This window comes from Coffea arabica, chromosome 8e (genome assembly GCF_036785885.1).
Source record: "Coffea arabica cultivar ET-39 chromosome 8e, Coffea Arabica ET-39 HiFi, whole genome shotgun sequence".
Taxonomy (NCBI): domain Eukaryota; kingdom Viridiplantae; phylum Streptophyta; class Magnoliopsida; order Gentianales; family Rubiaceae; genus Coffea; species Coffea arabica.
The window spans coordinates 45,069,848-45,192,689 of NC_092324.1; the positions used below are offsets into that span (position 1 = coordinate 45,069,848).

At 35.7% G+C, this 122,842-nt stretch overlaps 10 protein-coding genes and 1 long non-coding RNA gene across 28 annotated transcripts; 5 read left to right on the forward strand and 6 right to left on the reverse strand.

The window, feature by feature from the left end:
- Nucleotides 1-12,442: 12,442 nt before the first annotated feature.
- On the forward strand, nucleotides 12,443-16,053 carry LOC113704180 (uncharacterized). 3 transcript variants are annotated; one of them, XM_027225903.2, is made up of 3 exons: nucleotides 12,443-12,727; nucleotides 13,448-13,502; nucleotides 13,994-16,053. In XM_027225903.2, the coding sequence occupies exons 1-3, from the start codon at nucleotides 12,700-12,702 to the stop codon at nucleotides 15,126-15,128; spliced, it is 1,218 nt and encodes a 405-aa protein (XP_027081704.1). In that variant the 5' UTR covers nucleotides 12,443-12,699; the 3' UTR covers nucleotides 15,129-16,053. The 3 variants fall into 3 exon arrangements, with proteins under 3 accessions (XP_027081704.1, XP_027081703.1, XP_027081702.1); XM_027225902.2 differs by lacking the exon at nucleotides 13,448-13,502; XM_027225901.2 differs by lacking the exon at nucleotides 12,443-12,727 and having other exon boundaries at nucleotides 12,734-13,502.
- A 1,752-nt stretch (nucleotides 16,054-17,805) lies between these two features.
- On the forward strand, nucleotides 17,806-21,115 carry LOC113702656 (uncharacterized). Its single transcript, XM_027223765.2, has 6 exons — nucleotides 17,806-18,176; nucleotides 19,264-19,391; nucleotides 19,623-19,726; nucleotides 19,856-19,943; nucleotides 20,059-20,120; nucleotides 20,660-21,115. Exons 1-6 carry the CDS (start codon nucleotides 18,064-18,066, stop codon nucleotides 20,810-20,812), a joined length of 648 nt encoding a protein of 215 aa, XP_027079566.1. The 5' UTR covers nucleotides 17,806-18,063; the 3' UTR covers nucleotides 20,813-21,115.
- Nucleotides 21,116-22,950: 1,835 nt separating this feature from the next.
- On the forward strand, nucleotides 22,951-29,051 carry LOC113703188 (la protein 1). Its single transcript, XM_027224475.2, has 10 exons — nucleotides 22,951-23,139; nucleotides 23,245-23,323; nucleotides 23,785-23,934; nucleotides 24,042-24,184; nucleotides 25,150-25,298; nucleotides 26,483-26,581; nucleotides 26,660-27,053; nucleotides 27,961-28,108; nucleotides 28,525-28,606; nucleotides 28,723-29,051. The coding sequence occupies exons 1-10, from the start codon at nucleotides 23,086-23,088 to the stop codon at nucleotides 28,817-28,819; spliced, it is 1,395 nt and encodes a 464-aa protein (XP_027080276.1). The 5' UTR covers nucleotides 22,951-23,085; the 3' UTR covers nucleotides 28,820-29,051.
- A 1,151-nt stretch (nucleotides 29,052-30,202) lies between these two features.
- LOC113703187 (transcription factor MYB3R-1) lies at nucleotides 30,203-38,570 on the forward strand. 3 transcript variants are annotated; one of them, XM_027224473.2, is made up of 13 exons: nucleotides 30,203-30,479; nucleotides 31,144-31,340; nucleotides 31,824-31,878; nucleotides 32,918-32,975; nucleotides 33,343-33,437; nucleotides 33,567-33,670; nucleotides 34,403-34,531; nucleotides 34,742-35,589; nucleotides 35,665-36,374; nucleotides 36,848-37,185; nucleotides 37,301-37,415; nucleotides 37,524-37,757; nucleotides 38,083-38,570. In XM_027224473.2, exons 2-13 carry the CDS (start codon nucleotides 31,264-31,266, stop codon nucleotides 38,206-38,208), a joined length of 2,889 nt encoding a protein of 962 aa, XP_027080274.1. In that variant the 5' UTR covers nucleotides 30,203-30,479; nucleotides 31,144-31,263; the 3' UTR covers nucleotides 38,209-38,570. The 3 variants fall into 3 exon arrangements, with proteins under 3 accessions (XP_027080274.1, XP_027080273.1, XP_071918020.1); XM_027224472.2 differs by having other exon boundaries at nucleotides 34,742-36,374; XM_072061919.1 differs by having other exon boundaries at nucleotides 30,203-30,455; nucleotides 34,742-36,374.
- Nucleotides 38,571-40,669: 2,099 nt separating this feature from the next.
- On the reverse strand, nucleotides 40,670-46,738 carry LOC113704105 (aspartate aminotransferase, cytoplasmic). The gene is made up of 12 exons (XM_027225771.2): nucleotides 46,409-46,738; nucleotides 45,490-45,561; nucleotides 45,080-45,141; nucleotides 44,919-45,002; nucleotides 44,074-44,173; nucleotides 43,858-43,978; nucleotides 42,757-42,920; nucleotides 42,488-42,625; nucleotides 42,194-42,315; nucleotides 41,778-41,872; nucleotides 41,377-41,497; nucleotides 40,670-40,973 (listed from the first exon to the last, which is right to left on the reverse strand). Exons 1-12 carry the CDS (start codon nucleotides 46,607-46,609, stop codon nucleotides 40,889-40,891), a joined length of 1,365 nt encoding a protein of 454 aa, XP_027081572.1. The 5' UTR covers nucleotides 46,610-46,738; the 3' UTR covers nucleotides 40,670-40,888.
- Nucleotides 46,739-49,783: 3,045 nt separating this feature from the next.
- Nucleotides 49,784-52,573, reverse strand: LOC140012941 (uncharacterized). Of its 14 annotated transcripts, none has more exons than XM_072061595.1 (5): nucleotides 51,888-52,509; nucleotides 51,336-51,629; nucleotides 51,137-51,235; nucleotides 50,947-51,006; nucleotides 49,784-50,843 (listed from the first exon to the last, which is right to left on the reverse strand). In XM_072061595.1, the coding sequence occupies exons 1-5, from the start codon at nucleotides 52,003-52,005 to the stop codon at nucleotides 50,791-50,793; spliced, it is 624 nt and encodes a 207-aa protein (XP_071917696.1). In that variant the 5' UTR covers nucleotides 52,006-52,509; the 3' UTR covers nucleotides 49,784-50,790. The 14 variants fall into 14 exon arrangements, 3 of the variants coding, with proteins under 3 accessions (XP_071917696.1, XP_071917697.1, XP_071917695.1); XM_072061596.1 differs by having other exon boundaries at nucleotides 49,784-50,869; XR_011819917.1 differs by lacking the exons at nucleotides 51,137-51,235; nucleotides 51,336-51,629 and having other exon boundaries at nucleotides 51,888-51,924; nucleotides 52,199-52,508.
- A 2,102-nt stretch (nucleotides 52,574-54,675) lies between these two features.
- Nucleotides 54,676-55,316, reverse strand: LOC140004488 (B3 domain-containing protein Os01g0234100-like). The gene is made up of 2 exons (XM_072061125.1): nucleotides 55,298-55,316; nucleotides 54,676-55,205 (listed from the first exon to the last, which is right to left on the reverse strand). The coding sequence occupies exons 1-2, from the start codon at nucleotides 55,314-55,316 to the stop codon at nucleotides 54,676-54,678; spliced, it is 549 nt and encodes a 182-aa protein (XP_071917226.1).
- A 9-nt stretch (nucleotides 55,317-55,325) lies between these two features.
- LOC113704881 (uncharacterized) lies at nucleotides 55,326-55,891 on the reverse strand. The gene is made up of 3 exons (XR_011819779.1): nucleotides 55,816-55,891; nucleotides 55,510-55,722; nucleotides 55,326-55,417 (listed from the first exon to the last, which is right to left on the reverse strand). It is a non-coding gene; the product is annotated as an uncharacterized lncRNA (long non-coding RNA).
- A 3,435-nt stretch (nucleotides 55,892-59,326) lies between these two features.
- On the reverse strand, nucleotides 59,327-62,020 carry LOC113704291 (8-hydroxygeraniol oxidoreductase). The gene is made up of 7 exons (XM_027226097.2): nucleotides 61,889-62,020; nucleotides 61,562-61,704; nucleotides 61,422-61,459; nucleotides 60,799-61,201; nucleotides 60,341-60,577; nucleotides 60,088-60,246; nucleotides 59,327-59,632 (listed from the first exon to the last, which is right to left on the reverse strand). Exons 1-7 carry the CDS (start codon nucleotides 61,923-61,925, stop codon nucleotides 59,522-59,524), a joined length of 1,128 nt encoding a protein of 375 aa, XP_027081898.1. The 5' UTR covers nucleotides 61,926-62,020; the 3' UTR covers nucleotides 59,327-59,521.
- Nucleotides 62,021-91,676: 29,656 nt separating this feature from the next.
- On the forward strand, nucleotides 91,677-95,424 carry LOC140012810 (uncharacterized). Its single transcript, XM_072061126.1, has 2 exons — nucleotides 91,677-93,156; nucleotides 95,348-95,424. Exons 1-2 carry the CDS (start codon nucleotides 91,677-91,679, stop codon nucleotides 95,422-95,424), a joined length of 1,557 nt encoding a protein of 518 aa, XP_071917227.1.
- Nucleotides 95,425-96,204: 780 nt separating this feature from the next.
- On the reverse strand, nucleotides 96,205-98,813 carry LOC140012811 (uncharacterized). The gene is made up of 2 exons (XM_072061127.1): nucleotides 97,732-98,813; nucleotides 96,205-96,415 (listed from the first exon to the last, which is right to left on the reverse strand). The coding sequence occupies exons 1-2, from the start codon at nucleotides 98,811-98,813 to the stop codon at nucleotides 96,205-96,207; spliced, it is 1,293 nt and encodes a 430-aa protein (XP_071917228.1).
- Nucleotides 98,814-122,842: the final 24,029 nt, after the last annotated feature.

The window sequence follows — 122,842 nt, forward strand, 5'->3', positions numbered from 1 at the left end:
AATTTAGTACAATTTTTGTCTTAGACTGTAATGAAAGCGTCATCTCATTTCTGATAACCATATGAGAAAGCTTATCAATGACTTGTACGGCATAACAGTGTGAAAATTGTAAAATAGGTTGAAAGCCAAGCCAGGAACTTGGGAGTGTTTGGATACCAAAATTATTCCAAATAATATTTCGCTTGCATCACAAACATATTTCCCAACCTACCTTTTTATATTCCCAACTACTTTTTATCTCATATACATCACATCACAAAAAGTGCTACAGTAATTATTCCAAATAATATTTCAAATAATACACTATCCAAACAAACCATCTAGCCGGGGTTTTGAGGATAATTGAGACAGAGACAAAAAAGGGTCAGATGCAGCTTTCTTGTAGAATGGTACAATGGTGGGATGGATTCCACGTCAGGACTGACCTATTGTATTCTTTGAAGTTTGAACAGCACATGTGCCTGATGATATAAATGTTTGGTGGGGTAGTGGTTTAATTGAAAAGTAGCACAAGTTATCAAATATATGCCACACAATTGTTCATCTCCATCTTGCTCAAGTGAGTGGTGATGGTCACTACATTAATTACATTAATTGTGGGGTAGGAGGTAAGATTTGACCTCCCATCAATATGTCTCTATACGAGATTTATTCTAAATTCATACGGATATATGGTATACTCGTTTGATCTAATGGTGATTCAGTTTCCATCAGGTTCTCCGATTCGGTTGAGCTACTCCCTAAAATAAGCTTTCCCCAGTAGGAGTAAGAGTAGGTTAGATTGGATTAGATGTGTCGTTACGAAAAAAAAAAAAAAAGAAGTGAATAGTGACGAGTAATTTGGTGATCTATGCCTTCTTCTTCTTCTTCTTTTTTTTTGGGGATAGATAGGAGAATTTCATGCAATAAATCTACACTAACAGTAAAAAATACATCAAATTAAATACGAGACAGATATATAAATATATATATATAAATTTGAAAATCAATAGATTCAAGAAATCTAAAAAATCAATACAAGTGATAATATTGATGTTTGAACTTATCTTCTATCTAGATGATGCGTCATTGTAGCCAAGAGATCTGTGCGAAGAGATACTTTCTAACCATCAATTAAATTTGATTAAAAACTAGAGTTGAAAGTTCTAAGAGAAATTTAGACCGGATTGGATTGACAATAATAAATGTCCGAAGTATGCGAAGTACGTGTGTGTTACGGGTACCTCAAGTCTGCTCAGGAGTCTCTTCCTCCTTTGACAATTACCCTTTGCCATGTGGCGGGTAATTTCCTCATTTGTCTTCTTCAAAGAGTCTATTGATGGCTGGAACATAAAATTGTTTACCCTACGACTCTTGGATTCCTTGAATTATTTGCATTTTAACTCGAATTCGAAATTCTTTCCTGGACATCCTTCGGCATCATGTCCATAATTTTCCATCAGATCACTACTGTTTCCAAGCTTCTGAAATGTCATATTCCAGTCCAGTCTGGCTTGAAAATCCCATTTAACTAAATCAGCTACTATTCTTTTCTGACCTTATTAATTACTCTTGGGTTAAAAACAAAAAAAACTCCCTGTGTTATATTTAATATATAAAAAAGCCTTATGTAATTTTAAAATATATAAAACGACACCTCATATTTTAAACTAAATTGTAAACTAACAGAATTCGTTAAAGTTAAAGAAAATGACGGTCTCGGCTATTTAACTTACTAGATTCCGTTAAATTTACCGGATTCCGTTAAATTTATAAAATTCCGTTAATTTTAACGAATACTATTAGTTTACAATTTAATTCAAAACATGAGGTGTCGTTTTGTATGTTTTGAAACTACGGGAGACTTTTCTGTGTATTAGATATACTACAGAGAGCTTTTTTGTTTTTAACCCATTACTCTTTGAGGATGATGAATTTGAGCCAACTTATCATTCGTTAATATTCAATAGGCTAGAATTTAGAGCAATCTGTTGAAGACATCTCAATCAGCCTTCTCAATTTACGTTACAACATCATGAGGCTTCCTATGAAGAGGTAGAACTAATATAAATTTAAAATCGAAATATTTGTGAACTTGAAAGCAGCTGTAGGTTAAAAAAAAATCAATTTATGATTAAAAATTTTCAATTTATGACTTTGTAAGGTATTCAACTAGATCAAATTTGGCGTCTCTTTAAAAGTTCTAGTAAAATCTACCATAAGAAATGTTGAGATTCTGTAGAAATTTTGAGATATAGAACTTAAAATATCGTTACTATTTTTCAGTAGATTTTATGATACTTGACAATTGCTTTTCATGTACTGCTAGATCAGTAAGACTAAAATTAGTAGCAAAAATCAGTTAGTAGGACTAAATGCGTTTAGAGATTGAAACATTTGAAACTACATTAATTACTTTTTTCAAAAAAAAAAAAAAAAACTTTAAGAACTACAAGTGCGGGCGCCCCAAATAGTTAGGATCAAAACTGTAATTTTCTATAAAATCAATGAACTTAGCTTATTGGCATGAGTGACTTAAAAAGAGAAATTGATGAAAATATTGGAAATACACGTTCACCTTTAAGGGATTAAGATTAAAACCTATCAAAATATAGAGACTGTTAATCAACTAATGTACAGAAAAACAAGGGTTACTCCTATAGCACAACAGAGTCAGCTTATAATCTTGCCCAAAACTATAATTAATTAAAAGGTCACAAGTGTTTGGAAGAAATGTAACCGATCAAAATCGACATTTAATAGACGTCATTAATTTTGTTTTGGGATTAGACAAACAATAAATTTGTTCAATGCGCTCTTGCATGTAACTCTATATATGTTGGTAACATTTTTCAACTAGAAACGCTAGAATTTAATTTCAACAAACAAAGATGAGCTGTGCTGCAAAGAAAAACCTCATGATATCCTTATCCTTGCTGTTGCTACCATTTTACTTTGTTCCAACAGAAAATGGATATGTTTTTCCATTATCTCGATTTAAAGTTGTTATCCGCAGTGGCTTTGATCCAAAGGGACCAAGCTCTCTCAGCTTAAAATGTTATTCTGAGGCAGATGGTCTTGAATTTCGAGTTCTTAAATCCGGAGAAGAGTTTTCATGGAAGTTTAGGATGGATTTCTTCTTTGGTACCATATTTCGTTGTAACTTTGGCTATAATAATCATTGGCAAAAAGGATTTGTAGTTTTTGACAGCAATATAGCTGAGTACCCTTGGACAGAAATTAAGGGCACTTATGTTTGCTTTTGGTACGTGAAAGAGGGTGGATTCTACATGGGCTATGAGTATCCGAGCGTTGCGCCACAAACCCTAAATTGGAAGGGCTCTGCAAGTTGGACACCTAATGAAACCAAAGTAGCAGCAGAAGAAAGGTTCACTATTGCTGGTGCTTCTCAGTTATCCCTGGCCTCCACACCCCCATGATCAATTTGCCTGAAGAACAAATTAAGCAAAGAGAAAGGGGTATCAATAAAGAAAATGCTACATATGGATATGGGATAGGCATATATTAGTGCAAAGATTAACGTTAGATTGCGTTTGCATTGAAGGATTTGGCAAGAATTTGCTTCTAGGTTGTATGGATTACTTGACAGGTACTTGGATTTGTAATTTACCAATTATTTTAGTATTTATATGTATTTAAAATATTGGTGGATTACAAGCTCGAATATATTTTCAAAAGTAATTTAAACAACTTAGGGAAATTCGAGAGGATTTCAGATCATTTCGTCAAATCCGTCAATCAAAATACAGTCTTAAAGAATTGATATTTAGAAGAAGGAACATGAAATATATTGTTCCATTAGATTTTTGGTTACCTTAGTTGTTAAACAAGTAAAATATTCCATTGCAATTGTCAAGAATCTTCATGCATGCTCTTTTTGTTTTTTAGATTTTAGTTGGGCCTCTTAAATGAAGAGTGATGAAATTTTTATTGTCCATAAAGCTAATATGGTGCTAAAGTATTTCTTTTTGGCCAATTTACAATGGTAGTTGCGCTAAATATGTAGCTAATGAACATATTTTTCAATTACATTTTTACAAATATGTAGAAATATGGATTGTGATTTTACGCAGAAAAATTTTTACGTTTTCCGTAAACATATTTTCCAATCATTTTTTTACCTCACGTACATTAAATTGCTACAGTATATTTTTCTATAAAAAATTCTAAAAATAGCAATCCAAACGGACCGAAATTCTTTACGCGACAACAGCAATTCTAGTACAGCTTTTTTCCTAAAGGAAATTCACCTATTACATGTTGGTATTGGAAAAGGGCAGTTAATTAATTCATCAACCTGAAGTTCTATACTATCTCAAAACGCTTTAAATTGAAGAGTTATTTAATTAAAAAAAAATGAAGAAGTAATATATTACTTCAATGCAGGTAAACGTGCCAGAAGTTCTTATATAAACCTATCATTAATAGTCGAAAGAACCATAAATACAACTACCGCCAAAAATATGACAGAATCTGTCAAAGCGCACACAAAAATCTAAGCTGAATTGGTAACTCAATAGAGAAATGGGAGCAAGGTAAATACAGGAGAAGAAAAGTACGAACAAAAAAAAGGTCCATATTTGCCAGGCACATTGGTCCATAAAGCATTTATACCTGGAGGATAAGAACAATCAATGAGAAGATGGTGCCACTGGGAAATTCTTAGTTAAGGAAGAAGATGTTTTCGTTTAGACAGGAATGAATTGGACATTTGACCACAATGGAACAATTACTAACCATTAGCTTAGTCCAGAACAGACAGAATTACGAGGAAAAGTCCTTATACGGAGTCAAGTTCTTTAAATAAGTCTGAATTATATTGAGCTATAAATGAACAAATTAACAGTGACCAGTTTGCGATTTGTCACACTTCCCAGGATTCTGGTGATGGCTCTTTCAGCTGCCTTGCTCAAGAATTACAAACTCTTTAACTCCACTGCAGCTGTTTCAAAATAATTTTACCTTGAATTTCCCTGTAATAAATTCAAGACTTACGTTTTAATTTCAATTCTTTCCTGAACACTTTGGGAACATCATGCCCAAATTTTTCATCAGACCAGTGTTTCCAAGCTTCTTAAATACAAGAATGGTCTCATCCAATCTATTTGACAACTTTGCCCGAAAAGTTCCTTCCATTTTTTTTTCTTTGACTTGATAACTACACAGAGATGATGAATTAACTCCAATTGACGTTTGATGTAATTAATACTATGATGTGTTAATCGTCCCTGGTCTAGAGTTTGGAGCAATTCAATTTGTTGAAGAAATCTCGACGAGCATTCTCATTTTCGTGGAAAGGGAAAAAAACTTACATTATAATTGACATGTTTGTGAACTTGAAAGAAAATGCAGGCAAAAAATCACTTTATCATCTAAAATGTTTTTAATGTTGTAATGTGATCTAACCCTGTAATCGTCCCCTAAATTGATTTAAAATGTGCTCGTTTAGATCAAATTTGCCAGTTCGGTCCAAATTCTGTTAAAAACTGTGGAATATTGATGAATAACTAACTTCTTTTATGTGCACAAGTTGATTATCCCTAACTTTAGAGTCTGTTGTCGAAACTTTGAGATATAGAATAAACAAACAATAAATATGGCATGTTGCTAGTTTTGAGCGAATCACTTGGTGTTTAAAAATTCTTTGATATCCATTTACTTGTATAACTTGCTTGAACCATAGAGTTTAAGACACGCTCAGTGTCATGAACCACTTTTTTTCCCCTCAATTGTCAGATTTAGATTTCGAATTCTAAATCTAATAGCGAACAATACTTTAAGAGTGCTCTTCTAGTCTCAGTGATTGTCATGAGCGATATAAAAAGAGCTATAGATGAAAATAATGAAAAATACTTGTGCAATCTTAGAGATTAAGATTGAAATCTAGATACATAGTATTTTTGTCAACTATAGGATAAAAGGGCAATTGTTTCTCAAAAGAATCAGCTTAAAATTGAGATAATTTCAGAAACCTCCCTTGAGGTTTTCCCTAATCACACCTACTACCCCTCAATTTTTTGAAATTACACATAGCACCCTTAGAATAATAGCCTTTGTAACATGTCAATCCTTTTATGTAAAAATAGTATTAAAAATGTATTTAGGAGAGGGACTATAATATTCTTTCAATTTTGTCCTTTTGCAAGTTGATTTTCAAATTTTAGAAGATGAAGATAAAAACAAATAGGACTATAGTATTTACTTAGAAATTGAGGACGTATAACTGTGATAACTGCTACATTGTATAATGTGAGACAAAAAGGAAATAAGATTTTTATTTGAGTACTATTTTTAACCATTTTTTCAAAAAATTTTGTTTTGATAATTGAATACCATTGTAGGCACATTTAATATGCATTTTTTTTTCACAATTTCAGGTACATTCCAGCTTTTTCCTTCACTAAATGAATGATTTTGGCCTATTTTTCCCTCATCTCTTCCCAATTAAACCAGATAACAAGAAAAATTGGAGTTAAAAAAAAGATATATTTTCTAAATTTAGATTGTCTGAGTACCTCAAAACCCATCTTTGGTTGTTTATGCACAAAAATGTGTGCGATTTTATGGAATTCATGTTATTTTCTTTTTACATAATCTAACTTGTTTTTTTTTTCCTTTTGATTGCCTTTTCTTGCATAAAAGATATGAAAAGGGTGGAAAAAGAATCGACTTGTTTTTATTTTCATATTCTAAATTTAAAAAATCAACTTGCAAAAGGGAAAAATTGAAAGAATATTATAGTCTCTCTCCTAAATACATATTTTAATACTATTTTTACATAATGGAGCTGACATATTACAAAGGTTGTCATTCTAAGGGTGCTAAGTGTGATTTCAGAAACTTGGGAGGCCGTTACGTGTGATTACGGGAAAACCTCAAGGGTGGTTTGTGATATTATCCCCTTTAAATTAACTCTGGTTCAAAATTAGAGATAAAATGTTGTAGGTCTTTGAAAGAACTATATATAACCGACGAAAGATGACATTTAATACACCAAGAATTAATTAATTTCTACAGAAAGGCTCTTGTACATAGCTCTCTATATATATTGAGATCAACTTGAAACGCTAGAGCAGTTTTCATGAAAAAGCAAGATGAGTTATGCTTCAAAGAACAACCTCATCATCTCCTTGCTTATTCTGGCATTTTACATTGTTCAAACACAACATGCAAATGCTTTATTTGAGAAATATAAAGTTGTTATCCGCAGTGGCTTCAATCCAGAAGGGCCTGGTGATTTAACCATTAATTGTTTCTCCGGAGATGATTTTTTCGGAGATCACATTCTCAAAAGTGGACAAGAGTTTTACTGGAATTTCAGGATGTATTTTCTTGATCTTACTGAGTATCGTTGTGACTTTACATATAATCATCATCTGGTAAGGAAATTTAAAGTTTTCGACAGTGGTATAGCCCAGCTTCTCGATTGGCCAAAAATTCAGGGCAGGTATGTAGTATTTTGGTACGTGAAAGAGGATGGGTTTTACCACGGGGATGACTATCCCAGTCTTGCACGAGAACATTTACTCTTTAGTACCCCCGAAAGATGGACGACTAACACTAACACCACGGGATAGAGAGAGAGAGAGGAAAAATAAAAGATGAAGAGCTTCTCTTTCGTGATAGCTGTTTAGGATACTGTCTGTCGGCACAACCTAATGAAATACAAGGAAATAACATATTTATTGGCTCTGTTTGGATTGTAAATTATTTGAGATATTTTTACTGTAGCACTTTTTGTGATGTGATGTATGTGAGATAAAAAGGTAATTGGGAAGATAAAAATGTGTGTTGGAAATTGTAATGATGATGTAAGCAAATAAATTTTGGTAAATAATTTACAATCCAAAATTTTCTTGTTCTTTGTGATTTTTGAATTGAATTTCTGTAATTTTCTTTTGCTTCTTTACGTTGATAACTAGTTAATTATATAAAGTGTATACACGGTTAGTGTATATAAGAATAAGATTAACGTACACATACTCTCTCTCTCTCTCTCTCTCTCTTTGTGTACATAGGGGTGTCAACGAGTCGGATTTGGATACGGGTTTGGGTTGAAAAATAATTCCGATACCCAGATTCAGATCTAAATTCTGAATTCGCACATGTTTACTCTAACAAAAAAAAGGAATATAAAATTCTAATTCGGACCTGAACAATATATTAATAATTATAAAATATAAATATTTCTAAATACATTCTTTTACCAAATTAACAATTTAGTAATGACTTTGTAGATTGATTTATGGTTAGTTTTGGATTGACTATTGCGAGTTATTTTTAATTTAAATTTGTAATTTGATTTGTTTAAGTTTGGATATTGGATTTAATTTTGGAATATTAAAATTTGGACCTTTTTTCCGGGTAGACCCGGATCCGACCCATATAATGCGCAATGAAATTGTTCTACCGGACTTATTTTTTTTACCAACTAAAATGAAAGTCATTGCGAGAATCTTCGTACTTTTTTGTTTTTTTGCCTATAGCTTTTACTTGAGCCCCTAATTTTTTTTTTCTTTTGTCCAATTTCTTCTTTTCATCAGCATTCACTCCACTGGGAAACTTATGAATTTAAGTTTTAGAATTTTGCACTGCGAGCCATCTATCAATGTGGAGTTTTACCCTATTGACAGAATAAAGATGTGATTAGATTTCAAATTGCTAGGTAATTAAATTACAAATATTTCAGAAAGGGAAGCAGGTGCTACAAGAAGAACAGGATGATATATAATAACCGAAAACATCAATCAAATTGTTAAAAAAAAAAAGGAAAACTTTCTCTCTTTTTTACATGCTTAGTCCTTATAGTTTCATATATTTATATCTCAATCATCATTTCTTACAAGAAATGCATCCATTTGATCCTTATACATCCATCCCCTTTTTTTTTTTTATAGCCTATAGTACACTAGAAAAGAAAAGAATAGAAATATTCCTTCTAGATATGTATACACAAAAGATTGTGGTGACTTTTGCAGTAAATGCTCAATCGTGGGCAGTGTCTTGACTTGATCGTGGTACTACTATCTGACACGATTTACATTTATGAGTTCTCATTCTCTGATTTGTCATAAGGAAAGTTAATTATCAATTTTCAATGAAGGAATATACTCTGCATTGCATGGGGACAAAGCAGGTTGAATGAGTGTGAGATTCAAGATACAAGGAATTGCAACAACTAATGTAGCAAAAAGCCAGAAAAGGTATAAGATCTTAAGCTTCTGAAATTTACAGTGCAGTTAACCTTTTACAAGATGGAAATGTAATCTGGGAATTTAAGACATACTCAAATTGAAATGTGAAAGGGCCATGGCTATATATATATATATATATAAAAGGGAATCCGCAATCACTACTTCTTGAGAGTATGTAGTAGTCAAATTGGTGTATTACCCAACCATGCCCCTATTGCCATAGCCGTAGATATAGAAATTTTGAGAATATGCTTTAATGGCTAATGGTTAACGATGGCTCTTATATATGGGTATGGGCAGATGGCTACATTTATTTCTGTACATAAAGATGTATAACATTTTTTACAAGGTTAGTTAGGTTCATACTAATCTCAATAAATCTGTAGATTTAGGTAACTAGATATACAACGTCCAAAACCCCAAATAATTACTGCAATCCATTAACTATTATAAATGGAAGTTAATTATCAATTCTGAAGCCAACAATTCCCCCAAGCAAAATGAGCTACACCATGACAAAAACAAGCCTTCTCCCCATGCTGCTCATTCTCTCATTTTACTTTCTTCAAGGACATGGTTTGCTTGACAGATACACTGTCAAGGTATTCAGCGGCCTTCCCCCAGACAAATCCCCCGTTTTCGTCCATTGCCAATCCAGCGATGATGATCTTGGATTTCGCGAACTGGGACCTCAAGGAGAGTTCTCCTGGTCCTTCAAGCAGAATTTCTTCGAGACCACCCTGTACGATTGCCGCTTCCAATTTGGTAGCGACATCCTTGAATTTGATGTCTTTAACAAGCATCTGGCCAAGCAGATATGTGGAAGGGATAACATATGTTTTTGGTATGTAAAGGTGGATGGTATCTACTGGGCTAAAGACTCTAATTTGAATGATATTTACTTGTACAAAAGCTGGCAATGATTGTCAACTTCTTCTGCACCTTTTTTAGTAGTGCAATAAAAAAAAAAAATTAAACATTGATCTATCCTAGATTTAGTCGGAATTTGACTTGTGGTATTTTATTTTCCAGTACTCTTTTTTTTTTTGTCGGACACGATAGACCTACACTACTCTATATTAGGGGGAGAGGAACTTGAAGAGATCCAAGGACAACCCATAGGGGACTAAACCATCACCGCCCCAACAGCTGATGACATTCCAGGAAAGTCTGGATTCTTGGAATATAGGCAAAGGAATTTGATCTCTTGACTTATACCAAGTAGAACTTTAAAATTCTCTTGGTGGCTAACTACTCTTAGAGTCGTTGGTTTGTAGTACCACTACTCTGGGAGCTTTGTTTTCCGGTACTTACTTTGCCAAATTTGTAGCATTTGAAAAGAAAATAATCTGTATACTTATGGGTGTAAATCCTCTAGGATTCGATTTTTTTTAAGCAATTTTCCAAGCATTTTGTAAATAGTGGGACTATCAAATTCATGCAAATAATAGCTGTGATAATTAAGATTTCTCAACGTTACTACCTATCAGTGAGCATTTTTAATGAGGAGATTTATATTTAAAGAGAGAAATAAGGGAAAACTATCGAAATGGTCCCTCGCATTTGTCAATTTTCCTGTCTTAATGCCTTATATAAAAGATTATGCAATTTAGTATTTTAAGTATTCAGAATGTTGCAGCTGGGCAAAGTGTCCCATTTCAAATCCTCATTGGCTTGCACTCATGTGGTAGCAATGATACAAAATTTCTTTTAGATTGACTACAAGTATTATATCGAGGACCTTAAACTTTTTAAAAACTTCTTTTAGTCATTATAAAATTTCAAAATTGTTGTAAAAAAGTCCTTGATATAATATAGTATAATGCCCCATTTCCATAATTTTTGCCTTGCAGAGTTTTAATTACCGCATTTGTTAAGACTTGCAGAGTATTAGTTTTTAATGATTACAATTGCCCCCAACTCTCATAACTTCTTGACTCCACCAAGGCCATTATTGTAAAAGATTTTCAATATTAGCGAGTCTAAATTCATGTTACATAAATAAAAAGAGGGTTTCAAATTAAAGAAATTCTAATTGTCATGCATTCAAATTTGTTAATCTAACAATAATTGTCTCCAAGACCCCCCGTTTAATTAAACATTAACCCAGTAACCATGATGTTTCTCGTTTAACTCCCAAATCTTCCCCTTTTTTCATTTTCCGTATAAGATATGGAGTTTCTCTTTAGAGAAAAAAGAAATATCAATATTTTTATGTTAACCGCATTGGAAGTATTATTCCAAATGAAAGGATGTGCACTTTACATACTTGGATATTTTATTTATTAACAATAGCATATCGCTTAAATATGGGGAGAATAAGAGAAATGCTGTGAGAGAGAGAGAGAGAGAGAGCGAGAGAGAGAGAGAGAAGAAATAGAGGGAAAAGTGAAAAATGATTTTAAATAAATTATCGAGGATAATTTTATTTTTTAACATGAATTCAGAGGTAAATTAGGTATAAAATTCTTGAAGGGGACAAAGTACAACTAGAATTATAGTTCATGGGGTTCAATTGCAATTGGCAACTTCTAAGTAATTATGTAATTCCCCAAACTCTTGCCTTTGACCTTGATCAAATATCAAGGGGACAAAAATTCTTAAGAAACAACATTAAGAGACAAAGCACAAATCACCCCAATGTTAAAGGGCTTTATTGCAAATTTGCCATTAATCCAATTTTACAATTAGTATTCACCAAGAATTCATATGTAATACTAGGGCTGTCAACGGGCCGGAATTCATTATTCCGGACCCGGATCCGATCCGTTTACCCGACTGGTCTTTTATTCTATGTTCCGGATCCGGATTCGGCGGGTCCCGAATCCGGGTCGGGTCTACCCGAACAAATTTAGCAAAATTTATAATTTCTAATAAAAATGAGAAAAAAATATATTTGTAAACTAATTTCTAACTAATGCAAAGAAAAAACCAAATAAGAAAAGAAATCAAATTGACTTTATTCAAATACATTACCCTAATCAAATTATATTGATAAATATATATTTTTTAAATTATTAATTCATTTATATCCGGATTCGGGTCTAATACGGGTCGGAATACTATATTCCGTATCTGACCTGTTTTTTTATTTAACAAAACGGATCCGGAATTAAATCCCTACCCATACCCGTAATAATTTCACGGATCCGGTCCGGATCCGGGTCTAGACCCGACCCGTTGACAGGCCTATGTAATGCAATTAGTGGTCGACCCCTTCCTTTTTCTTATTTTTTGTTTTTCCCATTTCAACAGTGAAAATTCTCAACTCTGTCCTTCCAATTATTTTTCATCATTTGGTATTCTGAGAAGGGCCCACTTGCTTGAAATACTCTCTTCTTCACTGGTATTCGCTCGTCCTTGATCCTTCTTCGCTTTGGGTTTAGGGTTTATGTTTAATTCATGGCGACGTCGTTGAAGACCATCTCCGCCGGTCTCAGAGCCTCCGGCCGCCGGGCACCTTGTTGGGCTCCTCCTGCTTTATCTCTTACACCCGCCGCAGCAAATGAAAGAGCAATTGCCATTCCTCAAGGGTATTATTACTCTAACCTTCGTTCTACTTTCTTTGCATCTGTAAAGGCTAGCTACTTAGGCCATCCCTAATTTCCTTTTCTTATTTTTTTCCTTAATTTATGGTCTTAATTTGGAACTGATTGTTGAAATGGTTTTGATTGTTTCTCGGTGCAAGGGAAATTTAATGAGCAAGAGTTTGACTTTATCGTTTTTTTTAAACCTTTTTTTGTTAATATTTATATGCAGGGATGATATGATACACAGGAAATGAGTCGTATAAATTCTTTGAGGCCTTGACTAACCAAATTTATGTTTCTTGACTTCACTGGACATGTTTGTTTTGGTCCAGAGACCTTCATTTGATTGATTTTCAGTGGATATTTTGTTCCATATGGTTGTGACAGGTTTTTGATCATCAAAAGTTACTGATATACTATATTTTTAATAGCGTGTGCACCTTAAATTTTCGGCTACTTGAAGTCCAAGTGCTTCCCATTATTTAACATGTTGAGGTTTAGGTGTTGTTCTCTTGATAGGATGTGTAAATGATGCTATAAACATTTTAATTGAATTAATTTATGGCCAACCTTTTTCTGTTTGTGGTTCTGTGTAAGTTTTCTGTAAGCATACTTGTATGCTAGCTTTCTGAGTCAAAATGTGTGTCTTCTGTCTTTGGCACGAGGACTTTTATGTATTAGGTCATATCCAGCTAACTGTGGATGTATTTTTCCGAGTTCTAGATGAGCAGCCAATTTTGCATCATTGGAATCATGTATCTGTTGAGGCATTATTCTGGTATGTTTCTTTTCAGAACATGATGCACTGATTACATTACTCTAATCCTAAACCTGTTTTAAGGATCAGACCAGAAAGAAGTTCCTGTTTAGATATGGGGAGCTGCCCTCTAAGTAGATAACATTGTGCAGAGCGATAAGATAATTATGAGTACATGGAAAGGAAGTACAATGTCAGAATTTCTCTGAGTTATGTTTCTCTTGCTGTTGATGTGCATGTAAACATAATGCCAAACCACTGGAATTTGGAATTGAAACAAGCTTTTGAATTTGGTTGCAGCCTCTGCAGAGCATGATTTGAATTTAATTTGTTATTTCTCAGTATGTTAGCACACTTAGCTGCTAAGATATTGTAATAATGTTGTATCTTTTTAGCATTAGTAGTTATGCTAATTCAGTTTTGAGCTTCATGACTTGGTTATTCTCCTTAGACCACATCATTGAATTGAAAAATTAAGTGTTTTTAAAGAGACGTGCTTTATGTTTTGGCAGGTTAGCTCGGAAAGTAGTTGAAGGTGATGTAGCTTACATTACCAAAATGGATCCTGAAGTGTTGAAAAGAACTGATAGCATTTGTTCTTTAGAAAGTTCTAAAGCTATAGGATCCAACCTTAATGAATTGCGTTCAAACTCTGCTCCAGTTCTTTTATCCATGAAATTTCTGCGTTCATTCAGCACTGCTCGTGATGATGATAGTCGTCGGCCTCAACATTCGAATGCTTCAAATGCCTCTACTTCTCAACCCAACAACAACTACAATCATATTCCAGAACCCATACCAAACAGACCTTTAAGAGGAGAGAGGAGACCCACTTACCCGTCTGCTCGACAACAAAATGAACAGCACAGTCCATTTAGATTTAGTAATAATGAAAATCTACAGAGGGAGAAGCGTAGCCTTGAAGATTCTGATTTCCTTGAAAAGTTCAGGCTTGGCTTTGATCGGAAGAAAGGGGAGAATCCCAATCCTAAGCAATCCCCCGATTACAATGAGAGAGGAGGAGACAAGTCTGAGCAAGCTGCTGCTGAGTCACCTCCTCAGTCTCAGCCACCTGAAGACGCAGATGAGATATTCAGGAAGATGAAGGAGACTGGGCTGATTCCCAATGCTGTGGCGATGCTTGATGGGCTTTGCAAAGATGGCCTTGTTCAAGAGGCAATGAAACTTTTTGGACTAATGCGCGAGAAAGGTACAATCCCAGAAGTGGTTATTTACACTGCTGTGGTCGAGGGCTTTTGCAAGGCCCAGAAACTTGATGATGCTGTGAGGATTTTCAGAAAAATGCAGAACAATGGGATCACACCAAATGCTTTCAGTTATGGTGTCTTGATTCAGGGCCTGTACAGGGGAAAGAGATTGGACGATGCCAGGGACTTCTGCCTTGAGATGTTGGAAAATGGGCATTCCCCAAACCTTGCGACTTTTGCTGGTTTGGTGGATGGATTTTGTAGGGAAAAGGGTTTGGAAGAGGCGCAGACCATGATAAGTACTTTGAGGCAGAAGGGCTTCTTCCTTGATGAAAAAGCTACTAGGGAATATTTGGAAAAGAAAGGTCCATTCTTGCCTTTGGTATGGGAGGCCATCTTGGGCAGGAAACCTCCCCAGAGGTCATCATTTTTTAGTTAGGTTCCATTTTCTTGTGGACATCTGCTTTCAGAAGAATAATCCTTCCTTTTAGTTCCGTCCTTGGCAGCTCATATATTCTCTTTTTGGCATCTCGACTACATTAGGCCTTAATTTTCATTTTCTGGCAGCCAAAATTTGTTCTGTTTCCTTTTATCTGGGAATCTTTGGCAAGTGATATCAACATCGAAATAGTTGGCTTTCCAATATGTGATTCATGCCAAGAATGTTGTTGAATATAGGGCAGTGGTGGCTCATTATCCATTGCGAAGCTTGAATTCAGATTTTACTGTTGTTTGATAAGGTAACTTTTAGATCGCATAGGAGGAGGTTTAGCCTGCAGAAGTTTCGGTGAGGCATTCAGCAGGGCAGTAATCTCTCCCCATATGAGCTGTGTCCAAATTGATGTAATGGAGGAAGGGCTAGTTGATTAAGCAGGTATACTCACATGGTTAGTGATTGGGTTTATAAGGGAGGAATGCAGATTTTAACTCATCTATTAGATATGCTAGTCCCGTGGACGACTTCTTAACGTGGGAGTCGGCAGTACTGTATATAAGAGTTGATTCTTCCTGGGACGAACGACTGCATGAGCTTCGCAGCACTTTCCTTGGAAGCATGGGAATGAAAGTTTTGCGATAGGCCAGTTTGTGTCTACTCTCTCTGTCTTGGCAGATAGGATTGTTCACCTTTGAAATGAATAACAATAACCCCTTTTTCCTCTCCTTTAGTTTTGGAGATCAGTGGGTAACTTTCCCAAGGAATATTGCCAACCCAATTATGAGGCTATTAGAAACAAAGCTAGGAACATCAAAGTGCAATTGGTCCGCCAATCCCTGGTTTTCAACATTAATGCTCAAGGAAAAGCCTTGGCTTTGTGCCTGGCGGAATGTTACCCATCAATCAAATTCATTTGATTTTGTTACAATCTAGTGTTCGAGTTACTCTTCTTAGTCATTAAAATCATAATATTTTTCTCAATGTATATATTAGCGTGTCTAGATCATGGTTGCTAGGATCGTGATTCAGATCATACGATTCGACAATTGATATCATGACCAATGATCCAGATAGTAAGTAGATAGTAAGTAGGATCAAAATTTGACATTATTTAGTAAGATCGATAGAATAGTGATTCAGAATGTAAGATTTTACGATCCTATGATTTTATTGTTCTCAAAAAATTATGTAAGAATTTTAGTATTTTGATCATATTTTTGTGTAGAAAACTTGAAATTGAGGGTCATTTGTTGTGTTGAAAACTGAATTCAGAGGGTTTTAAAATCCATGTAAATACCTCACCCTAATTCCTTACCTACAGACATTGGAGAATCTTCAAATTTGACCATATGTTTCACTACAGTGAAGAGATAGATCTTTGCTATAGGTTATCTCTTAGGCCTAGTGTTTGGTATGTGATAAATTGGCGTGGTTTAGAGTCATTAAAAATGAATTTACTACTTTTGCTATGTCTAGGCGGATAAGTGGGTAGGCTAAAAATTTGAACCCAAATGTTTTTTGGCATGAAATTCTATTCTGAAATTTTTTTTGATTATTTGTTTATTGTATACCAATTTTTCAATCAATAAAATTACATTTGAAACATTTCATTATATATATATAATATTTAATTATCCTCTTATATAAAAAAAAATGATGTAATAATCAATTAACAAATCATAATTAACTAAATGTATGGTGTTTAATTATTTTATTAATAAATATTTAGATGATTTATACACGTATAAAGTCAACTTTCTTAAGTATCTTATCCACTAATTGTACTTGGATTTAAAACAGGAAATAATAAGATTTTACTTTGATAAAATACATTTTGAATATATTACATATAGTCCCAAATACTTTATATCGCACAATTTCAACCTTAATTAACAATATCATCATTATATTGACTACACATGAATTACACTATCTGTTACTATATATGAATTGCAAGGTTAAAAATTATCAATATGACTATTGTTTACATATTTTAGTGTGATCTACCAACGGATCTTACAACAAAAAATGATCCTGATCTCGAAAACCTTAGTCTAGATACGTAATACTTAATTAAAATTAGGGTTAATTCCACTTTGTCCCCCCAAACTTTGGACGATTACCTACTTAAGTCCCTAAACTTTAAAATGGGACACTTAAGTCCCTAAATTTATAAATACCTCCCACTTAAGGAAAATTGTTAACAAATCATGAATGCCGTTGGTGGTCGAAGTGACCCATTTTATGAGGGTTTAGAGATTAAAGTGTCCCTATTTATAAGTTCAGGGACTTAAGTGGGAGGTATTTATAAGTTTAGGGACTTAAGTGTCCCATTTTGAAGTTTAGGGACTTAAGTGGATAATCGTCCAAAGTTTGGGGGGACAAAGTGGAATTAACCCTTAAAATTAACTTGAATTTGATTTCTAAATTTTGTACATGTATTGTGTATCAAAAATCCATTTTATTAGCGTACACACTACCAAGAAAGATTAATCATTTTCTTTAACTCATTACTACAAACCTAAATTGATGATAAAGTTGGAATTTATGGGAGATTTTCCACTTTTGAGTAAACAAAATTGTAGTATCTAATTTTTTCCAAACGGAGGCTTTCTTCTCTCTCCTTTTTTTCCCCGGTGAAAATGCTCAAAAACTTGTGTGTTGTACCACATGCAAATATCGTTGTACGGCAGAATGGGGTTCATGAATCCACACATATCTGACGTGTCAGAGAGTCAGCAAAAACCGAAAGCCAATTTCTCCGTATAAAAACTCAACCTATACAGTGCCAATTTATACTCTCAACTCCTCAATTCTCAGCTAACCACAAAAAACCGGTAGGAAAGAAAAGGGGGAATAAATATTCGAAACCTTTCCTGAAAGGAGGAAGCAAATTTCGAAACTCTAGCCTTCTCTCTCTAGTTGCAGAAGAAGAAAAATGGTGTTCTACTTCAAAGCGAGACCTGAGGCTGGAGATTACACCATCTTCATGGGCCTCGATAAGTACGAGAACGAGGAGCTCATCAAATACGGCTTTCCTGAAGACGTTTGGTAATTCTCAAACCCTAGCTTTTTTCTAATTTAGGTAGGGTATATATTGCGTGAAATTTTAGATTTTTTTGTTTGTGTTTTTTGTTTGGATTTTGGAGTGTAAAATGGTGTTCTTGCTGATTTACGTGTTGTTTATTAGCATTTAATTCTGTTTTTTGAGATTGTATTGAGGTGAGAATTTTACTGCTCCGTTGAGTTTTTGGTTATTCGTGGAAAAGTACGCCTACTGGAAAATGTTGATTTAGATTAGTGGCTATTTAACTTTGTTCTGGAATTCTCGGACCTAAATTTAAAAGGATATTTTTACTAAATTGATGATTGGTTATATTTATGGGGTATTGCGCCTGTGCTTGTTAGTATTTGAAGAAGGATATGTAAATGCACAAGGAGTTCGTCTAGACTGTAAAAAGGCCACCTTGATACATGAGACTCTTGTCAGCCTAGTGGTTTGAGAAAGTATTGGTGTATAGTGAAAGAAGGCAGTTCGATTTAATGGCTGAGAGGCAAACCTGAAGGAAAAGATTCTTGTTACATTCAGTTTGAGAAATTATGGCTTACAAAGAAAGAATCTTTACTGGGGATGTTCTGATAAAGAAAGAGTCTTTGGTGATTTTCTTTGAGATTGGAGCATCTTCTGGTAGAAGAAGTTGAATTTAGCTGCAAGAGGTGGATATGTGGACATACATGAGTGATAGAAATGAGTAGTAGTACTTGTGAAGAAGGAAACCATTGTATTGGTTCTTTATTTAACCACTTTAATGCTTTAAGCTGTTTGTTTCTCAACAATGTTACATTCAGGACAGTGTCTACTAGCAACTATTCTGTTACAATTTTAGAATGACATAGCCATGTGTTTTAGGAAATCATGAAATTGTAGGTAAATTGATATGTTCTTAGGGTGGTAGGTGTAACTAGTAAGTGCAAGAACTTCCTTTCCTTTCATAATTTTATTAGACCTGTGAATCATGGTGTCATGCTATAGATTTCCCGAGGTATATATGTGCAAGGAGGTTATGTGCCGTTTGTTTCAGTGCATTGTTTTTCATACCTGTTTGCAACTAATTGAAAACTTGAAGTTGCCTTGCAGGTTCCATGTGGATAAAATGTCATCCGCCCATGTCTATCTGAGATTGCATAAGGGCCAAACATTTGATGATATACCAGAAGGCGTACTGGAAGATTGTGCACAATTAGTCAAAGCAAATTCCATCCAAGGTAAATTCTTATTTTCCTGTTCTGTACTGTTTCGAAGAGAAACTCTTTTTGTTTAATGGAATTAGTCTTCAGCTTCGAAAGCTGGTGAAATATATTTTGCCCTGGTTCTTGAGGAATAAATGAGAAAGTGTAATGTATAAAAATTTAATCGAATGGGTAGAAAATATGGAGACATCTCCATTTTTTGATCTCTTATTCAATCATAATTAGCCTGACATTGTCTTGTGGCAGGAAATAAGGTGAACAATATTGATGTTGTTTATACTCCATGGCATAATCTTAAAAAAACTGCCTCCATGGACGTTGGCCAAGTTGGTTTTCACAACTCAAAAATGGTGAGTATATTATTTTTAAATAGCTGGAGTATGATTCTCATTGTGCCTTGTGCTTCAGGATATGAAGTTCCATTCTCCGTTGATGGTGGACAAAAAATTTACCTATATCTGATCTTGGTTCTCCTTTAGGTTCGTACCGTCAAGGTGGAGAAACGAATAAATGAGATAGTTAATAGATTAAACCGGACAAAGGTGGAAAGGAAACCTGATTTGAAAGGTATGACTAGCAATTCTCCTTTAAGATATGTTCTGCTACACCAAACTGTTGTTCTTGTCTATATGCCTTTCTCATTTGGTTCTTTGCATCATGCTTTTGTTTTGTCTTTCTTCAGCTGAGCGAGAAGCAGTTAATGCAGTAGAAAGAGCTGAAAGGAAAAATCAGCTGAGGGAAAAAGTAAGTTGTATAGCTTTTTTCTTTTTTTTTTGGGGGCGGGAACAAAATATTGTGATTCACGTCATACATTACTAGGGTGATGCAGCATAAATTATAAAGGAGATATGGACATTTTGCATCTAGTGCGAGGATAAAAGATGACAGTAATTGCATTTTCAAGAGAAAGTTTATGTTCTGTTCATTTTTCTTGCTTGCTTGCTCTACTATCTTCTGCTCTTTATCTTTATGATTGGCTGCTATGTAGATTTGTGGTTCTTTTGTTGCATCATCTCAGTATCATGCGGGCTTAGATGTTGTTGGTCTGAAGTGGTTTTGGTGTACTTTTGAAATATTAGGCTTCAAATATTACTCGGTACTCCAATTAGGAGAAGCAAGACTACATTGATCATGTGTATTATTTAGTAGACATTATGTGTGTGGCACATCTTCGATTTTTATGTACGAGTCTCAGTTCTACCTGATAGTTCCTCATATGCAGTTAAGCATTGTGCATCTTTTGCAATACTATGTTCCATGCTCTAAGCAACATGATTTTGCAGAAACGACGTGAGGAAATGGAGAGGCTTGAAAAGGACAGACAGGCAGATTTAAGGAGCTATAAGAATTTGATGGTAGCGGATAAGATGACATCTAATAAAGATATCGCATCAGGCCACAAGACCCTTCAGGAGTTGGAAGAGGACTTCATGTGATTTGTGAATGATTCAATGAATGATTCAATTTTTCTCCATTCTCCAAAATGCCAAAATTATCCATCAGTTCTTGGGGAGTGGTGGTTGAGGTGGTGGTGTTTGCCGGCAGGGATGATTTTATGTTGTGAAGCAATTTAACATAAATAAGCTCGTTGTGCAATGGGATTGTGTCTTCAGTGTGCCTCTTACACGCTGGTTGTGAAATGAGATTCGATCTCAGAGCGCGAGCTTATCTTGTATTGGTAGCTTGTGTACTTGGAAATTTTGATAATGACGAAAAACAGTGTCTTATACGTGTCTGCAGATGATGGGTGATTCTCTCTCTCTCTCTCGTACACATTGTTTAGAGCCTGCATTTATACATGTCGGATGGGTGCATTCTGAGTTAGGATACAAGGATTCACGATACAGGAGGGTTTTTGCCGTATGTAGAGGATACACGCTCCATGAATTTTATGTTAAACATGGCAGTTGCTTGTGGATATGTCAATCTTGCATAAAGATGGTGTAATGCCAGACACACAAAGTTTAGCATTGCTCATAATTTCACATTAGGAATACCGTGCGTTTGAAGCTTTGAACTGGCTCTGTCGCCTTTGAGTTTTTGTCCCTATAAAAATCCGTTCCTGTCGGGATGCAAGTACGACGTGCTAAATTTGTATGGAAAATGGTTCGCCACTTCTTGGGCCAAAAATCAAGTTGTACTTCTCATGTACATTGGTCATCGGATTACAGCGCAAGACTTCAACTTAATCGGGCTTGGTTATAGAGCAAGCTTGATACCCTAAAATCGTTTTTTTTTCAACACAGGGAATACCTCAACTTTGTCAGACTAATCTTCTTGCACCTGTGCATTCCGCCTTCCAAGAATACACAAGCGGTAGAAAGGTGATTTGAACACACGATTTTGGGACCTAATTAGGCTACTCCGAAACCATCCGAACCAATCCCAAGGGGCCTCTAAAATCGTTTTATTGTTAGAAATTATTTACTGTTGTTAGTTAGTCATATTTGTTTGTTTTGTTTTATCTAATTAGTGAAGTTAGTGGAATTAGTGGAGTTAATGGAGTTAGTGGAGTAGTTAGTGGAATAAGTGGAGTAACTAATGGAGTTATTGAGATAGTTAGTGGAGTTAGTGGGATAGTTAATGAAGTTGTTTTGAATTCTGTAAATAGAGCAATTTGATATTATGCTTAAGTCAGTTTTACAAAGAAATAAACTCTTGTCCTTTAATTCTCTTATTATTTTTCTCAATAATTGTAACAGTTAGAACAAGTTTTCAGTACAAAATGGGGAAATCATCCCACTGAAGAACCCTTGTGATTAAGTTGAACCCAACAGGCACGGTTGGGAGAGTTTTTTGGTTATGGGATAGAATGAGCGGTCTGGAACATCACCCCGTGGTCGCGAATCGAATGTGTAGAATCAGCAAATCCCTTTGCCTCGAGTTCACTCCAAACTATGACCGCCTGCCAAGAGGCGCACTATTGAACTTGTAGAAACACTCACGCTTTTCATTTAGACTCGTGACTTGGATACAAGCATAATGTTCAACTTTTAACCATAGCACCTTTTAGTGTTTTTTTTGCCCTTTTTGTTTTGGGTCAAAAGCATCAGAAATTACATTGAACTAAACTCAGTATTTACTAGTGTAACGAGGTAAAGACCTCCAAATGACCCACTATGTAAATTAACCACAAAGGTAAGATGCCTTTCTGCTCTACATCGTGTTTCGGATTAAAAAAATAGTATAAATTTCAACAGATTCTTGAGTTGGTTTTTAGATAAAAAGAATAGATTCTAATTATTGTTTCTTTTACTAAAAGGTGAAAAAAAATAAAAAAGAGATAAGTGTTTGGATACAAAAAAAAGAAAATTTAATTATTATTTGCTTGTATCACAAACATATTTTCCAACAACTTTATTATATTTTCAATTATCTTTTTAACATATATTTTACATCATAAAAATTGTTATAATAATTATTTCATGTAATATTTCAAATAATATTCTATTTAAACACACTAAGGGAAAAAAAAGAAAAAGAGATAACCACGAGATAAAGATTTACAAATTGAGAGGCCATTTGTAATTTTCGTGAAATATGCTTCCTCAAATTGAAATTTGCCTTTTATTCTAGAGGACCCCATAAACCCAGAGTCCCCAGTCTCTCTCAGAAAAAGCCCTTGAATAACAAACAGCCTCCGAAACCCTAAAAATTATACCCATTCCAGTCAACTTCCCCACTCGACTCTACACCTGAAGCAAAAGCAATGGCGAACACAGCATCTTTGGACGAGGAAACTGCAAAAAAAGTCATTCGTCAGGTTCCCTTTTCTTGGCACTCCTTTAATCTTGCAATTTCTTCGTAAAAATTGAATCTTACTTGTCAAACGAGTATAAGTTTTGATTTCTGAATTGGGAAATTTCAGGTAGAATTTTACTTCAGTGATAGTAATCTTCCAAGGGATACTTTTCTTAAGCAGACTCTCAATGACAGTGAAGATGGCTGTATCCTTTTCTTTCTCTGATGAACCTAATGTTATTGTTTTCTAGTATAGCTTGTATACCGTTCTTCTTGTTTATAATACTTATGTCTAATTGCATGGTTGGTTAGTTCTGTTGCAGAATCATGGAATTTAAGCGTCTGTAATATGTAAAATTAATCAGAGCAATGTTCTCTCTTTTTTTTCCCCTACATTTAATTTGGTGTCTTAATCCGGATTCATTTAAAAGATTTGAGAATGTGCTGAGGGAGAAAAGCCATTTGCACGCATGCAAGAGACCTCACGCAGAGTAAATATGAAAGGAAAGCATTTGCTAAGAAGTGATTCTATTTGTTTAAACAGCTTCATCCTTTTCTTTTTAAGTTGGATCTTTATTCTAGTAGGTTAGTGCAATTTAGTAGATGCAAGGGACAGTTTGTATTTGGTGCTAATTGGGGTTGCTGTTTTCCTTGACTGAGAGTATAGTGGTTAGTTTGGCTCTAATATGTTCGTTCTCTCGGATGAGAACTCATCTTGGCATTGGAGATGCAACCCCTGAAGATGTATCTGATGATACAGTACACTCTGTCGCTGAAACTCTGAGGACTTCTTGTTTCCTTAAAGTCTCTGAAGATGGTGAGATTTTATCGATTGTTTTGCAATGCTCTTTGTTGATGTTTATAACATGTAATTAACCGGATAACACAGCAGGTCCATGTTGGTCTTGGTATTTTTCTTCTTAGGTAAAAGAGTTGGTAGGGTAACTGAACTCGCAAAACCAGAGGAGGTTATGGAGCAGTTGGATGTCAGAACAATTGCAGCATCTCCGCTGGAGTATGATGTGAAGATTGAAGATGTAGAATCCTTTTTTGGCCAGTTTGCTAAGGTACTTTCCAGATGGAGTATTCAGCAGTGACCACCCTATAACTTTGCCTTAATTTCTGGAACACCCTGCTGTTTGGATTCTATTTTGATATTCATTATTACTATAGTTTGTTTGAAGTATGATTTTTTGCTGTTTACAACTTTAGCAAAGATAAAAAACTGTCTATTCTAGTTCTAGTTTCATCATGTAAATTTATAGATTAAAAAGCTTTTTTCCTGTTTGCAGTATGTATACATGTTACTTGCCTACTAGCATGTCTGCTCCACAAATAGACGCTCATGCTTGTAGAAATACCATGAAAAGAATAAAATCACACCTAGAATGCTGAATCGTGCATAATTGTTGAGGTGGAGAGGCAGGAGAGATTAGATTGATCTGCATTTTTATCTCTTGAAAATGGAGAATTTACACCTTTATGGGCAGATTTAGCTCCACCTGTCAGCAAACCATAAAGGAGATCAATGTGATTTGCCACCACAATAATACATTCCAGGAGGAAAAGGTTTATATTCTTAACCAGCCATGTTGGCTGCTTGTGTTAAAATATTGGAATTGCAGAAATTCGCTCTATTGAAGTTTGATTTCACTGTAAAACTAGACCTGAGTTGACCATTTGGAAAGGATAGAAGGCTTTTAATATAAAAATTTGCTCCCTATAAGGATCTTTCTTTCCAACTGGATTAATTCTAGTACTTCTAGCTTGGCAACCCCGAGTTGCTGGTTTTGTTTGCATTTTTGACTTTTGTCCTAAACCTAGGATGATAAGGCCATATTCTGAGTCTGAATTTGTGGTCAACTTGTTGCTTTTTGATTTTTTTAACACTGTTAGCCATTTTGGTGAGTATACAGTGAGTGTTATCTTGTTGATTCTGGAGAGTCTTAGTTTTTATGTTTATGCAGATTGTTTTCACATTCATAGTGATTTACAGATATGTTTTCTTAGATTGTATTTGTTTCTTGGTCAGGTGAATAGTGTAAGGCTGCCTCGTCATGTTACTGATAGAAGATTGTTCTGTGGCACTGCCTTGATTGAGTTGTCCTCAGAGGAAGATGCTGCAAAAGTTTTAGAGCAAAGCTTGGTTTATGCTGGGATGGAACTAGAGCTAAAGCCAAAGTAAGCCATTGATGGCTTTGAGTTTTACTGAATCATTATTTTATAACATACTTATAATGAAACCAGTTGCCAAATGTCTTTGTTTCATGTTATCCTCTTCATTTTTTTAAAAATTTGTATTCTATTTTTTTTTTTTTTTGTGTTTATAATGTGTTGAAAAGAAATGGGCTTATATTGCTTTAGAAAGGTGCGTAAACTTACTGGTTGTAATCAATGCCTTTTTTGAGGGGAAGATTATGTTATTTGCTCATCTGGAGGAGGCATGCTATGCAATGCCAGGTCTGGCTAGTGGGTATCCACATTGATTACTTTCATCTGTTTATAATGATCATCTATATTAAAGAGGGTCACATGGTTGTAGTAAATTTGGGGGTGGTGTATGAGAGGTATCCCTAAAGCTGATGTCTTGTATTGGCTGAGAATTTTTTTTCGCTAGTAATGGTGAAGTAACTGATTTTTTGATTAAGTTCTACTCCAACTCTTTATTACCTTGGGATAATCAGTACTGCTACCTGTGGTTCATCCTTTAAAGAGAAAAGTTTTGCAGAAGAATCTCTTCATATTATGTCCTTTAAAATTATAATGTTCTTATTCAATGTTATTTCAACACATTGGGATTTCTATGAATAAAATTCTTTACTTTTATGGTCAAGATTTTGACTAGATGTATACCCATTACTTTCTGCATAGAGTAGTGACATCTGCACTTGGTTTTTCATTAGAGGGACTCCGCTGGCTTCTTGTTCTTCTGCTAGAAGTACAAAAATGGTGGAATGCATTGGATAGAAACCAAGTGCTACTGTTATCACATTTGAATAAATATTCAATCAGTTGTATCTCATAATATTTGGTGCTTTTGAACTGTGCCCCGGGTGGAAAAAAAATACACACAAAAAATACCAGACTCGCAACAAACACACATACACGCGCACACAGATGCTTTTGCAGATCCAGTAATCATTGAAGCTTGTCAAATTAGTCATTTTGCATATTGTGGGAAAATAATGTTGTATTTGTACGTACACTGTTGAAGACATTATCCTTGTCTCTGGCCAGAGTATTTAGTAAACATGTTATTTGGAGATGATAATTTTTTTTTGGAGATATCTGTGCAACAACTTATATATGTATGGAACAAATGTTTTAGGCATAACTCACATGCTTTATTTCTTCACTTGATCCAGGAAGGACTTTGATGCTGAAAGAGCCAAGCAAGAAGAAGATGCAAAATCTCGTTCTCATTCTGCTTCAAAACTCAAAAACAATCCCAAAGCTGAAGAAGAGTGAGTTTTCATCAGTAATCTTTTCTGGTTTTAATAACATCAACAGTTATACTTAACTGATGGACATGGTCTTGGCAGCTATCCCAGAGGCTTAATTGTTGCGTTTAAGCTCAAAAAGATTTCAGTTGAAGGTGCCATGGAACAGAATGGTAATCATGAGTCAGCTGCTGATGATGTCAATACTTTAAACTCTGAAGAAGCCAAAGGTGATGCTGTACAGACTGCTGATACAAGAGATGAGCAAGAAAATACGGAGGAAAATGTTGAGGGCGGTAAAGAAAAGGATGAAGAGAATGATGGTCCAGAGAATGAACTCCAAGCATCTAGTGATACGGAGAAACCTGGCTCAGCCCAGAAGGACAAGCGTGATTCAAGTGAAGAAAAGTTATCTATTGCTTCTTACAGGGACAACAAGGATGTAGTTTTGCGTGAGGATCTGAAAAGTGTTTTTGGTAAATTTGGCACTGTCAAGGTACTTCTGTATTCCTTGTCCTCATTTGGCCAACTTCTTTGGGTTCCTGTGTCTCTTGCTTGTATTTAATGACTCTATCATTTAGTTGTCTTTGTAGCTTGTTTTTTTTATTAATAATCCCCCCCCCCCTCCTTTTCTTTGCTGAACTTGGCAAGACCATCATGACTTGTTATTGTGAAGTTGTTTAACAGAATTGTTAGTGAAACAGCATCCATTTTTTAGATGTCCAAAAAGTACTGGTTTCAGTATGCCTGAAAGTGAATGAAGGTAAAAGCATGTAATTTGGACTTGCATTGCTTGTTCCGTGTTGAAAATTGGATGGTGTGGAAGTGAAAAGGATGTCTGGGCAAGATTTTTTGATATAGAGCTTGATTTTGTTTACTTATACCAACTCAGTTCCTCGTGAGACCAAACATACACATATTTCTCAAAGAATGTGACATTCATACAGGACGTAATATCAGACCTGATCAGATATCTAAAGTTAGACTTCGGGTGCATCTGAAATCCCTACATTCCCCGCGTATTTATGACTAGCCGGGATGGGTTTTATTTGAACGTCTGGAATCCCTACATTCACTGTCTAATTCATCAATGAAATAGTTTTTTATTTGTAGAAAATTTCGTGTTTATGTAAGTTGACTAGTATTATGTATGTTCACATGTTCTTAAAACCTGTATTTGCAAGCTCCTGTCGACAGAGCCTCGGGGAGGGGGAGGGATTTTTTGGAAATTGGGTTCCTGTGCATTAGCTATACTGAATCCAATTTGGCATAAGTCTACTTGGGACCTAGGGATGCGACGGCATTGGTGCACAGGGAATAGTGAATTTTATTTTATCTTTTTGGTTTGGCATACATCTATTTAGAGTGTTATTCATGCATTTTCTCTTATTTCTGTTTTGTAGTTTGTCGATTTCAAGATTGGATCAGAATCAGGATACATACGGTTTGAAGATGCAGGGGCAGCTCAGAAAGCACGTTCTGCAGCTGTTCTTGTTGAGGAAGGTGGTCTGATTGTGAAGAATTACATTGCTACTTTAGATCCTGTAACTGGTAAGCATATTGATGTTTACTGGGTCTCCACCGGCTTTTGCCGGTTCAATTAGAATTTGTTACATTGTTCTATTGTGTTAACCAAGACTTGTCTTGGTAGCCGAGTCCCTCGCTTGTATATGCTGCTTGCTATGTCCAGTATCTTGCCGAACTTTATTTGTTGGCTGCGTGACCATGTGTTCCAAGTATTCCATATCCACTCCGTTTCATTTATGCTGCTGTTGTTGCACATAAATGAGTACTAGTCTTGAGCAGGGGTGCATGATTGGCTTCTTATTTTGTTCCACTGGCACTGGCAACTATACCAGTAGTTTAACCAGAATGAAAAACAAGGAAACAGTGCTTACGCTTGCTCAGAACAACATGATTTTTTTTTTGTTTGGGCTTGTACTTATGCTGCTGTTTAACTTGAGCAGGTGATGCTGAAAAGGAGTACTGGAGTCTACTCCGCAATAACCAGGACAGATACCGGGGAAATGTCAAGGGAAACCGGGGAAGGTAGGGGAAATTGCTGGTTGCCATCCTTTTTCACTTCCTTTTTGGGACCTTTTCATCGTTGAATGGCTTCTAATCTTATCTAGAGCTCTTCATTTCAACCTTTTAATTTCGTGCAGGGGAGGGAAATTCAACAGAGGTTGGAAAAACTCTCGCGGTCGAGAAAATGATTCAGCTACTCGCCCTAACAAGTTCCAAAAAGTTGGGGCGTCGTGAGAGATGAGAGGCTGGAATATGGCCTCAAGAGTTTATAACAACAGATTAGTGATTTACCAATTTTAGTTTTACTCTCTTCCATCAAGCCTTAATGTTTCTAAGAAGATTGTTTTTGTTGTTCCTTATCATTGTTTTTTGCTGTCTTATGGGAATTTTTTACAGTGGAATTATATAGAAATTAGACCATAAACTGCAGAAGCAAATGAAAATCCAAGCCACAAATTTGCCACAATTTATGGCGGTCTTAATTGACCTTCATCGATGGAGTCTATACTCACATCGAACCCCTCCCTTTTCCCTTAGACTAGGTTAGATTAGGTTATAAGACATCTATCGTTGCGACAAAAAAAAAATGAAAATCCAAGCCGACGATGTGGTACCACCGACTTCTTTTAGAGCCACAGCTCTGTAATATTTATTGAGACATTTCCCTTAATTTACACAATTTGCTGACTTATCTTGGGTTAAATAAATAAATTCTGTAAATTCACAAAGTCCCTTAAATGTTTAACATGTTGATCAAAATTCCTTGCCAAGTTGAGATAAAACATTTGATCATTATTAGCATACATTTTCCACCATAACAATACATTGCACAGACCAATGAGAAAAAAGAAAAAAAAAGACAATCTTCAGTCCTAAGTTCCTATGAAATGGCTGTTGAGCATGGTTTTGACTCAAAACTTTTGAGTTTTCCTGCTGTTGTGAGTAAAAGGCCTTCATTTTTAATGGATTCCGTTTTAATCCCTCTCTTTTTCCTCTCTATTTGTTAAATTTCATCCCTAGAAAAATTGAAAGAAAGAAAAAAAAATCTCTGATGGACTGTTGGTAATATGCAACGAATGTCAATCGGCAGAACTTCATATTAGTTTTTGTCAATTCACAAACATCCTTGAAGATGTAATACATTGATCAAATTTCCCAGTTCCTAGGTTGAGATGAAATATTTAATCATTTTATTAGCATAGGTTTTCCGGCACAAACCAAACAAAAGAAAATTAAAAAGAGAGAGAGAGAGAGAGAGAGAGAGACAATCTTCAATTCCTAAGTTCCATGATTCGTGGAAAACCAAACAAAAGAAAATAAAAAAAAAAAGACATTCTTCAATTCCTTAAGTTTCCATCAATTAAACCGTATGGTAAATCACCGGTCCGTGGTCAGTCTCATAAACCAGACCAAACGTTAGTACTCCTGTCTCCTGATAAAACAAAACGGGGCAGCTCAAAAAATTGTCAAAAAGTCAAAACTTTAACGTTGGCTCTCTCAAAAATTCAAAAATATTCCTAAAATAAACCTCCCATCAACTCCACGTGGCCAAATCTCATCCGTCAAGGCAGCCATCGTCAGCCGGTCATTTAACCCATAGGGCTTAAAACTCCTCCCGTCCCGACTCCGCCCCTTCCACATTTGAATTCTCCGGACCGTTTTTTCCCCATTTTCTCTGTCTAAAACCCTTCACTCTCTCCCCTCACTTTCTCTCTTTAACCCCTTCGCCCCCCCTCATAGATCTCTTCTTCTCAATCCGTTTTTCTCCACACCTATACATACAGCTGTATGTACGTAGATAGCAACAATTTTGAGATCTGCTATGCGCGTTGATTTGATTGGATCATTCGGGATTCTGGGTTTCTGCAAGGTTCGATTTAATTTTCTGATTTCGGTAAGTTTTTGTTTTGGGAAATTTCTTTTCTTTTCTGTGGTTGCTCAATATTAGCGGGGAATTGAATTAATGGGGGGGGTTTTTGAGAATTTGAATTTTTACCTTTTTTGTTTCCCTTAATGTTGCGTTTGGTTCATAGCTTTTGATTTGATGAAAATTTCTTGTTTTAGTTCATTAATTGTTTGAATTCGTAGCTGCAATCCAAAATACTGGTGATTTTAGCTAAGAATCTGAAGTAAAGCTCGAATTCTGAAAATCTGTGGTTTGAATTTCTTGTATGGTTTTTCATTTATTAAACCCTATTTTTTTTTTTAAAAATAGTTGAATGCTGTTTGGAGAAGATGAACATCTTTAATCTAATTCAAATTAATGTTTGTGAAGAGTCAAAATTTCTGAATTTTGTTTAATGGAAATTTTCATTATGATGGGATATCTAGCGAAATTTTCAGAATTGTGAAATGTTTTTAGAAAGCAACACATCTTTTTTTTTTTTTAAATGTATTTATTTGTTGATTCTGATGTAGTTTGTTTAACTGTAACTCGTGTTGTTGGCTTTTTACTGCAGTTATTAGAAGGAGGAAACTTTTAGGATATCATTTCCATACCTTTTCTTTGCCTCTTTTTTGGGTTCGGTTCTGACTTATGATTCATGAACATGATTTAGCCTCTGATTTATCCTGCAAAGTCTTTGGGTGACCTATAATGCATTGGGGGAGACAGTCTGGGGACTATTGCAGACGTGTGGGAATTGGGATATGCAGATTTGCGCCTTTGTCAATCAACTATGGAAAGTGATAGGACAAGCACCACTCGTTCAGACGGAGGAAGTGATAGTCTACCTAGAGTTCGACCTGCACATGGGTAACCTCTTTAAATTTTTTGAAACATCAGATTTTTTAATTGAATTAGATTTGGCCTTTCAAGTTTGCTAGTTAGTTTGATATAACTAAGGAGTTCATTTATGTTGACCAAAAAAAAAAAGAGGAGTTCATTTATGTTTTCTTGCCAAAGTCTGTAGTCATGTCTGGAAATTAGTGGACCTTAGATAGCAATTTTTATTGGTAGTCAAGTTTCCATATTCATATACTTGGTGTTCATGTTGGTGATTAGTTATGTCTTCATCAAAGTGCATAAGAAATTCTATACTCATTCTCTGTATTTTGCTTTTGAACTTTTGGTCTTGCACAGAATTCTAATTTTATTTCACTTCTTTTTACCACTTCTATTGTTTGCTCTTACAATGTGTTACTGCATAAGTTTGTATGATAGAGAACTATAGAATGCAGTTTCATTATGGTCTGATGCTACTGAATGGTACTTGTAACAATGTGCAACATTTTATAGGAGGACCAGTGGTCCTACAAGGCGCTCCACAAGGGGACAATGGACTCCAGAAGAGGTAAACATTCATTTTCTTTCATACATTAGTTATGTAGGATCAGTCTTGGTAACTTTCTGGACCCTTGTTTCTAGAAGATTTCTTATATTAAAGATGGCGTAAGTCCCTCATTTGCAGCTTCAAGTTGCTAGTTTAATCAATGCGATCAAAACCTTAATCATTGTGGATTACTAACAAGTTTGATGAAGTTTACCTCTTCAGTGTGCTCTATTTCTGAATATCTAATAATTGCATGCCTGGAGCATATTTTTGACAGTTTTCACTTTGTCACTGTAATTCTTCCTTCTATTCTTTGCTCATTTTTTCTGTTCTGATTGATGAATGAACACCTAGGCTGCATAATTGAAGTTATTTTTCTCCTCTGATTTCTTCAATTATGTTCTCTTTTTTCCACTATCAGAAACTGCCAAGTTTTTCTAAGGACGGTTTGATTAGTAGCTTGTTATTGAAAATATCTGAGAGCCATTTTATGTCTTAAGATTGGCTTCCTGTATGCACGATATAGCACTTAGTATACTAAAATGGGCTCCCCACCGATAAGGCAAAGCTTTTGCTCTACCTCCTGGGGATTATTAAGGGCGCCTTTTCTTGTTTGAGCTTTTGCTTTTGCTTCATTTGGTCTCTTTCTGAACCTTTGTGGGCTTAAAAAGAATATCCCAGAAAGAGTGAGGGTCTCTCGGGGAGAGGCTCAAGCGTCAGCCTTCCTTGACTTGCTCGAAAGAGAGAGCCAAAAACATTTTCTTATTTATGCTTTGAAGTGTTTAGCTTTTTCAGAGCCTCGCCACTTGTGACTTTATGTGTGGCAAGCATTGAGATTGTTGTTAAAGTCACCTGCAAGAAGCATCCCTTGCAGATTTATTATTCTTATCATTCTTGCTCCTATTTATGCGCCCACCCTTCCAACCACCCACTCTAAATGCATATTGGCATGAATAGCTTTGCTTTTTGTCAACTCTCAGTGGAAACTAGCAATGCTGTAACCATTAACCAAGTCTGGGCTTTGATTGATGTATTTTCTTAACAACATTTTTACCTGCAGGACGAGATATTGAGACAAGCTGTACAACGTTTCAAAGGGAAAAACTGGAAAAAGATAGGTACATTGTTTCCTGTAAATTATATGCGCCTAGATGCCTAGTGCCTAAAAAGCAAAAGAAGTATGTATAAGGTGTTGCATCTTTTCCTATCCGCTATCCCATTAGATTTAGTGGGTATGCATTGGGAAATATTTGATAAAGCAGGATAATCTAGGATATTGTAAAGAAAAAGAGAAATGATTATTGATCTCTTATTGACAAGTTAAAATTCTAAATTAATTTTCTATTACCTATTCCTTCATCAACACTTTTTAACCTTTTACATAATAGAATATAATCTGCACAAGGAATGTAGAAAAACCTTTTAGATAGTATTTTATCAAGGAAAGTGGGAAACATGTTAAGAATGAAGCTTTGCTTTATGCAGCGGAATGTTTCAAGGATCGGACAGATGTGCAGTGTTTGCACAGGTGGCAGAAGGTTCTCAATCCTGAACTTGTTAAAGGTCCATGGTCTAAAGAAGTAAGATGCTGTTATTTTTGCTTCCTTGGAAAGTTGGGTTTGTTAACTGTCTAAAATCCATGTTATTCATCAACATTCTGTCAGTTTTAAAAGTTTATGATTGTCAAGTAACCGTTTCTCTAAATGCAGGAAGATGAAATAATTATTGAGTTGGTGAACAAGTATGGGCCAAAAAAATGGTCCACCATTGCACAACATTTACCTGGACGAATAGGAAAGCAGTGTCGGGAAAGGTTAGCTAGCTGCAAATATATATTAGGTTACTTCTTACTTTTCCAGAATTTCTGCTTTGTGGAATGCTTTATGTCTTTCTAGAGTTAAACTAAGTTAAAAGCGAGGAAGCTGCTTTTGCCTTTTCATCTTGATTACCATGTCTCATCATGTTTCCTTCAATTTTGTATGTCTTCAAAATGGGAAAAATTTGATGTTGCTGGCTACGCATTTATGGAAGAAGCTGTATCCAGACAAATTTATGGCAGTCTTTTGGGTTCTTATGATAAAACTATTTCATTATCCTCTCCAGCCTGTGTCATTTTTTTCATTGAATTGTCCTTTTGGAGGCTATGCAAAATTTTCTCATTTCTGGTTCATTGTAACTTATTTTTACAGGCAAAATATTGACACAAGGATTCAGTTTTGTGATAACCTGAATGTTGCTTTCTCATTACATTGAAGTACTTTTTATGTGATGAATTTGGATCATCTTTCTTAGAACTGTGGATTGGCTACTTTACCACCTTTCCTGTTTGAACTACTAGTTTTGCTTTTAGTAATTTGATCAGTCTATTTAAGTCTCTAAGAAGATAATTTCGAATAATGTGGTGGCTGTCAAGTCATCTTTTCAGTTTGGGGACCATATTTACTGATAGTAATTTGATTAGTCTATATGAGTCTCTAAGAAGGTGCTTCTAATTTCTTCTATTTACATAGTTTATTCTCTTCTTTTCATTTTATTTGATAATTAGATGGCACAATCATCTTAATCCTGGGATCAATAAAGAAGCTTGGACACAAGATGAGGAACTGGCTCTTATTCGTGCTCATCAAATCTATGGAAACAAGTGGGCAGAGCTGACAAAGTTCTTGCCTGGAAGGTACTTTCTTTTACTTAGAGGGAGGGGGAGAGGGAGGGGGAGGGGGAAATATGCATTTCAGTAGCCTTTCTGGATGTTATTGCGGAATTCGATGCTTTACCTTGTATCTAATCCATCTTGGGTTTTATGATCTTGAATTTGTTTTGTTTGCATGAGTTTACATTGAGTTTGACCTTACTGATTTTGGGACTATGTCTCTATGATTATCAGGACAGACAATGCAATTAAGAATCACTGGAATAGCTCAGTGAAAAAGAAGTTGGACTCCTATTTGGCATCAGGATTGCTTGCACAGTTCCAAGGCCTGCCAAATGCCATTCATCCAAATCAATCCGCAGCTGCTGCTTCTTCAAAGACACAGCAGAGCAGTGAAGATGATAGTGTTCCCCGAGATGGTGGAGAAATGGAGGATGTTTCACAGTGTAGTCAGGGTTCTACTGCTGTTGGATGTTCAAGCTCTACAAGTGAGATGGCCAACACAAATGTCTATGCTAGAGAAGACTGCTTTGAACATAATTTGCAAGACTGGGATCCTTCCATAGGGAAAGATTGGCAACTTACCCAGAATGAATTGCCGGACATGTCTTCATTGGATTTAGGGCAGGAAGCTTCTGGACAATTTATGCTATCTTCATCCGGGCAGTTTATCCATGAATTAGTTAACTTTCCGCTCCAAAGTTCTATGGGTTTAAGTAATTCCACTTCCATGGTAAACATGGTCTTGGGTTCCGATAAACCAGATCAATTCTTAACCACTGAAGTTGGATGTTCTAGGATTGTGTACCCTGAAGTCAGAAATGATGGTTCTTTTGCCCCTGAAAGTAGTCCAGTTAATGAAGCAACAGATTCTCTGCTATACCAAACATCAAGCTATCATGTAACTTTCCCTTCTCAATCCTGCAACCCTTTGCAATCTGATGTGCTGGGAACTTCATTTGGGGAACCATTTTCAGTACCTTCACAACTGCCTTCTGACGATGGATCACTTATATTCAATATTGATCCAAATCTCTTCAATGATTCTTCAGTCGGAAACTCAGAAAAGGAGTGTGTTACAGGTAGATATGATGGCTTTATCTATTGCAATGACTCTGGTGGTTCTACTAATAATCATACTGAATTTGGGATGCTAGTTCAACCAGTGGAGGGAAAGGATTCTGCAAAACTTGTTCCTGTTAATGATTTTGGCTTAACACCACCAAAGGACATTCAGACTTCTCCACCTGTGGAAGAACACCCTATCATATCTGATGAACAGAAGGATTCAGGCGCTTTGTTTTATGAACCCCCACGTTTTCCAAGCCTGGATGTCCCATTCTTTAGTTGTGATCTCATTCAGTCTGGTAATGATATGCAGCAGGAGTACAGCCCTCTTGGTATCCGCCAGCTCATGATGTCTTCTGTGAATTGTCTTACTCCATTTAGGTTGTGGGATTCACCATCAGGGGATGATAGTCCAGATGCTGTTCTCAGAAGTGCAGCGAAAACATTCACGTGCACACCATCCATATTGAAGAAGCGGCATCGTGATTTGGTGTCACCCTTGTCAGAAAAGAGGTGTGAGAAGAAGCTGGAAAGCGATGTAAATCAGGAGTCATTCTCTACCTTGACCAGAGACTTTTCTCGACTAGATGTTATGTTTGATGAAACCCAGAATGAAAACCAGTCGATGCTTTCTCCAACAAACCAAGGAAGCAATTGTGAAATGTTGTTAACTGAGGATAAAGAAAACTTAGTTCCTGCTACCACAGAGGGAGACAAAGAGGATGTAAAGGTTGATTCTCCATCTTCGGCAAATATAGTTTTGGAGAAACATACCAATGCTAATTTTCCCCTAGACAAGGTGAGGCAACAGACTGGTGCAATAGATAGTAAAAGTCTTAACAAAATCACATGCACTTATTGAAACTGTGAGAATTGAGTTCTTTCTAAGTTTTGTAACATTTCTTTCAGGTGAGTTGGTTCCATTAGTGTAGGCTGAAAATGACACCCACCTAATTTTGACCCTTATCTAATATAGCATTTAGCAGATTGTAAAAATTTGGATCTTTAGTTTGTTAGACAAATGATTACAGTCAAGGGGTGGTCAGTCACCATTTGTACTCTTAACCTTCAAATTAAACTCTTGTTAAAATTGGTTTCAGATGAACCCCTTCTTTTCAGGCTAGCTGGTTTTAGGAAATAGCGCATATATTCTAGTTGATGTGCCATATTCAGGAATTGACTTAATTATTCTTTATACATAACTTTTAATTTTTTCTTAATTTTATTTCCTTTGTCCTCTTTTTACCCCTTTTTTCTTTTCATGTTATTCAGATGAACCAGCCGTCTGGTGTCCTTGTTGAACATGACATGAACGATACTTTATTCTTCTCTCCTGACCGATGTGGAACAACAAGTGATAAAGCATTTGGTCTGAGTGCTAAAGCATGTGGTAACAAGTACTCTGGAAGACTAGATGCTGGATTGCACAAAGGAGCAGCTTCATCAGAGACTCGATGTTTGTCTATTGTTTGTTCACCTCGGATATCTGGAAAGAAGGATGGTCTTAATGTGGTCACCACTGCATCAATGCAATTAGCTTCCTCATCAACCCCGATGGGGAAGAAGGTTGAAACTTCAGGGAACATTTGTGGTGTTGAAAACATTAGCATGTACAGTGACTGCAGCTTTTTACTTCTGAATCACTTTAGTTTCTTTTATTAGCCTTCTGTACAATTAGCTGCACCTGATTAGTAATTTTGTTTTCTTTTTTTTTTTTCCTTGTAGATTTGGAGAAACACCTTTTAGAAGAAGTATAGAATCTCCTTCTGCCTGGAAGTCCCCGTGGTTCTTTAATACTTTTCTGCCAGGCCCAAGAGTTGATACAGACATCACAATTGAGGTACTAAACATTCTGAGAGATAGTTGTTTTGCACCTTTGAGTGGGTGCTTTTAGCTGTTTCTTTCCCTTTTTTTTTTGAGTTTGGTCTTGATGGCTGAAGTATTACAGGATATTGAGTATCTTATGAGCCCTGGCGACAGAAGCTACGATGCTCTTGGGTTGATGAAGCAGTTGAGTGAGCATACTGCTTCAGCATTTGCAAATGCACAGGAAGTTTTGGGGGATGAAACTCCTGAAACCATACTGAAAAAAAGCAGCAAAATCCTGAATGCTGATAAACAGCAGAACGACCTTTTGAAATGTCAACAGGAGCATCATTCAACCGTGGGATCAAATGTCATGGTATGGTTAAATTCCAATATTGCTGATGAAATTATCCCTTAAAAAAAAGGTGTGGTTTAAGAAAGTTGAAAGCATCTACCAACTTTTGAGTTTTTTGTCCACTCCACCACAAAATAAAACTATCCTAAGCTGGAGCCTCTGCTCTGTATAATCCATCTTCAGATTACTGCTTCAGCTGTCTTGGTATTCTCTATTACATTTTGGTCAGATACAAGAAGCACACTTGTCTTTACTGCATGCAGCCTCTAGATTCAACAGGAGCATGGATAGTACACTGTTATTTGTCCATTTCAAAAGCTTATATTGTATACACTGGCATTTGCAGACGGAGTGCCGAACACTCGATTTTAGTGAATGTGGGACACCTGGAAAAGGAGTGGAGACTGGGAAATTGTCAACAGGCGTTAGCTTCTCAAGTCCCTCTTCGTATCTGTTGAAAGGTTGCAGGTAATGGTAGCACTTGCAGGTTCCTGCAGAAGTGTATAGTGGCATTTGCTGACAGAGTGGAGAGCTCTTGATTTTAGTGCTGTGAGACACCTGGAAAAGGAGCAGAAACTGGGAAATTGTCGATAGCCATTATATTCTCAAGTCCTCTTTGTATCTGTTGAAAGGTTGCAGGTAGCAGCAGCAGCAGCTGGCAGGTTGTTACAGCAGTGCTTGCTGGTGTATAAAGTTGAAAGATGTACACAGTCGTGATTCTACCATTCTATATAGTTCCTAGAACCATATCTTGTTAAGATTAATGTATTTTGTGAAATCAATTGTTAAAGAATGTTCTTTGGCGTCCAATAAACAATGCTTGCACTTGAGTTATATGGACAAACTTCATCTTGAATAGGGACAACAAACAGATATTGCTTTGTCTTTTCCAGTTCTATTTTGGGGCTTGTCTGCCTGTGGTAATGTCAGGTTTCAGCTACAAATTGTCTGTCCTTATATTGCCTTGTCCATTGTGTCCCTTGCCATATTTGCAGCGGTTGAAACAAATCCTAACGTGGCTGCTTGCCTCTGTCCAAGTGTTGGTTCGGTTTCTAACTCCAGTTAGAAAAGCCTAACATTGCCACGCATCAGTAAATATCACCCATTTTTTTTCCCCCTTTTTTTTGCTAGACACAATCTTTATATTCCCTCTGTCCCATTAAAAATGTCATATTTTTCATTTTGGTTTGTCCCAAAATGTTTGTCACTTGCCACAAATGATTGTGTACTTTATCAATAATTTCCAAAGCTTACCCCTGTCTCACCTGACTAAAAAGTATCCAAAAAGTCTTCTACCAAAACTTGCAACTTTGTTGTTCCGTTGATTGAGATGCACGCACTACTAACCATTTTTAAATGATTGTCTTTTTGTGTTTTCACGCTCTAATTCTAGCTAGAATAAGTCATGTGAACCAATAAATATATGGACCCCGCTGTCATTTTTTTCCATCTATTATCCATCTTTTTGTGTTCAAATGAAGGGCAAAATAGAAAGTGCTGATGAATTCTTAAAAAATTAGACACTGTTGATAATAAGTTGTCAATTTTCGGGACGGAGGGAGTAATTAATTATAGTAACAGTTGGAGTTTAATTAAATAGCATGCTTAAAAAACAAAAATGGAAAATGATTCTTTATAAACGGTTAATCATACGTGAATGGCAAACACCAAGATCCACAAAGGGAGGTAAAAGGATTTGCTAGAGCTTACTCTCTTTAGCAAAAGAAGTTGTGATTAAAACTGTCATTTATATTATATTATGTTTGTCTTTAAAAATAAAAGTAATGAAAAGAAGTTTCTTAAGTTGAGATGGACTTGTGTAGAAAAACAGTCAAATAACAAGCTCAGTCATACTCTTTAAGAAAACAGCAGCACAAAGATCTTCGTCAACTTCTGTGATAGGAAAAAATTGGCCTCAGATGCCATTTCATTTGATTGTAATATGTAAAGTAGATAGGATTAATTAAAATTATAAATGATGAATTCAAGTTATATACTACCCTTGAGACATATAGATGCGACATATAGAAACTAGATGAATCTCGTAGAGACAAATTTTTTAAAAGATAGAAAAATAATGTTAGTCATTATTTGGCAAAATTTGACACGCAACTCATTTAAGAATGTTACGTGAAAATTAAACTATATATTATAACTAGCAAGAGAGGTACAAAATATTCTTGGAGACTCTACGCATTATTTATAAATGCTTTGTAAAGGCTAATTTTATGTCGACGGAGAAAACAGGCGAGGCTTTCACATAACACAAAAGAAAAGAGAACAAAAAAGATCCCCTTTGGCCATTGCAACATGACGTCATCCTAAGCAAGGGACCAACCTGTAGAGGACTTGAAGCTGCACTTTAGTGGAAGGTTAATTTCTTCGAAATTGTTGGTCTTTCAGTGCAATATGGTCTATGGCTATGTTGCACATTCAAGAAGATGAAAGATCTAGGAAAGCTTAATCATAGAATTTGTTTTGGGGGTTTTATTTTTGTGGGGTTGGAGGAGGGGGGGGGGGGGTTCTTGTTTTCCTAAATTCTTGAACTTGAGCTGCAATCAATCCAATGGGATTTTGCTGATCTAGTAAATGTAAAAAATACTAGCTTTGATTCATGAGTTTCCCCACAAATTTTAACTTTCATCCACATGTAGCCATTCGAGATATCTGAAGATCTCTGCTTGAATTTGCTAAAAAATTTCTAGTAAATGTGAAACACCAATACTGCTAGAAAATCTAGCTGAAGTATAGGCCGCAATTTCAGTCCCCAAGAAAGGGCTTGAGACCAAATATGGAATGTGTTAAAAGACGCTACTAGTCCAGTCACTTTCCAAGCATGTACTTAATTCTCTTTGCCAGATTGTTTTCCAGGGATTTTCATCTGGTTGAAACTTTCACTGAACATGGCAAGTAAACACCACAGAAGCTGCACATCAAGAAAACAACTATGCCATTGCAATTTTATCGCCCAAAAATCGGTTTGAGTTATGAATACAGAAGACTTTTTTTTTTTTTTTTAATCAAAAACTGAGTCAGACTATTACTCTTTTAATTTCTGCCGTTCTTGGGGTTATTATTATTACAACAAAATGGGGTTTACATAGTAACTTAAGGGGAAGGATGCTCAATATAGACGGATGGTAACCACTCTTTCAGGCAACTTTTGTAACTGCAGCATGTATTGCATCTGTAAGATGTGGAACTGTTCTTGAGCTCAGACCAGCCATGCTAATTCGCCTGCACAGTCAAGAAATGCGATGTTACGAGATGAAGATCTAGACTGCATAACGAGACTAAGTCGATGTCTCAAAGATCGAAGAAGCACAAGTGAAATGTCAATGAAAAGCAAGCAATATCATTGGAGGTTGAGCAGAATGTTGCTAAAAACTATGGTTTAACCTTCAATAACTCCTTGTTTGACAAGGAATTAGCAAAATAAGAAGGGAAGCTAAAAAGATCTACCTGTCTGAATGACCTAAAACATGTTTATAAATAATGAAATGCTTACATAGAACAAAACATGCCATGGGATGGCATTGTTCTTTTCCCATGAGAGAAGTTTTGAACTTTTACTTTCACTCTTCTACTTTTTCAGGTACTAGAAGGAATATGTTTTGAGTCCTAAAAGTGAGATTGTTACCCGTCAGATGTCATGTAAATGTGGTATTCTTTCCTCATGAAGGCGACCTGCTCGGAGTTAAGTCCAGTGAAGGTGAACATTCCAATTTGCTTGATAATGTGACTCCAGTCACCAGGGGTTCCTGCGAAGCAGGGTAATGCACAGTTATGCATCTTTTCATTGAAGAATGCAAATAATCTATATCATAACTCAAACAAGTGTAAAGACAAACAAATCTCCTGGAAAATTTTATAGAATTGGAGAAAAGCCCCCAGTCTGCTAATACAGTAGGCAGCATTGTTTTTAAAGCCATTCCAAATGCACCAGACAAAAAGCTAAAATTCTTAAAAAACAGAATGCAATTGGCAGCAAGATAAAAAAGGGCAAACCAAGGCACCACCAAGCAAATATAATATATTTACCTCTAGCACGTAAAGCATCAAATAATTGCTGGCGCATGCTGATAATGCGGTCTGCCATTGCTTTCAGCTCTAGTGTCCACTCATGGAACATGTTTCTGCAATCATAAAACTGAGCCTTTGAGAAATATCTAGAGGAATTTTCATACAGAAGTAAAAACTTTCTCCAGGAAATCTTTTAAGTTGGTAAGACATGGGACTAATCAGTACCTTAATGGCCTGCATCTAACAAATGCATGCTTTCCCTAGTATAAGAGAATGCTAAATGCATATCAAACAATTACCCTACCATAATAATAATTATTTCCAAGAAATATTTCTGATTGGTGAGACATTAAATTATTAAGCACTTTTTGCTTCTAATTGATCCATATTAGCCTGTCATAGAGTAGACCAGATGCATACAAACAAAATGCTACCTGTCCTTGAGTATTGTTGCCACAATAGATGCACCATGTATTGGGGGGTTTGAATACATTGGCCTAATCACCAATTTTAACTGGCTCTCAACTCTGCCTGCCACATCGGCTGCCCGGCACACCTGTAGATTTTCATATTTTAAGCAGTCACGTACAGGAATCTAACAATACAGATGGATGATGTGCTAATTTTAGAAAAAGAATGATACTTTGAACTCGCACTAGGATCTATAGCCATTATGTTCTAGCAATCAAAGGAAATACACTTCCAATGCAAAGTCAGATCAGACTTACAATGCTCAGTGCACCAACACGTTCACCATAAAGGCCCATGTTCTTTGCATAACTTTGAGCTACCAGGCATTCACCGCCATCAGCAACAAACATACGAACAGATTGTGCATCTGCATCCAGGCTTCCACTTGCGAAACCCTGAAATGTTCAACATGTATACATTTCAGACAATTACAAATGATGCCTAACAAAACACCTTTTTTGGACACCAATGTCATGAACTTGTGTGTCTAATATGATTTTACGTTTAGGCACGAGATATAGCCAACCTGATAAGCACTATCAAAGAAAGGTAAGAGTGCTTTAGATCTCATCAATTGTCTGATTTGTTCCCATTGCTGAGGAGTAGGATCCACACCAGTTGGATTATGAGCACATGCATGCAGAAGTACAATAGCCCCTGATGGAGCAGATTGAAGGTCTTCCAACAACCCTATTAGTTAACAAAAAGGATACTTTAAACTTTTGAACAAGGAGGCAGATGCAAATACAGGTATGAAAAGTGGTACATGTTTCATGGGTTTATTATCAGCAAACTCAGCACTATGATGCTGTCCTCAGAGAATTTCAACTAGTTTACATGAATCCTAACTCTCTATCTTACATGGTTATGGCTATCCCTGCATCTAATCCAAAACAGGCTTCTTGTCCTCATGTTTTAAATCTATTTCATTGTTCCTCCTCCTTCAAACTTCAAATTAACAGGAACAATACATTATTAATTGGTCATAGTGTGTATCAACAAAGTTGGTGTTTTATCGACAAATTTCCTGTTCTTAATCGCTCAACAAAAGCCCAAAATCGAGAAAATAGAAGAACAGCATCCTGTAGCTCACTAGATTATAATCTTCTTAAATGAGATGCTTTTCCTCTGCAAATATGACAAGATGAAGAAGTAACTAGAAGCATTCTCACATAAGAAATTTTCTAAGTAGAAGAAATTATTTTAAATGTTAAACAGAAAATCTGACAGAGCTGTGAAAGTTGATTCTTTCATTCAGCAACAATGATACAACACTTCAAATAGTTTACCAAAAGCAGGGCTCTTCATGAGATGGTGTAGACCGTGGAACTTTGCCTTGAGGAATCAGTCATTTAACAGAACAAAGAAAGTAAGAGGGGAATAGTTGTTTTCTATGAAAGGTGCAGCACTGTTTATCCAAATGGTACATTTTTATTCCCCATGTGAAAACATTACCAGCAGAAAATAAATCACAATTTCCCAATACTTTCACATTTTTAACTGACAAAAGACCATTTTGAGCCAGTAAGAGTTCACTTCCCCATTAGCTATTATCTTTTGTCAGCTGTTCTAAAACATATGCCAAATCAAACTAAATCATTCAGTTACATCAAACACATATCTGAACCTTGAAAGTTGAGTCCACGGGTAGTTGGATCATAATACCGGTAACTTTTCACAGATAAACCTGCCAGAGTGAAAACTTTTGGGTGGTTTCCCCATGTTGGAACAGGAATGTATATGGTCCGCTGCAATGAAATCACAATAATGCCGGTAAAAAAGAACAGTAGAGAATAACTAGACTGTTTTTGTTATGGAAAAGTAGAAAATTTTAGCACTTTACTTCATGATAATGTCGTGCCAAAAACTCAGCTCCAACCCTCAGTGATCCTGTTCCAGACAAGCACTGGACAGTAGTAACCCTGTTATCTTGAACAGCAGGGCTGTTTTCAAGGAAGAAAAAAGTCAGAAATGATGTTCAACCACAGTATGGACTTAAATAGCAGAAATTATGCAAAATAAGATTCTATGTAGTTTGTAACATCACATACTCAACCAACTCTAAAAGGCACATTTTTTTTAAAGGTTCATCAGACACAATGCCCTTCCAACACAGGTATCAACTAAGACTAGCTCACAAGAAAAACTAAAAGTTTCTCTTCTCTCTAAACAACTTTTAACAGAACACGTCTGTTGGATTGATCATTTACAGATTTCTGTCTACCAGAAATGCATTAGTTTTCAAAGATGCCAATGCACAAATTCAAATTACTTCCTGCTTATCTGCATGAGTTCTTGGCCAATCATTGACATTAAATTTAGGCATTAAAGTTCATATACATAGTCATTGCCACAAAGCTTCATAATGAACTATAAAAGATACTACTACATGAGTTTTCCAATAATCTATAGAATGGTACAAACTACTATACTTCCAATCATTAAGACAACCAAACAGACCAACCCACCTGTCTTCACATCCACTATAAAGGAAAAGAGCCTCGACTCTAATTCACCATTTCAGAAGAATTGGATTTTCACGCAATTCTAACTTGAAATGGTGGTTAAAATTGAGAACAAATTCGAATTATTCATCCAGAAAGAACATTATGGGAGTTAAGTAGCCAAAATAGAAGATCAGAAACCCAAAGTTCAAGAGTTTATTTAATTTACTATTTGATGATTTACCTGTCAGGACCGAGAATGAGCTTGGCACTCAATTTATTGAAGTCTGCCAGCCCCACAATTGGCAGATATTCCTTAACACGAGAGCTGCACATGATTTAGTTCTCAATTACCTTCTTTAAATGAATAAACCAATTGACTTCCAGAAATATCATACATCACACCTGTCATTAACTAGTAGCTGTTCTGCCTGTCTAACAACATTCAGAACGAGAGGTTTCCCTTCCTGTTGAAGACATCAAAATAAGATTAGGATCACAGCTATGACAAGGAGATTCTACACAGCTGGCTCACAATGGCATTTTAGCAACAATAACCATTCAATTACACGCCACATCATAAAAATCTACATGGCGTCTACCCAACAAAATCTCCTAGTATGCATTTCGGGTAGTGGGTGTGTAAGTGCAAATATAATAATAATCACTATTTTGGTAGTTAAGATGAAAAATATGATTGCTAATACAAAATGCTAAAGGAGATCAGGGTCTACACTACTTGGATCCAAAGTCTTTTCAATTCCCAGTAGTACATAAGAATCAAGCAACAACAGCGTAACCAAAAGAGATCTCACCTCAGTTCGGTAAGCTCCTACACCCAAGTTCAACTTCACAGGGCTTGGATCTTTGTTGTAAGCAACAGTTACCTAATTACAAAGATATGAAAACTTTCAGATAATAATACTTCCAAAATCTAAAACTTATAGCAAGAAAACACAATTGCACCAGCAAACCATGTAGCACTGCATATAAGAATTCTTCTCTTCTTCTCTTTACCTTTCTCCAGGTTTTATTGAATCTTATAAACCAAGAACTTTTCAAAAAACAGCGGAAAATACCAAATGATAAACAGCTAGTTTGTGCTAATTTAAATAACTAGGGTGAACTAGAAAGTGTTCAACTTGCATAACCTAGAATTTATGCGCTACGAAGTTGCAAATAACCCCAAAGTTTTCTTTTTGGAGTGTTACTCCACTTTTACCAACCATGATAATATGCTAAAAGGCTTAAACACATGTTAAACTGCAGAGACTGCAGAACTGAATAGAACAGAAAAAGAGATTGAGAAAATTTCCACATCCAAGTTAAATTTTTTTTTAAACATCTGCACTTTCTAGGTTGTAATTAAACCTCTACCAGAAGTCCAAATTCAATATCAACAACTACAGAGAAATATAACAAATTCAAACACTATAACAGTGCAATCTTTTTCTTTTCCATCATTTCCCTCACAATTTTGCTGATATAAAGATAAAGAACACCCATAAAAAAAATTCCATTTCTATAACATATCAGGTAACACAAACATAACACGATCTCTATAAAGACCCTGATACAGAATTCAAAGCCACGATCTTTTCCATGTTTTCCCAACTGGGATTTCCTCAACTACCAAGAAATTTAGTAATCCCAAATAATACTACAAGTATTTTCAGTGTTTTATCCACCTATTTATTATATCACGAAAAAAAAGAACGTAAAGAGAAAAAGTACCCCAAGAATGGGATCTTCAGGGGCCTGAACAATATGGGCAAAAACAGAGCCACCAGCAGCAGAAGTTGGTGAAGCAGAGACAACAGTATTGCTCTCCATGGCTGATGATGAAGTTGATTGGAGGTGCTTGGCAAGAATCCTCAGCCTCCGATCGGTAGAAGAAGAAGAAGAAGAGTTGTTCAATAACTGATCAGCATTCATATCAGTGAACGAAAACTTTTGCTGGGAATGCCTTTTTGTTTTGTTTTTTTTTTTTCCTTTTTTTCTTTCTTTTGCCTTTTTTGGGTATACTTTTGCGCCTTCTTTTTCTGGTTTAACTGTTGAGCAACGGTGACGGTGCCTTAGTTTAGTTGTTCAAGAAAGCAACGTCGTAGAGGTGACGTGGCAAGTGACGGTCTCCAAATTTGATTTAATCTTGTGTGATGAAATGACGTGGAGTATTTGTCTTTTGGACTGGGGACCCCACTCCGGGTTGTCAGTAGTACTCCCTCCGTCCCACTTTGATAGTTCTGGTTCTTTTTTCACATAATTTAATAAAAAGTAATTAATTTTGTTGGAACAATCAATTTATGTAACTATTTTCCTAAAATACCCTCACATTAATTAGAGTACAACTTTATGGGAACTTAAATTGATGGTAAAAAAAGAATCAACTCTCATTAAATGGGGTAGGTTTATAGTAACAACAACTTACATTAAATAAGGGTATTTTAGGAAAATTAAAATATAACTACATTCTTTAATTGGAAAGTGGATTACAATTTGAAACAAATGAAAAGGAAAAATAGGACTATCAAAGTGGAACGGAGGGAGTATTATTTTCTGGTGTAGGATTAAAGACATTGAAAGTCTTTTTTTTTTTTTTTTAAACATGATAAACCCACGTCTATTCTATTCTATATTAAAAGGAGGAGAACTGAATCTGAAAAGTTCAAGAAGAACTCAGAGAAAACTCAACCACCGCTTACTTGAAAGGGGGACCTACACTTACATCGAAAGTCGAGAAGGTGATTAATTAGCTGCGTAGTCAAGCTTATCGTGTACATGTCCGTATGGAATCATTCTGTTGAGACAATGAAGAAAATGATTTTGGAGAATACATTTAATAATTTAAAGGGAATGAAACATTTTGATTTGATTTTGTTTGAGCTCTTTTGGTGAGTTTAAACCATTTTGCGAGGACATTTTTGATAGAAGAATTTTTTTCATTTTTTTTTATCAAATGATTATTAGAAAGTTATAATTGTTGACAATGAACTTGTCATTATTGTTTATGTCTAACACTTGTTTCTTTTTTTTTAAGGAGGTAAGGGGTAGAATTTATGTCTAGCACCTGCTTTTTCTTTTTTTAGTAGAGAAAGGGAAGAATTTATGACTAGCACCTTCTTATATAGGAGGAAAAAAGAAAAAGAGAGACATACGTACAATGTTAGCTATGTACGTATGACTAGCACCTTCTTAAAATAGTTTCTTCACAACTTACTTAGCAGAGGAAAAAGGAAGTCCAAACATTAAAAAATGATGCCTTGAAATATGACCTAAATTTTGCTACGAAAGACTACTTTAAATTTTTTTACTTAGCAAGTAATGCTGACATTTGATTTCTTTTGTCATTTAATTTGTTTTCCGAATCAAATAAGGGCAATATAGGATATTCATTAAACTTTTTGTGCTCACATCACCATTTGTTATCAAACATATTTTTTAGGAGAGATTTATATAATTTTTCAAATTTTAAGGAAGGTGGCTACAATCGTTACAAACCTCAGGGAAGGTTTCTAAAATTATCCCCTTAATATTAAGGGGATACCAAGGGATTTCCAAAAATCTCGGGTGGCAATTGCACCTATCCGCCCCCATGGATCTGTTATTGCACATGTATCTAAATTTATTTTAACAATATGAAATAATTATTACCAAAGAAAAAACATATCTCTTTGAGGTTTTACTTCTCAAAATTGTGATATAACTGTTTGGATTGTAAGTTATTTGGGATTATTTGGGATATTTTTACTGTAGCACTTTTTGTGATGTGATGTATGTGAGATAAAAAGATATTGGGAAGATAAAAAGGTGTGTTGGAAATTGTAATGATTATGTAAGCAAATAAATTTTGGCTAATAAGAAGCAATCCAAACAAATTTATATCACAATTTTGAGAAGTAAAACCTCAAAGAGATATGTTTTTTCTTTGGTAATAATTATTTCATATTGTTAAAATAAATTTAGATACATGTGCAATAACAGATCCATGGGGGCGGATAGGTGCAATTGCCACCCGAGATTTTTGGAAATCCCTTGGTATCCCCTTAATATTAAGGGGATAATTTTAGAAACCTTCCCTGAGGTTTGTAACGATTGTAGCCACCTTCCTTAAAATTTGAAAAATTATATAAATCTCTCCTAAAAAATATGTTTTGATAACAAATGGTGATGTGAGCACAAAAAGTTTAATGAATATCCTATATTTCCCTTATTTGATTCGGAAAACAAATTAAATGACAAAAGAAATCAAATGTCAGCATTACTTGCTAAGTAAAAAAATTTAAAGTAGTCTTTCGTAGCAAAATTTAGGTCATATTTCAAGGCATCATTTTTTAATGTTTGGACTTCCTTTTTCCTCTGCTAAGTAAGTTGTGAAGAAACTATTTTAACAAATGCATCCCTATTAGTAGGTTATTTATAAAACTAATTAAGTAAGATGTCCATTTAAATGATTTAGGAATTGAATACAATGTACTAAGTGAGATGAGGTTAGAGCTATTGGTTAAAAAAAATATTTACAAAATGCGGATTTATTTTTCCTTAACACCCACTTTTCATTTAGGATTTATAGAGTTGTCAAAACTATTTTCGTCTTTTCATAACACCAAGAGAGGTAAGTGTAATTTTTCAAACCTCAAGAGAGGTGACTACAATTGTTACAAACTCTAGGGGAGGTTTATGAAATTATCCCAATATTAAGAGTCTTCAATAATATGCTTATAAAAATTAGAGTTTGCCCCCGCCAAATATTTTAGCAAAGATCTAAAGATAACCCCCACACCCCCCCCTCCCCCCAACAAGTGTGTACATCTTTAATGGTCCCATTCTGTGTTCCTGCAAGTGAACATGTGGACCTTTACTTTTATGGTCATTGACATACGTTTCCAGCAATTATATCATTGTTGATAATGAGCTTGTAGATGGTGGCCGAAGGCTAGCTGATTGCATGGCACGCTTGCCGAGGAGTTGAGGAATGGCATACTATACTATACTAGGTGTTGGACCCCGCGGGTGTCGCGGGGTGCCCATATTATCTTGTTGGTGAGTGTTAACTGGTGGTTTTTTTGTAAAGAAGATGTTTGTGTAAGAGATGGATTATAAACAGGAAAGTAGAAAACCATGCGTTTTTATATATACATGATCATTGGGAATTGCAGCTTAATACAAAAGTTAGTTGTTATTTGTACAGAACAAAATTGTAGAAAGCTGCTATGATTCGTAAACAAAAAGTACAATTTTTTGTTTTACATCCAACTGGAATGTAAACTATTTAGTTTAGTTTTTGATGCTTTGTGCTTTCAGAGAAATCTGCCTCAAGATTGCGCTTGATGGAGGATGAGGTCTCTAGCAGCTTTGGATGTGGCGAGATTGTTTTGTCAGTGGTTGGGGTTGAAGATGCAGATGCTTCGGTGATGTTTGTGTCTGAAACAGTCTCCTCTGGCGTATTATTTAGGGGAGATGTTGGCCTTGTTAGCAATGTGTGTGGCGTGCTCTGTATGACTTGCTGAGATAGTGCTTCACTTGCTGATTGTTGTGGGATGAATGTTGTTAAAAAGTAGAGCGGCATATACTGTCAGACTTTAGAAATATCCGATATCTGTCTAGGTCCTGAACTTCTGTCAAGCTTCGAATAAAAGCAGAATATGGATTTTCATCAAGTATAGACCTCAGCTGTTGTACAATAGACTCTTTGAATTTGCCTGAGATAGCCATTCTATTTGCTAACTCATGTTCTGTATCATAAAAATACAGTTGCAAGTTTGATGCCTTGTCATCATCAGAAGGAAATAATGAGTTCATAAAATGGTATATCTGTCCTTGCACCCTAAAAGTATAGATACCATCATTCCTCTTGCTGAGATCTTTATCATAATGAACCCCCAGAGATGTGAAAGCAAACATGTTATTATAACTCCTAACACATTGTCTGAATTCTTTTGATTCAGGAGTGTTTGCTTTATAAAGCTGTACTAATCTATCAGGCATTTTGGTTGGTGCTAATTTAATCTCTCCAGAAGCACAGCAGAATCGAGGCAGCTCCATGTAATACCGTTTAGCATGGCAGTGAATACAATCTGGAACAAATGGCAATATACTTGGCTCTGATTGTATCTGCTCTATGAGCGGTATATTTGTTCGACCGGTATATTTGTTCGACGGCGATGATTACCTAAAAGTATACAGCATGGCCAGTATCTGGTTATGCAAGAAATAAAAGTATATTGACCAGTATAAATAGGATATAGGAGCAAGATTGAAAATTGATAAGATACCCGGTCGAAGGTTTGAAGATGTTGCTATATTAGATCCTTCGTTTATGGATGAGTTTGAGGCTGAAAATTGAAAGTTTGAAATGCAAGCTGAATATTTTATGGAGAAATTAAGTGATTGAGTGAGCTAGCATGTTTCTCTGATTTCATATTGATAGTGAGTGGATGATTTAAAGAACGATATCACTACTACCTGAATGAGGAGGAAGAGGAAATTGGTGTACATGAACATGTGACGAAACTGAATTAAAGAAACTCTGTGAAACCGAATCATCGTTTATAGCTGGACAAACTATATGAATAAAATATTAACAAGATGATCAAGCCTGCTATAGGTCAGGGGAAAAAAGGACACAAAAAAAGAGCACATAACAATAAGGGAAGAATACTACATGGATCAATGCTGGACACAGTTGAAGTTGATGGAATATCTGTGTTATCTGGAAGTGAAAACACAGGCAAATCCAAACAGAAACAGCCGACTGCATGTTTAGCTGGCAAATCATGATGAACAGGAACATCAAAAAGATTGTGCTCAGTTGTCTGAGGAGCAGTGGTCATAGGTAAAACCTGCGTTTCTGCACTCTGGGGTTCAATAGCCAAAAAAGCTGCATTTTTATGTCGAAGTAATTTTCTAATATATCTTCCTCGATCACGACGGCTTTTTTCTAAACGATATTCATCTTCTGAGGAAAATTTACGTTTCCGACCCATATGCAATTGTAGCCAAAATTAAGAAAATTCTGTTATCCATGACATCCAACAATCACAATCATAAATCATCTAAAGTTTCTTGGAGGAGACAAAACAAGCGTGAATGAAAGAGATGATTACCATTTAATAAGCAAAACGATAACAAACATAGAAAATAAAACACAACGAAGTAGAACAGGCTAAGCACTAAGCAGATGAGGAACAAATAAGTAAAGGAGAGATTGCTTTACCTGAACAATAAGTTTCGAATAGGATGGTTGAACTGAGCTGCATGGAATAAACCGATAAGATCACAGAAAAGATAAATATAACATGGAAGTAGCTAACATAAGAAAAGTCAGAGTCCATGCAAACTAAAAACTTGCAACAAAGAAATGGAAATGATGGGGAAGAGAAAATGATAAAAGCATAATCTGAAGCATACGAAACAAAAATAAACAAACACAGTGAAACAGCAAAAAGTTCACCGAAGGAACAACGTAATAAACAGCTATATTAGGCGCAAAAGTGGAGAAATACAGTAAAGAAAAACAGGCAGCACCTGATTGAAGCGAGCGAGAACGAGAAAACTGGAAACAAAAATCACCAAAAGCTGGCACAAGATGGAGGCTTAACAGAAAGACGCAGGACAAAAGAGAAACATCTCTAAAACATTATAATAGTTGCTGGTATGCACGTAGAGAAAGTCAAAGCAAAGAAACTGACGGTGGAAAAGCTAATGTAGATATAGCACACAGAGTGCTTAACTATACAAAGAGCCTGTGCTTTGGTAAAAGCAAGCACATGCATGCATTAAATCCACGTAATGATTGCAAGTCCACTATGATAAAAGAACCAAACGAAGCAAGCATATCTGTAATCACCGAATGAACCAAATATAGCTGTAATGCGTAAGCTGTAAGCACGTAAGATGAAATTTGACCCAGTGCAATCTGCAAGGTGTAATCTGTAACCATGCAACACGTAAGGCAAAATTTGACTGTGTAATTTGTAACCATGCAACACGTCAGGCAAAATTTGACACACTCAAAGGAGAATTGCGCCACGTAATGTGAAAGGAACAAAGAAGAACCATGTAAGATCTGATGAGTAGCTTTAATTTAATAATCGAGAGAGTTTAATTTAATGGATTTAATAAGGTAGACAACTAAGTATCATTTTGTATTGAGCACATATACGTTATATTATGATATTCAATCTTAAAGCTAACAATAGCTAACAAATATTATCAATCTTATACACAAAAGTTCTAATTAGCTTTAATTTAATAAGTCACAAAACTAATTATCACTTTGTATCGAGCACATTTATGTTATGGTATTCAATCCGAAAATGCAATAGCTTTAATTTCATAATTGAGTAGCTTTAATTGAATAATTGAGAGATCAATCTTATACACAAAAGCTCTAATTAGATTTAATTTAATAAGACACACAACTAATTATCACTTTGTATTGAGCACATTTATGCCATGCTACTCAATCTGAAAACACAATAGCTTTAATTTAATAATTGAGTAGTTTTAATTTAATACAACTAATTATCAGTCTGTATCGAGCATTTAATAATTGAGTAGCTTTAATTTAATAATTGAGAGATCAATCTTATACACAAAAGCTCTAATTAGATTTAATTTAATAAGGCACACAACTAATTATCACCGAAAATGCAATAGCTTTAATTTCATAATTGAGTAGCTTTAATTGAATAATTGAGAGATCAATCTTGTACACAAAAGCTCTAATTAGATTTAATTTAATAAGACACACAACTAATTATCACTTTGTATTGAGCACATTTATGCCATGCTACTCAATCTAAAAACACAATAGCTTTAATTTAATAATTGAGTAGTTTTAATTTAATACAACTAATTATCAGTCTGTATCGAGCATTTAATAATTGAGTAGCTTTAATTTAATAATTGAGAGATCAATCTTATACACAAAAGCTCTAATTAGATTTAATTTAATAAGGCACACAACTAATTATCACCGAAAATGCAATAGCTTTAATTTCATAATTGAGTAGCTTTAATTGAATAATTGAGAGATCAATCTTGTACACAAAAGCTCTAATTAGATTTAATTTAATAAGACACACAACTAATTATCACTTTGTATTGAGCACATTTATGCCATGCTACTCAATCTAAAAACACAATAGCTTTAATTTAATAATTGAGTAGTTTTAATTTAATACAACTAATTATCAGTCTGTATCGAGCATTTAATTTAATCGAACAAGTGAGCAGCTTTAATTTAATAATGAAGAGGGCTTAATTTAATCGAACAAAGCAGGGAGCACGGGTGATTTAATAGAACAAAGCCGGACAATTGATTTATAACTTCTAACTGGAGCTTCACACCTTCACGGGCACAGATTGAGAGCAGAGGACGTTGACGGCTACACATTGGACCACAGGACAAAGAAGGACAAATCGAACAGCCAAATTACAAAATAACCAGCGAAATCACTGTAGCAAGACCTTCGACGCCTTATGTAGTTAGAGATGTAGGTAACTTGACAAAAGGATAAGGTACATCAGACCAAGTAGAAAAATTTCTTCTTCTTTAATTGTTACTAATTTATAGAAAAATAGATAATGGGGAGGCCAGTGATTTGTAAATTTGTCCTCGGTGTTGCTGTTTTTAGGGTTTCTTGATCTGATTTTGGTTTGAGAACTATTTTAAGAGAGAGAAGAGATTTCCGGATCAAGGAGAAACGTAGGCAAACTTGTGACTTCAGGTCTCAATTCTCATGCTTTCAGCCTATATCTTATATATATGCTCTAAATTTTTCATGTAACATCCAAGACGCAATTGGCAAATTTTGAGAGCAATCTTGCTTGCTTTTTAACTTGTTATAGCAGAAGATACATTCAGTCATTAAACAGCGATTCAAATAACATATTCCAATCTCATCCAAGCTAGTCTTTTGTATCAGAACTCATGAGTCATGAGTATCAATTTTTACATCATGATAGCAAGCAAGACTAAATAACCTCAATCTACCTTGTCACCAGGGAGCAATAGCAGTTTCCTTGAATGAGTGCTCAAGCTTTTCATTTTGTGCTCTAATAACATCGATTTCATCATCCAGAACTCTGATCTTCTTTTTCACATTCACAAGTTGGGTTTCAAGATTTCTCATCTCCTTCTCAGCTTGAGCTCTTTCATTTGTCTTTCGTTTAATCTTCTCCTGTTGTTTGCGCTGGATGGAGTCCAGTATGTTCTTTATAGTTGCACGTAGAAATGCAACATTCATGCCCATTCCTTCGAAGCCCTTGAGAGTTTGATCCCATCGTTGGACATCATTGCACGAGGTGGTTGTAATCTCGGCAGCTCTAATGGCATCAGCAATCTTTACGGTTTCAGATATTATGCCAGCGGCCAACTTCTTATCTATGCATTTGACAAGACCATCATGAAGACCTGATTTTTGACTGCAGCACAATTGATAGTATTGGCTTCGAACATGCTCCGATATCTCTGAGTCTACGACTTCACCATTCCAAAGAATGTTGAAACTCTCAGTTTCCTTCACATCTTCAAATGATAAAATTACAAATGATTAGCAGTGGTCGATTCTTTATAGGTGGAAAACATAGCATCAAGCAAAAATGTACACGAAAAACAACAAAGCTTGGGACAGCACATATACCCTTTGCAATTTCTGATGTAACTTTGCCTTCTGAGTTCAAAAGGCCATTGTCCCTTTCAAGTTTTCTTGAGCCTCCTTTAGCTTTGAAAATATGAACCTATACAAGAAAATAATACCAATCAAAATGAGTAAACTGCAAATCAATCCAAAAAGAGACAATTAATACAAGTATTGGTTTGAATTTGTTACCTTAAATTTAAATTTGTTAGAGTCGACCAATTGGAAAATTAGCACATCTCCTTTACATAATTGGTGTTTAATGGAGAAACCTCTCCATCCTCCACTCAATCCACTCTTCTGTGCAAGATATTTGATGTCATATTCTTTTTCATTCTCGTCCAACAAAACAATGTATTCATCTTTCTTGGGCATGTGTTTTTGGCAGAAATCCTTAGGCCATTGCTGAAAGCAAATACTACCATTAAGTTTGAGCCAGGATGAACTTAATTCAAAGCCCAAAGAGCACTTTAATTGGGTACATATGATTAATCTTACCAACCAAAATCCGCCACTAACTTGTGATGGAAGCATCAGCTTCACAAAGTTAGGATCATCTGATGGCAACTTTGCTAGAAATTCATTTGCTCTGTCCAACAGGGCGGTGGACTTTGCTTTATCAGAACCAGCCATTGAAGAATCACTACTTGTCTCCACATTTTTGCTATAGCTAGAAAATGGTAAGGGAAGCATAATATATCATATAATAATTGAAATTTCCGTGATCACATTTATTAGCAACTAATAATATATTTTGTCAATTTACCACTAACCACATTATCTGCTTCCTGTTTTCCTTGGTATTTTCACTATCCGCATGTGAAGACTCAACATTTTTCTCCATCATTTCATCATAGCTAAAAAATTTACACAAAAAAAGAAGCATAATAAATCAGATATAATTCAGTATCTCCATGATCACAGTTAAGAACAAGTACTAGAATAATTTTTCAAGAAATGATACAAACATTTATGACTGATTACCATGTTATCTGCATCTCGTCAACTTCAACTTTTACCTTCATGGGAGGACAACTTTCTCTTTTGGGCTTCTTGTTGATAGTATTTTCCTTCTGTATGCAAGTAATTCTTTTTCGTGTAGGCTTCACAGAAACATATTTGTCCATCAAAGATTTAACTTTATGAGAAACAAGACAAGGAGACTAATCAAGGCCATGAAAGTTAAAATTTACAACGTTCACATAATTCTGGATCTCAATAAGAAAAAAAAAAAAAATAAGAGTACATTTTTGCAACAAATGAAGTTTACCAATTCTCACCGCAAATTTTTTAAAAGGGTTATCGGTATAAGGCAATAATTTTCGTATCCTTCGTCTGATCAATAACAATGTTCTCAATTATTAGTAGATGATAAAAGGGTTATGGACAATTATCAGTATAAAATCATACTTTCAAGTTTCAACATCAAACCTAATTTGCTATGATTGATCAGAAATCCGAATTAGTCACAGTTGAGAAGTGATCATCTGGTAACCTTATGGAGGACTGTGGTGAGGACTTATATTCATTATGACTAATGGTTGGATGATAAATTACAACAAACATATGAAGTTTTAAGTCTCTTTCTTATAGTTTTCCAATATATAATGTTAGTGTTCTGTCGATAATCGTGTCTAGTTTCAGCTACTAGCAATAGAAATTTACAAAGTAAACTGATCTCTCTCTCTCTCTCTCTCTCTTTTTCCTTATTGTACTATAAGGAAATTCGATTTCTTGAATTAAAGGAAAAAAAAACAACCATTGGTATAAGGAAAAAAATTCGCGTACTCTTCTGACGGGGTTAAATGGATGTTGAGCAGCCACCTTCTTTTTCCGGAAAAGTTTCTTCTCCGACACAGGCAACTTCCCCTGTTTTAGATGTCAGAAAAGAAGAACAAAGTGAGAAAAAAATTCTTGCAGCCATGAATAGACAAGCCATGATGTTTCTTTTTGTTTTTTCAAAGAGCAGAAAATTAAGCCCTTGTTCTCAAATAAGGAATTATTGCGATATTCTTGATTTTCAAATATGATAGAAAATCCCAATACTTGAAAATAATACAAGAAGACACTAACCATTCTCTTTGTGTTCAAACGTGTTCTTTGTTAGAAGAGATGATTTGAAGGCAGGCTCTTGACAGGGGGTCTGGATGGCGGGGATTAGGGAAGAAGATTCTTTACCGTTTGATTTGAAAATGTAGAAGAGCTGCATTGGTGGAGAAGGTAACGTGGAAATAGAGATGAACAGTGATAGTGTTGATATTTACTATGGAAAATTGAATATATCCATGGAGATGTGAACATGATCCCTAAAATATGGGAATATATTCTGGGCGTTAAATATATCTACCATTTCTGAGTTTTTCTTGTTTTTTTTGGAGCAAATACCATTTCTGAGTTAATTTAGAGGCTTTTCCAATATAATTTTCTTGATTTGGCAAATATATTTATTTTGGGGGAGTTCTTATGTTTCCACTCTTACTAGATAAAAATAATTGATTTCCCTTCTCCACGCGGAACCTCATTGCTCTATTCATTCTTCTCTTTATTTTGTCTTGCTCCAAAAAATTCCTAAGAAAAGAATGATAGAACAACCTTTAGAATTTGTAATTTTGCGGGTGTAATCCATGTCTTTTTTTTTTTTTGTTTTTGTTTTTTGCCCCTTAGAGATTTGCACTTCGTAGTTTATTAACTGCTTTTTTAGTCCATTATGTTTAAATGATGTATCTTGGTCATGAAATTATCAAGATATCGCATCTTGGTCCTCATTTTGATTTCCTGCGTAAGCTTAGTTTGGACCTGACAAAAGGGAGAGAAATAGCTCCAAAAAGAGGAGATTGGATACCATATTAGGATTAGAATCTTGTCCAGTAATTGTAATTTTAGCATGGAGGCGCGATGGCTTACAGGAATGTTCATATTGGTCATTTTGGGGTTGTTGATTTTGATTCATAAGTTCATTGCCAATTTTGTGTTTGATTTAAATTGCATTTGCATTCCCTATTTTATATCTATCAAAAGTGAAAATCATTCAAAACCATCCTTACATTTTGTCAAATGACTTTTTTCGTCTCTCATTTTTAAAATATTAACTTTATGTTCTTTACAAATTCAAATTATAAAAATATGGTCTCTACCTAATTTTTTGATCGTTTTTTAGTCTAAAATCATCATGTGACCTATATACAGTTATTTTTTTTTTATATACAAACATGTCAGAATCCCACATTTTTAGTGACAAAAATAAATATAAATTAGATCAGATCCCATTTTTTAGGAGAAAAATAAATATGGTTCATGTCATATCTTACTTTTTTAGAGACAAAACTGAATATGGATTAGATCGTTTGTTTAACTACAAATAAGATCTAATCTTTTTGTTTTTTAAAAAATGACCATATGTGGGGTGCGTGATAGATTTAAAGTAAAAAGTTATGAAAAATTTAAATTGGAATCAAATTTTATCGACTTGATTTTGTAAGAAACGTAAATTTACTACTTTAAAAGTGAAAGATGAAAAAAATTATTTAACAAAAAAACAAGGAATATTTTGAACGATTTTCCCCTACCAAAATGATCGAATTCTATGTTATTTTGGTATGTGTACTAGAAATTAGAAGTTTTGTGATTAATGAGGTCTCTATTGAGGTCCACATATTATAAGAGCAGAAAATTAACATAAAAGTTTCTTCATGCAACTAATCACGGAACCTCTTACCTTTATGACGTATGGAAAAATAACATTATTGATTATGAAGCTAGATGAATCATTTAGTAACTATCTATCAGAGATGCATTTAACCTTCTCTATCTCAACTCTCAATCAAGGTAAAAGAATTATTTGCCAACGGAAATTGAGCCATACCACTTGGAACTTAGATTTAGATCTCCCATCCTAAAATCCCTAAAAGAAAATGAAAAAAGAAAATATTCCTTGGCCTCCCTTTATTTTATTTCTTTAAATGGGCATGTTTGGATCCATTCTACTGCTTCTTTAAACTTGAATTAGAACTCAATATAAGATGCCTTTCATGGCTTATGATCTTCATAAAACAGCAAAATCCTTGATGTTTAACAGCACTGGTACATCGAGTCTTTCCCATTCTCAACATGAGGGTAATATCTATGATAACATATTCAATAATCACAATATCCACTTATTATTTGTAGAGTAGAATAATAGCAATTCCACAGACTGATAGATCACTCAGAACTTGACAACGACCTTGACACAGTCTGGGTGTTTCAGGTACTCAAATCCTTTGTTAATTTCATCCAATGTCACTTCATGTGTAATTAACTCATCCAGTGGAATTTCCTGCACAAACCATTAAAAATTTTGCTTAGTAACATAATATAATTTGGACCATAAAATAGAAGAAACCATAACATAATGTGGGCTGTGTAAGAAACTGTTGAGAAATGTTTCATTCTTAGAGCTTTTTTTTGGTCAATCGTCACTTTATCTATAGTATCCTACACTATCATAATCTAAGAGGGAGATCCAACTGAATTTAAGGGAGCCAGTGAGGACTGAACCACACCACCGGATGACGAATGTTCTACGACCCGTATGAATTTTTTAAGAAGCCACTTAATGTGGCAATTGGTGGACCCTTGCCTCCTACCCCACCAAACCTTAAATGGTTTAGTGGTGTGGTTCATTCTTAGAGCCTTCAATTAGCCTTTTTTGTCACATTGCCAGAGTCCCAACTAACAGAACATAATTGAGATCTTGAGTTATACATATTATACACTAAGTATGAAGATTACCTTGTTTGCACATTTCTCTAGTAGCAGTGGAAGATCTGACTTGGGTCTCACTCCGCCATAGACAGATCCTTTCAGTGTTCGACCACATATGAGTGGAATGTACTTGAAATCACCACTTGTCTCAAATCCAGCTCCAATAAGCACGGATGTTCCAAGTCCCTGATTATTTTTACATATAAAAGAAATCAGCAGAATCAATTTGTAGTGTTCAGTTTATGATTATAACCTGTTACATGAATTTCTACAAACTCACAATTTTTGAGGCTTCAATAGCTTCATTGAGCAAGTCTGGCACACCAGTGCACTCAAAACAGTAGTCCACTCCCAATCCTGCGGTAACTTCTTTAATCAGATCTGAAATTGATTTGTCAGAGCCCTTGGGATTTATGAACTCAGTTATCCCAAATGCCTCTCCCTTTTTACGTTTCATCTCATTTTTGTCTACTCCAATTATTCTAGACGCCCCTTGCATCCGAGCTCCTTCTGCCACCTACAATTTCGAAATGCAATCACCTAAACATCTAAAACTTTAATTATCTACACGAGCAAGTTTAGATTCTTGTATATAATTAGCTGTCCATGAAAAACAGTTTTTGCACGTAGTATTCATCTAAGTTCAGTCCTATAACTAAATATCGTATATTATTCAGTGTATAAAAGATTAATTCTTTAAGATTAGAAAACATTAGAGATTTTGCGAAATGCGCTTACGCCAAGCCCCACAGCACCAAGACCTAGTACAGCAACAGTTGAGCCCTTCTCAACGGTGATTTCTCTCCAGGTTGCACCGAAGCCTGTGGTGAACCCACAACAGAGGAAGCTAGCATGAGGAAGGGAGACCCTTGGATCAACCTTCACGGCATAGGGAGCCTCAATGACTATGTATTCAGACCAGGTGGAGCAGCTGAAATGGTGGTAAATAGCCTCTCCTCTAATTGACATTCTTGAAGTACCATCCAATAAAAGGCCACTGAAACCTAAAGGATACTTGTGGCATAAATTTGTCTTTCCTGATATGCAATTGAGGCATTCTCCACATTCACCCAAGTAGAGTGGCATCACTATATCCCCTTCTTTCAGGTTTGTAACATTTTCACCAACACTCTCCACCATGCTGCAATTTTTAGGCATGTGCAAAATGAAAATTCTTGATCATATTGATGACAGAAAAGCAATTCAAATGAAGATAAGGGAACACAATGAAGAAATTAGCCTCCAGAGATAATATTGGGACCCCTGCCAGCTTCTTAATGTAGCAAGTCAAAAACCAAAACATAAATGAAAATTGACATAGACTGATAGGGAACTATATTTGAATCTTTGATGAGACTTACCCAACTCCTTCATGTCCAGGAATTCGAGGGAATAAAGGCTGGAAAGCAAGAATCTTGAATCAGTAACTAAATTAAGGTTGTAAAATAATCTTGGATTATCAAAGAAAAAGTGGCAAAAGAATTGAATATGGAACACTAACAACTGGGAGGCCATGGCAACATAAGATATCAGTGTGGCACAAACTGGCACGAAGCATCTTGACCCTAACTTCTGATGCTTTTGGTGGATCCACTTGTATTTCTTCAATTTTGGGTGGCTCCCCTGATTTCCATACCACAGCAGCTACAACAACAACAAGATTGCAATGTTCATTTCAATTATAAGCATTGCACAAAAGGTTAGTCCAAAAGAAAATATTCTAGCCCCTTAGGACAATATGATCATGATTGCACAACCATGCTAATTATGATGAGTAGAAGATAAAAAAAGAAAACTAAAAATTAATTTGCTTTGCTCACTTGATTACCTTTGCATGTGATTACACTTGGGTTGCTCTTGGTCATGGTGGCCGGCAATAAGGTAGGAAACTGGGAATTGGTGGTTGAAGATTTGTGTTTGGCAGAATTGAAAGAGGTGTATATCTTGGCTCAGTGTTATGTTGTATATATAGCATTATCTGAAGATGCTAAATTCAGATTTATTGTTGGGATAATTTCAGAAACCTCCCCTAAGGTTTCTGACATTTACACTTACCTCCCTTGTGGTTTGAACAATTACACTGACCTCCCCTGAGGTTACTAATCCTTTACAAATTCAGTCCAAATGATTAAAATATTATTTTAGAGAGTGAAATTAGAATTTTGTACCTGATTTGTCCTTTGTGTCACATGTCCAATGAATGGCAAAGTATTACAAATTAATTAACAATTAATAAACTTTAACGAGCGTAGTTTATAGGCAAATACATATTATCTATTTAAAGTACCAACTCTTTACATAAATTTTATTTTCAAACGTTTACTTTATCACAAATATTTATTCTCAAATACAGATTTGTATTTACTCTCAAATATTTAATTTTTATTAAATACAAAACCTACCAGTTTTTCTTCCGTAGAAATATTAATATAACATTTTTTCAATTTCAGTTACAAATATTTATGTATTTAACATAAATTAAATGATTCAGAATAAAATACTCATAAAGAGCTAATACTTTACTCATGTAATGGATGAAAGCCATAAAAAATTAACATTTTATAGGCCATTTCTTTTTTTTTTTAATTTTAATTTATATTAAATAGATAACCTATCGATTTTCTTTTTACAAGAATATTATTGTAACACCTTTTAATTTTTAATTACAAATATTGATATATTTATTGTAAATTAAATATTTAAAAATAAAATACCTGTAAAGAGCCGGTACTTTAAATAAGTTATGCGTATTTGCCTATAAACTACACTCCTTACTTAAATCAATAAACTACACTCCTTAACTTAAATCAATAAACTATACTCCTTACTTTAAATAGTGTAGTTTATAGGCAAATACGTATATCCTATTTAAAGTATCGGCTCTTTACAGATATTTTATTTTCAAATATTTAATTTATGATAAATATATTAACATTTGTAATTAAAAATTAAAAAGTGTTAAAGTAATATTCTTGCAAAAAAAAATCAGTAGGTTATCTATTTAATATAAATTAAATATTTTTTAAAAAATAAATGGCCTCATAAACTATTAATTTTTTATGACTTTCATCCATTACATGAGTAAAGTATTGGTTCTTTATAGATATTTTATCCTGAATCATTTAATTTATGTTAAATACATAAATATTTATAACTAAAATTGAAAAAGTGTTATATTAATATTTCTACGGAAAAAAAGCTGGTAGGTTTTGTGTTTAATAAAAATTAAATATTTGAGAGTAAATACAAATCTGTATTTGAGAATAAATATTTGTGATAAAGTAAATGTTTGAAAGTAAAATACATGTAAAGAGCTGGTACTTTAAATAGGCAGTATGTATTTGCCTATAAACTACGCTCGTTAAAGTTTATTAATTGTTAATTAATTTGTAATACTTTGCCATTTATTGGACATGTGGCACAAAGGACAAATCAGGTACAAAATTCTAATTTCACTCTCTAAAATAATATTTTAATCATTTGGACTGAATTTGTAACGGATTAGTAACTTCAGGGGAGGTCAGTGTAATTATTCAAACCACAGGGGAGGTAAGTGTAAATGTCAGAAACCTCAGGGGAGGTTTCTGAAATTATCCCTTTATTGTTTTGTGGCTCAGAAGTGACAAGACGACTAAAAAGCTCATGGGCCATGCGAGGACTCCCTACAAGTTTTTTACTGACTATAATATGGTAGTGCACTGCCCTCGTGCTCCATGGCCTCCATTTCTTAAGATTTGATCTTTGACATTGACCATTCACCATTGGAGTTGGGGGCCATTCCTCAATTATACAGAACAGTTGCAGAAGTGCAAGATCTGAAAGGCCAAAGGACAAATTGTTTATGCATGGACGACCATCTAAGTCTAACAGTAGATGAATACGTGGTTTCCAAATTCTGGAAATTTTTTAGTCAATGTACAAATATCCGGATCAGATATATCAGTAGGTTCTGAAATGTTGAAAAATAGTAGAAAATATAAAATTTTGACTTACACAAGGAAAAAAAGGGTGCACAATTTTGGTTGAAACTATCCAAAATATTCTCAAAAGGGGCCACATTATTACTCCCTATCATTTATCACAAAAAAATAAAAGAAAGAAAGAAAAGCCCCTCACATTATCTATTTCTAGAATTTTAAGGTGTGTTTGGATTGCAATTTTTCTTTGAAAAATTACTACGTTTTCCGTAGACACATTTTCCAATCACCTTTTTATTTTACATATATTAAATCGCTACAATAATTTTTTTACAAAAAGTCCAGAAAAATGCAATCCAAACAAAGGTTTAAATATCTCGCATACAACATGAAACAACCTAGTCTAATGTTAGGGCAATGGCCCAAACTATGTAATTATTATTCCAAGTGATATGAAATTGTTCCGTTTCCAAAAAAAAAATAGCATGTGACAGGTGTCGAGCATGTGTAATAATAATTACCTACTCAAGAAAAATACAAATTTTATATATAGTGGTGAGTAGGGTCGAATCCATAGGAAATGGAGATAATTTATTTCTTTTAGAGTACAGAGATGGTGGATTTTTATAAAAATAACTAATTAACTAATTAAAAGCAACTTATGAAAATAAACAGGAATTAATCAACAATAGATACGACTCTAGCCAAAGGTGCAACTTTTCAGACACGATCCATTCAACTGATCATCGATGCAAAGATAATTCAATTACTTATTAATATATTAGTTATAGTTGTCATACACGCGATAAATAACCACTTTTCCTTACTTTTTCGATAGTCAAGATACGACCGTTAACTACTTCCCTAACTAAGAAATAACTCTAGGTACGACCGTAGGATTCAATTCCTCAATTGCATTAAGAATTAGAAAAGCGCAACCCTAACCAACAAACACGCTACGAGGGTTGTTTAAATTAGATCATACGTTTCCCTAACATCGGACCAATCAGGTTAGTCGCCACTGGTATTAACCAATTAAACAATTACGTATTTAACCGGTTAATTTGACAATAGATTATTAGGTTAATTCGAATATCGGGCCCTTGACATTCAAGTAACAAAATAATCATAAGAAGTTAAATCAGAAAACGTGTGAATACCAGTGAATAAAAAAATAAATAAAATTAATTCGATCTCACATATGTTTATAACCATGCCTTCAAGTTGGCCTTAGACTAGAAAAGGAAATTCACCAACTCTCTATTGAGAGTAATCCACGCAATTCCATTGAAGGAAATTGTATAAACGTTCAACAAAAGAAGAAAAACAAAGAAATGACAAGATGAAGAGAAAAGCCAAGCGGCTCTTCTTTCCCAGGCCAAAGAGTCCATTCAAATACTTATTCGGTTTCTATCAAGTCCTAATACTTCGGCCGTCCATTAGCCAACCAAAAATAGAATTCTAATTACAAAAGGAAACTGCTCCAACTAATGCTAGTTGTTCCCTAATAAAATATCTAAGAAAAATGGTAATTTCCTAATCTTCCGCCAGTAATTTATGTAGATTCCATCTTGAATTGAAAAACTCTTGAAAAATTACCTCTTTTATCACTTTTTGCTCCACCTTCTTATAATTAGCACCAAATACCAAATATAAGTAGAATCTATCAATTAATACAATATTGGCTTGAATAAAGGGGAAAATAATCATAAATTGAATGACATTTTCACACCCTATCAACGTGAAACATTTTGGCCCCTAAAATTATTTTTAGAATTTTACTTCTATGGTAGGAAAGATTGCAAATAGAGTCTAGGGCCAAAGTATACTAATTTGAGAATATGAGGGATCAAAATGTCTTATTTCAATCTAAGAAACTAAGGCACTATTTGTTCAGAATAGAAGGAAATTTTGTAAACCCTACACATGATGTTAAAAAATAATATACAACTATGGATCTCATAAATTTTTTTTTGGCCAATCTTGGCCTTTCATCTTCGAGGACATAATACCGTTGATACCTACAACTGTCCTTGCCTCTTATTCATTGTTTCGTGGAATATTTCTAAATTATGTAAGAGTATAATGAAAATTATATCTGCAATAAATTAGAAAGGTAGGATTTACTAGATACAGGATGGAGAGAGAATATGAGAGCAAGAAATGAACCTTGTCTTATAATTGTATTATTAATATATTTTTCGATCACCTTTTTATCTCACATACATCACATTAAAAAAGTATTACATTATTTTTTTCAAAAAATTGTACCAAATAATCTCCTATCAATCGTATAATTGTAATCTCATAGTATATTATTTTTCTCCTCCATATATATAAAAATGAATAGCACATTTCGGTGAAAAAGAACAGCACATCTCCGGGAACCCATCATTGTGATGATGGTGATTCATTTCCTCTGTGGCTTCCAAGTAGTGCTCCGGAGGTAGGACAACGAACTATGCTTTGAATCCAATTCTCAAACGGAAACAAACAAAAGAAAATGAAAATGAAAAAGGGCAACAATAATACCCAGAACTTTCTTTGTCGACTTGTAACTGTTAGACATTATATATCTCCATCATGTAATAATATCATTACATTTGTTACCCTATGCTTGGCTACATTGGAATGAGGATTTTGACACATGAATTTCATGGTGTCTTTGCTCAATAATGGACCAAAAGCTATAAAAATTTCAGAAGACGAGAGTATTGTAAGTATACTCGATGATTGTAAAAATTGAAGATTAATACTTAATGATTTCAATCATAAAATCAACAAATTTAAAATCCTGACAAACCTAAAATATACAAAAAAAAAAAAAAGAGAGAGAGATCATTTTAATATATTCAATTATGCCATCTTAATTTAACATAACAAATAAAAAAGGTTTTAAATCTTGTCCTTTTACTTCACGTTAACCTGCTTGATTTGTATTTTGTTTCATATTCAATCTACTTGATTAGTAATTTGAATTGAAAAATATATGTATTTCTATTTTTGATGCAAAATATTTATTGATTCACTTATCATATTTGATTTATTTATGGGACTTAGTTTTGGGATTTGGGCCGAATATGATTGCTCAGTTAACTGAATTAAGTAGTCTATGTCGTCCCTTCGAGGACATCCGATAAGGAGGGTTACGTCTACGGTGGAAAGTTCACTTTTCTGCCCACGGTAGAAGCAATGTAAGGAGGCCAGCTGTGTTCTGTGGGGACACACAAAGGCGGACAGATAAATGACGTACCGGGCACCGGAGAAAGCGGGTTGTGCTTGGATGAAATTATGCAATACATTTTAAAATTATAATAAAAGCCCTCTTAAAAATTTGTTCATCATCTAATACCTATTACTTATAAAATATTTTGTGAACACTCCAACCGAGATGCAGGTCCCAATGAAAAGTGAAGAGCGAAAAAGTGAATGTCAAAAAAACGTGAAAATAAAGGTACAGAAAGGTAGACGAAATTGTTGTAACAGAAAATAGGTGAAATTTTCAATATTATTTAGTAAATTTTGTACATGTCAAAATAAATATTGTGGTAGTTTTTATACTTTAATTGAGTTTAAAATTTGAAATAATTGAAGCATAAATATAAAAGAAAAAGTTGGGATATCAAACATGATTAAAATAAAGGAAGATGTGCAATTTTGGTCCCCTAACGTTTGGTCTATGAGTTAAACTATTTCCTGATATTTTGATCAAAATAAATATGGTCCCAAATTTTTTATTTTAGGCAAATTTAGGACAACTAATAGAAAACAATAATATCTAACAGTCAAAATCAAGTTAGAATTAGTCAAAAGTTTGACTTTATATTTTTTGGTCTCTAATATTTGAAAATATGTTCAATATGGTCCCTTATATTTTAAATAATTATATTTCAAATAAAATAAAATGTGAATTAGATTAAATGCATAAAAAGTGTGTTCTAAATCTCATTAAAATCCTTAAAAGTAATCCACATTGTCAAAACGTATCATTTAGCCTAAAGAGCATCTTTTCATTAAATTAATTACAAATCAATGATAACACATAAATCATATATAAAAGAAAATTTAGTGAAAAAAAGAGAATTTTAATTTGAGTGTATAGTAACTTTAATTGTAAACAATATAACACAAATTGTTGTATGACTTGTGTATATGAGTTTCAATCGGTTATGGTTAGGCATTGTGATTATAATAACAAGTAAATGTGATTACCAATATAAAGGACTCACATGAATTTTTAAAAAATTTCTTGCTATTTCTTCTTGTCTTTCTTTTATATTAAATCAAATATTTCAATAATACAATTTAATGTATTTATATTTATGCTCATCTTAAATTGATAATTTAAATAATTATAAAATATTTATTTCAATTGAAACTTAATTGACAACTAGTTGAAATACAAAAAAAAAAAAGAAAAAGAAAATATCATTCAATCAACTCAATGACATATAGTTGTTTATATTATAATAGAATATTTAATTAACTATTTTAATTTATCAAATATAAGTATTGGGTATTAGATGATGAATAAATTTTTAAGAGGACTTTTATTATGATTTTAAAATGTATTACGTTTTTCATCCAGACCCAACCGGCTTTCTCCAGTGGTGCTTGGATATCCTTCTTTGTGCGTCCCCACATAGCACAGTTGGCCTCCTTGCATTGCTTCTGCCTACTATGGGCGGAAAGGTGAACTTTCCACCGTAGACGTAACTCGATAAGGAGTATGTCGGCCAAAACTCGGGTACATTCCATCTTTTAAAATCAAATGACTCAAATTGTGTCATATCATTTCACTAAATGGTGTAACACAATTTGGGTCATTAGGTTTTTAAAAACCAAGTCTACCCAAGTACGAGTCATCTATGTCAATTTGAGACTAATTAAATTTAGGGAGTGGGTTGGAAGATAAAATCAGAGATATTGTAAGTAGGAGGTCATGAGTTCAAAACTTTCTATTTATAATAATAATAATAAGTGGTGCGTTTGATAAAAACTGAAATTTGAAATTTGAAATCTGAATACGTTAAGTTATTGAATTGTTAAGTATTGAAATCTTAACATTTGAGTGTATTCTACACTATGTGATATGTCAACAACTTATCGTTTTGAGTAAGGCCCTATTTGATAATCCAGTTTAGCACTTAAATTTAATGGATTCAGATCTTAATATATTCAGACTATTTGCTAACTAAAAATTGAACATCTAAATTAATTAAGTGGCATTGAATTTTCTAAACAAAACTTTCTCCCAAAATTAAGTGATAAACTATTCACTTATCACTGAATGTGACATGCACTCAAATGTATTAAATTTAATATTTAACAATTCAATAATTTAATGGATTTAGGATTTAGATTTCAGTTTTTAGACTTCAGTTTTCAGATTTCAATTTTATCAAACGCACCCCAAGTTAGTTTTGTTTAAATAATTCAGAATCATTTAATTAATTAAAAATATTGTATTTTTTTTGTTATCAAACAGGTCTAAACATATTAAAATCTAAACTCATTAAATTTAAGTATTGAGTTAGATTACTAAACAAGACCTATTAAGTTTAAGTACTGAATTGGATTACCAAACAAGATTTTAGAACTTTAATAATTATCTAAATTGAATTGCTTCTCCAATCTTTCTTTGATGTTGTATTTTTTGTTATCAAACACATCTAAATATATTAAGATCTAAATGCATTAAATTTAAGTGATAAATTAGGTTATCAAACAAGATCTATTAAGTTTAAATGATGAATTGAGTTATCAAACATGGTCTTAGAACTTTAATAATTATCCGAATTGAATTGCTTCTCCCATCTTTCTTTCTTTCTTTGACATTGTACTTTTTGGTTTTCAAACATTTCTAAACATATTAAAACTTAAACCCATTAAACTTAAGTGATGAATTTGGTTATTAAACAAGACTTACTAAGTTTAAGAGCTGAATTGGGTTATCAAAATCCGAATTGAATTACTTCTCCAATCTTTCTTTTTTTTCTTAGACATTGTATTTTGGTTATCAAACATGTTTAAACTTATTAAAATTTAAATCTATTAAACTTAAGTGATGAATTGGGTTATCAAATAGGATCTATTAAACTTAAGTGTTGAATTATGTTATCAAACAGACCTTAAAACTTTAATAGTTATCCGAATTGAATTGATTCACCAATCTTTCTTTTTTTGTTTTTAAATTTTTTCTGAACCACTTAATTAATTAAGACGTTGTATTTTTTTTTATCAAATACGTCCTTGTTTAATAATCCAACTTAGCATTTAAAGTTAATGGATTCAGATTTTAACATGTTTAAACGTGTTTGACAATGAAAAATTAAACATATGAATTAATTAAGTGGTACCGAGTTTTGTAGGCAAAATTTACTCCCAAAAATAAGTGATAAACTATTCATTTCTCACTTAATGTGATATACACTCAAATTGTAGCAGATTTAGTATTTAACAATTTAATAACTTAATAGATTCAGATTTCAGATTTCAGTTTTATCAAACGCACCCTAAGTGTTAAATTAGGTTATCAAATATAATTCATTAAATTTAAATGCTGAATTAGATTATCAAACAGATCTCTAAACTATACTCCATTCGTTCCATTTCTTTAGTTACGTTTGGGGAATCCAACTTTTTAACAATAGTGGTTTGATTGTGATGTTTGTGATTCTCTTTCCAATTTTACTCTCATAAATTTAAAATTTAAATTTGAATGGTAACATGCATATGATTAGAAAGAAGGGTTATATTGAAAAAATAGACTAAAAGATGCTTTGATTTTTTCAACATAACAAATGTTTTGGGATATCTCAAAAATGAAAAGTATGACACTTTCAATGAAATGGATGGAGTAATAATTATCCAAATTGAATTGCTTTTCTAATCTTTCCTCTTTTTTTTTTCCCAGCAGGGAAGGGATAGGGGGAATGGTAGGGAATTTGAATCCAATGCCTCTAGTACAGGGGATTTGATTGCAAAATTCTCCAATCAAAGCGGCTTGTTCCATCAAGATGAAGAGGAGGAGTTGGAGACCATCCATTTCTTATGCTGGGAGGTATTTCTTAGCATTTCTGTCCAAGTCGACTTCCTCTTTAGTTGCCCTTTCTTCTTGTTAATTAATACCCAAACAAAACCACACCAATATCATAAAGGAAATTCCTAAGTTGCCCTTCTCCATTTCCCACGGTGGCTGTGCAACACAAATAAGGCAACTGGTATATGAATTATTGAGCAGTGCATATATTTTCTGAAATCAAACTAAAAATTTGAATGATAGAATGAAGGGCTAAAAAAAGAAAGGAAAGAAAACAACCAACTGAAATTAGCCCTCAAACAGATTAGTTCAAACAAGTGAAATTCTAGATTCAACATAACTTTCCTATTGAAATATTTTCCTTGCCATATTTGTTATCTTTTCGGCCAGTTGTCTATTCCCTACTGGATTTTTTTGTATAAATAACTGACAAAAAAAATGAACTAACTGCTTAAAACTTCATAACTACATTGGCCAACGAGTTCCATTTTAACCAAACAAGATTGACTAGAAAGGTTCTGACTAAAAGATATACAAACTTAAACCTCCCGTCTCCGAACTTGCTTTTATCAGTAATCTCTTTTGAACTCTGAAGTATCTCTAGGATTTCATGAAATCTGGAAAAGGAATTAATGGGAAAATTCTGATTGAAGGAAGTAGCTGAAAAAGTTTCAACAGCTTAGGAATGTAAGGATAAAACTCAATATATGTGCACAAAAGTCCCATCAATCGAACAAGATCAGAAAGGTGCTGAAGAGTTCAACAGAAATGCAAAACAGGACGAAGAAGTTTGATGATCATTGACAGTTTTGCTTCTGTTGAATTAACAACCTTTTATTACTACACAAATTGAAACAAGCTCGAACTCCAGACTTTGGCTTTACATCAGTAACCTTTACATCAGTAACTCGCTTCTGAAGTATCTTCAGTGCTTTGGCTCTTTAAACTGAAATCTCTAAATGTTGTAGAATAGTTTACTCATCATGCATTAGAATCTCAACATTCCTGCAGCTAATTTTACATATTTGAGGCAGCTTTGGTATCTGACAATTATGGGGAATGATTTCTTGAGCATTTTGTGGATTGAAGCTCTGGAAACATTTCAGGTAGTGCAGGGCCATCCAGCAATGATGAAACATGATCAGCTAAGAATCGGTATGAAGAACTTGGAGGATGAGGATTGTTGGTTGAAGATAGCTTCACTCCACCTGGCCCGTAGGATTAGAGAAACAGAATAACACTCATCCGCAAAATATCCAAGGAAACTGTTCATGCAACTTACCAAGGTAAAAACATTTTACTGTTCACTAGAATTCTCTCATCAGATTCAACCATGAGCATCATTTCCTCAAACTGTTGTTTACATAAATTATTCAGCTTGTGGATGAACTCTACCAGGTAGCTCTACAAAACGACTTAATTAAATTTATACTGTTGACGCGAGCAATTTAAGGAGCAAAATCTGCTGTCAAATTTGGCAGATTATGTAAATATTTCGTTTCCTTATTTGTAATTAATTGTCTTATGTTTAGGCTGTAATATAGGATCTTGATGTACCCCAATTAGTATATATATAGGCTGTAATAGCTTAAAAATATATAAAAAATATGAGAACGATTCTCCATCATCTTTTCTACATGGTATCAGAGCAATACCTAACGTAGAAACATATTTTTTTTTACTCTGTAACTATGAATGAAACAAACCCCTCCTCTTCTATTATTCCCCATGAATCTCGAATCACTGTCCAAGACAATACTCCTTTTCCATCTGGAATCATCTTAGATGATATGAATTTTCCGTTATGGTCACAGCTTATGGAGATGCGTATTGGAGCTCAAAACAAATCTGGATTCCTTACAGGGACAACTCTGAAACCTGCTGCAGATGACAAGCAATTGGAAGCCTGGCTTATTGATAATAACCGGGTTAAGAGTTGGCTTATTGACTCTATGAGTCCACTCTTGATGCAGCGATTCATCCGTCTTCAAACCGCCAAAGAAATATGGGAAGCAGTTGCAAAGACGTTCTATGACGGCTCGGATGAAACACAACTCTTTGAACTGAATCGGAAATCATTTACTACTCATCAAAGTGGTAGACCCTTATCTGTATACTACAATGAACTGATTGGCATATTTCAGGAAATTGATGCTCGTGTTCAAACACAAGAAAATAATGCTGCTGTAATCATATCGCTGCACAAACATATGACTCGACTTCGAGTTCATATTTTTTTGACTAGCCTTGACCTAGAATTCAATCAAGCTCGAAGTGAAATTTTGAGAAAAGATTCACCTCTGGATCTTGAGTCATGCTATGCATATGTTCGCAAGGATCACAACCAGAGACAAACTATAGAGGAGCCTAAAGTTCAATCAGATGGCATGGTTCACTTGACTGCCCGCACACGCCCTGCAAATGCCCAACAAACTAAAGGAAAAAAATCTGGCACTAAAGGAAACAACTATACTTGCACTCATTGTGGTGAAGAGGGACATTCCCAACAACGGTGCTATGAAATTATTGGGTATCCTGAATGGTGGGATATTACAAAGAAACCTCGAAAGAAAATTGGACAAGCTGTCGTTACTACCACAACAGATGAGGAAGTGATTGCATCTACTTCAAACACAGCTTCAGCACATGTTGCCAAGGCTGGTAATCCAGGTCTGCCCAAAACTAATCTTACTATGAATGATACATGGATTATTGATACAGGTGCTACTGACCACATGACAAACGATTCTACCCATCTTTCCTCTATTCATTCTTCAACTCAACCTCACATACTCACTGCTAATGGAGGAGTTGCACCCATTACTGGCGAAGGATTAGTACATGTGTCAAATTCCATTAATCTTGATACTGTGCTTGTAGTCCCTTCTCTTTCGTCCAAACTTTTATCTGTTAGCAAAATCACAAAAGCCTTGAATTGTACTGTACGTTTTTGGCCTGATAAATGTCTTTTTCAGGACATTGCAACACAACGGACTCTTGGCTATGGTATTAGACATGGGAATTTGTACTATCTTGATTTGGTCACTACAAACAATCAGATACCTGGTCAAGCAAATAAGATCGAAGGGAGTCAAGGAAACAAAGATATGGCATGGTTGTGGCACCATCGTCTTGGTCATCTATCACTTAATTATCTTCGCAAATTGAAACCAAGTTTGTTTTTACATACAAATTCTAAGTTTCATTGTGACATTTGTGAAATGGCAAAGAGCCATCGAATTCCTTATCTACCTAGTTATAATAAGAGTACTACACCTTTTATGACTATCCACTCTGATGTTTGGGGACCTGCTCAAGTTCCTTCTTTGTCTGGTGCTCGTTATTTTGTGACATTTATTGATGAGTGTACTCGTATGAGTTGGATCTCACTCCTAAGAAACAAGGGAGATGTTTGTTCTGTTTTTCAGGATCTATATAAAATGGTGACTTCTCAGTATCAATGTCGAATTCAAGTTCTTCAATCTGATAATGGTGGGGAGTATATAAATTCTGATCTAGAGTTTTTTTGTCAAGAAAATGGCATTCGACACCAAACCTCATGTACTGGTACACCGCAACAAAATGGTTTGGCAGAACGAAAGAATCGCCAAATACTTGAGGTTGTTCGCGCATCCTTGTTTGGAATGAACATGCCTCGAGAGTATTGGGGCGAAGCTGTTCGCTCTGCTGCATACCTTATCAATCGGACTCCATCACGAGTCATTGATTTCAAAACTCCATATCAAAAACTCCATGAACTTGTCCAAGCACCAATTGGTTCAAATCTGGAACCACGTGTGTTTGGTTGTACTGCATATGTCCACCAGGTTACAGGCAAGCTAGATCCACGTGCTATCCGCTGCATATTTGTTGGATACGCAGATTTCAAAAAAGGATATCGGTGCTATGATCCTAATAAAAACAAAATGTATGTAACTCGAGATGTTATATTCCACGAAGATCTTCCTTTTTTCGGTGGTCATGAGTGCTCTCTTCAGGGGGAGACAACACTTGATTTAGGTGAAGACAACACTCATGAGGTTTTTCAGGAACAAGCACAAATTGAAACTGAACCAGATGTTGATTTGTTGAATAATACACATCCTGAGATTGTTGGTGGCTCTCATGAGAATCAAGATAGTACAATTTTCCAAGGCACACCAACAGCCATAGAAACTCCGAATGTGTCTCCTCAGGTAACATCATTACCTTCATCCCCTGTAATACATGAGTCAAGTCCTCTTAAAGCTGAACCAAGATATCCAATTAGGATAACAGAGGGATTCCAAAAAATCAGTATGACGCTGATTTTAAAGCTAAGACTAAATATCCCATTAACAATTATACCTCTTCTCATCGTTTGTCAAAATCTCATGCACTTGTTGTAACTCAATTATCCCCTGTATCTATTCCAAGTAATGTGCAGGAAGCATTGATGGATTCAAAATGGAAGAAAGCTATGAATGATGAAATGGAAACCTTGCAGAAAAATCATACATGGGAGCTTGTATCGCTGTCCGGTGGGAAAAGAACAGTAGGATGCAGGTGAATTTTTACAGTTAAACTCAATCCCAATGGAGTCATAGACCGGTACAAGGCAAGACTTGTTGCTAAAGGGTATACGCAGAAGTACGGAATTGATTATGGGGATACATTTGCTCCTGTAGCAAAAATAAATACCATACGAGTACTTATTTCCATAGCAGCTAATCAAGAATGACCACTGCGACAGTTTGACGTTAAAAATGCTTTTCTCAATGGAACTCTGAATGAAGAAATATACATGAATCCTCCTCCGGGCATAAACTGTGGTGGCAAAGTATGCAAGCTAAGAAGGGCCTTATACGGATTGAAGCAATCCCCTCGAGTATGGTTTGGATGGCTCTCAACTTTCATGATGAAGAATGGATATAAACAAAGTGATGCAGATCATACACTTTTCATCAAGCAAGTTTTTAAAAAGGTGACTGCTCTTATTGTGTATGTTGATGATATGGTTGTCACAGGAAATGACTCAAATGAGATAGCTGCCCTCCAAAAAAGCCTTGCGACTGAGTTTGAACTTAAAGATCTTGGGCACCTGAAATATTTCTTAGGCATTGAAGTTGCAAGATCGAGCAACGGAATCTCTCTTTGCCAACGAAAGTATGTGCTGGATTTACTAGCAGAAACTGGTATGCTGGACTGTAAACCCATTGAAACCCCTATTGAGATGAATCACAAGTTAGCCATTCAACAAGACCAAACTCCAACCAATAAGGAGAGGTACCAAAGATTAGTTGGGAGACTAATATACTTATCGCATACGCGTCCTGACATTGCATATGCTGTGAGCATTGTAAGTCAATTCATGCATGCACCAAGTGAAGATCATATAGAGGCTGTTTACCGGATCTTGCGATACCTAAAATCTTCTCCAGGAAAAGGATTATTTTTTACTAAAAAGGGAGATCTAGAAATCAAAGGGTATACAGATACAGATTGGGCTGGAAGTCAAACTGATCGAAAGTCTACATCAGGGTATTTCACATTTGTTGGAAGCAATCTGGTAACATGGCAAAGCAAGAAACAAAAGGTTGTAGCAAGATCAAGTGCAGAGACAGAATTTCGTGGAATGGCACAAGGTATCTGTGAATTGCTATGGATAAAACGCATTGTACAAGATCTCGGTATATGTCTGTCAAAACCTATGATGTTATTATGTGATAACAAGGCGTCCATAGCAATTGCAAATAATCCTGTTCAGCATGACAGAACCAAACATGTGGAAGTTGATCGACACTTCATCAAAGATCATCTTGACAAGGGTACAATTAGTCTTCCGTTTGTCACATCAAAAGATCAATTAGCAGATGTTCTAACAAAGGCTGTATCTGGAAACGAATTTCAAAGCTCACTTAACAAGTTGGGAATGATAGACATATATTCACCAACTTGAGGGGGAGTGTTGACGCGAGCAATTTAAGGAGCAAAATTTGCCGTCAAATTTGGCAGATTGTGTAAATATTTCGTTTCCTTATTTGTAATTAATTGTCTTATGTTTAGGCTGTAATATAGGATCTTGATGTACCCCAATTAGTATATATATAGGCTGTAATAGCTTAAAAATATATAAAAAATATGAGAACGATTCTCCATCATCTTTTCTACATATACTTCGTCTCATGTTTCTTGAATGGAAAATGATCGGGTGAAATCATTGAAACGACAGCATCTCGGATTTTAATAGGTGGATACAAAATATTCCAATTTGGTTTACCTTCCACAAAAGGACATTTGGAAAGAGAGAAGGACCATGCTGGAAATTAAAAATCTCATAATAAAACACATTTATCTCAACTTCTGAAAGTATATGGCTTCTGATTTGAGAAGAAAACCTTCCATAAATGAATGTCCTAAGTACTCGAGACAGTGGGAGACAAGAACACCGAATGGTTGAAAAAACCAATTTCATTTAATCTTCAAATTTGTTGGTAATAAGTAATAATGATTAAATTGCTTACCTCTGTTTCCCATGGTGCCCGTACAAGACAAGCAGGCATTTGGAACATGAATTATTGTGCAGTGCATGTATGTTGAAAAAAAAAAGTATTTCTGACATCGAATTTAAAAAAGTAATTGATAGACTGAAGGAAAAAAGTACCTAGATCATAAATTTAGAGCACTCAGACTGGTTAGTATGAAGAGATGAAATTTTAGATTCAACATAAGTTTCACTTTGAATATTGTTCTTTGTCGTGCTTCTTGTCTGTTCCCTAACAGATGTAATTGACTGACTGTATCACACAAATAACTAAAATGGAACTAAGTGCTGAAAACTTCATAAGTTTGCTTACTGGTGGGTGAAGAATACAGCAACACTTCATCCTCAGATAGATGGCAATCTCAGAGATAAATCTTGTTATTGATAATGATCTTGAGCCCCTTCATGCATTCATTACCAATCCTTTTAACTGACTCTTCTGTAGTTAGCCCACAGGATTGCACTTCAATCATTTGCAATGTATTAATATCTGCAAAAGCTAGTGGAACTTCCTCAAGGTCCTTACAGTTTTGCAGGTGTAGTTGCTGGAGATTGGGAAGGTGATCACTTGATGCATTCCACTGGACAATCTTCAGACTGTCTAATTTCAAGTACTTGAGTCCAAGGAACTCCCCTTCCCTCATATCCCACCTTGGACCCTCAAATGCTCTGGAAAGTAATTTGAGGACTTCAAGGTTTGGTAGTTTTCCAATAGCTGAAATATGAGTCCACGGTAGGCGAAAACTTGATAAAGTCAACTTCTTCGAGTTCCAGGGGAGATTAAGTTCACCATGATTAAGTGCCCGACCAACATAAAGTATCTTCAGTGACTCCAGATGAATTAGAAGGTCTAACACCGGAAACCTGTTGTAATTTGTATAAGCATCCCATGATTCCAGATATATGCATTCAAATTTGCGGAGGTTGGGCATCCTCCTCAATATCATCTTTGCAGCTTTCCCGCGAGCAATTGATGGCAAGGAAAAGGAGACTAAGTTCACCAACTTCAACGAATTTCCAGGCTTGTCATCTTGAAAGTTGAAATCAACATGAGTATTCACATGAATGTGCCTTAACCTCTCCATGGACCATATCGAATCTGGCAATACAACCTTACCTTTCAACCCCTTCACAATGAAAGTTTCTAATTTCCGGAGATTGGATATTGATGGTGGGATGAAGTCTATATCCCCACTAACAGCTAAATATCTCAACTGAACCAATAGTTCAATTCCAGGGGAAAAGGATATGCCCATGTTGAATGCATTCCAAATCCAATACCCTGAGAAGTTTGAAGTGGCGAGGGATGAATGAGATGTCATAGGGACGTCTAGGATATGGATCAACAGTGGCAAAGAATAGCAGAGAACGGGTGCATGGGCCAGAAGGGTTAGACATAACAAAATGCTTTCTATTTAGACAAATGCAAATTCGATGTCTCTCAAATGTTACAGGCTTTGAAGGATAATGGTCAATAAAATCAGCTCCACAGTCTAATTCATCAAAAGAGGTGAATGGTTCATCATAACCAGTGATTACCTGAAAAAAGTTCTCTTCTTTGGCTTTTAACAAGCAGAAATCATGTATCATGTCATGAAGACGACATGATTTGACCCTTCATTTTGGTCCTTTTTTGGCAACTGCAACCAGGCTTCTACCAATTAAGTCTGTCAAATAATTCTCAGCAAGATTTTCTAAGCTACATACAACAGTTTGCCTTATGAAACCTTCTGCTATCCATAGCCTTATCAGTTTGCTTACTGGAATATCTTCATCCTCCAGAAATGACCCAAAGTAAAGTAAGCATGCTTTTAGATAATCAGGTAAATGCATGTAGCTCAACTGTAAGATATCCATGCACCGGGTTTGTGGATCATCAATTAACCGCGCGCTTAAACATTCTGCAATGCTTTTCCAAGAAGCCTGTTGCTTTTCTATTCTTTCTAACAAACTAGCTATTGCAACAATCGAAAAAGGTAATCCACGACAGTTTTAGCAATTTCCATTCCAGCTTTCGACAGTTCACTGGGACAGCCTCCATGGAATATTTTCAGTTGCAACAACTCCCAACTTTCATCATCAGAGAGCAGACGAAGACTATGAGGATAACATTCAAGTTTAATTTCCAAGACCACATCACGAAGGCGACTCGTGATCAAAATTCTGCTTCCAGTTTTTTCATTTGGAAATGATTGTTTCAAAGCATTCCAAACGTGAGTGTCCCACATGTCACCCATAACTATCAAGTACCTCTTTCTCATCAAGTGCTGGCGCAACTTCAAGTCCATATCCTCATCAGCCGTTTGATATACATCATCAGTAAGTTCACCACTGTTGCTTAAAATGTCAACTAGTAACTCCCTCTTTGCATGTTCTTGCGAAACGGAACACCATCCACGAGCATGGAAGTGAAGTGTAACTCTGGGATCGTGTCAGGGTATCAGGCCAATTATTTGAAAAGAAAATATCAACAATTTAATAGAAAACAATATTTAGCATGAACGATGAACAACATACAAGAATTAACGTGATTCGGCTTAATCACCAAGCCTACATCCACGGAGAGAAAAACTTGTTCTTACTATGAGAAAAACACCACAAGATTACAACTTGATTCCCAAGCCCCAACTCTTGTATAACCCTCTCACCCACTAAGAACTCTCTCACTCCGTTCTTGTGTGTCTTTGTAGTATGCCAATCTACCTATTTATAGAGAATATTACTGTCAAAAAAATTAAATAACAATTGGAAACCAATACTATTTCCTAAACTCATATAGAGTAGAAAATAGTATCTAGCTAAATAGGAATTTACTTGACTACTATTTCAAGTAACTAAATCCAATTAGGAAACTAGTTACTTCCCACACCAAATAGGAATCTTGACTAAAAGAAATTAAGTCAATTTCCTAACAAATCTCCACCTTGGCGAATATTTCTTTTAACAAACACAGCAAACCATCCAAAAAAAACTCCATTTGCCTTTTTCCACCAAGTACCTTGGTGTCTAGCTACACACCCGAATCAATATGGTCTTCTTTTCACTTGATTCAATCGACAAATGAACGTGTATAGCTAAACGAGTCCAACATCTAGTTGACTCGCGAGAGGGGCCTCAATTCACCCTCTCCCATAGCAGGATTTTTCCTCTCACCACCATTTGTAATTTGAGAGCATTCTTGGATCCCCTTCCGCTCCCAATCCATTGAGGTATTCAAATGGTAGAAATTACCATACTTCTTCCCCATCAACAAGACCGTCTCGCCATGTGTGATTTTCAAGACTCCACCTGCAGCGGAAAAATGGTAACCCTCGGAGTGTAACTGGCTCAAAGAAATTAGATTCTTTCGTAACTTTGAGACATAAGCCACACCACCTAAAGAACGAATCTCTCCATTCAATATTTTGATTTTCACCACTCCAACACCTTTGACTTGACAAGTAGATCCATCACCAAAGGACATAAAACCTGCCTTCTTTCTTTGGAGAGTATCAAAATAGTTTAACCTGGAGCAAATATGTGAAACACATCCAGAATCTAAAATCCAACCATCACGAGAAGAAGTATTATTACCTTTGGAGATTGTGAGAATATCTCCACCCAATGCATATCCAGCAACATTATCATAGTCATTCTCATCATTTTTCTTTCGATGAGGGCAATATCTTTTGATATGGTCAAACTCATGACAACCAAAACACTGGATTCCACCCTTTCTCTTGGCTTTTGAACCACCTGCCTTAGATTCAACGCCAAATTATTTTCCTCTTTTATTCTCACATCGAGCAATTAACGCAGCTTCTTGTGTCACATCCTGGTTTGCCTTCCTTTGTTTTTCATGATCCAACAAAGAAGACTGCACATTCTCGAACTCTAAAGTGTCCTTCCCATACAACAGGGTTGTCACGACACTTTCGTAAGAATCAGAGACTGAGGTAAGAAGTAAAAGGGCCTTATCTTCTTCCTCAATATCTACGCTAACCTTTTGGAGTTGATCCAAAATTCCGTTGAACGTATTCATGTGATCCATGAGGCTGCCACCCTCCACCATCTTTAGTGCATAAAGTTGCCGCTTTAGATGCAACTTATTGGATAAACTTTTAGCCAGATAAAGCTTTTCCAATTTTTTCCAGAGGTCTGCTGCAAATTCTTCCTCATCTATCCCATTATTTATGATGTTGTCCGCCACATAGAGCCGAATCGTACTCGCACACCTTGCGTCCAACTCTTCAAACTCATCATCATTCATGCTCTCTGGTTTCTTGTTCTTTCCACTCAACGCTTTTGCCAAACCTTGTTGAACTAGAACATCTTTCACTCTTCTTTGCCAAAGAGTGAAACTTGTAGTTCCATTAAACGGTTGAATTGGAAACTGTATAGTTCCAAACTACATGGTATACCACCACCTACTCAATTTTAAATAATTAACCAAAACTCCAACGGAGCTCTGATACCACTTGTTAGGGTATCAGGCCAATTATTTGAAAGAGAAAAAACTAACAATTTAATGGAAAACAATATCTAGCATGAACGATGAACAACATACAAGAACTAACGTGGTTCGGCTTAATCACCAAGCCTACATCCACGGAGAGAAAAACTTGTTCTTACTATGAGAAAAACACCACAAGATTACAACTTGATTCCTAAGCCCCAACTCTTGTATAACCCTCTCACCCACTAAGAATTCTCTCACTCCTTTCTTGTGTGTCTTTGTAGTATGCCAATCTGCCTATTTATAGAGAACATTACTGCCAAAAAAACTAAATAACAATTGAAAACCAATACTATTTCCTAAACTCATATAGAGTAGAAAATAGTATCTAGCTAAATAGAAATTTACTTGACTACTACTTCAAGTAACTAAGTCCAATTAAGAAACTAGTTACTTCCAACACCAAATAGGAATCTTGACTAAAAGAAATTAAGCCAATTTTCTAACAGATCGTTGTACAATTTCTTGGCTAGGGTAGTCTTACCGATACCTGGCATGCCAACAATGGAGACAATATCTCGCTGTGGGGATTCTCTGGTCAGTTGATAAATTAAAGTCTCTTCCTCATCTCTGAGAGATACCACCTGCTCACAAGTTCCAGCTTCTGCCATGCTGACTGGTGATTTCATATGGCTAGAATTCTGGGAGACAATGTGGTCTCTGGCATCAGAAGTCTTCTCCTCATAAATTTTAGTGGTCTGCATCTTAATGAGTCTAATCTCTTCGAGAACCTCATCAAGCCACAATACATGCTGCCAATGGCTACCAATTCCAACCTCAATCGTGTCAATGATAAATTCAGCCTCATATGCCGCATTTGTAACATCTGTAACGAGATCCCTTTGGTCTAGATGCACATTGTCCAGCTTATTGAGGAAAGATCTCAAAAACTCCAAATTGGATAAAATATTTTCAATATGATGCTTCACCAGTGCAATAGATTCTGGGTCATGTTTGAGAAGCTCCTGTAGATTTACTAAGAGATAATCAACAAGCCCAATCCATCAGTCTTGGCGAAATTATGCCTTGGATACTGGGGGCAGCACCCTCTAAGTTTTGACTTGATCATTGCCATCCCTTGTACCACATCAGAAAAGCAAGGATTCATTTTCTCATCCTTCTCCTCTGTTTTTTTGTTGACAAGAAATGAGTAACAGAAAGATATAATTCTCCTAGCATTTGCTTTGACTTGTGTGAAGATCAATTCAACATTCTCATTCATTTTCTCTGGCTGATTAGTGACAAAAGCTGAACACAACCTAAGCCCCTCGAGTAGCATTTCAATTTGATCTTTCTCAAGGCTCATCAAACTTGGATCACTATTCAGTAATTCCATATAAGATGATTCTACTTTGAATAGCAAAATCTTTAGGAGCAACATAAATAGCGAAATCATTACCTTGTCTTCTGTAATCTTCTTGTCACGAAAGGATTGTTCAAGAGATACTACCTCTTTGGCCACTTCTTCGATGAGCACAGATGTAGGTTCTGGTTTGCCATGTTCTATCGCCTCCTCGGGTTGATCTTTGGAAGATATTCTGAGGCCCTGCACAATCTCGTCAAGGTCTTCAGCTCGGCTCTCTGAAGAAATTGTGCAATTTTTCAGTTGCTGCTTGAGGAAAACCTCTGCCTTGAGAAGAGAAATCTTTGTATGCAACTTGGGAGCTGAAAGACTACCAAGCTGCATACGCCTAGAGAAAGATGCTACTAGGATAAGCACAGCTTTAATTTCTTCCGAAATGCTTTGCCCATCCGGACTTGATTTATCTAGTTCATTGATGACAAAGATTACAAGTTGTTTTAGCTCACCTGAAAGATGATTGGGCTCTCCAACATTGAGGAGACTCCGGAGAAAAGAAATTGCCAAACCATCAGCCAGGTTGCGGTTAATTCTGATGAGTGCTTTCAAGAAGTTGAGATTCAGCTCTAGGATCTCTGGAGTAGTCGGATGAATCTCACACTGCAGATCCAGAAGTTGGATAATCTTACTTTTGGCCAGGGTTGGGTCCCCCTTTCTGTTGATCCAGTAATGAAAAGACTTATTTGCAATGCGTACAGCAAGTGATGCAATATGAGTGTTGAAGCTGGAAATCATTTGATCACTAGGGACGTCAGAGTTCAGCTGACGGAGTGCATCCTTTAAGAAACTTATGAGAGGCAATAAAAGGTCATTTCTGAAGGCCATGATTTGTGCTCTTTGATCATCATCAACTTTCTGATCACCACCCTCGCGTTCAGCTGAAATCTCTTTCAGAATCTCCGAGACAGATACCAGAAACTCGCTGCAAAAGGAATGAGAAAGCAAGGGAAGCTTCTACTCCAATGAGCAGTGCGATAGAAGGTTGAGAGCTTGTCCAATTTCTTGCTTGCAAAGATCAATCTTCCTTTCCCAGTCACGAAACACGTCAATAGTTTCCAGAAGCAAACTCTTTCGTGAAACAAATTTGTCATCGCAAACAATTTCAATCTTCTTGATTATCTCACTGCAAGCTGCCTTAATTGTGGTGAGGAGAGATCCCAAATCTGCCACAACTTTATTTGCATTGCTGTACTTCTGAACATAAATCAGCAGCTGTTTAAGATGGTTCCAGTAAGTTGATTCATACCGCAGACGAGCCAGTTTAAGTTCCAGTGCCTGGTGTTTGTACTTTGAGTCTGAGCTCAACAGTCGCTTCACTCCTGCCAAAACTCCTATATACACATCATCTAGTTTGTCAATCAACTCCTCCATGGCAGAATTAAAGTTATCAGAAGAATCAGAAAGGGATGCCATCTTTGTTGACAACACAACCTCTCTGAAGATCCCTTCAAATCTCAGAGAGCAAGACACAGAGTAACTATTCTGGAGCACTCTATTCTGCAAGGTACTACGGTTGTTTTGCTCAAAAAATATGTTAGCATGAAACCAACATTCAGGTTCAGGAAGAAATCAACGTCAAAGCAGTAGCAATCATGTTTCATGCCAAAGCACTACTAATTTTTTAATATTTCAAAAATTAAGTTTATATCAAAAGTTAAAGGCAAAGGAAATTCCAACTTTTATTCAAAAAAGTTAACTAGGCTGTTAAGTTATTCCAACAAATTTATGCACCTTCAAAAAGTTGATGTTTCCATTAACACGAAAATCAAAAGCAGAAGATACTTGGTTAAATTGGAGTTATTACCTCGTCCCAACAACCATACTAAAAGTAGTACCACTTTGTTATTTAAAGTCCTATTATAGTTTATACTCATGGGATCTATACACTCAGACCAAAATATAAAGTCATTTTCACCATAAACCAAAGTAATCAAGATCAATTGAACTGTTTGTTCCTGCCAAAAGAAAGTCTATTGGATTTTCTTTTAAGATTAATTTTTCTTATATTTACAGTGTATATACTATCAGTACTGAATAAATAATAACTATACAAAATTTAAATTTAAATTTGACTTTCGTATATATATATATTAAATCTAACGGTGATAGTGTATATACTATCCGTATATATAAGATTTATTCTTTCTTTTATTAGTTTGTCATCAATTTCTCTTTGATTTTCCCCTTTGGATCAATTATAAAAGTGATAACGCTTTGTCTCATTATTTTTCTCTAGATGAAACACTACTTATGTATGATGGACGAAGAATGTTCTAATAACTGCAAAGTGATACTCGCAATGTTTTACAACCTTATAAATTAAAATTGTGTTAGATCCCAAGGTAATGTCATTAACAATAAAGATTGGTATATGATTGCATATGTATGTATAAACATCTCCTTAGGGCACATTCAGGGTTGAGGAAGCAATCAAATGTGATGCCATTAGCAATCATGTTCTTGCCAAACTACTGCTAATATTTTAATATTTCAAAAAAGTATTTAAAAAGTTTAGTAAGTACCTGGGTAATTTGCTTTTAGAATATACATCTATAGTTCACAAGAATATAGATATGAAATTCAAAATTAAATGTTACTTCAAACTTAAGGTTCTTGTCCTTAGAATTGGAAACTTGGGAAACAGAGCTAGGCATCCATATATATATATATATATATATATTTGGGCAAAAAACCCTAGCGGCCATTAAACTATTGTCAGGATCATGTTTTGACCATCAAACTATTTTTCATCAATAATTAGCCATTGAACAACTTAATCAGTAAACCCATGGCCATTTCGTCAATAATGGTACTTAATTTCTGAAATTAGCATGAAGCAAAGCACAGGGTCAATTTTATCCAACAATTTACAGATCAAATGCCACCACTTTTTGCTGCCGCTGCTCAGTCACACCAGACCCTTGGACCCTGAGCGATGGCAATAAGCCGAAACCCAAGTCCAAGAACCCCAAGAATCGGCTTTCCAACCACAACTCCCGCTGGATTATCAAAGCCAAAGCCCAGTACTTGAGCCAGTTGAGGCGCAACCAGGGATCCCGGGCTCAGACTCCCAAGTGGATTAAGAGGACCCCTGAGCAGATGGTCCAGTACCTGGAAGATGATAGGAATAGCCACTTGTACGGAAAGCACGTTGCTGCTGCCATCAAGAGAGTGAGGAGCCTCTCCGGGAAGCCTGAGGGGTCTTCTAACATGAGGGAAGTGATGGGTTCTTTCGTTGCCAAGCTTACTTTCAGAGAAATGTGTGTGGTGTTGGAGGAGTAGAAGGGTTGGAGACTGTTGGTTTTTGAAGCATAAACAAAGATATCAAAACTATATTGAGAGCTGAAAAAGGAGCTTAATTTTTTCATTCATCAACACCCTATTTATAGTGCTTACAAAGAAACAAACTAAAATAATTTTAGCTAACAATTCTCTAGAAAATCTCAACAAAAACTACTTGATAACATGATCTTCTACCTAGCAAATCTTAGCTAAAATATTTGATCCTAACAATAAGACTTATTCTTCTACCAATTGAATGATTCTGATATCAAACTTAATCTGATAAAATCTGTAGGAAAAGTTGGCATATCTCAACACTCCTCCTTGGCACTCTTACTGCAGATCCCCAACTGTCTTCTTAGGCATTCAAACCTTGTTTTGGACAAGGCTTTCGTAAAAATATCTGTAATCTGATAATCAGTCTTGCAATGAACTAGAACAATTTCTTCGTTCTTTTGAACTTCTCGAAGAAAATAATATTTAATTTTGAAGTGCTTAGTCTTCCCATGAAACACTGGATTGTTGGAAATAGCTATAGCAGCTTCATTATCAACAAAAATTTGAGTAGCTACTTGTTGAACTGGATTTAGATCAGCTAACAATTTCCTAAGCCATAAGGCTTGATTAACAGCGGCCGTAGCAGCAACATATTCTGCCTCAGCGGTAGATTGAGCTACCACATCTTGCTTCTTAGAATTCCATGAAAAACATCCAGAACCCAGGTTGAACAAGTATCCAGAAGTGCTCCTCATATCATCATATGAACCGGCCCAGTCACTATCTGAATAGCCATGTAACTCCAATTTTTCTGATTTTTTGAAACAAACTCCAAAGTCAGCAGTGCCTTTGACGTACCTGAGTACTCTTTTTGCAGCTTTGAAGTGCAACTCACTTGCACAATGCATAAATCTAGACAGTAAACTCACAGCATACATAATATCAGGCCTTGTTGCTGTAAGATACATCAAACAACCTACAAGACTTCTGTATAGACCTTCATCAACTTTGGCAGTTCCATCATCTTTACTAAGCTTCTCGTTCTCCATCAATGGAGTGCTAATTGATTTGCAACCTTCCATATTAAACTTTTTCAACACATCTCTTGCATATTTGTGCTGACTTATGAAGATTTCTTGTTGAGATTGAATAACCTCCATGCCAAGAAATTAGGACATCTCTCCCAAGTCTGTCATTTCAAAAACTTGCTTCATCTGCTCCTTAAACTGATTTACCAAGATTGGCTTACTTCCTGTGACAAGCAAATCATCAACGTATAGTGAAATAACAATTATATCATCATTGACAATTTTTACATAAAGAGTTGATTCACTCAAACTCTTCTTAAATCCAATCTTCAGAAAATGATCATCAATCCTGCTGTACCAGGCTCTTGGTGCCTGTTTTAGGCCATATAGCGCCTTGTGAAGTAGGTACACCTTGTCTTCTTGACCTTTCACTGCAAATCCTTGAGGTTGCTCCACAAAGATCTCCTCTTCCAAGTAGCCATTTAGAAATGCTGACTTGACGTCAAGTTGATAAACTCTCCAGTCTTTTTGAGCTGCAAGTGCTAGGATCAACCTGATGGTGTCAAATCTTGCTACTGGTACAAATGTATCTGAGAAGTCCACTTCAAATTGTTGAGCATATCCCTTGATGACCAACCTTGCCTTGTGCTTGTTGATGGAACCATCAGCATTTAATTTGGTTCTAAAAACCCACTTTACACCAATGGGTTTCTTGTGAATTGGTCTGTCCACAAGCGCCCAAGTCTGGTTCTTTTCAATCATTCTCAACTCCTCCTTCATTGCCTCGATCCACTTCAAGTCTTTGGCAGCTTCTTCATAATCTGCAGGTTCAAGAACTGCAACATTACATTTGTTATAAATGTCAGAGAGTAATTTGGTACCTCTAATTGGAATATGATCTATTGATTCATCAATATTCTCCTCCTGCAATTCTTTAGATTCTGATACCTTGAAATGTTCAACTTTGAAATTGATCCAGTCCCATGTTGCGTATTCATCAAAATGGATGTCTCTACTAACTATCACTTTTGCAGTCAAAGGTTGATAAACTTTATAACCTTTGGTACTGCTGCAATAGCCAATTAGAATCCCAACTTCTGCCTTTTCGTCAAGCTTGCCTCTCTTTACATCAGGAATATGTATGTAGCAAATGGAGCCGAACGCCTTCAAATTTTGTACTGAAGGTTTATATCCAAACCAAGTTTCAAACGAGGTTCTACCATTCAATAATTTTGTAGACAACCTGTTTAAAAGATACACTGCAGTATTGACAGCTTCTGCCCAAAACTTATTTGGCAATTTTTTCTCAAACAACAAACACCTGGCCATCTCCATGATTGTCTTGTTCTTTCTTTCACTTACTCCATTTTGTTGTGGAGTGTAAGTGACAGTTAATTGATGTTCAATTCCTACATCTTCACAAAACTTGTTGAACTGATTAGAAGTATATTATGTTCCATTATCTGACCGAATCACTTTAATCATCTTGCCACTTTGATTTTCAATCCAATTTTTAAACTTCAAAAAAATAGCAGCAACCTCTGATTTTTGTTTCATGAAATAGACCCAACAATATCTACTAAAGTCATCAATGAAAACTATGAAATACCTGCTGCCATTTAATGAAGAAGTTCTCATTGGACCACATACATCTGTGTGAACAAGTTGAAGCCCTTCTGAAGCTCTCCAAGATTTGTTGTGAGGAAATGACAATCTTCTTTGTTTTCCCAACTGACAAACTTCACAAACTCCACCTTTATCTTCTATAAAAGGCAAGTCCTGCACAAGACTATTCTTATGCATGTAGTTAAGTGCAAAATAGTGATAGTGGCCCAATCGTTTATGCCATAATTCAAATTGATCCACTAAACTTGGGTATGCACTTGAACTTGCTTTCAACCAATTTAGAGAAAAACTTTTTCCATTCATTTTTACTGAAAAAAGTTCACCTCCATTTTGATCATAACTGACGCGGCTCCTATTTTTGAAGACAACAGAATAATTTTTCTCAAGCAATTGTCCAACACTCAACAGGTTTTGATTAATTTCAGGTACATATAAAACATCATAAATTATTTTAGTACCTGAACGATAATCAATAACCACATTACCTTTGCCTTTCACCCCAATACAATCTCCATTTCCAATTTTAACTTTGCAAATATATGATTTATCCAATTCCTTGAATATGGACTCATCATATGCCATGTGATGAGTACAACCACTATGATAGAATAGTTATTTGGCACATTTTGCAGTGTTATTTCGGCCTAATTTTGGCTATTTACTGTGCTAAGTACTGAGGTCTAACTCATATTTCACATTGGTATGAATTATAGGTGATCGGCATTAAAAATGATCTCGCGGGGAAAATTTCCAGAAGACTTGTCGTCCCAGGGCGTGGCCACGCCTTGGAAGGTGGACGAAACCGAAAGACGGACCGTGGTCCACGTGAACCCGAAGCGGGGGATCAAAACTCCAAAGGGGATAGCTTTTTGAATTGCTCCAGACGTCTCTGGCCTTGATTTTTCTCTGGTGCGGCGGCTATAAAGAAGGGAGGAAGCAGGATTCACACATCATCAAGACCTTAGCTTTAATTCTCCTTTTCTACTTTTTGTCAGACGCTTTCCGTCGTTTCTTTTTTGTTTTTTCTTCGGCAGCAAATTAGATAGCTAGATTGACATTGAATCAAAAACAGTAGCTTTAGTTTTCTCTTTCCCAGGCGCTAGACGTCGCTATCCTCTTCTGACTTTCAACTTTTCCGCTGGACAATTCATTCGTAGCTTTGGCTTTGTAATTGGGACTCCGAAGCAGGGACGAAGGCAGGGCCTTTTCGGTTGTTATTGCAGTTAATTTCCCTTTCCCAATTCTTTGGCAAATAATTGAATGAATTCAATTAAATCACGCGGGATTGAAACGATGAGAAGCGGCTAATTTCCCCCTCTACCCAAAAGGTTGACGCAAGGGCGCGGTCCATAATATCTGTGAGATCTAATAAAGCTTTCATTATTTCCTCCAATTTTGTTACTATTCGTGCGTTTCCTGAATTAATTGTTCATGGGTATTTGATTAATTGAATATCAACGGCCGGGTATTTGATTTAATTTAATAGCCTACTGCCACGTTAATTAAATAGAATCCGTAATTGTTCATTTAATTGACACCCTGTGGCAACCACCATAATTGGTTTTATGATGGGGAAACGCAGGATCTAGCTTAAATAAACCCTCTTAGCGCGTTTATTGGTTAGGGTTGGGTTCTTCTAGCTTTAATGCAATTGGGTAATTAAATTCCTACGGTCGTACCTAGGGTTGTTATCTGGTTAGGGAAGCAGTCAATGGTCATACCTTGACTGTCGAAAAGGTAAGGAAGAACTGGTTGTCAGAGCTTATTGATAACTATAACCAACCTAGTGATAAATGGATGAAATATCTTTGCATCGATGATCATTTAATTGGACCGTGCCTGCGCAGTTGATCCTTTGGGTAGAACTTTTGTTAATTGCTATTTTCAGTGAATTGTGCTTTGTGAGTTAGTTTTGAATTTTGTTTGTTTTATTTTATTTTATTTTTATTTGCCTCCCATTGAAAATCCCCCAATTTCGTTCTACTAATTTGGAAAGAAATAATTTCCTACCTGCTCCCTGTGGAATCAACCCTACTTGCCATTGTACGTAAAATTAGTATTTTTATAGACAAATCCGGTATATCGGATCAAGCAAACTCTTCGGGAACAGGGTGAATCAAGTAACCCATTGCACACCTAGGGTCCCTGCTCCAGTACTTGGATTTGTTCTATAATTATTTAATTGAGGTGATAATTAGGACTTTTTAGTAATTATTATTACACAGGTTCGGCACCTGTCAATTTTTGGCGCCGTTGCCAGGGAGTTGGCGTTTGGATTATTTGTTTCTTTTCAAATTCAGTTCTTATTTTATTTTTTATATTTCTTCTTGATATTTTTGCTAGTTTATGCCCCGTTCTTCTCGCACAGGTGAATTAGTATACGATCCTGAAGTTGAGAAGGCAGCGCGTAGGCGGAGGCAAGAGACCAAGAGGCAAAAAGAAGGGCACTTATTTGCTGCAAACGAGTCAGCGGAAGACGAAGTAAGCATGGCCAACAACCAAACATTGAGGGAGCTAGCTGCTCCGGAGTTGACTCACCAGCCCTTGTGCATCACATTCCCCGCTTTAGCGGAGAATACCGCTTTCGAACTGAAGTCAGGGTTGATTCAACTCTTACCCTCTTTCTATGGTCTCTCTGGCGAAGAACCCCACAAGCACGTAAAGGAGTTCGAGGTGGTCTGCTCTAGTATGAAACCTCCTGGGGTCACTGAAGAGCAAATTAGACTGAGAGCCTTCCCGTTCTCTCTCAAAGATGCAGCTAAAGATTGGCTGTACTACCTACCAACAGGTAGTATTACCACATGGGCGCAGCTGAAAAAGAAATTCTTGGAAAAATTCTTCCCTGCATCCCGGGCTGCGAGTTTGAGGAAGGAGATCTGCGGCATTAAACAATACCCCGGTGAGTCCTTGTACGAATACTGGGAAAGGTTTAACAAGTTGTGCACTAGATGCCCGCAGCATCAAATTAGTGAGCAACTGTTAATCCAATACTTCTACGAAGAGCTCCAATCAACCGATAGGAGTATCATCGACGCTGCAAGTGGGGGAGCACTGGCAAACAAGACACCAAGGGAAGCGTGGGAGCTCATCGAAGCCATGGCAGAGAACTCCCAGCAATTTGGCTTCCGTGAGAGCAACCCTCCCCGTAGAGTCAACGAGGTAGAGACTTCATCCTTACAGCAGCAACTGTCAGAATTGACGTCAGTTGTTAGGCAATTAGCCATGAGAGACGCGCCGCGAGCGAAGGTGTGTGGAATATGCACTAGCATGGACCATTGCACAGACTCGTGCCCTATTTTGCAAGAGGACGGGGCGGAACAGGTAAACATGGCCGGAGGCGTGCCCGCACCCCGCAGGCAGTACGACCCATACTCCAATACGTACAATCCGGGCTGGAGGGACCATCCCAATCTCAGTTATGGGAACAGGCAACAAAATGCATTTCCAAATCATCCACCAGGATTCCACCAGCCATGGCAACCAAAATCGCAACCCTCGTCCTCCAACTCAGGAAGTTCTCTAGAGGACCTAGTCAAAAACCTGGCCACGACTACTACCAACCTGGCCATGACTACTACCCAGCTTCAACAGGAGATCAGATCCTTAGCCGCGAATACCGCGCAGCTCCAGCAGGACACCAAAGCTGACAAGAAGGACCAAGACGTTCGAATAATCCAACTGGCAACTGCCATCAACCGCTTGGAGTCCCACGTTTATGGGAAACTACCATCGCAACCCGAGGTAAATTCCAGGAATGTAAGTGCCATGACGCTGAGGAGTGGCAAGGAATTGGAAGGGCCTAAAGTGGGAAGTTCAAAAAGCAAAAGTGAAGAGGAGATAGAGAAGGAAATTGAAGAGGAAGGGCGTATTCGCAAGGATCCTAAGGTAACCTTCACTTCTCCGCCCACTATTAAATCTAACTTACCTCCTTTTCCTTGCAGGTTGGAAAAGACAAAGAGGGCAGAAAAGGAAAAAGAAATCCTGGATGTGTTCCACAAAATTCAAGTTAACATCCCCCTATTGGACGCGATCAAGCAAGTACCCAAGTACGCAAAGTTCTTGAAAGATTTGTGCGTTAACAAAAGAAAGCTAAGGGGTGATGAAAGAGTGATGGTGGGAGAGAATGTATCAGCTGTACTTCAGAGGAAACTCCCACCCAAATGCGGAGAACCAGGTATGTTTGTTATCCCCTGTAAGATTGGTCATTCTAGTATCAAAAATGCCATGATAGATTTAGGAGCTTCTATTAATGTGATGCCTAAGTCAATCTATGATTCCCTAAATTTAGGACCTTTAAAAGAAACGGGGATAATAATTCAATTGGCTGATCGTACATGTGCTTATCCGGATGGGATAGTTGAGGATGTTTTAGTGCAAGTAGATGGATTAATTTTTCTTGCTGATTTTTATGTGCTCTACATGGATGATAGAAGTGCCCCAAATCCATCACCCATTATATTAGGAAGACCATTTTTGAGTACTGCCCAAACTAAAATTGATGTTAGTAAGGGTACTCTCACGATGGAATTTGATGGAGAAATAGTCCACTTTAATATTTTTGATACAATGAAACATCCTGTTAACTCTCATTCTGTGTTTGCTATGTATACCACTAATCCCTCTGTGCAAGAATTTTCTAAGTTTGCTTATAGGGGTAAATTCAAGGTTGCTGCGAACAAGTCCTATAGGATGAAAGCAATTCATGAGGTAAAAATGGAGAGAAAATTTAGGAAAAAAATTGCACTCAATGGCCATGTGGATCCTGGAGGAGGGCCACCAATTACAAGGAAAATTTAATTACATCCAGACTAAAGAGTGGTGCTATGTCTAGCCAAAGACATTAAAGAAAGGCGCTGCTTGAGAGGCAACCCAAGGATTACAATATTAGTTGTGATCATTTTTCCTTACTTTATGATTTTTCAGTTTTATTTTAATGTTTTGATGGTTTTTGTGGTGTTGGACAGAAGAGTAGGGGTTCCAAGGCGTGCCCACGCTTTGAAAAAAAAAAAAAATCGTTTGGACATCATTTACATGTTGTGGGCAGAAGAAAATGCCCTCCAAGGCGTGCCCACGCCTTCCAACCCCTCCGATAGCGAAAAAGTTAAAAAAAAAAAAAAAAACTTTGACCAAGACCCTACTCCCCCCACTTTTCTATCTTCTTTGACTAGTCTTGGACAATCTTCTTCCAATTTTTATTGCCTACGTTTCCAGACTTCTCCTCTTTGTTTTGGTCGAGCCTTCGCCGCCCACCTCGCACCGCCGCATCCGCCGCCTCCTTAGGCTCCAGCCACACCTTTTCAGTAGTCAGGGAAGTTCTCGCTCCCTCTAGCCTTGCAAATTATTTTTCCTGATTACATTGCGGACAATGTAGGTCTTAGGTGTGGGGGGAGTGGTTTCCATTAGTTCTTTTCCATTAGTACTTTTCCATTAGTTCTTTGTCATTAGTTCTTTTTGCTTTGTTACTCTTTCAAAAAAAAAAAAAAGAAGAAAAAAAAATTAAAAGAAAAAAAAAACATTGTAGTTAGTCGTCTTTTTGGTTATTTTTATGCTTGTTTGTGTTGGGGCATGTTGCTGTGATGAATGACATAATCAAAGTGAGTGGGTATGTGATCGTATATGCTGGCTGTGCATTTTGTTTCCCTTGGCAATGTCATTGAATGTTGAGTATGCTGGAATTTACCCATTTTTGTAACTTTTGGGGAGCTTTTGAGCCTTACTTGAGCATATTATTCTTGTTTGCTCTATTTTGTTTGATTGAGTGGGTATCGCACATGGTATGAACATTCTAGAACTTGCTATTTTGTACATGTCAAGACCGCATTTTGATGAACTGAGTGCATTTGAAATGATAAGGGCATTTAGGATTTAACCCTCTTCAGCTATCTAAAAAATCAAGCCCTCATTTTATATCCCAATAGTGAACCAACTTGAGCTTCTGTCCTTCGTTTCTGGTTGATATCCGTGTTTGTTAACCCAAGACCTCTTTAAACTTTCTTGTTCATCCCTGTGTTGTCAAGGGATGTCTGAAATCCATCATTTGCGCAAAGCAAACGAATTTGGGGTTGAAAGTGCTGATAGATTAGGAGCTATATGATGCTATCTTTGTGTAAAGGAGGGGAAATTGGAAAAAAGGCCACTGACCAGAGGACTTTGGCTTACAGGGCGTGCCCACGCCTTACAGGACTGTCTCTCGAAAAAAAAAAAAAAAAAGATTTGATGAAGAGACCTCGTGACCAGAGGACTATGGACTACAAGGCGTGCCCACGCCTTGCGAGCAGTAAAAAAAAAATAAAAAAAAATAAAAAAATAAAAAAATTTTGGGCACTTGTACAGGGTGTACAGCAAATGGAAACTGCCTTGTTAGTGAAACTCCTCCGGTAAAGCACTGTGGTTATTGGTGAGTTTCGGACATTCTCTTGACACTTTACCCCCTATCTATACCCTCTTAACCCGCCTTTCACCTGAGCCCCGTTACAACCCTATTAAAGTCCCTTTGATTTATGTGTTTAGTTCATTTTTAAGGGGTGGAGATGTGATAAATGTGCAAGCCTATGGTAATGGCATTCCGTGATGTTGAATTGAGTGCTCCTATTATTCATATATATTCTTTGAATTACAACACGTCCGGTGTGTTCTGCCCTTGGTGATATTGTCAGGGACCCTAGATGCTTGTGTTAGTATAGACTACTGCATGACCTCTGCTCTCTTGGTTGTACTTCTGAGCTTTGAAATGCTTGAGGGCAAGCATTGTCTAGGTGTGGGGGGATTTGATAGAACAGTTATTTGGCACATTTTGCATTGTTATTTCGGCCTAATTTTGGCTATTTACTGTGCTAAGTACTGAGGTCTAACTCATATTTCACATTGGTATGAATTATAGGTGATCGGCATTAAAAATGATCTCGCGGGGAAAATTTCCAGAAGACTTGTCGTCCCAGGGCGTGGCCACGCCTTGGAAGGTGGACGAAACCGAAAGACGGACCGTGGTCCACGTGAACCCGAAGCGGGGGATCAAAACTCCAAAGGGGATAGCTTTTTGAATTGCTCCAGACGTCTCTGGCCTTGATTTTTCTCTGGTGCGGCGGCTATAAAGAAGGGAGGAAGCAGGATTCACACATCATCAAGACCTTAGCTTTAATTCTCCTTTTCTACTTTTTGTCAGACGCTTTCCGTCGTTTCTTTTTTGTTTTTTCTTCGGCAGCAAATTAGATAGCTAGATTGACATTGAATCAAAAACAGTAGCTTTAGTTTTCTCTTTCCCAGGCGCTAGACGTTGCTATCCTCTTCTGACTTTCAACTTTTTCGCTGGACAATTCATTCGTAGCTTTGGCTTTGTAATTGGGACTCCGAAGCAGGGACGAAGGCAGGGCCTTTTCGGTTGTTATTGCAGTTAATTTCCCTTTCCCAATTCCTTGGCAAATAATTGAATGAATTCAATTAAATCACGTGGGATTGAAACGATGAGAAGCGGCTAATTTCCCCCTCTACCCAAAAGGTTGACGCAAGGGCGCGGTCCATAATATCTGTGAGATCTAATCAAGCTTTCATTATTTCCTCCAATTTTGTTGCTATTCGTGCGTTTCCTGAATTAATTGTTCATGGGTATTTGATTAATTGAATATCAACGGCCGGGTATTTGATTTAATTTAATAGCCTACTGCCACGTTAATTAAATAGAATCCGTAATTGTTCATTTAATTGACACCCCGTGGCAACCACCATAATTAGTTTTATGATGGGGAAACGCAGGATCTAGCTTAAATAAATCCTCTTAGCGCGTTTATTGGTTAGGGTTGGGTTCTTCTAGCTTTAATGCAATTGGGTAATTAAATTCCTACGGTCGTACCTAGGGTTGTTATCTGGTTAGGGAATCAGTCAATGGTCGTACCTTGACTGTCGAAAAGGTAAGGAAGAACTGGTTGTCAGAGCTTATTGATAACTATAACCAACCTAGTGATAAATGGATGAAATATCTTTGCATCGATGATCATTTAATTGGACCGTGCCTGCGCAGTTGATCCTTTGGGTAGAACTTTTGTTAATTGCTATTTTCAGTGAATTGTGCTTTGTGAGTTAGTTTTGAATTTTGTTTGTTTTATTTTATTTTATTTTTATTTGTCTCCCATTGAAAATCCCCCAATTTCGTTCTACTAATTTGGAAAGAAATAATTTCCTACCTGCTCCCTGTGGAATCGACCCTACTTGCCATTGTACGCAAAATTAGTATTTTTATAGACAAATCCGGTATATCGGATCAAGCAAACTCTTCGGGAACATGGTGAATCAAGTAACCCATTGCACACCTAGGGTCCCTGCTCCAGTACTTGGATTTGTTCTATAATTATTTAATTGAGGTGGTAATTAGGACTTTTTAGTAATTATTATTGCACAGGTTCGGCACCTGTCAATACAATCTCCATTTCCAATTTTAACTTTGGAAATATATGATTTATCCAATTCCTTGAATATGGACTCATCATATGCCATGTGATGAGTACAGCCACTATCAATTAGCCAAGCTTCACTGGAGATCTTGCTTGCAAAGCAAGTGGCCACAAATAATTGCTCATCCTCTTGTTGGTCAGCTACTTGAGCATGTTGGTCTTTTCTGTTATTTTTGCATACCTTTTCGACGTGTCCTTTCTGATTGCATGACCTACATTGGACGTCAGGTCTCCACCAGCAATATTGTTGCAGATGTGAAGTCTTTTTGCAATGTGGACATTGAGGAAACTTTCCTCTTCTTCCTTCATTTCTGCTAGACTCACCTTCTTTCTTGCTCTTCTTGTTCCACTGCTGTTTCTTTTCTTTGCCACCTTGTTGATTTTGAATTTTGTCTTTCACCTGAAAAGCACCTTCTACTGTTTCCTCCTTTCGGATAGCTCTTCTCTGCTCTTGTGCTTGTAATGCATTGATTAGTTCTGGCAAAGTGATTTGAGACAAATCCCTTGAATCTTCAAGGGAGGAAATCTTGGCCTCAAACCTTTCAAGTAAGCTCACCAAGACTTTCTCTATAACTCTGCTATCTGGTAATTGTTCTCCAATCAATCTGATTTTATTCACAACATCTAAGAGTTTGTCAGAGTACTCTTTGATGTTTTCTGTGTCTTTCATCCTGAGGAGCTCAAACTCTCTCCTAAGGTTCAAAACCTGCATTTGTCTTGTTCTGTCATTGTCTTGAAAAGCTACTTTGAGAGTATCCCAAGCTTCCTTTGCAGTTTCACAAGTCATAATTTTTGTGAATACTGCATCAGAAACTGCTGAATGAATACACGTCATGGCTTTTGATCTCCTTTTGACTGCATCTCTATGGGCTCTCATTTCTGCAATAGTTGGAACTTCCGATAATTCAGGAACAGGATCTGTCTCTATCACATCCCAAAGATCATTAGCATCCAAATAGGACTTCATTTTAACAGCCCAGATTTGGTAGTTTTCACCAGTAAAATTTGGAGGATTGGACAAGAAGTTATTTCCTGGCATTTTGATGTTGAAGGCTTAAGTGTATAATTTTATAGTGAAAAGGGTTTCTCACCAAGTTCACTCACTCTCAAAGAAACAGGCCCTTAAGATTTAGGCTCTTGATACCACTTTGTTGGTTTTTGAAGCATAAACAAAGATATCAAGACTATATTGAGGGCTGAAAAAGGAGTTTAATTTCTTCATTCAACAACACTCTATTTATAGTGCTTACAAAGAAACAAACTAAAATAATTTTAGCTAACAATTCTCTAGAAAATCTCAACAAAAATTACTTGATAACATGATCTTCTACCTAGCAAATCTTAGCTAAAATATTTGATCCTAATAATAAGACTTATTCTTCTACCAATTGAATGATTCTGATATCAAACTTAATCTGATAAAATCTGTAGGAAAAGTTGGCATATCTCAACAGAGACAAGTTAGGGACTTCTTTGCTTGGATGAAATTGCAGGTGCCCCATGCTTTTCCGCTTTTCTTTTCTTCTCCTCTTGTGTCTCTTTATGGAAAGCTAAATTATCACTTAGTACAACTGTATCTACCAATTATTCCTCTTATGCTGTAACATCCCTCATCCTGCAATTTACATTTTCCAAGACTAAATCCTTTTATTATAACATCTCCATTACAAATCTAACATCTTACCTCTCCTAAAGTGCAGACCACATATCTTCTTGCTGGGTTCCAATTTATCCATGAGGTTTTTACCATTGCTGTTAATCGGCAGGAGTATCTACGTATGGGTTTAGAAGAGCGTCTCGACATTCTTTGGCTTCTTGGATTTCTAACATCCAATTTAGGACTCCCAATTGAGTCCCTATTTTTTCCTCCACAAAAGACCAGACACACTAAACCAAGATTTTCCCTTCCCTTCCCTTCCCTTCTCTTGGATGGTTCAAAGAAAATAGAGGTAAACGGCCAGTAAATTGTTGGACAAAATTGCCCCTGTGCTTTGCCACGTGTCATGCTAATTTCAGAAATTAAGACCCATTACCGACGAAATGGCCACGGGTTTACTGATTAAGTTGTTCAGTGATCAATTATTGATAAAAAACAGTTCGATAGCTAAAACATGATCCTGACAATAGTTTAATAACCGCTGGAGTTTTTTATCCTATATATTTATATATCTCAAGAAAAAGAAGAAAACACCAAAAAATAAAATAAAATAAAACCTGCAGCGAAGGCATCCAGAGTGCCAATTTCATTTTTTTAAATTTTCATTTTATTTTCAAAAATAAAGGCAATTTCCATCTAATTCACAAAAAATCATTTCAAGACAACTTTACTAAGTCGTATATTTATTCCAACAATTTATGCACCTTTCAACAGTTGATGCTTCCATTTAACCAGAAAAACATAAGCAAAAGATACTTGGTTAAAGTGGATTATGCATGACCTCGCCCCAACAACCAAATTAGTGGTAGTGGAGTACCAATTTATCATTTAGGCTCCCGATATAGTTTATTTTCATGGCATATGCCTAATCCAAAATGTGAAAGTCAATTTCACCATAAACCAAAGTAATCAGAACTAATTAAAGTTGGGACAACTAAATACTCTTTAATGAGGACTTATCATCAAAGACTAGACCTTTATTATGGAAAAGATTAATTTAAATAATCATGTGGGACGTTCACCTTTCACTGGCAGACGAGAAATTAAATTCACATGATCCCATGCCCTAAACTGTTTGTGTTACACTTGCCAGGCGAAAGTCTTGCATTTACTTTTACCAATTTGTCATGGCTGTCTCTTCGTTTTGTCCCTTTGGATCAATTACAAACAAGTACCACTTTGTTATATTAATTTCTTTGGTTGGTCCACTACTTTTCTATCATGGAAGAAAAATGTGCAAATAACTGCGTAATAATTTTTAGAGGTGTCAATCATAACCCAATTTTATTGACTGGCTTAAACTTGCCCACCACTAATCTTGAATGGGTTTAAATGTGTACTTAATTAAACTCATTTAGTTGGTGGGTAGTGAGTTAATTCTGCTCACTTATTTACAACCATTTAAAAATAATTACACATTTAAACTCAACTTTAGTGAGTGTTAAGTAAATAAATTTTAATTTTTTATCAATTTAATAAAAATAAAATATCGTTATCTCTTGTTAAACAACACGCAAACAAATTTTAAAAAATAAGTAGAATTTTAAGAGACTTATACATGGGTAATTAGGTATATCCTTATCCATTTATTAAAAATGTATAATTGGTTTGACCCACTTATATCCATTATCCAATTATGACCCATTCAAACCCGTTTGAGTCACCCATTTTGACAGCTGAACTTCAATAAATCAAAAATTGTGTTACATAATCAAAAAGTTTTGTCAAATCGTTAATTGTGCAAATTGTAATAGTGTCACAAAACAATGTTAGATGAATTTAAGCTAAAAAGTCTGTTTCGGAGCAATTTAGGATGGAGAAGTCAATAATAAATGCGTCCATTTCTTCTCTTCAAAGCCCATTCTCTTGTCTGTGAGTTTTTTTTTCCCCTAATTTTATCAAGTTTTGGGGTAATTTTGTTGGCCTATTTCACGATGGAGTCTATCGCATCAGTCGAATGCAAGAGTTTTTCAGTATTTCGCCATTACCTCTAAGTCCATTGATTTAAATTTATTATGAATATGACCACAATTATGTCTTAGTTCCAAACAAGAATATCAGCATAAGCCAACCTCAAACATAAATTTCAACATAAACTTGCAGCAATGAATGGGCTGCAGATAAATTAAATCTTACCCATGAGCTGATAATTAATAAAAACAAAAAGTTACAGGAATACTTCCATTTTACTGAAAGCTCCTTGCAAAATGCAAGTATCAGCTCACGACTAAAACTGACTGAGCTTTGAGATTCATGATCTTATGGGAAGTGAGGCAATCCATGTCCATGTCTTCCCAAAAAAATCTTACATATTTATTTACATCTTCGTCTGATTGAAAATGAAATCTTCTTCCACTTGTCATGGTCAAAAACCATGGTCAAAATTTTTCTCAAAATCACTTACCCTGAAAACTATAAAAACTTTTATACTAATGGTTTTAAAGAATTTTCTATTTGTTCTAAAACCTAAGACTATTTATAATATAATCCTAGATGATATACCCAAAATACAACATAATACGGAAAATTCTTCTCCTGAGGTTTTATCTATTTTTGAGAAGTACTGAATTAATGCATTAAAACTTTGACTATTTTGGTGTCATCTCCTATAATGTTCTATATATTATCAAGTAAGCATTGATGACTGTCATCTAATGTTACGTTAGTTAAAAATGGCGTAGAACTAGGATTAGTTTCTTTGATATTTTTGGGAAGTAAGATTTAACCAAATGTCAAGTTTTTGCCAAAATTACAACAAATAAAGTTGAAGTAAGATTTGACCAAATGTCAAGCTTTTGCCAAAATCAACTTTTTTAAATAGATAGTGTGCTAGACTATTGACCTAACCATTTTTAAATAGGCAGTGTGCTTAGACTATTTACCTTTAATATGTTCCAATGCCACTTGATAAACATTTGCTGCTATTATATTACAAAATTTTTCCATCTCTAGCTACTTATTTGTTTCTCATCGGCTTTATTATAGAATTTTACTATAACTCCACAATTTGTTCTAATAGTTGTCTAATTCAATATGTTCAAGAACATATAAGGCAAGTAAATTTTATAAAAATATATGTATAGTTTCCTTCCTTAACTCCAATTTTTTCCTTCTTTAACTCCAGTTTTTTCTTCCCGCTTATCTTATAAAATAGTAAGCATATAATAGTCTTATCCCTTAAGTAGGCATAATCGATTTTAATCATATTCTTAATTCATCGTAATAGATATCTTGAATAGGCATAATTGACTTTAATCATATTTCTAATTCATTGTAATAGATTTCTTGAAAATTAAGGGAAAAAAAGCAACAAATTAGGATGAAATTTCTATATAATACAACGTGAAATTTGAAGTCAATTTGAGTCAATTTCTATATAATACAACGTGAAATCTTTGTCTGATTGAAAATGAAATCTTCTTCAAGGTAAGTCATCAATGATTTTTGTTGTCACATAAATTTTTGTCACTGAAAAATATATTTCTTGTAGTGGGGATACATGTGATGAAACACTTGTCAGGTAATTATGTTTTTTCTCTTACGTATTCAACTATGAACCCTTTATTATCTTCGCTAATTGTAAAAGAATTTGAAGTACAAATGTTTAACTAACTGTATAAATTTTTCACTTTTGGATTTTAGACCTGGATATTTTGAAACCATTCTAGAGATAAGCTATCCAAGTCATGAAGAAGTTCGTTTAAAAATTCTCGAGATCCATACGAGAAAGATGAGACAAAATTCTCTCCTTGCTCAAGATGTTGACCTCGAAATGCTTGGTATGTGACATTGATTGTAACTATTCTTTTTTTTTTTCTGTCATGCATTGATTTATTTTGGCTCTGTTTATTTGGTATGTTTTGTTCATTTAAGTTCTTGTAGATTATATATATTTCATTTTCAATCATTATGAGTGTGTTGCCTAACTTTCTGGATTTTATATGTGCAAAAATGATATTCACTACTCGGGTTGGGTGTTGCTTCTAATAGCAGCTCATCACACAGCAGGTTACAGTGGGGCAATGCTTGAAGTGCTTGTCAAAGGTGCAGTGTTGCGTGCTTTTTCCCGGTCACTTGGTCTAAGTGCCATGGATTTGACCAAACTGGCGGATGAGGAAGGGATAGTTGAAGTGACCATGGATAACTTCTCAGCTGCTCTTATGCGATCTTTTCCTGCGTATTTTACCTATGAAGTTCCTGACCCCTGACTTTCGAGTTTTTTTTGTTTGTTTGTTTGTTTGTTGAGGATGCTATCAAACCTCAAAATTATATTGTATTTTCCTTTAGTTAAGAGCTTGACTGAGCTATGTTAAGGGTTTATATACCTGAGAATGTTGCTGATGACATCATTTGGAAATCTTGATTAAAAAATGCTAGACTTCCTGAAAGCGTAGGAAACCTCAATTTTAAGTACCTACTAAAAGTTAAAAGCTCTTCATTTCTAGAGATACTTTTGAGAGCACTCGTTAATTAGGGTACTTAAATATGGAGTTCCTGAATCTTAAGCGGCAATGAGAGTGTTTAATGCTGATGATAACATCATAATATGTAGGAGCAGTGCATAATGACGAAGTAATTACCATAATTCTGATATTATCTTTAGGGATCCAAAACACAATTCGTGCCATGTTTTTTTTTAAAAAAAAATTTTCTCATTGTATGTTTAAAAGTAGGGTTAAAAATAAAAAAGCCCCCTGTGCTAAACCTAATACACAACTAAGCCCCCTATGGTTTCAAAATATGCAACGCGACACCTCGTGCTTTGAACTAAGTTGTAACACTGACGGAAATCGGTAAAATTAACGGGACTGATGTACTGGAAGCTAAAAACAAATTCTTTATACTTAATTTTTAGCAAATATTCCTATTGTACCCCTTAGCCCCCAATAAAACTCCCTCCCAGCGATGCTTGTGTATAGAATCGATTTCTACTTGATGGAGAGAAATTGAACTAGCCTTTGGGAGAAATCAAATTACCACACAGGAGGTTTGAAAGGTAAAGCCATCCTCTATATACGAAGTCAACCTGCGAGGAACTTCTACACAATCTTGGCTAACAAATTGCAGCCCATAAGGTAAAAGCATTTGATTTTGGGTTTTGGCTAACAAATTGTTGTTATTAGGGTTTAAAGTAAGAATGTTGGTAACTAAATTGGGATTTATCTACTGATGAAGGGAAATGACTGGCTAAAAAATTTGCTCATGTCTTCCTCAAGCTCTCGAGGGGATAGTGGAGCTAGGAATCTACGGTACCAATATAAGCTGTGCGACTGTCGAAGAAAGGCAAATGTGAAGATTGTTGAGTCTGAAAAGCCATCCAAAGGGATGCTGTACTTTGTTTGTGAAAGGGATGAATGCAGATTTTTCTCATGGTGTAATCCCATCTATAGAGATGAAACCGGCAGAGGAAACTTTTTTGAGAGGCCAATGGTTGAAGAACATTTGTCGTGCTTGAACTCGAATTCTGAAGTGAAGAACTTGAATGATGAAGTGAAGAACTTGAAAGTACTAGTTAGCTATTGTCTAATGGTATCTATTTTTTCACTTTTGCTTCTGTTGATGAAAATGTCTGTAAAATAAGACAATGAAGAAGCTTATGAATGGAAATGAAGAAAATCAGGTAGTTTGTTTTGTTCATGGAAATGTGCACTTTATTCTTCTGTTTTTCCGAAAGATGTCCTACCTAAAACAATGAAACAAACATCTAACTATTATATACACTTGTAAGCATATTTGTGCATTAAAAACAGTTTTGAGCAATAAGCACACACAATAACGTCTTCTGCATTCCAATTTTGAGTAATAAGTACACCAAAGTACATTAAAATTTCCAGTCCATAAACTATTCCAGAAATATATCCCACCCAACATTCCAGAAATATATCCCACTATACATTCCAGAAACGATAACAATTTCAAATAGAGTAGACAAAATACATCCCACCAAACAAAAACTGCCCAGACAAACAGTACATGAAATATTCCAGACCATAAAAACTGCCCAGAAATAGCTTCTTCTGCAATTGAGATATACCATTGCAGCCCATAATCATAATGCTCCATTAAAACAGTCAATAAGTACATTAAAGTGTCCAACATCAGCAAAGAATCCTCCAAATTGCTGAAGCCAACAGCATCCAATCAAAATACATCAAAGTTTCCAGTTTGCAATAATTGATAACAATTCCAAACAGAGTAGACAAAATACATCAGAAACATACATTCCAGCTGTTTGCCACCAACTCTAACAGCAACCACTAATTCCTTAAAACTACACAAAAAGGCAATCAACAAACATACAGTCCACTTCAAAATTCAACTCTAACATCTTCTTGCTTTCTTGGATCTTAGGTTGTATAGAACATCAGCAACAGTAGGACGAAGGGGTCCTTTTGCTAGTGAAGTTGTTCCACTCACAGGCTGCAATTGAAGTAGAAAATATGAATGTTTGAAGGAAAAATGCTTCATTAAATCACTTTTGCGTTACATGAAATCCAACCTGAGAACATGATTGTCTAGCAGGCACATTTTTTGCTACACTCGCAATTGTTGGCTGCGTATACTGCTTCCCGGGCCTGCAGTTTTTTTTTTTGAACAGGTGCAGCTTGTTCTTGATTTGGGACTGGTTGCGGGGGTACTATTGGTGAAGGAGCTGATGAATGAAGTTCTGAACTTGATTCAGCTACATTGGTGTCAGGAGCCTATAAAAAACAAGTTCATTTTAATGTTCAATTAAAATGATTTGGGACAACAATTAGTCTTAGCCTATGAAATCTGTAAGCTGTGTTACCTTGTAGAATTTAGAGTTGGGATGAATGGCATTCTTGCAGGTCCTTGCATTGTGTCTTGGCTGAAAACATCTCTTGCAAGTTACCACAAGACCCTTTCTGGTTGAGACTTGACCCTTTTTAGGCTCGTCGGCTGCCCTTTGCCGGATCTTTTTAGGTCTGCCAGGCATTCTTCGAACTGCAGGAGGTTTTGGGGGTTGTTCTTCACATCTCACCCAGTACTTATTACTTGGGACAGGTGTGATAGTGTGCTCATATGTTTTCAAGTAATTTTCTCTACTGTAGCAGGCATGCACATAATCAAGCAAAGGCAATCTACGTGCTCCTATTGCAGCACATGCATGAGCACAAGGATAACCTGTAAGCTGGAAATAGCCACATGTGCAAGTCTTTTCCTTCAGATCCACCACAACAGATTTTCTGGGCCCACAATCAATTTCATATTTGTTCTTGCCATCCCATGTGGGAATACACAGCCTACTGAATTTCAGATTCCTATCAATCTTCTCTGCAATGTTAGGACATATTTTTCCTTGAAATTTCTGCATACCAGTCCTCTTCACTTGAATCCTTTGCATGAGCCTTCTTCGAATCCACTCAAGCATCCCTATGACAGGTAGCTCTCTAGCTTCTAAGATATAGTTATTAAATGACTCACAAAGATTGTTCACAAGAATATCACATTTGCTACTTTGTCTAAAATGTGACCTGCTCCATAAAACACTTGGCACTTTTTGCAGCCATTCAGCTGCATCCTTTGAAGCTTTTTCAAGGGAATTCATTACTAATTTCCAGTCCACTTCATTCCCAACACTTGCTGCTGCCCAGAACAAGTCCTTCAACTCTTTTCCTTTGAACTTCTGTTTGAAATTTTGGTACATATGCCTCAAGCAAAATCTGTGTTCAGAATTTGGAAATAACTCATTCACTGCATGGACCAGTCCTTTTTGTCGATCTGAGATGAATGTCCAGGGTATGTTTTCCACACCAAGTCCCAGATCAGCCATTAGTAGTTCCAGAAACCACTTCCATGAGTCATACCTCTCTACCTCTACCACTGCTACAGCTATTGGAACCATATTGTCATTGCCATCTCTACCAATTGCTGACAACAACTGACCACCAAATGCAGATTTCAAAAAACACCCATCAAGACCAATTATTGGTCGACAGCCATCGAGGAACCCCTGTTTGCAAGCATAAAGACAGTAATACAGTCTTTGAAATGTCCCTTGTGAACCTTTTTCTGCTGTATCAAGCTTAATCTTGACAGTGCTACCAGGATTTGTCTCTCTAATTGTAGCTGCATAACTCCAAAGGTGGTGATATTGCTCCATATCCGTGCCAAGCATCTCATCTTTTGCACATCTCTTTGCTCTGCGTATCTTGGCAACGGACACGTTAATCATTAGATCTCTTCTAATATCATTCTGAAATCCTATTGCAGCATACTGCGGGTCACCTCTTATCTTGTCTTGGTACTTCACGCTCAAATACTTGGCTGTTGCATGCTTGTTGTTGTAATCTCTAGCACAAACATGCTGGCCCTTCAATGATTTAATTTGAAAAGTAGTTTCACCTTGGACTGGTGTTGCACGAATCCTCCAAGAACAGCCCTTTGCACACTTCGCAATAATTTTTTTCGAGTAATTTTTTACCCAATCAACCTCATATCCCTCTCTTACCAACCATTCGATCAACACATATCTAAAAACTCTGAAATTGGAAAACTTTTGCCCAACCTTCAACTCAAAATGTGGCTTGAGAAACTCCACTTCAGGGTTAAAGTCATGACATTCTTCATGGCCTTCATCATTAGATCCGCATTTGTCCAGCAACTCTTCATCAGAAATTACTGGTTCTTGCCAATCCTCTTCGCGTGTATGTGGTGCTCCTTCTTCTGTTGAACTTTCCTCAGCCTTTTTACTGTTCCCTGCTTCAGCTTGTGATGGGATCTGAGATGGGTGTTGGTCAGCAGCTTGAGATGCAGCTTGAGATGAATTCTGAAATGAGATATGAGGTGGAATTTCTCCAATGCTATCTGGCCCTGCAGACTGCTTCTTATTTTTACTAGACTTTTTTTCCTTACTAGTTTCACTTTTGGCAAGGCTCTTGATAGCCACCTTCTCAGGGAAAGAGAACACGTGATAAGGCTTAAAATGAGTGGAATGTAGTATGGACCCACCTTCTGGTTTACTACTTCTGTCCACATCTTTTTTACTTGCGAAAATGTCCTCATCCTCTTTTTTTTCCAACCCCTCCTTCAACCATTCAGGCTCATCATCATCATCATCATCATCATCAGTGTTAAATGGCTTATTTGGATTGCAATTACTAACCCCATCATCTTTTTTTTGTACCCCACCATCTCTGCTGTCTATTTTAGTGTTATGTACCCCATCTGCATTTTTAATTGTTGTTGATGCATCCATTGTCGAATTTGGCTCCAACACATTGTCCCCACCATGTTCTAGTGGCTTTTCAAAAGGATCATCCCCACTACAGGCATATATTATCCTTGTTGCCAAACCCCAATGTGCTTTATTCATTAATTTAACATCATCATGGTCCCTAATTGGATGTAGACCACCATCTAAGTCTACTCCTGGAGCACAAAACCAGAAAGTCACTCTAGTTGCATCCTCATCCACTTTTTTAAACATTCTGCAAAGGCTAACTATGTAGATGTGGTCCTCAAGTCTATTTTTAAAGATAGCCATACGGGTTCCTGTGTAGTGGAGGGCAGGATATTCTCTAAATTTTCTATCAAAATACATATGTATATCTACTGTCTCCTCTGACTTGTCTTCTTCTGTTGAATGTTTCAAGAAATATAATAAATATGCTTTAGTCTCCCAACTACTATGTCTCCATCATTGATATACAGAAAACCAAATAAACATAAAAGCACAAACAGAAAACCAATTTTAATAGCATTCTGGACCACTAAACCAAAGAAGACAGTAACAATTATAGAAATTTTACTTACAATTCTTTGTTAAATATCTTGTTGTAATAGCAAGTGACTGAGTTGTACTCAAACACACAAACACACACAAACAGAAACAGATCCTACTCAACACCCCTAATCAGCAAAAATTTCCCATCACAAATGGAAATTTCAGAAATTATTTGCGTCACCTAGTCAACACCCAAATATCAACAAAAATCTCAACTTTAAATCCAAACTTGCAGTCCCAAATCAGCAAAAATCTCCCATCAGAAATGGACATTTCAGAAATTATTTGCATGACTCCTAGTTCCAACACCCAAAATTTTTTAAAAAAATCTCGGCTTCAAAACTAAAGTCGTAGTCCCAAAACAGCAAAAATCTTCATTTTAAATCCAAAGTACCAGTTTCAAAACTCACAAAATCAGGAATTTTCTAAGGTAAACACCCAAATACGGGTGTAAATAACATCATCAGCCCTCAAAATCTGAGATGGGTAACCCTAAATTGTAAACTAATTATAACATGCATGAACTGATTTTAATTAATTATAACATGAATGAAGTATAGCATACATACCCATTTGCCTTCGATTTTCTGGAATAAATCTTCGTCTCCTTCGATTTTCTTACTTGATTCCGTCTCCTTCGTCTCCTTCGATTTACTTCCTCTCTCTCTCTCTCTCTCTCTCTCTCTCTCTTCGTAGGGTTTGAAGGGAAGAAATGAGTCCGCTCAATTGCCTTTTGGGTATTATACAAGGGCATTTTGGTCCTTTCATCAGTTCCCGTTAATTTTACCGATTTTCGTCAGTGTTACAACTTAGTTCAAAGCACGAGGTGTCGCGTTGCATATTTTGAAACCATAGGGGGCTTAGTTGTGTATTAGGTTTAGCACAGGGGGCTTTTTTATTTTTAACCCTTAAAAGTATAATCAGCAAACCGAAACATTCTAAATTCCTTATGCTATTTGGTTGAATTAATCTATGTGGTAGCCGGTCTTTCACCCACTGTTGAAGTCTTTAAGTTGACATAACCTTTGTGAGCAGCAGTGAAACATTCGGAGGCCGAGCAAACACCAAAGAAGCCTTTTGAAAGCAGCTGTCAGAGTTTAATTGAAAGTCATTTGAGCACCTTGTGAAAGAAACAAATATGCCCCGGAGAGTGCAGAAATACGAAAATAGTAATATTTATTTTCATCCAGTGTGGAAAAGGACCTTGTTCAAATGGCATACCAAATTAAACCCAGGCTTTTGGATGAGTGGTATACATGGTTCAAAGCTGCGGCCGCGGGATGGACCGTTCCACATCCGTTTCGGCATATCGGTCTCGGTCTCGGCGAGACGCGATTTTTTGAAATATTTAATATTCTAAAAATTGTAAAAAAAATATGATAAACAAAAATAATTAAAAAAAATTAGGGCCGAGTGGATATCGTTTTGCCACGGAATCGTATCGGCGAGGGCCGAGACGGTGACGAGTCGACCGAGTCGTCTCGGTCTCAGCCGAGTCTTCGAACCATGGACTGGTATATCAAATGCAAGTTGATTTGAGTGGCCTGAGTGGATTTTGAAGGAGGTAAAACTGCAACATAATCCCCTTTCAGCGTTGATGATTAATTCCAAGTCTGGGTTCAAATGGCATACCAAATTAAACCCAGGCTTTTGGATGAGTTGTATATCAAATACAAGTTGATTTGAGCGGATTTTGAAGGAGGTACAACTGCAACATGATTCCCTTTCAGCGTTGATGATTAATTCCAAGTCTGGATTAACATGCACAATTGAAAACCGGCGACCGTTTGACTTGCAGGGAGCAACTGAAACTACCTTCACTTTCAGGGGGTTTTTATGTATAATTAACGATAATGTTCATTAAACAGTTGATTCCCGTTTGTTGTTTTGAAGGAATCTGGTGACGGAGGATGCACCAGAATCAAATATATTAGTTATGAAGGGAATAATAGGAACTGATCAATGGATCTTCTGAACTGGCGCTGAAAATGCACTAGGATAATTATTATGTATTTTCAAGGTCGGGTGGAAACCTGCAATCTTGATTTCACAACTAAACATATTCCTAGGAACAAATATTCATAGCCAAAAGACAATCTAGAAGCCTATTTGTATTATCTGGCCGGAGTCACTAGGCCCTCCTCTTGAAGCAGGCAGGGGACCATTATCCAATTTACAAAATCCATGTTGAAAAAAGATAAATGAACTAGGAAATAACAGAAATCCATGCTCTAGAATGGAACCCATACAAGCCTACTCATAGAGCTTGACTGCTACTTTTTGATCACCTGCAAAAAATAAAATGACAGAATCAGTCCGTCTTGTAGATGTCATCAACTCACCAGAAAAGAAAGGATGGCTGAGGAGGAATCCAGTCCTAGCCTAAATGATAAGAATGAAGTATTAACCACAGCATTAAACCAAGGTGCTGAAAAACAAGCATTTCAGGGTTCTGCTGCTTACGAATCCTCTGATTAAAATCCTTTAAAACATCACTCCTTCCGTTACCTAAACCTGCTTATAATTATCTTTCATACAGCCAAGAAGCTCAATCTGACGCTAGCATGGATCAGTCTCAAGTCCCTCAAGGATTCCAACATGTCAAAAAAGTTATCTCCAAAGTCCTTATGGAGCAACACAGCATGGATTATGATATGCTCGAGGGATTTATATCCTCAGCTTACAATCAAATTTGTATATCAATGCTTTCCATTTGTTATTGCACTATACTTTATAATATGAATTAATTTCTATATTGCACTATACTTTATAATATGAATTAATTTCTATACACTACAGTGTATAAACTGTCACCATTTGATGCATGACAAATCATATAAATTTAAATTTGAAATCCAAAATTTGCTTATGTGTTATACATCTAACTATAATAGTATATACACTGCCAATGTATATACCATTAACTCATACAATATACTCACTAGGTATCTGAAATATAAAAAAAAAAAGTTATTTCTACCTCCACAAGCTCAGTCAAAAACAAAAAAAAAAATTCAACAAACAGTTGGCTGCCAAAGTTCATAAACAAAACTCTTAATACTTTTGTTAGAATTGTCACCATAAAATTATAAATCAAATAACGTCATAGATAAAGCCTTAATAGGAAGCATCCCCTGCATAAAGAAATACTTATTGAGCAACTAATCACAGAGCAGCAAATACCTTGAGTTTCTCCCTAGAAACTTGTGATAGTGACAGCTTCTCCAGTTGTGGCAACTGCTGGACTTCTACGCTGCCGCCTGAATCTGTTTTGGTATCCCTAAACACAGCTTCTCTAGTGTTGACACTTGAATCTGTTTTGGGAAAATTAGACTGAATCCTAAACATAACTTCTCTAGTGTTGACACTTGAATCTGTTTTGGGAAAATTAGACCGAATCCTAAACATACCTTCTCTAGTGTTGACACAGTCAGTTTTAGGGAAATCACAATCATTTTTGGGGAAATTACAACCCCTAACCCTAAACAAACCTTTTCTAGTGTCGAAACTAGAATCTGTTTTGGCGAAATTACACCGTGAATCCCTAACCATCGGTTTGATAGAGACTGCTTCTTTAGTGTTGACCGCTTCGTAGTTGGGATCTCGAATAATCTTCTCCTCCTCCATCGTTGGTAAGGGCTAGGGTTAGGGATGGCAACGGGGCGGGGTTGGGGCGGGGGACCCCTCCCCCATCCCCCGCTCCGCTGCCTACAAACTCCCCCGCCCTCGCCCCATCCCCCCTCCCCCGCTCCCCCCGCCCCGTCCCCGCTCCGCCCCGCTTCCCCTGCGGGTGCCCCGCGAGGATAATAAAAATTTGTTATATAATTTTATTATGGTTAAATTTTAGCAAATAATCAAGTACTAAAATATCAACACATCATCAAATTATTATTCATTGTAATTTTACAATTGAAACTTATAAAAACAATCAAATAAAAATTATTTGAATACAATCCAACATGATGAAATAAATATAACTAAAGTAGTCAAGTTTTCACTTTTGGCACAAATACAATCACTAATTCATTATTGTGCTTGTGCTTTTTTGAAGAAAAAAAATGTTATTGTATTAAGTGTAATTAGGGATTTAGTATAAATGTATTAGTAAATTTAGTATAACCAATTAGTAATTTGTATTAGTACACATATATAATTATTAGTATAATTAATAATATCAATTATATTATATATACTAATAGACATTATATAATAATATCATTATTACATATAACTAATAATATCATTATCATTATCATTATCATGTAACTAATAATATCATTATCATAAGTTTGTAACTAATTAAATTATATATTATATATATAATTATATACATATATATTTTATATATTTATTTTTTTAAAGCGGGTGGCGGGGCGGGGGTACACTCGCCTGCCCCCCGCCCTGTTTCTAAGCGGGGGGAAAAAATTTCCCCCCGCCCCCTCCCCATTAACCCCCCGCGGGCACCCGCCCCCATTGCCATCCCTAGCTAGGGTTAACTGACCCTTCGTTTCTTGCTAGTTGGGGCAGATCGAGCAATCACGTTCGGCCCCAAATCCTAAGACTAAACCCCATAAATAAATCAAATTTGGTAAGAAAATCAATAAATACTTTTCGTCAAAAATAGAAGGAATAATTTCAGAAACCTCCCCTGAGATTTGTCATAATATCACTCAAGTCCTCTCAATTTTTTAAAATCTTACTTACCTCCCTTATTAACTTGACAAGACAAAATATTGCTATCAAAGGTCACAAATTGACAACATTACCCTTGCTCTTAATAACTATTTAACCAAAAAGCCAAAACAAAATAAAATTTTAAAAGCAAAAAATGTAAATTGAAAAAACAAATTGCTAACTAATAATTGTCCATATTTTGTTTATATTGAAGTCATGGTGGAATAGTAAAGGATATGAATAAATTAAATCTAATTAAGATCAACTACTTAGGAGGATTTTAGACAGTATTTAACACCTTAAAATTTTTTTTGCACGATTAAAATTTAGGAAGTTAAGATTTTTTGGGGTAATATGTTTTAATTTATTATGTAGTTTAAGCTGTATTAAAAACTAAAATAATCTCTTCATATGAGTGAATTTTTCAAAATGTAAATTTTGCTTTTGTACCAATACAACTAGAATAAATATTTTATGTCAAGAAATTTACACCTTATAAAAATTTAACCTTATTTTATTTTTTATTATTGTTATAAATTTCATAAGTACGATAATATAAGGATAGCACTGAAACAGCAGTTTTATCTTTTTTTGTATTTCCTCCAAAGGGGTTAAAAATGTTACAAGAAATGTCAATCTAAAGAAGGTAAGTGAGATTTTAAAAATCTCAGAAGAGTTGAGTGATATTATAAGAAACCTTAGGAGAGGTATCTGAAATTATCCCACAATAGAAATAAATATACTTTTCAATTCAAAATACTACAAATTACTAACCAAGTAGATTGAATATGAAACAAAATACAAATCAAGCAGGTTAACATGAAGTAAAAGGACAAGATTTAAAAAAAAAATTTGTTATGTTGAATTAAGATGGCATAATTCAATACTAGCGATAGAGGTACACTTGATGCGTGTACAATTTGTCAAAAAATATTTTTAATTGAAAAAATTACATAAATAGTGCAAGTGAAAAAAAAACCTTGGTCAGGAAGAATATGAGAATTGGAGGGAGGTAGTTTTAGTTTAGCAAGATTTGTATGTCAATTGATAATAGAAATAAGAGTTAATGAACAATAGAAATAAGGGTTAATAAATAATATAAATAAGGGTAAATTTGAAAATATATAAAGTTAACACCAAGTTAGTTACCTACAGAGGCTTTATTATTGCAAAAATATTCAAATGATCTCTTTTTTTTTGTATATTTTAGGTTTGTTAGGATTTTAAATTTGTTGATTTTATGATTGAAATCATTAAGTATTAATCTTCAACTTTTACAATCATTGAGTATACTTACAATACTTTTGGCTTCTTATAACAATACTTACAATACTTATAACAGCCAAAGCCAAAGCCAAAGAACAAATTATGTATACTAATTGTTATTGAAATGCTATTAATAACAATACCAAATGGTCCAAAATGCTCTCCATCTTTTCTCTACTTCTCATTTTCTTTGAATCCCTTCCGTGGTCTCCCTTCCATAGGTTTCATTTTTGTTATTTTTCTAATAAAGTCTCCCCTAAAACTTATTTGTAATTATTGAGCTATGTTAAGGTTTATATCCGAGAATGTTGCTGATGATGTCATTTGGAATTCTTGACTAAGGAAACCTCAATTATATAACTACCTACTACCTAGCAAACCAAGAATGGAGTCAAAAGTTTGAAACAACAAAGTGCATGCATATAGAAAAAGAGGCATCTGACCATAGTTTGATTATGATTGACACAATGCCAAAAAGAAGGAATGGAGAAGGTTTTATTTTGATAAAAGATGGGCTCAAAATCAGCATATCCAGGAATTAATCAGTAGAGCCTGGGACAAACCTCAACAAGGGTCCAAAATGTTCAGCCTGACAAGGAAGGTAAAGAGCTGTAAAACAAATTTGATAGAATGAAGTAAGGAAAACAAGACAAATTTGGGAAAGAGATAAAGATTTTGAAGCAGCAGATCCTGGAAGCCAAGAAGGGGGAGTATGAAACGAACAAGGGGATCATTGCTGAGTTGAAGCTGAAGCTAAGTCAGACTTACAAACAAGAGGAGTTGTACTGGGCACAAAAGGCAAGGTGCAGGTGGCTTCGAGAGGGGGATAAAAATACAGCTTTCTTCCATGCAAGGGTGAGAACTAGGAGGCAAAGGAATAGATTAACATGCCTGCACAGTGAAGCTGGGAAGTGGTGTGCGACAGAACAGGAAATCGAAGAGGAAATTTGTAGCTTCTACAAGAATGTTTACACATCTTCTCAGCCATCTGACATTGAAGCAGTTACTGAGGGGGTTCCCTGTACAGTCACAATGGAGATGAATGCAATGCTGACCAGTGGATGAGAGAGAAGTGAAGACTGCATTATTCTCTATGCACCCAGATAAGGCTCCAGGTCCTGATGGTATGTCCCATTTCTTCTTCCAAAGATATTGGAATATTTGCAAAAATGATATTGTGATGGCTGTTCAAAGTTTTCTCTTTGGTGGTCATTTACTAAAAGCTTTGAATGAAACAATAGTGACCCTGATTCCTAAAGTAGAAGCTCCTATCAACCTGTCCCAGTATAGGCCTATATCTTTATGTAATGTCATATATAGAGTCATTGCAAAGGTGTTGGCAAACAGACTGAAAAAGGCCATTCCTAAATGCATTAGTTATGCCCAATCTGCTTTTGTTCCTGGTAGACATATCCTTGACAATGTCATTCTAGCCCAGGAACTGATTCATTTCTTGAAAAATAAGAGAACAGGCAGAAATGGATTTATGACCCTAAAACTTGATCTATCAAAGGCCTACGACAAAGTAGAAGACAGTTTCTAGGGAGGATGATGATGAAAATGGGTTTCTGTCCTACTTGGGTAAAATGGATCCTAAATTGTGTAACTACTGCAGCTTATTCTTTTAATGTAAATGGCCAAAAGGTGGGATACGTCAAACTATCCAGGGGCATTAGATAAGGAGATCCCCTATTCCCTTACTTGTTCCTTATCTGTGCTGAGGGGCTGTCCAACTTGATGAACCAGAGAATAAACAATAAAGCTATAACAGGAGTCAAAGTGGGAACGGAATGTCCAAACCTATCTCATTTACTTTTTGCTAATGACTCTCTATTTTACTGTAAAGCTAGTACCTAGGAAGCTGAACAAATGAAAGGGATGTTTGCTATCTATGAAAGAGCTTCAGAATAGGCAACCAACTATGAAAAGTCTGTTGTGTTCTTTAGTACAAACACAAGCAAAGAGCTGCGAAAGAACATTTGTGCTGAGTTGGGGAATATGAAGGAAGCTACAAGTGGAAAGTACCTAGGACTACCTATGCTGATAGGTAGATCAAAGCAATAGGTATTTGGCTATATCAAACACAAGGTGAAGGAAAAGCTACAATGATGGAAAGGAAACCTATAAAGTCCAGCAGGAAAGGAGATTCTTATCAAATCTGTGGCAATGGCACTCCCCACATACACCATGTCCTGTTTCAAACTCCCCAAAGTATTGTGTAAGGACATAAGTAAGATGATAGCCACATTCTGGTGGGGTGGTGGAGAGAATGAAAGGAAGATACATTGGACTAGCTGGGAAAAAATGTCTCAGGTAAAAGGTAGGGATGGGCTGGGATTTAGAGATTTGAAAAAATTCAATGAAGCACTCTTGGCCAAGCAACTGTGGAGAATACTCACCAAGCCAAATCTGTTTGTGAGTAGGATGATGAAGGCCAAGTATCTAGCAAGACTACAGAGCTGGAATAAGGACCCCCCAAAAGCAGCTTCTTGGATCTGGAAAAGCATAATGGGAACCAAAAAACTGTTGACAAAAGGGATAGGGAAGAGAGTAGGTGATGGAAAAACAATTGATATTTGGCAGGACAATTGGATACCAGGGAGAGAAGATGAAAGGATAAAAACTAGAAGAGATCCACAGTGCACGATAATAGTTGGAGAATAGAACCAGGAAACACTAACTCGTTGGTTTATAGAAGAGGTTATCCAAAAGATCAAGGCTATTCCAATAAGTATAACATGCTACCAAAATAGATTGTATTGGAGATACACCAAATCAGGCTTGTTCACTGTGAAGTCAGCCTATGATGCAGCAATAGAAGAAAGTCAGAAGCAGCAGATGGGAAGGATGAATAAGGATAGTGGAAGCACGAGCTATGACCAACAGAGGTCAAAAATCTGAAAAAGTGCGTGGACCTTACAGATGAAACACAAACTAAAACATTTCATCTGGAGGCGTCTACATCACAGCCTGCCAGTGAATGAACAAATAAGCAAGAGAACAGGTAAAGGCAGTCCAATGTGTAGAAGCTGTGAGGAAGAGGTGGAGACAATAGAACACATGCTGTTTTTTTTGCAACAATGCTGAAACCATGTGGAAACTAGCACCACTACAATGGGATGGCTTGAAGGATGTGAGGAGCAACTTTGTAAGATGGTGGGAAAGGATATTAGGAGCAAAAAAAAGGGAACAAGGACAGGAGCACATAACTCTAACTGTGAATATCTTGTGGCAAATATGGAAGGCAAGGAACAAAAAAGCTTTTGATGAAAAAGATGCAGACCCAAGGAAGTCAGTGCAAAAAGCTATAATAGAGTGGGATGAGTATATAGATGCCCAAAAAGATATAGCTGGAGAGTTCATTCAACAAACAACAAACTCAAGCAGAAGAGAGAAATGGAATCCACTATCAGGAGGACTGATAAAGATCAATTCTAATGCTATTTTTTCACAAAATATGGGGAGGACTGGCATAGGAGCTATGGCTAGAAATGCAGAAGGAAAACTGATGAAAGCATGGGCAAGAGCTAAATTAAAAACAAGCGAGCCACAGTTGGAGGAAGCAGCAGCAATTCAAATGGGAATGCAAATGGCTCGAGAAGCTAACTAGAAGGAAGTAGAGTTCCAGTCTAACTGCAAGGAGGTGGTGGACATGATCAACAAGAAAAATGAGTAGGAAACCAGAGTAGATATCATCCTTGAGGACATTCCAAATATGAGATGTTTGTTTGAAAAATGTACTTTCTCTTTTGTCCATAGAGCTAGGAACAGCTGTGCACATAGCTTAGCAAAGTTTGTGGTAAAGCTAACTAGAAATGTTGAATGGGAAGAGTGCTTTCCCATGTAGCTCCATGAGAGTGCACAAAATGATTACAAAGAAAGAAATTCTGATGTATCAAATCTTGTAATATCAAGTTCATGAAATGAAATGAAATTATGATATTTGACAAAAAAAATTATAAGTATCTACTAAAAGTTAAAAAGCTCCTCATCTTTAGAGATATTCTTGTGAGCATTGATTAATTAAGGTATATTCAGACAGCATGTTTAATCTTTTTTTTTTTTTTTTGCTTCTTCTTCTTTTGATCTATTTTCTTGTGTACTGTTAAAAAGTGAAAGTTAGTTAATTATTCTGTGTGTTTTAAATTGTTTATGCACTCCAATTTTCATCTTGGTTGTATTGTTACCGATAAGCTGGTTCTTATTTAGATGGGAGGATTCACTGGGGAAATCAATTCAACGTGCTTTCAGTCAGAGAGGTGTGGAATGTGTGAAGTACAATTCTGTAGAAATTTCAGTCAGTCATACTCGAACTTGGATTTTGTTTGAAAGCATTTTGCATTTGTTATTGAAATTCTTAAGTTGTTTTTAGTCATACTAGTGTTTGTTCTTCTCTCCTTTCATTTTGATTGTATTTAACATACAAAAATTGGTGAAATTTTGTTGGTCTAGACTTTGAAGGCTAAATTCATCTCATCACTTTATATAGAGTAAGGGCTTTCCCTCCGGTACTTTGCAAATTAACATAACATCTAGAGGGAATGCCCCATTAAGGGTCTGTTTGTTTGGGTGGAAAATGTTTTCCGGAAAAAAATTTTCACTTTCCGTTGTTTGGTTGTCAATTAATTTGGGAAAATGATTTCCGATGGAAAAGAACTTACACCGAGAGAAGGAAAATAACTTCCTTATCTATCATTCTGAAGTTATTTTCCTTTCACACAGCTATCACAGCTTTGGGGCTGGGACTGATATGGTGTCAAACATTATGATCAAACATTGGGGCTGTAGATTATGTCTGTGCAGCTCTTATCACATGTCAAACATTATGATCTCTTGCCAGTAGGCAAGATTCAGGAAATTCCCAAAATTTATCCACCACTACAGTTGCAAAAGTGCATACAGCAGAAGCCCATATGAGGACAGCAGTAAAATAGTTTACAGCATTTGATTACTTGGCAAAGGCATGAAAAAAGAACTTCACAATAAAAAATGACAATATTTAAATCCGGAATGAAATGGTGTCCTCACTCGTTGAAATTAAACCGGAGGGAAAAGTGAAAGGAGAAAAATCTTAAAAGAAAAGCAGAAACAGCAAATAAAGTTGACATGAGTTTTCTAATGTCTTATGATCAACGGATTAGGTCATAAGCCACTCTGACAATTGGTATTTAAAGGCCAATGAATAAAAGGTACTCAATAGTTGCTATCTATCCCCAAAAAGAAAAAAAGGATTTGCACTAGAGCACAGTAATTGTTAAAAAGTCGTAGCAGCAGTAATTTTCTTTTCTTTACTAGCTAGTACTTAGAAGCGCACCCGCCAAATTGAAATAAAAATGGCCGTTTTGAAGTAGGAGGTCTAAGTGATGGAAAATGGAGACAACAAAAGCTTTCATTTTTCTCTGGGCATCTTTGGTTTCAATTTTTCATTTTCCCTACTTTTTCAAAGGTACAACATAATGACATGATACGATATCAATAAAGAATAGTGTTTAGTTAGGTTTTCTTGGCTTTTAACTCTTTTTTCCCAACTCCAATGCAATAATGAAAAAAAAAAACCAAAAAATTTGTTTTATTTAGTTCATTTCACGAAAGATGTTACCTCTAGTGCAGAGGTTATTTAATTTTTTTTAGGATCACTGATTTGAGACAACAAAAAAAATGTTGTAGCATCCAATTTGATAAAAGAGACTCTTCTCCCCTTAATGATTTTTTTAAAAAGGAAGATAAAAAGTCAATTAATTAGTATCATTAATAATTTCATTTAAGAATTCATGGTGTAATATGAATAAATATTTTATAAAAATGATAATATGATTATAATGGATAAAAACTAAAAATAACTTGTAATAAAATGAATGTTTTGAAAGTAGAAAAACATTTGCAACATATCAACAAACATATCATAAAATATTTTCACTGACAAACCAAACACCGGAAAATGATGAAAAAAGGAATTTGGAAAATATTTTCACTAAATAACCAAACACTGGAAAATTATGGGGAAGGAAGTGATTTTCCAGGAAAATGACTTCTCCAACCAAACGGACCCTAATTGTATTGTGAAATACCAACTCGGGTCATTTTTGCAGAGAAATCTTTCCTTTTGAGCTTTTCATGATTGCTACAGCCTCTCCAAGGATCCTTGTGAGAGTAATCTGTAATTTATAAATTTTACACTTGAGATTGACTGTAATCATCTTAGATACTACCACTTTTTTTTTTGTGAACTTATTGGACTGGTTTGCACATCTTATGTCTCTGAATTGAAGAGGGCGTTTAATGCTTTATGCTGATAACAAGTAGGAGTAGCACATAATGACAACAATATATATAACTACAACAATTCTCATTGTATTATCTTTAGGGATCCAAAACACCCTTGACCAATTCATGCCATGTATTTTTTTTTAAAAAAAATTTTCTCATTGTATGTTTACCAATATAATTAGCAAACTGAAAGTCTCGGTCAATTAGCCTTGTGGGCTTTGTACAAATCCCCATGCGCAAAGGTATCGGCCAATTGTTTGGTTGAAGCATTTGCTTAAAGTCCGTTTGTAACTCAATATTTCTCACATGGAATGTTCATTTTCATTTGCGATTTTTCTTCACTTAGAATAATTGTAGTGTTAAAAATACAGCCCCGAATTGAACTCGTGCAGTTGGAAAATAATCATGATACACAGATAATACAATCTAAAATTTTGATGTTCTTTATGTAGATGGTATGTGGTAATCAAATAAGGGTACGTGCTTAAAAAAACACAGCATACATTGAATGAAATTAAATGCAAATGCAAGACCAACTTGAATGCTAGGAGAATTCCTAATCTAAGAAATCTCATCCAACTATTCATGATGCACTACTTGTTTCTTAGGGATGACTATTTCATATGCCAAAAAAATGATTGTTTTTTTTTCCTTCAGGGGGTGAAGCGGAGCTATAGTTTAGGGGATTTAGTGCTTTTAGCCCAGATTATTTCCCCCCAAATTCCAGCAAATGCCACACTTTAGCGCCTGGCAACCTGTAAGTATGTCAGCTTTTACATTTTCTGTTATGTTTTAAAAAAAAAAAAAAAATTTTACCTGACAAGACATAATCTAACCAATTATAGACTGGAAAACTAACTCAAATATCTGTTCTGGCTGATAACTGTGTCTTTGATTGAGTTCGGCTAGGAAACTTCTTGTATCGGCCTTCAGCTTGGAACTATGTGAAGATTTCTACCTGAGAATGTTACTCAGGACTTTCGTTTGGGAAGTTTTGGTCCAAAATGCTGGGATTCCTACTGGATACGTGGGAAAGCTCAACCAGTACAAATGCTTTGCTTCTGGAGATCTTGTAGACAGCATTCGCTTATTATTGCATATTTAGAGACCTTATGTGCTTTTTTTTTTTTTTTTTTTTTGGACTTTTTTTTGGGACTTTTGATTGCTGTCTTGTTTACTGCAAATAATGTAAAAATTATTAATGTATGTGCTTTAAATTCTTTATGCTCCATATTGTTCCTCATGCGGATTCTCATACCGGATGGTTCTATTTAACATTCATTTTGCGGAAGTCGATTTGATGTATCATCTTGAACAAAATGTTTTGAACTCTGTATTTGATTCAATTTCAGAATTTCACTTTTTTGTCTGAAATCCGTTTTCAGAATACGTGTTTTTGCTGGAAACTTCATGTTCTCTACTTTCCAGCTGCTGCAGGAAAAGAATTGAAGTACCT

Bases quoted from the DNA above. Each gene is read 5' to 3' on its own strand.
- LOC113704180 (XM_027225901.2), top strand. From the start codon at position 13,363: ATGTGTGTCTTCTGTCTTTGGCACGAGGACTTTTATGTATTAGGTCAT. The intron at 13,503-13,993 runs GTATGTTTCTTT...ATGTTTTGGCAG, and splicing joins TCTGTTGAGGCATTATTCTG to GTTAGCTCGGAAAGTAGTTG.
- LOC113702656 (XM_027223765.2), top strand. From the start codon at position 18,064: ATGGTGTTCTACTTCAAAGCGAGACCTGAGGCTGGAGATTACACCATC. The intron at 19,392-19,622 runs GTAAATTCTTAT...GTCTTGTGGCAG, and splicing joins CAAAGCAAATTCCATCCAAG to GAAATAAGGTGAACAATATT. The intron at 19,944-20,058 runs GTATGACTAGCA...GTCTTTCTTCAG, and splicing joins AAGGAAACCTGATTTGAAAG to CTGAGCGAGAAGCAGTTAAT.
- LOC113703188 (XM_027224475.2), top strand. From the start codon at position 23,086: ATGGCGAACACAGCATCTTTGGACGAGGAAACTGCAAAAAAAGTCATT. The intron at 23,140-23,244 runs GTTCCCTTTTCT...GGGAAATTTCAG, and splicing joins CAAAAAAAGTCATTCGTCAG to GTAGAATTTTACTTCAGTGA. The intron at 26,582-26,659 runs GTGAGTTTTCAT...TGGTCTTGGCAG, and splicing joins AATCCCAAAGCTGAAGAAGA to CTATCCCAGAGGCTTAATTG.
- LOC113703187 (XM_027224472.2), top strand. From the start codon at position 31,264: ATGGAAAGTGATAGGACAAGCACCACTCGTTCAGACGGAGGAAGTGAT. The intron at 37,186-37,300 runs GTACAGTGACTG...TTTTCCTTGTAG, and splicing joins GGTGTTGAAAACATTAGCAT to ATTTGGAGAAACACCTTTTA. The intron at 37,758-38,082 runs GTATGGTTAAAT...TGGCATTTGCAG, and splicing joins CCGTGGGATCAAATGTCATG to ACGGAGTGCCGAACACTCGA.
- LOC113704105 (XM_027225771.2), bottom strand. From the start codon at position 46,609: ATGAATGCTGATCAGTTATTGAACAACTCTTCTTCTTCTTCTTCTACC. The intron at 45,003-45,079 runs GTGTGATGTATG...AATCATGTGCAG, and splicing joins CAGCTACTAGTTAATGACAG to CTCTCGTGTTAAGGAATATC. The intron at 43,979-44,073 runs GTAAAGTGCTAA...ATTTCATTGCAG, and splicing joins TGGCACGACATTATCATGAA to CGGACCATATACATTCCTGT.
- LOC140012941 (XM_072061594.1), bottom strand. From the start codon at position 52,005: ATGGACTCTGACTTTTCTTATGTTAGCTACTTCCATGTTATATTTATC. The intron at 51,630-51,887 runs GTAAAGCAATCT...AATTTTCCTCAG, and splicing joins ATTCGAAACTTATTGTTCAG to AAGATGAATATCGTTTAGAA. The intron at 51,236-51,335 runs GTAGTATTCTTC...TTATTCATATAG, and splicing joins TGTGTCCAGCATTGATCCAT to TTTGTCCAGCTATAAACGAT.
- LOC113704291 (XM_027226097.2), bottom strand. From the start codon at position 61,925: ATGACCAAGAGCAACCCAAGTGTAATCACATGCAAAG. The intron at 61,202-61,421 runs GTAAGTCTCATC...TAAAAATTGCAG, and splicing joins CCTGGACATGAAGGAGTTGG to CATGGTGGAGAGTGTTGGTG. The intron at 59,633-60,087 runs GTAATCTTCATA...TGGTTTGTGCAG, and splicing joins TAGAGAAATGTGCAAACAAG to GAAATTCCACTGGATGAGTT.
- LOC140012810 (XM_072061126.1), top strand. From the start codon at position 91,677: ATGCCCCGTTCTTCTCGCACAGGTGAATTAGTATACGATCCTGAAGTT. The intron at 93,157-95,347 runs GTGAAGAGGAGA...TGTGTTGTCAAG, and splicing joins GGGAAGTTCAAAAAGCAAAA to GGATGTCTGAAATCCATCAT.
- LOC140012811 (XM_072061127.1), bottom strand. From the start codon at position 98,813: ATGCCAGGAAATAACTTCTTGTCCAATCCTCCAAATTTTACTGGTGAA. The intron at 96,416-97,731 runs GTGCCGAACCTG...CCTTCTTTATAG, and splicing joins AATGGAGATTGTATTGACAG to CCGCCGCACCAGAGAAAAAT.